Consider the following 144179-nt stretch of genomic DNA (forward strand, 5'->3'; position numbering starts at 1 on the left):
ACATGGTTAGTTAACTGCAATCCCATGCGATATATTTGTATAGACAATACATGGTCAATTAACTGTATGCAATGCCAATGCGATATATTTGTATACATATTATATTGTGAGTTAACTAGACTCCATATTATCTATTTGTATAGATGGTACTTTGACTGTTGACTAGACAATCGTGCGATATATCTGTATACATAATACATGGTCAATTAACTGGACACCAATGCGATATATTTGTATACATAATACATGGTCATTGAACTGGACACCCATGCGATATATTTGTATACATAATACATTGTAATTTAACTGGACACCCATGCGATATATTTGTTTATCATATATTTAGCATTGACATGATAGCTTTTGCATATGTGTAATGAGCGGAAGTACACATGCCATAATTTCCCACCCGGGCTGATAACCCATATCAGGTGCATCTCGTGGACAAAACCCATAATAGTGCATCTCGTACAAGTTACTTCCGGTGTTTCCGGTATCGGTTGTTTACTTTTCCATTGTGACGTCAGATGTATTTTATGACGACGTCAAAATTTACGGGAACTTTTGTGGGGATAGTTTAGTACTTGCTGACAAATGCCATTGACAATTATGAATAATTCTATAGTACAACAAACATGGAGAAATAATGATCATAAAACTCCTCCAAATTTTCAATGTTTCAAAATGCCTCTATAGGAAATGTTACCATACATATATATGGAAGTAGTGATGCTGTTGTTGGACAATTATAGTATATTTGATTCATAATTTAAATAGGCATAGATTGCCTTAGCCGTATTTGACACAACTTTTTGGAATTTTGGATCCTCATTGCTGTTCAGATTTGTACTTGTTTGGCTTTACAAATATTTTGATATGAGTTTCACTGATGAGTCTTATGTAGACGAAACGCGCGTGTGGCGTACTAAATTATAATCCTGGTACCTTTGATAACTATTACCTTCTGTATACAGTTTTTGACTGTTTTAGTTATTGCATTTGTTTATTTGCCTTACATAAAGCGATTGTCGAAAGTATATGATAAAGCGATTAATACATGGCCTTTTCCTTATCAGCCTGGGTATCATCCCTCGACCCATATCAGCACCTCGACTAGGGCTGATATGGGGGTCTCAGGATGATACCCAGCCTGATATGGAAAATGCCATGTATTAATCTCTATATACATAAGACATGGTCTGTTACCTGGACACCCATGCGATATATTTGTATACATAATACATGGTCATTTAACCTGACACCCATGCGATATATTTGTATACATTATACATGGTCTGTTAACTTGACACCCATGCGATATATTTGTATACATAATACATGGTAATTTAACTGGACACCAATGCGATATATTTGTATACATAATACATGGTCATCTAAGTGGACACCTATGCAATATATTTGTATACATAATACATGGTCCTTTAACTGGACACATATGCGATATATTTGTAAACATAACACATGGTTAGTTAACTGCAATCCCATGCGATATATTTGTATAGACAATCCATGGTCAATTAACTGTATGCGATGCCCATGCGATATATTTGTATACATATTATATCGTGAGTTAACTAGACTCCATATTATCTATTTGTATAGATGGTATTTTGACTGTTGACTAGACAATCACGCGATATATCTGTATCAATAAATGATTGTCAGTCAGCTAGACAGTCATGAGATACATCTGTAGAAATAGAGATTGTTCAATTAACAAGACACCTAAGTGATATATAAATAAGTCAGTGTCTGTTGACTACACAACCATGTTATCTCTCTATATAGCTTATCAATTGTCAGTTTGCTAGTTAACCATGTGATTTGTTTTTAGAAATAAGACAATATGAATTCAGTTGAAAACTATGTTAATATCCGTTTCAATAGGACATCGTCAGCCTTAGGACCAACTATTTGAGTAGGCTATTTATATCATACGTAAATAACCTGTATTAATAAGCAAATATTCAGTAAACCAGACAACAAGATGATTCAAATCTATAAATAATACAGTGTCAGTTTACTAAAAAAAACTGTGTGATATATATGCAAAGATCATACAAAACAAATTGTCATCGTAAATAGTATCGTTGACCGACCATGAGTAAGGTTAGGGAAAATCGTAGAAAAATCGTAAACTTGAATAAGAAATCAAGCAGGGGAAAATTAACATATCACCAACTTAACTCTGTATCATAACTCATTTGTCATGTTCAATGTTTTATTGTCAATGGTCGATGCCACTGATGGTGAATATGTATTTCCCCGAGGGTATCACCAGCCCAGTAGTGAGCACTTCTGCGTTGAATTGAGTTATTATTGATGTTCATAACTATGAATTAACTGTTAACAAAACTTTGAATTTTTGAAAAACTAAGACGTTTCTACCTCAGGAATAGATAACCTAGGCTGTATTTGGCAAAACATTTAGGAATTTTTGGTCTTCAATGCTCTTCAACGCCGTACTGTATTTGGCCTTTTATAATATGTTTGATTCGAGCGTCTCTGATAGTTCTTTTGTAGACAAAACGCGCGTCTGACGTAAATATTAAATTGTATCCATTGTATCTATGATGAGTTTATTTGCAACCACTGGTTCGTTGTCACTGCTGGTGGAGATTTATTCCCCCGAGGGTATCACCAGTCCAGTAGTCAGCACTTCTGTGTTGACTTGTGTTATCATTGATCTGTTCATAACTATAAATTTATTGTTAGCAAAAACATAGCAAAAGGAATTTTTGAAAAACTAATAAAATTGAGAATGGAAATGGGGAATGTGTCAAAGAGACAACAACCCGACCAAACAAAAAACAACAGCAGAGGGTCACCAACAGGTCTTCAATGTAGCGAGAAATTCCCGCACCCGGAGGCGTCCTTCAGCTGGCCCCTAAACAAATATATACTAGTCCAGTGATAATGAACGCCATACTAATTTCCAAATTGTACACAAGAAACTAAAATTAAAATAATACAAGACTAACAAAGGCCAGAGGCTCCTGACTTGGGACAGGCGCAAAAATGCGGCGGGGTTAAACATGTTTGTGAGATCTCAACCCTTCCTCTATACCTCTAACCAATGTAGAGAAGTAAACGCATAACAATACGCACATTAAAATTCAGTTCAAGAGAAGTCCGAGTCTTATGTCAGAAGATGTAACCAAAGAAAATAAACAAAATGACAATAATACATAAATAACAACAGACTACTAGCAGTTACCTGACATGCCAGACTTCAATTAAACTGACTGAAAGATTATGATTTCATCATATGAACATCAGGCACAATTCTTCCCGTTAGGGGTTTAGTATCATACCATCATAACATACATGAGAAGAACATAACCCGTGTCATGCCAACAACTGTTTTTAGAATAAATGTGTTCCGATGCAAAGACCTTATCAGTGACTCAATATTAACGCCAAAATATGCAATCTTTAATCTTTAATAAAATTTTTCTACCTCAGGAATAGATAACATAGGCTTGGTCTTCAATGTTCTTCAACGCCGTATTTTATTTGGCCTTTAATAATATTTTTGATTCGAGCGTCACTGATGAGTCTTTTGTAGATGAAACATGCGTCTGACGTTAATATCAAATTGTATTCCTGGTATCCATGATGAGTTTATTATCAAAATATATGCACGTAAACCGTTGTTATATTAGTGTCTGAAATTTAGTCCATATCGTACTCCTTATACATCGTCTTAACTTGACTAGTTTCAAATTGAAGTTTAGAATCATTTGAATGATACACAATTGAAAATGATTCATGAAATGAAACCTGGTCAATTAAGGGTAGATGTTTTAAGACAACTGCTTGTGTTAATGATACATTGTAAGAATTTCAGAAACAAAACAAATGGATTGAACCAAGTTCAAACTGTTTGTTGATTTCTTTTGGAATTTCAATATATATAAATATACATAAAAGTCCATGTAAGACGACTTTTTATTTCAACCACTTCAGTGTACATGGTGCAAGAATAAATTGCATGAATACAGTTCCTGATCTCATGAAACCATGTGGAATTGGGAAGTTTTTTTGTATATTTTCTGTGCCTTTTGATACTTTAAATATATTTTCACTTAGTTTGATGTGTTAAAAGTATTTGTGCCTTTAATTTTGTCATTTTATTAGAAACTATTAAAAGGAATATGTAGGACTCAAATGTATGGAGTGTATGAAGATCTATGGTAAATATGACGTCCAAAAGGTAAACAACTGGTCCGCCATTTGCAGAAAATCTGTAATATATTTGACAACTAGAAAGCGCCATATATTAGGATTCCCAAAAATCTGCAATAGATCGGGTATGGTATTGCGTCATGTTTACCATAGATTAGGAATCTTCCATAGATCTAGAACCAAGCATAGATTCGAGTCCTGTGTATATGTTAGTGGTAATAAGTAAACTTAGGCATTAAGCGTTAATCTTATGAATTAGGTAATTGCCTTAACTCTGGAATTTATGAATATTTTTGCTATAAAGTCGTTTCTTAATTATACTTGTATTCATAATATTATTCATAATATTGCATGTATTAGTATTTCCTGTTGCAAATTCTTTTGACAGATTTTCAAATTTTAGTAAGTTTATTTAATAATCATAGCAAACTCATACTTTTTTGTGGTATTACAAAACAAAAATATTCTTTTTTAAGAGTGATTGTATCTAATAAAAATGGGAAAGATTCTATATAATAAATATAATAATCATTTAAAAAACTTCATACTTCACTAGTCGAGCTAGTTTAAACGGGTCAGAGGTAGACAAAATTTAAGATACGATTTTTGCTACACCAGTTTTCATTTGTTTTTCTTGATATTAGAAAGCGGGTATGGTTCATTATTGTCAAAATAGGCTAAGAAACATCGATCATATCAACTTGCAAGTAAGTAATTCGACTTATTGAATCCGTATTCACATGAACTTCAGAGTTAGGGTTGGGGTTAGGATTTGGGTTAAGCTCAACTTAAGCAGTTAACAAGACAACCATGTAGTATGTCTAAATAAAACAAATTTTGTCTGGTAAATAGACAATCAGGTGCTATATCTGTTAAAAATAAGGTACTATTAGGTTTTAGCTACACAACTGTGTCATGAATTCGTATACGTAATGCATCGTCAATTAGCCAGACAACCATGTGTCATATTTGTATAAATAATTTATTGTCATCGTTCTAGACAACAATGTGATAAATCTGTAAAAATATTACATATTCTTTTAGCTAGCCAACCACGTGATACGTGTATGTATAGATTATTACATGGCATTTTTCATATCAGACCCTTTTTGTTCCCTATGTCAGAATAACATCCCAAGAGCCGCAGGCTCGAGGGTTGATATCATGAACGAGGGCTGATAAAGGGTCTGATATGAAAAATGACCTGTGATGATCTTTTTATCATTTACTTCAACAGAAGAAATACAGACAAAAAATATTAAAATTTTATCTTCTTTGAACGTTTAGAAAACAATTTACTAACAACCAAATACAAATGTCTTAACTTTTTTAATTGTTTTTATTGATATTACAAGCATTTTATCTATCTTTGCTATATCACAACAATTTTCATGTTTTTAGTTTGAAACAAATATTGGCAACCTTCCTTTGTGCATAGTCTTTCTCTTATATTGTCGCATCTCATTTATGGCTGATTTAAGTTTTTGGTGCTGAAATCTATCTAGAGTTGGACTCATAATTTGATATGTTTTTTAAAATATTTTAAATCTTAATTCCTTGTTTCTCCTCAACCATTTTGTTTAAGTCTGAAATCGCTTGCGTTTTTTCGCACTCTGTTGTCGTTTTTCGACAAGTCCAGCCATGTCGTCTTCCATATTTACAAAACATTTCCGGAAATGCAGGAAGTTGCATGTGATAAACGTCACGGAAAATAACGGACAGACCTGTGCTAGCATTCCGGAAGTAGTCAATAAAGGTTGCATTATCAGCCCGCGTAGAAAATTCTTAGGAATATGGTTACTACACATAGTAATCCCCATTGCCTTTTAATATTTTTAATGTTATGGAATTGTCAAATTTAAGTAATATTTTTACAAATATATAATACAGTCGTATACATAATACATGGTCAGTTAACTGGAATGCAATTCGATATATTTATATAAATGATATATCGTGAGTTACCTAGACTCCTATGTTATCTATTTGTGTAGATGGTACATTGACTGTTGACAAGACAATCCTGCAATATATCTGTATAAATGAATTATTGTCAGTCAGCTAGAGAGCCATGATTTAATTAGAGATTTTGTCAATTAATTTAACAACTATGGGCTGTGATGCAGCAGTATAAATAAGTCACTGAATGTTGACTACACCGTCTATGAGAATAATCGGTTTCAATAAGACATTGTCCGTTTAAAGAACAACTATTTGAGTAGGCTATTTATATCGTACATAAATAACATGTAGTAATATTCAAATATTCAGTAAACCAGACAACTAGATGATTCTAATCTATCCATAATACAGTGTCAGTTTACTAATCAAACAGTGATATATATATATATATATGCAAAGATCAGACAAACCAAATTTTAATCGTTAGTAGTATTGTTGACAGATTATGAGTAAAGTCAAGGAAAATCTTAAAATAAAATCGTAAATTTGAATGAAAAATCAACCAGGGATAAAACTCACTTATCATCACCTTTACTCTGTATTATAAATAATTTTTCATGTTCAATGTTTTTTATCAAAATATCTTTATTTAACCGTTGTTATATTAGTGTCTGAAATTTTCTACATTTGAAAATGCCTGTTCCAAGTCAGGAATTTGACAGTTCTTGTCTATTCGCTCTTTATGTGTTTTGTAATTTTGCCATGTGATTATGGACTTTCCGGTTGGATTTTCCTCTGAGTTGAGTATTTTTGTGATCTTACTTTTTCCTACTTTGTAAAGGATCACTCCGATTCGAAATTCTCTGAAACTGACAGTATCACGATACTTGATTTCGTGATTGACGACATGTTTGTTACGTTCGGAGGACGTGTTTTTCAACAAACTATCGGCATTCCAATTTGAAAGAATTGTGCACCTCTTCTTGCCGACTTGTTTCTTTATTATTATCAGGCTGACTTCATACAAAACTTCTTTGGACGAAAGATAAGAAGTTAGCAATATCATTTAGCTCTTCTTTCCGCTATACAGATGATGTTTTTCACTACATAATTCAAAATTTGGTGACTATGTTGAACGTATCTATCCCATTGAACTAGAGATCAAGGATACAACAAATACAGTTAAGTCGGCCTCATATCTTGACTTCTAAAAATTGACAATGAGAGCTGATTGAAAACAAAACTCTACGACAAAAGAGATGATTTCAGCTCTCCAATTGTGAACTTTCTACGTAGCAACATTCCAGCGGCACCTGTATACGGGATTTATATCTCCCAATTGATACGATATTCCCGTGCTTGGATTTCTTATCATGATAGAGGGTTGTTATTAAATCAAGAGTTTTAAATGATCAAGTTGAAATCATCACTTCGTAAATTTTACAGACGCCATTACGAGTTGGTTGACTGTTATGGAATAACCGTTTCACAAATGATATCGGATATGTTCCTTACGTCGTAACTACAATCCTCTTCCCTTTCATGAATGTGACCTACCAAACTAGACTATTTACCTCATTTGTTATCTCAAAAGCAACACGACGTGTGCCACACGTGGAGCAGAAACTGCATACTCTTCCGGAGCACACGAGATCACCTCTACTTTTTGGTGGGGTTCGTGTTGTTTATTCTCTAGTTTTCTATGTTGTGGCATGTGTGCTTGTTGTTTATAGATAGAGGAAGATGTGGTGTGAGTGCCAATGAGACAACTTTCCATCTAAAAAACAATTTTACTATTGTTTGTCTGTTTGTCTTTTTCATTGTTTGCAAAGGCGTTGTCAGTTTTTATTAGTTATAAGTTTGACTGTACCTCTGGTATCTCTCGTCCGCATTTTAATAATATAGCGTCTAGATTTTAATACATATGAAAATAAGCTGCACATTTTTTTAGCAAATGCCCTGTAAATTTTTTATTTTAGATGTAGTAGTCTTACATTAAAACCAAATTTCTGTACCAGCATAATCATTGTAATGGTAAAAAAAAATTAAATTAAAAATGTTTCATTTTGTAGTTTAAACGTATTTATTCATGAAATTTACAAATATTTCAAAATGTAGGATCTGGAAACACGTTTCTCACAGTTTACATCATCAATCATATCATATTTTTTTATTAGTACCTGTATCCCTGTGATGAAATTTGTAAGTGGGAACTTAATCATTGGAAATTTAAAACTGAATAGATTTTTCGATCCTAACTTTCTTGAGAAAAAAATAAAAAATCTTAGAATACTGTCACAAAAAAATGGAAAAATCGCCTTAGCCTGCAGTTCAGTGGTACACAATTAAGTTTTCAAAAACTTGTAGTTGTTGTTAAATGACAGAATTCAGCTGAATTTTAGATAATTAACTATCAACTAAATTGAATGTTTAGATTTAGAAGATGCAGATCTCATCCATTGGACAGGTCCAAATTGAATCCTAAACTAAGGAAAGGAAATTACATTAAACAGCAATTGATTTCAATAGTGTCAACCTGTTCTTTTTTTCATTCTTACCCTCCTCCCCCAAAAATAATACGGAAACAAGGGCCGTCTTTCCCCTCAGAGCTATTCAGCTCTTTGATTTCAAGATGGCCACCGTTCATTTTGCAAATGGTGTCATATCAAATAGGCCACTTTTCGTAAATCCTTTGAAAGCTGTGTGTTAGGTACATTCGAAATTAAATTTTGATAAAACGTAAATTACAGTTCCTAAAGTACGATAATACAATACATAAATGACGAAAAAGTGAATTCCGGTTCCAAAATGGCGGCAAAACCGTTGAAAATGACTATATTTCGTAAATCATTTGAAAGCTGTGTTTTAGGTATAATCCAATGCAAGTTTTGATAAAACGTGAATTACAGTTCATAAAGTACGATGAAACAATACATTATTAGCTAAAAGGTGACTTCCGGTTCCAATATGGTGGCAAAAACGTTGAAAATGGCTACATTTCGGAAATCCTCTGAAAGCTGTGTTGTAGGTAAAATCCAATGTAACTTTTGATAAAACATAGATAACTGTTCCTAATGTACGATAAATCAATACATACATGACGAAAAATTTACTTCCGGTTCCACAATGGCGGCCAAAATGTTGAAAACTTCACATTTTTTTTCATTTTCTTCTTATTTACATAAGATAACACTTACTTTTTTAAGTTCAAATACCTAGTTTGGTTAGAAAAGACAGGTTGAATATCTTATGATTATCTGACAGTTGTTAATACACAAAACCGTACATAGAAAGCCAGGACGGTAGCGCGTACAGTTATCAACACCGCTGGATTTTTTGCATCTGCATTTTAAAAGTTCCAGAAACGAGGATGTAACGGCAGCCAGAGAATTCCATTTTTGTTTCCAACTGTCATTGTTTTTTTACTTTCATTTAAATCCACCGTTCATGACTTGGTACGTGGATCTGTTGAATGGATAAATTCGGTTGAGTCCACCTTGAACTCTTTTGATGTGCGCCGGAAGAGAACCTGTGGTAGGCCGAATGGCACATATGACCCATAAGGACGCTGTTTTCTGACAAATAATTCAAATCGTGCCTTTATAACAACAAATGTTAATGTTGCCGTACATGATGCAAGCAAATGCTTCGATGATGTCGATGTCTGTGTCTTCATTCAAAATTAAAGCGAACAAAAACATTTGTTACATCTGGAAATACTTCCTTTGTCTGCCAAGCTAACCTCTTCACTTACCCACCAAATGCTGACAAAGTGTCACATTCACAGAATTTATGGAAGTAAAGAATAGCAGCTGCACGAGGACCAAACAAATGTGATATGTCATAAACATGGAGCCATTGAAAGTCTTTATTCCTTCAATAACCTATCCACAATTTGTCCATACCTAATTCTGCGAGAGCTGCAATCTCTAATATTACTAAATATTCCATTGTCAGTACTAATTACATTTACTTTTTTATCAAAAATTTTCAGCAGCAAGCTTATCATGGACAAACATAGGTGTATCTGCTTGTTCGTTGTTATAATGGGATAGCTGGGAAGTATCCGTATTGAAATTGCAAAGAATATCTCTCCTTCAGTAAGATAAGCATTTTTGTTAGTCTCTAAAGAAGCAATCATGTCGGCTAGAAACTTGAACCATTCCGTTTTGCTGTCATCTTTATAGAGACTACTTCAAACCCTTGGTGTCTTACTAGAACCAACAACTTTCCGTCTAGCACCAGTACCGTGTCTTTTCTCGGTCCAGCCTTTAAATTATTTATTTAGTGAACATCACATACAATGTTTACTCTTGCATACTTATATATGCAAGATTGTATATAAGGCAGTATGACATCATTTGCATAATCATCAAATATTTTTGCACGTGGTGGCCTGAATTTAACCATAGCTGTCCATCCAACGATATATGCGCCAAACTTTTGATCAGTTGATGGCAAATCGCACAAGCATACCTATTTACACGACCTAACACCACTGTTTAAAGTGACATCTTTAGAAAAGACAGAGAAATAATTATGTCTCATGGATAAAGAAATCTTACAAGTCAAACTGTCTACTTTGAAAAGAAATTAAAAGACTAGAAAAGAGATCGCAATCACTTGTCATGTTCTTCAGCTTTGTTTTTTGACAAAGACATTTCCAGGTTCATTTGACGGCTTTAACAGGAAATATTTATTTTTATCTGGTTATAAAAAGAAGATTCTCCGTCGTTTTGCTATTTCTTCAAAAGATCTTCGTCATTACCGGACCCAAATATTTGGATGTCCGTAAAAGAGTCAATTTTATACAAATCTGACGACTGTTCTTTAAAAAGAAAAAATGGATTTCAAAACTCGTTCATCACTTTAGAAAGCCTTTGATACTTTTCAAAAAAATCCTTTTGTGTTTCGGAGAGTCTTCATGGTGTCGATCATCTGTTTTAGAATGACTTAACCCCGTATATCTTTCAAATTCAGCTGCTAGTCTTCTGACTTCCATCCATCCATCGTCTCAAAGGGATCTTCGATGGTACCAACATTCGCCCTTCACAATTGCATTATTCTGTTTGTTGGTGCCTGATCAATTGTGATAGCTGGTTTTACGTACCATGAAATTACCATTTGCAAATCCCATTGCCACCTTGTGAGTGATGTTCCTTAATGGATTAGTAACCATCGAGAATAATTAATACGATATGGACCAAAAAAATAAGTTATCATGCTTGAAATGCACTGATTGTGAGATACGATATCTGACTAATAAAATGAACGGACGACCGAAAGCTGAAGAAGTTCTTATAGATACATAAATGAACGCCAAAAAATCCACTATGGTCGAGATGACTCTCTTTCCTTACACCAGTCTATTGAATAATCGAACGACACAGGGTCATGAGCTATATCTTAAGACAGTGAGGGCACAAGTCCATCAACTTTCATGCAATATATTACTATTTTTTTTTAGAACAAGCCATTTAGGTTGTTGTCTCTTTGACACATGCCCCATTTCCATCCTCCATTTCATTACAATGTACTATTCACCAAACATAACGATAAACTTATCTTCTCCGTACCAATCTGGCCATTTCTTCTAAATTTGCTAGGCCAATACCAATCGTATTAAGTGAATGCTTTGCAACTATAATTGTATTTTGCCGAGAATTTGAAAGTTAACCACTGTTTTCACCTTATCCATCGAAGGCTTAATTAATTCAACTGAATGAGGGTATTTTCAAACAGTGGCATCATAAAATGTACACTTACTTGAATAGAATAGCATATATTTTTAGAGGAATTAAATGACGACCAAGATATCTTTACGAAATTCAAATCCTCGTCTGTTAGATGAACTACGATTTACATCATTGTGTATGTCTATGAAAAATTTGCGCATGCACAAAATTGATAAACGCATTTGTTTCATTACCTTAAAAATATTATCAACCAATTCATAAAATCATTAAAAATCTAAAAGCACCAAGTAAATAGTTCAAATGTTTATTTGTGAATTTTGTTGTATTTTTGCGCATGCGCCAACCCTGAAAGGTCAAATATTTATTTCTATTAAATACGTCACATGTAAGGAATGTAGCCTCCTCACCTGATAATATTTTTTCACTTAAAGAAGGTCAAAGAAAAGGCTTTCAACATGTCCAAAAAAAAATTTTTAAAAAGTATTTTCGAACTGGAAAAAAACAGCCATTTTTGTCTTTTTAGTACTTCAGGAAGGATTTTCTTAGTGCAATAAATAACGGCAACAGTAGTATACCGCTGTTCAAAAATCGTCAATCTATGGACAAAAAAACAAAATCGGGGAAACAAACTAAAACTTAGGGAAACGCAATAAATATAAGAGGAGAACAACGACACAACATCGCAATGTAATACGATATTAACATAAGGTTTGCAATGTTACGTATTATCAATATTTCTTATTTTTATCAAAAATAAGGCACAGTTGTTTGTCAACTGAACATTTTGTTGTCCATGCAGTTCGGTAAAGATAAGATAAATTACACATTAAGCTAATGACTAAAAGAAACTCCAAACCGCATTTAACCAAATCAACATTTTTCTTGATTTAAAATATTTCATAGTGACATTTTCTTGATTATACTATTTAAATGATCACTGGTCAAATGAACGTATGTGTATTTGTTCTGCTGTTAAACTTCTAGATGTATTATTTTCTATTTGTAGGACAAAATGGCAAGTTTGAATGAGGTAAGATTTCACTTTAGATATTTATTTATCATCTCACTTATTGTTGTAAATTGCCACACAGAACATACTGTTTAAGTATTCAGTCAAGGATACTAAAACAAAACGTCTGTATATATGAAATAACAACGAGGAGGAACTCAATAATTAAAATTCAGGGAAACTTTAAATCTGATATATAATAATGGTGTCAATTTGTTTTATCATTAGTTAAATGACGTGTATTTGTTATTAATTTTCATCCTTCTGAAAGAACAGTTTACTCCTTAAAATTAGTGGTTGTAAGACAACATTATCATTATTATGTACAGGTAATGAAGTGTTCAAAATCATAAATCTTAATGGATTAATCAATGCATTCTTTTATAATGTCCCTGTTAAATACCCAAAGTCCGTGATAATTGCAAAACAGTGTTATAATAGCCAAACTAAACACCAAGGGCCATCACAACAATCTTTGGCAATTATTACAGACCAATAAATAAACTGGCAAACAGTTTCAATTAGTCTGCATTTACCATTGTTAAATTAACTGTTGTCTTTGGTATGTAGTCCATCTTATTCTTTCTTAACCATTAATACCAATACAATATCTTACCATTAACAACTTTTAAACGATTCACATTTTTTAATCGGTATGTGACCCTATATAAACGTGCGATTGATTGTTCTTGTCGTCCACGGAATGCAAAGAGCAAACTTTTATTGAACCAGACAGTATTTAGCCTAGAATTAGAATAATATTACAAATATGTAAATTTAAGAGTTGTTAATCAATATGATTTGACTATCGTGAAACAACTTTGTTAAATATGTAAAATTGTAAGCTTATGCACTTGCTCCGATATAAGAACAAGTATTACCAAAAATTATTCATACTGACCAAAAATGTTATATACAAAATAGATGCATAGGCTTCAGTATTAGATAAATACAAGATACTATTGATTACTCAGAAAACTTTAACGAAGATGGTGCTTAATTGTTGTTGATTTTTCCAATGCATTTGACTCCCTTGAATGGAGCTTAATGTCAAAAACCTTAGAAAAATGTTGCTCTTAAAGTTAAAAAAAATAGTTTTATAAGATGAATTAAAACAATGTAGCCAGTCATATCCTCAACAATTGATGGGTGTACAGGAGTTTAAAATTTTTCGAGGAGGAATTCTACAAGGGTGACCAATTTCTTCGTATCAATAGTTGAAATCATGACAATGAAACTAAGACAAAACTAAAAGATGTAAAGATGAAATTAGATGGTTGAAACTGCTCACTGAAAATATGTCAATTTGCAGGTGATATAACACTACTTGAATCACCGAAAGATGTTAGTTTAACAATGAATATATTTGAAACTTTTGAAAGTTTATAAGGATTGAAATTAACCAGAAATAAAACAGAGGGATTTTGGTTTGGAAAACTTACACATAGTAGAGACAAATTTGATCACATGAATCGGAAATCAGAAAACATTAAAAGTTTGGGCTTTAACTTTGGTTATGATAAAAAAAATGGTAGTGAAATCAATTATTCTTCCAAATTTAACTTATATCCCATCAAACATGAACGTACCAGAAGAAATAATACAAAAGTTAAAAAAGTTCATATAGAACAGGAAAAAAAATGAAGGTAAACGTGCAACCCTTTGTGAAGATCATTTAGAAGGTGGGTTAACATGATCGACATATAATTGTATCTCAAAGTTTTTGAATTACACTGCATCTTAATACTTAAACAAAACACTAGTGGCAATTGGTCAATCATACCAAGTTTACCTAAAAATATTTGGTGAAAACCTTCTGATATTTCTAATGAACATTAAAAATGATAACATGTTAGACATAATATTATTTAAATCCCTTCCGGAGTTCTATCAGAAATTTATTAAAACATGGATTAATGTTACGCGTGGACAGACAAAGATCCCACAAACATTTCTAGATATAAGACAACACAGTGTATGGAGCAATCCTAGCATGCAAACAAACGGAAAATACTTCTTGTTTACTAAATGAATTGAATATTATAGTCCTTATGTAAATGACATACTTGATGAAAGAGATTATATATCATAAAATAAAATATTACTTTAACTAAACATAAACGAGATTAGATTAGAGAATTATCCTTATTAAAGAAGTATGCACTTATATATATATATATATATATACAACTCGTCTAAACATCAACCAACAATGTTTTTTATAAGCATTTGACTTTTCTTACAGAAACTTATTAAAGCTGCTCGTGACGGAAGTATAACAGATTTGAAACGTTTCATTGAAAAGGGCGCTGATTTAGAATACAAAGGAAAAGTAAGTGACATTAACGACAAAATATAAATAAAAATATTATTATACATATGAAATGGGAACTGTTCTGGGGACACATTTATCGTTTCTTGATTTAAGCTGTTTACAAAAAAGCTCATAGTAAGGACAGTGTGTAACTTGCAATGTTTTTCATACACTTTCCAACAAAAAAGGGGGATAAATTACATGACACAAATGGGATGACTTTTTAGGTAAAATAGTTTTTGGTCCATTTTGAAAAGGTATAAGCCCCAGTCACACTGTCACGTTATGCTACGTTTGAAAATGCTAAGTATCAAATACGTTTTGTGTCACGTTCTTATCAGGTTTTCCTACGCATTAGTACGTTTCGCTACGTAGTAAGCACGTTTTGTTACGTTCCGCTAATCTCTGATACGTATTTACTAGGTTCGTTTAAATTTTCGCTACTTTTGTTGTGGAATTCCAGTTTTGAAAAAAGGATCAATACGTTTTTTTACGTTTCTATTGCGTTTCGATACGCTTCGTTACGTATACTCCCGTTCCGCTATGCTTTCAAAACGTAGTAAAATATAGCTCTTGTGTGACTGGAGCTTAACAGTTATATTTCCCAAGCTGTCAAACAGACCCCTTTAGCATGAAAGTATCCATATTTTGAGTAACAGACGATATATTTTCTTTAATTGTTATATAGTTGGTAGGTGGAACAGATACACTAAATCAAAATTGGTTATAACACCTTGTAAATCCCAGAATTGCTGAAGATAAATCCTAATAAAATCTCTCCTCATATATTTAAACACTTCTTAGATTGAATTAGAACATCAATTATTTTAGACACTATTGATGGTTAACGCAACAGGGTGAACCAGTTTTAGTTACTACACACTACTTATTTCCTATAAACAAAAATACACTTCATTTATGGTAAATCCTCATAGCTGTACAATTCACTGATAATGCATCCTTCGAATCGCACACTTTAGTGATGATGGATCCTTATGATTTATATAAATGATGATGAGCATTCCCCTTGAATTTAACAGATCAATGATTTTCAACAGTGATCAAATTTAAAGAAAAGGATAAATCCATCATTCATTGATGAATATGGATAAACCCACGCATGACTTTAAACCATTATTAAATATAAATAACAACTGACGTTGACAATATGAGAAATCAAAAAAGGGCAAAGTACGGCCATCAACACACAGACATGTCTACATATGTTTAAATCACACACCTCTGATAAGAATTGTAGTAAACTCATAATTCGATAATGGGGGACCCGTTATAATGTGCGCACTATTGATTATAAATTATCATAAAATTGAACAACATTGGTTACGAAACCTTATACACCATAATCCCCTGATAACAACTCCTGGAGAATTCTAACATCAAAGATTAATAATACGTATTAGTTTATTCTTGTTGATGATTTATCCTCCTCGATTAGCATACTACTAATAGACTTTTTCATCAACTCTCGATACCGACTATTGACACCTTCAGTTTACAGGAGAAATAAAGGGGTCGTGTCAAAGATATAAATCATCCATGTATAGCATGCATGTAACACTAACATAGTACTAAATATTCGTTTATAACGATGTTATAAAAAAAATACGAATATTTTGCACATATCTTTTGTAGATTTTCTCTGTTGTATCCGTTCTTGCAGTTAATACTTTAATATCATATAAAGTTTTGAAAAAGTATAAAGCATTTCACTTTAGAATCTTAAAAAAATCCATCTGTTTATATTCGAAATTGTTGCATTTTCGGTAATATGATTATTGATATCGATAGTTGTCCGATTTTTCCGTGGAAGTCTGCTTCGCTTGTCAACAGTCATTAACTCGTTTTTGGAATGTTATTTTATGACTCTACATTGTAGCATCCCCATAGTAACAAAATTTCAGATATCAGTGGCGGATCCAGAATATTCAAAAGAGGGGTCCGGGCTCACTGACTGCCTAAGAGGAGGTCTGCTCCAGTCATGCTTCATTGATTCCCTTTAGAATCAATCAAACTTTTCACACAAACAAGACGGCGGGCCTCCCGTCCCTCTAAATATTATCGAGGATATGACATTGTAACGGGACTAGCAGCCTGTCCGTGACGTGTCCAATGCATGTGTTCAAATGATATTTTAGTTCATCCCACGCATATGTCATGCCCCTTTACTGAACCTGGAATATGTTGACCAACGGTATATTCTTTTGTCGGTAGATGTGCCGCCCTTGTCAAACGACATAAAATAATTATCTGTTTCCACATTTTTTTCTTCTTCTAAAAATAAGAATAGAATAATAAAGATTTATCTTCTATTCCTTCGTGATAGTCTATGATAGTGATGGGGGTTTCTTAAAATTCCGTATTCTCTTATTTTCTTATTCTCAATTCTATGATCTTTATCGTAATTTAGCACCCGAGTATCATCTATTTTCTTAGGGGAAGGGGTGGTCTTTTTTGGGGCCATGATTCTGTAGTGTTGGTCCATTTATGCATATTATGTTAACCCTATCCAGCCTCTTATTCATACGCATTCCAAAAATATAACTAAAGATATAATTCAGTAAATGGTTTATTATCAAAACAAGAAAAAAAATCGTTGTTTCAATAGACATAAGCAAGTTTTTTTTCACCTTTCAATTCAATAACTTATCAATACCTATCATAAAGAACCATTACTATTTTTATGACGATCACTTACATTTTACCAGTAGTCGTTGATAAATACATATAGAATAATAGGTTGTATCAAAAACGAAAATACCTGTTATTCTGTTTATCAGTCATTATGACGTCACACAATGTATTGCCTAATATTTTCAGTGATACAGCCAGTACGTTGATACTAGAAAATATTAGGCAGTAAGATATAAGGGAAAATATACGAATTACCGATAAACCGTTATACATGATCATAATCAAAGCAACCACATGATAGAATAATGTCTAATAGAATATTCTTATTTTTGTCTCATCGTATTGATGTTGTAGAGTACGACGACTAGGGTACATGTATTTTATTGTGACGTGTGCTAGACATGTAAGTCTAGTACATAGACATGTAAGATATTTTTGATGTATGTTTTAAATTGGTATTGATAAAGCATACTGTTTAACATTTTGTATTTTTTATGAAAGTTATTATGTAGGAAACAGTAACTGTGTGAAATAACTTGTATTATACTACTTGTAATGCTTATAGTCTGGAACATATGATAATTGAAGCAAATACGTTTTAATTAACATTTAATAAGCATAGTAAGATTAATTACAATGTTATGAATTTTCTAGAAATATTGAATTACTGTCATTTGTATATTTAATAAACCAATTGAAGTTCATGTTATAATTTACCAGTTCATAGTAATAATCCACTGAATAATCCAACTGTATGTCGATGATCCAATTGTAGCAACTGTAGTAGATTGTAGTAAATCGTAGTAAATTCCACGCACCTTGCTTGAATTTATGAATGAAATGTATTGACATGCGCAGTAAAACCCATGTGTCACTTCAATAAAAACACTATTTTTACGTGTTGGCAACTGTTTTCACATACTTCTTGTAATTCCTTTTAGTATTTATAGTCAACGTCTTCAATGTTTTGTAGTTGTTAATGCTCATTATCTTTGATATTTATCATTTTGGTCCGCCGGTGACACACATAACTTTTTGCAATGTTGTTTACGTATTGTGACTTCCGGTGGCGCTGTATATATTGTTGTATTTTTAGTTACCATAGAAACTTGTTTAGTACCATGCAAACTTTGTTTATTATATACAGGTTACTAAAATTATATATTATTGTGATTTTTGTAATTTATTTAAGAATTCAAATATTTAGTTGGACGGCAAGCGCACGATCCAACAATCCAACTATCCAACAATCCAACAATCCAACATTGACGTAATTTCGACGCTTGATCGTCAGTTCTGCTTGAACTTTTGGTTCTTACAGTTGGTATTTTTATTTGCTCGTTATTTATCTTAGTCAAAATGGTTTATTTTTCTTAGAAACTTCATTTTTTTAAAGGTTAAATTGTAAAGGAAAATAGTAAAGTTAGCGTTTTCAAAGTTTAAAAGGAATATTTCATTTAAGCGGACTCTTTAAAGCTTTATTTCTAGTGTTTATCTTTTAAAGTTAGGATTATTGAAATTGTTCATTGAAGTTCATGTTTACTGTTAACGTTTGTCTTTTTGTAATAAATAGGATTAAATAGGAAAACATTTGACAAGTAAGGGATAATTTCCCTAAAGGTCTGGAAATTATACTAAACGATACAGTTTATGTATGGTATAAACTGTAGTTCATTGTTAGTTATTCAGGAAAGGTTCTGAATATGACTAATAATTATAAACATTTTTTTATGTAACTGGTGAGGTATCAGTTACAACTATATACAAAAATGTCAGAAAGAGGTATTCTGATTAAATTCACTTGAAGTTAGGATTTTCTCTTAGGTAATTTATTTTCTTAGTAAGATAGCAGAACTCAGCCTTTTTATGTATTTTTCTGACACACCAACATATTATCTCTTGAGTGTAGAGATAAGTTAATAAATATCTCTTGAGTTTAGAGATAAGTCAGTAAATATCTCTTGAGTTTAGAGATAAAAGAGGGACGACAGATACCAAAGGGACAGTCAAACTCATTTAAAAAAAACTTATTTTTACTTCACCATGATAAAGCTTTTAAATATACCAAATGTCCAAGATATTTAGTTGAAAGAAGTTATATGTTGAAAAACAGGATAAACAGTGATCCCTTTATATGGTTCTTTAATATTGGTTGCTGGTTACTAAAGAAAATAAAATACAAAAAGGTATTATAATCTTTACAACTTAATTTTATTAACTTTATTAAAAACCCTAACTATGCTTAATACAGACAAACTGAGCATTGATACAGGACCATTACAGAAAAACAGGACCATTACAGAAAAACAGGGCCATTACAGACAAATACAGGGCCATTACAGAAAAACAGGGCTATTACAGAAAATATGTATTTTTTTATAAACAGTCATTTGGTTATAATGTACTTAGTTGGTTAATAAATGTTTATATTACAGGATTCATATACACCATTATTGATATCAGTCTTCTATGGACATCTGGATACAGTCCAATACCTTGTTTCTGTAGACTGTAACGTAGAAGTCAGAACAAAGGTATGATATAGTCTTAACAAACACACTTATTTATGATTTAGTTTTAGTTTGTTACCCCGATTTTGTTTTTTGTCCATGGATTTATGAGTTTGAACAGCGGTATACTACTGTTGCCTTTATTTAACACATTATCAGAAATGCACAAACTTGATGGTGTATTGAATATATGAGGTCTCATTTAATCTTGTCATGGAAAAAGAAGAAAAAAAGACAGTACAAGTCTTGTCTCTTTTTGAAAATACATATTTTTGGCAGTCATACGTTACTTGGATTATAATCCTCTTAATGCTGGACTAGCACATAATCTTTGTATTGGACAGACCTGTTTAATTGACAATAATTTCATTTTGTATGTGACGCTTTTTCAGATTGGCTGATACACAATTTTGTCATGTGACCATGACGTCAACAACGTTTTTTGTTTCATGATTTACGCCGGTTTAGAATGGAATTTAGAATTAAATTACAAGAAACTCCTATAAATGAGGCAATTTCATAGATCAGTAGGCAGTAGTGTTAAAGGGAAAAAAATAACTTAATCAGAAATATCTTTCTACCAAATGACTATGATATACTGAGTACGTATATGTATGAAATATTTTGCAATTATTATGATTGCCATTTTCTTTAGCGAAATTTAATGTAACAGATTAAACGGCAAATGTTTATTGCAATATATAGGAAAAGACTATTGTGTATCACTTTAAATATGTATCACCAAAAGAAAATTACCCATATGATTATACTAACTAAAGAAAGTCTAGTACCATATAAGTTTATAAAGATTAAAGATTAAATGGTGGTATCTCTCTAAACTATTTTAAGTAACAGAAGGTAGTCAAATGCTGAAAAATCTTTAACATTATAAATGTCATAAGATATGAAAAAAACTATTATTCGACAAACTGAAATAATATTACATAGATTTGAATGCAAAATTTTCTTGTTAGAATACAGCCTTGTAACCTTTCGACCTTCGATATTTAATAAATGGATGCAGCTCCTCAAGATAATGTGTTGAATCCTATAAAAGATACCCGTTGAATATTTACTATTCAAGTTTATCTTAAAATTAAGATATTATTGAGTTCATCTATTTTTGTGATCGTGAAAATCTACAAATATTCTGGTTTAATTATTGCCCTTTTAGGAAATGTTCTCTAATATTAAAATAATGCAAACCTTTCTGAATTAACAGCATGATCTGGATTCTAATGCAACTAAAAATATATAACTTCAGATCACGCCCTGATCTCTAATCAAGTAAATCTGTAAATATCTCCAAAATAATGTCCTTCATTTCATTATATATCATGTTTGTGTGCAGAGGTTCGTGTGTTGAGGCTATATGTATATGTATCAACCGACTGGTATGCGTTCTTTATTGTCTGCTATAAACAAAATGTAGAGTGTAGATCAGACAAGTGGCTTAGATTTCCGGCATAAAGCAAACTTTAATAATAGGAGCTCCTGTGGTCCATTGTGGGAGGAAGATGGTAATTAAAGACCCTTTTATCAAGGACATCTTTAATATAGAGCACTTACACAAATGCATTCATTTTCAAACCGTTTTCCCTAACCTGATATTCATTGATACACATTAGAACTTTTTTTTATCTTCTTACCTGCTTTACCTATAATTTGTATCAGCACTTAATTTATGAAGAGGACTGAATAATGTAATTATCCATTGGCATCATTCATTTTCATAGCATTTTAAGATTTATATTTGAAATGATTCTAACTTTTGAATATTCGCATTTTTTTTAAAAGTAGGATTAAAATTGATAAAAAGAAAAGGTATGATAAAAACTTCCATCAGAGTGTATATAGCATTACGAAATTGCGGGGGGAAATCAAATTGAAAAATACTAAGTATTCATAGTTCTTTCTTACATGCTTAACTTACTGTACATATCTATGTTATTCACTGTAAAAATGTTATACTGTCACAAAACTATTCTCTTGTAAATCTAGACAGTGCTAGAATTTATTTCATTTTCGTTATCGTTATAATGGTGCCATATATATGTATTGCTGATTAATGACCAGAAACAGCAAATGCTTTTCAATTCATTTTTTTTATTTTAAATTTAATGGATAAGTTAAATCAAAAAGACAGGTTTGTTGCCATTTCAACACGTTTTTGTCTTTTGTCTGGTATGGATATAAATATACAGGCTGTCAAACAGAAACAACTCACAACAATCATACATCGAACAATCTTGATGTTCATCACACACATTTAAAGGCGGCAACGTTTATTATTATTTGCTGTTTCAACATAATTCCATTGCACACTAATTTGTATTACCATATTTTAAACTTAATCTGGTCAGGGAGGCCAAAATGCAAATGTATATTTCCTATCTAAATTAATTAAATACTATTGTGTAAACATCTAAATTCGAAAATATTAATTAAGCATACATTCTATCAAAACTTTTGATTTTTCAACCCTGTATACCACCATTCCCCATGTGAAATTGAAAAAATCCAAAATGCCTTTCAGCATAAAAATGGTAGCATACGCTATATATTTATTACTTTGGGATTTCATAAGGCATATTTCGTTAATAGTGACAAACAAAAAGGTAAAACATGCTACACAGAAGAACAAGTGGTCAGTATGCTGGAGTTTCTTATCGACAACATATTTGTTGAGTTTGGAGGTAGACTTTTCCAACAAATTGTCGGCATTCCTATGGGAACAAACTGTGCGCCTCATCTTGCCGACCTATTCTTATTTTTATATGAATCGGAGTTCCTCCAGACACTTGTCAAAATCAAGAGGATCAAAGAAGCCAGATCATTTAATTTCACTTTCAGATATATTGATGATGTTCTTTCCATAAAAAATCCGAACTTTTCTGATTGGGTTCCATTATATATATCCCCTATAACTAGAGATTAAAGAAACAACAGACACGGCTTCCTCGGCTTCATTTTTAGACTTATATCTCGAATTTGACTTACACAGTCATCTCAGTACCAGAATCTATGACAAACGAGACGATTTTAAATTTTAAATTATAAATGTCCCCCACCTTAGTAGCAATATACCAACTTCACCTGCATATGGGATATATATTTCCCAACTTGTTCGATATTCAAGAGCTTGCAGCTCCTACTCAGACTTTGTAAAACGTCATCAGTGTCTGAGTAGAAAGTTGATGAACAAGGGGTATGTCAAAGAACGTCTCGTCGTTTTTCTAAAAAAAGTTCATCGGAAGATACCAAGACCTTGTTGATAAATATTCCGTATCAACTTCACAAATATTACAAGATGGTCTTGATGTATAGATTTTGCGTACTGATGTTGTTTATCATCTTTACAACGTGTTTTATAGTTCTTTCATTTGTTTTTGTTCTATTATTAATATAACTTTTACTGTTGAATGGTTTATGTGATATTCGTTCGACGTTGCTCGGTACTTATACATTTTGTCAATGTGTTTGTATTGTCTTTCATTTTTTGGTGATGTGTTTTGTATATGTGACTTTGTATTTCTTTGGTTCTTATAACGTGACTCTGTACTTTAAAAGATTCCGTCAGTATGAGATTGTTCTTTTTATGTCATAATGATATGTTTCTATTATGAATTACAATATACGTTGAATCACAAACGTCAAAATCATTCAATCGCGTAGTGGAATTAACTATTAGTGGATTCTTATAAATTCTATATAACTTTTGGACCAGTTTAAAACTCGGTCTATTTCTGAAATTTATTCTTACATACTTTTGATTTTTCAACCCTGTATGCTAACATTGCATAGGTAAATTTTAAAATTGTTTGTATGCACATTGAACGACAAATCTATGTGACGTATAAAATATTCTGACATCAAACACACAAATCAATGAATGTGTTTGTAGATGTTTTTGTGTTCTGTTAAATTGTTCCTTTTAAAATTGTAATACGATGATGACTGATTTACCATATTCTGACTATTTTATTTATTGTGTCTGTTTAGTTAACGCATCAATGTAAATATAACGTAAATTGATGAGACTGTCATCAAAGTGAGAGGGTTAAACCAGGTTTAATCCACCATTTTCTACATTTGAAAATGCCTGTACCAAGTCAGGAATATGACAGTTCTTGTCCATTCGTTTTTGATGCGTTTTGTTATTTGATTTTACCATGTGATTATGGACTTTCCGAATTGATTTTCCTCTAAGTTCAGTATTTTTGTGATTTTAATTTTTTTATATCACTAATATGAAAATAAGATCTCAGACTTATAGAACTAGATAAAGCTGGATTATATTTTTCATGTGATTCTTTTTTTTATTAATTTTCTTTTTCCATTTGTTTTTAAACTGACCGTTTTGATGGAAGTTTACACTTACACTGACTTCGAGTAAATGCTCAGTTCACTGAAAAAATATACAGGAATCTGATGTACAGTAGTTGTTGTCTGTTTATATAGTTCAGACGTAATTTCGTTTCTCGTTTTTATATAGATTAGACCGTTGGTTTTCCCTAATGAATGGTTGTACACGATAAGTTGTTTGGGCTCTTTATAACTTACTGTTCGGTGTGAGCTAAGACTCCGTGTTAAAAACCGTACCTTGACCTATATTGATTTACTTTCAAAGATTGTTATTTCGATGGAGAGTTGTCTAATTGGCACGCATACCAAATCGTCCTATATCTATACGCAACTGACAATTTTTATGTTTGTTTAGGAACTTTCCGATTTGATTTTCCTCTGAGTTCTGTATTTTTTGATTTTATTGTTTTGATAAAATCATATAATATTTACATCACTGATAACCAATCTTCTTAAATGCACATATAAATACTGATAATTCCTCTTTAATGCACGCTTATAATGCATCCTCGTCTGTCACACTTCACTGATAATAAATCGACATACACTATCATGTGTGATGATATTTTCGCATTTAGATGTTATGAATCGTCACCAATTAAAAGACTACTAACGAGGATTCAGATAAATTCACACTATTTTAATAATGAATCGCCACCAATTAAAAGACTTCTAACGAGGATTCTGATAAATTTACAGACTGTTGATAAGGATCCGAATTATTTCTCACTTTTCTGATGATGATACCCACCAACTCAAAGAAAATTGACAAGAATCTGGTTTAATTCCGACTTCTTTGAAGATCCTGTTCAATAAAACAAAACATTTCAAACACATTGAACCTTTGTTTCGTCCCTCTTTAGTTTACACACAACAGATTTTAATATAGTGTTATCATATCAATTAGCCGTTGATTTTAATGTAGTGTCAGCATATCAATTAGTTGTTGATTTTAATATAGTGTCAGCATATCAATTAGCCGTTGATTTTAATGTAGTGTCAGCATATCAATTAGTCGTTGATTTTTCTAGAAGAGAAGCTGGTCATCTTACTTAGTTTTGACCATTGATTTCAGCGATTTGTATTGTATTGATATATTTTACACAACATTGTCCAGTTGAAGATACAGTATGTGATGTTTTTTATATGTTAATATCATCAATTGGAAAGAATACTAGTTTCAATTACTGCACGTGAAAGATAAATGCATTTCTTCCGTTTCTTGCTGTTGTTAAGAAGCTTCTTTGGTCCGATCCATCTTCTTTTTATTCTAAATCAACACAAACTAATGTTGTTATTAGATAGGTTTAATAAACAATAAATATGTGTTGGATTATAAACATGTGGGTCTTATTGTACAAATCTTTTTGCACTGAATCATTCTTTGTTTTGTTTTGTTTTCTGACAACGAAAATATTTTTTAAACATTTCATTGACTTTTTTTTTAAGAAGTTGACCAGTTGTGTTAAAGTTTTAAGTAAGATAGTTTAACAAACATACCTAATTCCGAGGAAATTTCAAACGAAAAGTCCCTAATCAAATGGCAAAATTAAAACATGATTAGATAACAAATAATAACAAAAATAGTCTGTCAATAACATACTTACTTTGAACTTTCAGGTTACTTTGATCTTTCAGTGTTGCTATACTTTGGGTTATTTCTTTGATAGCTCGATAGTTAGTAAGGTACTTAAGGTAGTAAGTGAGTTGATACTAGTAGCCATTGACTAAGAGACTTCACGTATTTATACTGAGTTGAGATATTATTGCTTTTAGTTACTTGTCTAATTGATAGAAATCTAAAAATTTAACAAGTCATACATTCTAAAATTTATTTAAAAAAACAACTGTCCTATATTCTTTTGTGGATTTCTATATTGTGATTTTATGCTATTGTTTCAGAAAAAGGTTTGGTACCAATAAAACGTTAAATTCCGCTGCAAATGTTTGCACCTGTCATTAGTCAGGAATCTGATTGACAATAGTTGTCGTCTGTTTATGTTATTTATACATGTTTCTCATTTCTCCTTTTTTATATTGATTAGATCGTTGGTTTTCCCGTTTGAAGGGTTTTACACTAGTAATTTTGGGACCCTTTCTAGCTTTTTGTTACGTGTGAGCCAAGGCGCCGTGTTGAAGGCCGTGAATTTACCTGTAATGGTTTACTTTTATAAATTGTTATTTAGATAGAGAGTTGTTTCAATGGCACTCACACCACATTTTCCTATATCTTTTTATTCGATCTATATATTTCTGTAGCAAAATTGTATTTAATAGAATAGTGCTGAGGATGGGTGTATATTGTTTATATAGAATATACAGACATGGAACGAATTTATACATATTGTACTTGCTTGTTTCGTTAACATCTGTTTAAATATGCTGATAAGAACACGTTTCGTTGACCTCCTTAGTCAAATACTTTAATGGAAAAAATATTTGATTATGAATTATAAAATTACAATATATTTATTCATATTCACAAAGGATTTTGAACAGGCTTCAAGTGTCTACATCAATCTGTTTCCTAAATTACTATTGTTAAAACAGATTTAAGGCAAAAATATTTTTTCGACCAACAGCTTTTTGCTTTATTGTTAGATTTATGTTTGCATTTGAGTATATCTCATCTTAAAAAAAAAAGCAGTCTTTCACCAGTATTTCGAAATGTATTGAATAAATATAATTCTTATATCTAAAAAAAAGTAAGTTAAATAAGTATTCCTTCTGTTTTTATGTTGTCAACGGATTTGTATGTTATATATGTTGTTCATATGTATGCCATCCCGTCTACGACTGAAGTTATAATGTCTGTTTTATGTGTTAATATTACAGCTTGGAAATACACCATTAATTATCGCTGCCCAGAAAGGAAACTTACAGATAGTCCAATACCTGATCTCCGTGGGCTGTGAAAGAGATGCACAAAACAATGTAATTATGATTTTTATTTTATCCTTCTCATCTTTACTGTGCATAAATACAAAAGCATGTTGAAAATCAGACAACTTTAATATATTCCTAATATAGTTATACACATTGTTCCCTTTTCTAGAATGTGACCATCCAAATTATACTTGTGACAGGGTTTGTACTAACATAAGTAACATGAACAATGTAACACGTGTCATTTTATTTGGCTTATCAACTTTTATCCGATAAACATAAAATAACCAAGTTTGTTTTCTTACAAAATTATGTAATAAAAATTAAAGTGTTCTGGATGAGAAGATGTTGTATTAACTCAACTTTGAATTATAAAAAATACATGATACAATTTTGTAAAATAGTGTCTTAGTTTACTCGTTGTAGCGAAATGAATTGATTTATTGCGTTGTTTTATACCATTTTTTTTTACAATAAATGAATCTCAGTCATATTACATGTATTAGGCGTTTTGAATTTAGTTTTGTCATATTTTTTTCAGATTTTTTATAATATCTCACCGCCATTGTTCAGAAGAAGTTGATAAGAACAAGTTGTCGTACATTCTTAATTACACACTATTATTAAACCATTATTTATTATATTGAAGTAGTTTCTGGTAAATTTCACTAACATCTATTTTTACGTGCATTTGAATTCATGTAAATCTTACGTGAAATTCTCAAAAATCTCATCTCAAACAAGTTTATACATGGAATCAGTTAATGCTAGTTTCATGTGAATCTCTTGTAAACAAAACTCATGTAAATTTCACGTGTAAATCACATTCTATTTTTTCATGTAAAATTCAGATAAAGTTTTAAAACATCTTAATTTAAAAATATATGTTGAATGTTAATGAAAAGTACAATTGTTTTTTTGTAAAATGCATATGAACATTTTCCCATTGAGATTCATGAGAATCTCTTTTAACGAGAAATTCACATGAGCATGTTCGTGAGTTTTATCCATAATGTTTATTGAGCTGAATCTCTTATGAATTTTTTCACGTAAATTTCCTGTGAGATTCAGGGGAAATAATGTGAACAAATTGTGCCTGTTAACATGTATATTAGTGGGCGTTCGTGTCTGTCATAACTTTGTTGGTTATTACTATCAACGCTTTTTTTCACTTTCAACGTAATGTATTTTACTACAAATGCATTGGTTTTCACTTTCAACGTGTTGGTTATCATTTGCAATCTGTTGGTTGAAAGAACTAAGCGTTGATTCGTAAATCATACTGTATGAAAAACAAACGCGTTCTTTTTTTAAATTCTAAAGCGTAATTTTCGTTCATCGTTATTTATGCACTTTTGTCAAACAATCAAAATATCTCTAACAAAGTTTGATCTAAATATAGGGTACGCTAAAGACTGGACCAGTGGCAAGACTAAATGAAAAAATGCCAATAAATGTTATCCAAAGGAAAAAGAATACGCTTCAATCATTTTATACAAAAAAATACCGGAAGCAAACACGTATTTACATTTTAAAAGCTTACGAAAATGTTAACTGACTAACATTTTACGTTTTGTCATGTTTACTTGTCTCGTCAAATTTTATCAGAAACAAACAATAATGACCGAGTTTGTGTTCTGACAGAAACATTATGTTATTGAAATCTAAAGTAACTTATTAACACAAAAGAGCTGAGAACATGTATGTATTAATTTCTTAGCCAGATAGAAGTAATCAAATGTAAATCATCTTTAAACCAATATACAATTATATAACATTTTCTAAAAACATGTTGTTTATGTGTAGTATAAAGAGTAAACGGTTAATAAGTCAGTTTTTACCACTAATTTAAATGATATTTATTGCATTTATTTTTGCTTCACAATATTGTCAAGTTGATGACACAGTATGTGATGTTTGTTACACATTGGAAGAACTATTTTCTGATTTTTTTCGTATCTGTGGTTCAGGAAAAGTTACGGTTGTTACACACTATTATTTAAACCTTTATTTGTGATAAGTAGGTACGACACTTGCAAAGTTCACCAACATCAATTTCTCGAAAATCTCATCTCAAACTTACGTAAATTTTATGTGTTAATCACATTCTATTTGATTAAGTAAAATACACATGGAGTTTAAAATATCTTAAGTTAACAAAAATTGATATGGTCAAATTTAATGAAAAATACATTTGTGAAATTTGTACAAAAAATTTCCCGCGAGATTGATAAGAATCTCAATTAACAAGAAATGCACATGAACATTTTAACGTGAGTTTCATGTATAAAGTCGTTTGAGGTGAATCTCACATGAAATGTTCACGTGAATTCTATGTCAGATTCAGGTTTAATTATGTGAACAAATTTTGCCTGATAACAAGTATATCAGTAGGCAGGTTTGTCATTGACAGTATAAGCCATACCATTTGACAGTTCAAAAGCGTGGGTTATTTCTATCCACGCGTTGGTTTTCACTTTCAATGTCTTGCATTTTACTACAATTACCTTGGTTTTCACTTTCAACGTATTGTTTATCATTTTCAATTCGTTGGTTGTAAGAACTAACCCTTCGACTCGTTTTTCATATGGTATGAAATAATAATGTTTATTGAGGTGTATCTCTTATGAATTTTTTCATGTTTTTTAAATTCGAAAGTGTATTTTTTTCGTTTCACATCGTAAGTTTTGCACTTTTGTCAAATAATTAAAATCTCTCTAACAAAGTATTATCTAAATAAGTAACGCTAAACACTGGACAAGTGACAGGAATATATTTTTGTTTGTTTTTGTTATTCAAATGAATTATACTGTATCTCAATTTTGAAATATAATAGGATTCAATCAGTTAATACAAAAACGAACCGGAAGTGAAAACTTCAATACATATTAGAAGCTTACGATAATGACAACTGACCAACATCTTTTGTTTAGTTTTTTGAATATTTTCTTGAACAGTAAATAATTATTTGTGCAGATTATACTTGAGGTATGCCCGAGTTTTTGTGTAGGATATCGTGGAAGTTTTGAACAGATATATAATTTTAATGAGTGGTATTTGCGAAAAATGCCAGTAACGAGGATGTTAAATTTCGCGAGCCGTAAGGCGAGGGAAATTCATTTTCAAGCCTGGTAGACCTGAACAGGAATTTTTATTTTTTCTCCAAAATTCAATAAATGTATCGCTTGTTAAAATGTTTGATAATCGTTTACATGTGTTACCTTTAAGCTATTCCTATAGATACAATAATTTCTATGAGAAAATTTGTTTTTATATTCTTTTTAACATCCATGCAGTTTTCTGTTGTGATCTTTAAATCTAAAATTTGAATTATGCCAGAGAACTAGTATTAGTAGTTATCAAAGGTACCAGGATTATAAGTGATACACAAATTTGTGATTTGTATTGAAACGTTACTTTGACATATTTAACTTTCTTATGTAAATTCAAGATCTCAATAACTGATTATGTACCCTTGTTATTCTATTATCACCCTGTTACAACACTTACTTGCGATTTCCTCTGTGAATACAAGATCTCAATGACTGGTTGGGTACCAATATTAATTTATCATCACCCCTATTTCACACTAACTGTTAATTTCTTCTGTTAATACAGGATTTTAATAACTGATTGTGAACCATTGTTATTTTATGATCACCCCTATAGCAACCCTAACTTTTTGATGTTCTCTGTGAATACAAGATATTAATGACTGATTGTATACACTTGTTATTTTATAATCACCCATATTACAACAATAACTATTAATTCCCTCTGTTTATACCAGATCTCAATGACTGATTGTGTACCAATGTTACTTTATTATCACCCCTAATTCACACTAACTGTTGATTTCGTCTGTAAATACAGGATCCCAATAACTGGTTGTTTACCATTGTTATGTTATGCCTACCCCTATAGCAACACTAACTTTCGATGTTCTCTGTGAATACAAGATATTAATGACTGAATGTGTACCCTTGTAACTTTATTATTACTCCTATTACAACACTAAAGTTCGATTTTCTCTGTGAATACAATATTCCAATGACTGATTGCGTACCTTTGTTATTCTATAATCACCCCTATTATATTAAAAACTTTTGATTATCTCTGTGAATACAAGATCTCAATGACTGATTGTGTACCATTTTAATTTTATTATCATCCCGGTTACAACACTTACTTTCGATTTCCTCTGTGAATACAAGATCTCAATTACTGATTGTGTACTATTGTTATTTTATTTTATCCCCTATTACAACACTAACTTTCGATTTCCTCTGTAAATGCAAGATCTCAATGACTGGTTGTATACCATTGTTATTTTATTATCACCCCTATTACAACACTAACTTTCGATTTCCTCTGTAAATACAAGATATCAATCACTGATTGTGTACCATTATTATTTTATGTTCACCCCTATTACAACACTCACTTTCGATTTCCTCTGAAAACACAAGATCTCAATGACTGATTGTGTACCATTGTCATTTTATAATCACCCCTATTACAACACTACCATTCGATTTCCTCTGTAAATACAAGATATCAATCACTGGCTGTGTACCATTATTATTTTATAATCACCCCTATTACAACACTAACTTTCGATTTCCTCTGTAAATACAAGATATAGATGACTGGTTGTGTACCATTATTATTTTATAATCACCCCTATTACAACACTAACTTTCGATTTCCTCTGTAAATACAAGATCTCAATGACTGATTGTGTACCATTGTTATTTTATAATCACCCCTATTACAACACTAACTTTCGATTTCCTCTGTAAATACAAGATATCGATGACTGGTTGTGTACCATTATTATTTTATAATCACCCCTATTTCAACATTAACCTTCGATTTCCTCTGTAAATATAAGATCTCAATGACTGATTGTGTACCATTATTATTTTATAATCACCCCTATTACAACACTTACTTTCGATGTCCATTGTAAATACAAGATCTCAATGACTGATTGTGTACCATTGTCATTGTATAATCACCTCTATTACAACACTAACTTTCGATTTCCTCTGTAAATACAAGATATAGATGACTGGTTGTGTACCATTATTATTTTATAATCACCCCTATTACAACACTAACTTTTGATTTCCTCTGTAAATACAAGATATAGATGACTGGTTGTGTACCATTATTATTTTACAATCACCCCTATTACAACACTAACTTTCGATTTCCTCTGTAAATACAAGATATAGATGACTGGTTGTGTACCATTATTATTTTATAATCACCCCTATTACAACACTAACTTTCGATTTCCTCTGCAAATACAAGATATAGATGACTGGTTGTGTACCATTATTATTTTATAATCACCCCTATTACAACACTAACATTCGATTTCCTCTGTAAATACAAGATCTCAATGACTGGTTGGGTACCATTGTTATTTTACAATCACCCCTATCGCAACACTAACATTCGATTTCCTCTGTAAATAAAAGATCTCAATGACTGATTGTGTACTATTGCTATTTTATTATATCCCTTATTACAACACCAACTTTCGATTTCCTCTGTAAATACAAGATATCAATGACTGGTTGTATACCATTGTTATTTCACTATCTCATTGACTATATGACAGTTGTTATTCTTTTGATGATTTTCTGCTTTTTATTTTGCCATATGATTATGGACATTTTCTTCTGAGTTCAGTTTTTTGTGAATTTACTTTTTTTTGTTTTCCTTTCTTGATGTTCATTTTTTATAATTGTAGTATTATACATGTACATCAGACCAGAAAAATGTCTATACTTTTTTGTTACAACTGACGTGTGTGCTATTATATACACTGTTTGTATTTTTCACATGTTCTTAATAGGGTAACTACAATCCTGTTCCGTTTCTTGAATGTGACTTACCAAATTATACTTGTTATCGTTTTTTACTAACATAAGCAACCTGTCCGGTGTCATGTTATTTGGCTTAACAAATTTTATCCGATAGACATGATAAATAACCAAGTTTGTTTTCTTACAAAATTATTTTATCAAAAATCGGATGTGTTCTGGATGAGAATATGTTGTGTTTATTCCTTAGTCAGATACAATTATTTGTTTATAACTAATGAAATCATCTTTGAATTATAGCAAATACATGTAGTCATTTTGTAAAATGTTGTAGCGAAAGTAATTTATTGATTGCGTAATTTCATACAATTTGTTTAAGTATAAATGGATCTCAGTCATATGTGGCATATTGCATTTAATTTTGTGATTTTTGTTTCTGATTTTTGAAAATATCTGACTGCCATTGTTCAGGAGAAGTTGATTAGTACGAATGGGGTACATTATAAGTTATCCACTAGTATATAAACTTTTATTTGGTATATTAGTAGGTACTTAACTGTCATATTTCACTAACATCAATTTCATGTGAATTTAAATTCATGTGGATCTCACGTGAAATTCTCGTAAATCTCATTTCAAGTTTATACGTACAATCAGTTAATGCGAGTTGCATATGAATCTCACGTAAAACTCACGTAAATTCAGGAGAAAATCCCATAATGATTTTTTCATGTGAAATTCACATGATTTTGTAAAATATCGTTATACAAATCACATTTCTATTTTTAAACTTCAAAATCATTATAAATATTTACATTTTGTATCTATTTAGTATGTGTTATTTGTATTGCTATTACTGTCAAGATTTATTTTCATAGCATGTTAATATTTTTAAATTTTCTATTTGAAATGATTCTTACTTTAGAATATTCGCTTTTTTTTATAAAGTAGGATTAAAATTGATAAAAAGACAAGGTATGATAAGAACTTCCATCAGAGTGTATGTAGCATTACAAAATTGCGGGGAAAAATCAAATTGAAAATTACTAAGTATTCATAGTTCTTTCTTACATGCCAAACTTACTGTACATGTCTTTGTTATTCACTGTAAACATGTTATACTATCACAAAACTATTCTCTTGTAAATTACTTGAATACTATTGTTTAAACACCTAAATTCGATAATATTAATTAAGCATAAATTATATCACTAATATGTAAATAATATCTCAGACTATATAAAGCTGGATTATATTTTTGCGGTGATTCTTCTGAGTCCATTGATTACTTTTCTTTTTCCATATTTTTCAACTGACCGTTTTGAAGGAAGTTTACACTGACACTGACTTCGAATAAATGTCCAGTTCACTGAAAAATATACAGGAATCTGATGTACAGTAGTTGTCGTCTGTTTATATAGTTCATACGTATTTTCGTTTCTCGTTTTTATATAGATTAGACCGTTGGTTTTCCCGATTGAATGATTCTACAGGAGTAGTTTTTTTGGGCTCTTGATAACTTACTGTTCGGTGTGAGCCAAGACTCCGTGTTGAAAGCCGTACCTTGACCTATAATGATTTACTTTCATAGATTGTTATGTGGATGGAAAGTTGTCTAATTGGCACGCATACCACATCATCCTATATCTATACACAACTGACAATTTTCATGTTTGTTTAGGGACTTTCCGATTTGATTTTCCTCTGAGTTCTGTATTTTTGTGATTTTATTGTTTTGATAAAATCATGTAATATTCCCATCCCTGATAACCAATCTTCTTAAATGCACATATAAATACTGATAATTCCTCTTAAATGCACGCTTATAATGCATCTTCGTCTGGCACACTTCACTGATAATGAATTGACATATACTTTCATCCATGATGATATTTTCGCATTTAGATGTAATGAATCGTCACCAATTAAAAGACTACTCACGAGGATTCTGATAAATTCACACAATTTAAATAATGAATCATCGACAACTTTTGACGAGGTCCTGATAAATTCACATATTGTTGATAAGGATCCGAATTAATTCTCACTTTTCTGATGATGATATCCACCAATTCAAAGAAAATTGACAAGAATCTGGCTGAATTCCGACTTCTTTGAAGATCCTGTTCAATTCAATAAAACAAAACATTTCAAACAAATTGAACCTTTGTTTCGTCCCTCTTTAGTTTACACACAACCGATTTTAATACAGTGTCAGCATATCAATTAGCTGTTAATTTTTCTAGAAGAGAGAAGCTGTTCATCTTACTTTGTTTTGACCATTGATTTCAGCGATTTGTATTGTATTGATATATTTTACACAACATTGTCCAGTTGAAGACACAGTATGTGATGTTTTTTTATATGTTAATATCATCAATTGGAAAAAATACTAGTTTCAATTACTGCACGTGAAAGATAACTGCATTTCTTCCATTTATTGCTGTGGTTAAGAAGCTACTTGGTCCGATCCATCTTCTTTTTATTCTGAATCACCACAAACTAATGTTGTTAGTCAGATAGGTTTAATAAACAATAAATATGTGTTGGATTATAAACATGTGGGTCGTATTGTACAGGTCTTTTTGCACTGAATCATTCTTTGTTTTGTTTTGTTTTCTTACAACGAAAATATTTTTTAAACATTTTATTGTCCTTTTTTTTTAAGAATTTGACCAGTTGTGTTAAAGTTTTAGGTAAGATAGTATTACAAACATACCAAATTCCGAGAAAATTTTAAAACGGAAAGTCCCTAATCTAATGGCAAAATTAAAACATGATTAGATAAAAAATAATAACAAAAATAGTCGTTTCAATAACATAAAGAGATGTTTTTACTTACTTGTCTAATTGATAGAAATCTAAAATTTTAACAAGTTATACATTCTAAAATTTATTTAAAAAAAAAAACTGTCGTATACTCTTTTATGGTTTTCTATATTGTGATGTTATGCTATTGTTTCAGAAAAAGGGAGAAGGTTTGGTACCAAAAAAAAAGTTTAATCCCGCTGCAAATGTTTGCACCTGTCATTAGTCAGGAATCTAATGTACAGTAGTTGACGTTTGTTTATGTTGTTTATACGTTTATCTGGTTTCTCCTTTTTTATATAGATTAGACCGTTGGTTTTCCCGTTTGGAGGGTTTTACACTAGGAATTTTGGGACCCTTTATAGCTTTTTGTTCAGTGTCAGCCAAGGCTCCGTGTTGAAGGCCGTGCATTGACCTATAATGGTTTACTTTTATAAATTGTTATTTGGATGGAGAGTTGTCTCAATGGCACTCACACCACATCTTCCTATATCTCTTTATTCTATCTATACATTTCTGTAGCAAAATTGTATTTACTAGAATAGTGCTGATGATGGGGATATGTTGTTTATATAGAATATACAGACATGGAACGAATTAACAGATATTGTACATTCTTGTTTCGTTAACATCTGTTTGAATATGCTGATAAGAACACGTTTCGTTGACATAATTAGTCAGATACTTTTAATGGAAACAATATTTGATTATGAATTATAAAATTACAATATATTTATTCATATTCACAAAGGATTATGAACAGGCTACAAGTGTCTACATCAATCTGTTTCCTAAATTACTATTGTTAAAACAGATTTAATGCAACAATATTTTTTGACCAACAGCTTTTTGCTTTATTGTTAGATTTTATTTGTATTTGAGTATATCTCATCTTAAAACAAATCAGTCTTTCATCAGTATTTTGAAATGTATTGAATAAATTTAATTCTGATATCTCAAAATAAAGTAAGTCAAATAAGTACTCCTTCTGTTTTTATGTTGTCAACGGATTTGTATGTTTTATATGTTGTTCATATTTATGCCATCCCGTCTACGACTGAAGTTATAATATCTGTTATATGTGTTGATATTACAGCTTGGAAGTACACCATTAATTATCGCTGCCCAGCAAGGGAACTTACAGATAGTCCAGTACCTAATCACTGTGGGCTGTCAAAGAGATGCACGGAGCAATGTAATTATGATTTTATTTTTATCCTTCTCATATTTACTGTGAATGAATACAAAATCATTTTACGTAAATCAGACCACTTTGATATATTTCTAATATAGTTAACACAATCTTGTTCCCTTTTCTAGAATGTGACCATCCAAATTATACTTGGTAACAGAGTTTGTACTAACATAATCAACCAGACCGTTGCCACATGTGTCATTTTATATGTTTTGTCAAATGTTATCCCATAAAACATGATTAATCACCAAGTTTGTTTCTTACAAAAATAATGTTATCAAAAATTGATATGTTTTGCATGAGAATATGTTGTGGTAACTCCTTATTCAGATAATATTAATTCATGTAATTCGTAAGAAATAATTTAAATCATTTTGAATTAAAGCAAATACCTTTAATAATTTTGTAAAATGTTGTAGCGAAAGGAATTTATTGATTTGGTTAGTTCATACAATTTGTTTTCAATCAATGAATCTCAGTCATATGAGGCATATTTGATTTAGTTTTGTGATATTTTTGTCTGATTTTTTTAAAATATCTGACTGTCATTGTTGAGAAGTTGATAAGAACAAGTTGTGGTACATTCTTAATAACTCACTATTATCTTAACCTTTACTTGTTATATTGAAGTAGGTTTTGTTCTGGCAAATTTTACTTACATCAGTTTCACTTGAATTTAAATTCATGTGAATCTCTCGTGAATTTCTCGTAAATCTCATCTCAATCGAATTTATACGCTAAATCATTTAATGCGAGTTTCATGTGAATCTCATGTAAAACTCACGTGAATTTCACGTGAACATTGTACTTCCAATAAATATTCAAATTTAATAAAAATCATGAAAAATACAAATTCAAATTTTCAATTGTGAAATTCGTGTGAAAGTTTTCAGGTGAGATTCAACTCAAACGATCTTATACATGAAACGAACGCTTAAATGTTCTTGTGAATTTCTCGTGAATGCAGCAAAAACCAACCCGTTGAAATTGAAAACCAAATTGTGTAGGATATTGTTGTTGTTTTAATATTTATGAATCAATCAAATTAGGGTAATCACTCAAGAAATTTTACGGTCGCCATCATGAGCTGATTGGCCATTATGACAAAAGTGTGTCAGAAATCATATCTGATATTCTTCATCAGTCATAATAACCTTCCATCATTACCGAACTGAACAAAGAAATAACACACGACGGGTGCCGTATACGGTGAAGGAAATGCTTACACTTCTGGAGTACCTGATTTCACTCCCGGGTTTTAGTGGAGTTCGTGTTGTTTCTTAATGATTATTTATAACTGTTGATGTAAATGTCCTTTGGTTTTGTGAGTCTTTGTTTACTCCTTGGTTTTGATTGTTATTGTCTTACATCAAAGTATTTTGCAGACTATACCTGAGGTATGCCCGAGCCATGTGTAGGATACCGTGGAAGTTTTAAATATTTACATAAAAGTACATAACTATGTTTGCGGACTATACATGAGGTGTGCCCGAGCCATGTGTAGGATACCGTGGAAGTTTTGAATATTTACATCAAAGTACATAACTATGTTTGCAGAATATACATGAGGTATGCCCGAGCCATGTGTAGGATACCGTGGAAGTTTTAAATATTTACATAAAAGTTAAATTTGAAAATTATAAAAATATTACTTTGAAATGATTGACTCTCCTTTGTGAGTACAAAACCTCAATGATTGATTGTGTACCCTTGTTATTTTGTTATCAACCTTATTACAACACTAACTGTCGATTTCCTCTGTGAATACAAAACCTTAATGATTGATTGTGAACCCTTTTTTATTTTGTAATCACCACTATTACAACTCTTTCAATATTGTAACTCTTCTGTTAGTACAAGATCACCTATGAATTTACTTTTACTTTGTATTCCCTTCATGATGTCCATTGTTGATGACTGTTTGATGAAGCTAGTTATCTAATTGCAATAATAAGATATAACAAGAATAGTCTGTAAAAGAGGAACATTTGGAACAGTGTTTCATTCTGAATGTGTCTATGAAATTGAAGCAAATTCTATATTATATAGATAGGTAAATGTTCATGTTCCTGGTCATAATAACAGTCAGGTCACAGTCAACGTCGGTTAGATCAAATCTTTTTTTTTAAATTCTCCTTTAAATTAATGGCCAAAATTTATCAAGTTACCTTTTAAAAATAAAATAACAAGGACATCACAACTTTGAATCGGTCAGGTCATTGTCAACGTTGGTTAGGTCACGTTTTCACAAATTTTAAATACTTCATTCGTTTATTTTTATTCTTATTTATGTATTAAATCATGAAATCTTATTATATTTCAAATTTGAGATGAATCCTTTTAGAAACAAAAAAGTAAGACTCATTTTGTTTTGTCAGTTCGATGTTGGTCAGGTCATTGTCAGATAACGTTTCAGAATTGTTTTAAAAAAACATTGTTTTGTTTTCTTATATCTGTATATTATAGGCAGAATTTTATCATATATCAAATTTGAGATAAATCATTTGAGATATAAAAGAAAATATGCGCATTTTTCATTCGGTTCTGTATTTGTCCTGTCATCGGTCAAGTCATAAGGGTAACCAATATTTATACAATATTTGTGAGAAAGTTATTGATCGGCTGACCAAAGTGCAAACCCTACGGTATGGGATACAACTAATGGTGTAGAATTTAAAACCAACGGGTTGGTTATTCATACTGATGAATGACGAATCAACGCATTTGTTTTTAGAACCAACTCGTTGAAAGTGAAAACAAACGCGTTAAAAATATAAAACTACGCGATGAAAATTGCATACGATATGTTTATACTGCAAATGACACAATTTGATTTGATTTGATTTTTGGTGTTTTAACGCCACTTTTTTAGCACCGCTATTGGGATATTTCGTGTCGGCAACTTTTTATCGGTTGAGGAATCCGAAGTGCCCGGAGAAAACCACCGACCTTTGATAGGAAAACTAACATTACTTGACAATTTAGATTGGAGTCAAGTGCATCCACTCGACAATGATACGAACGGCCACTCATACACGTATTACTTTGTGTACTGCTAATATTCTTTTGTAAACATCTGATATAATTTATTGATAAGTTGTTGCTGAAAACACACTTTTTGTTGTATTTGTCAAACAATTAAAAAATCAATACTTGTCAGATTATATAAAAAAAGAAGATGTGGTATGAATGTCAATGCGACAACTCTCCACAAGATACCAAAAGGACACAAAAATAAACAACTATTGGTCACCGTACTTGTCAGATTATATTTGTATTAGGATTTGTCTCCTCGACGGGAATCAAGATACAATTATATTATATACATTATACTAAACAATTGTCTTGAAATATATATATGTATCAAATACTTTTTTTTTAAAAACAAAACCAAGACCAAGATGTCACTTAATCCATTGCATATATGTTCTTTAAATTGTCAGGGGTTAAGAAAATATGAAAAAAGAATTAGACTAAAAGAATGGATAAAACAACAAAAATGCAACATAATATTTTTACAAGAAACACATTTTTCGAGCAATTCAATAGATAAAGAATTTACGGGCGATTTATATCATAGTTTTGGAAGCACACAATCAAGAGGTGTTTCGATTTATATCAAACAAAAAATTAAGCATGAAATCATAGATAAATATGAAGATCAAGACGGAAGAATTGTTTTAATCAACACAGAAATCGATAAAAAATATATTTACCTTTGTAAACCTTTATGCCCCAAACACATGTGAAGATAGAAATATATTCTTTAAAAAAGCTTTAAGTGTCATTGAAAAATATAGTCTTGATATAATTATCATAGGCGGTGATATGAATGAAACGCTTCATATAAAAGATAGAAAAAGTAAAAGAAAAGATCAACACACAAATTAAAAATAAGACAAATGGGCTTAAAACTCTGATAAAAAAAACTAAAAGTTATAGATATATGGAGAGCAATAAATCCAAATAAAACGCAATATACATGGAAAAGGAAAAAAAGAATGAAGTACCTAGTAGAATTGATTATTTTCTATTAAGTAAAGATGTGAGACCAAGAGTACTCAGCACTGATATACGACCTGCAACAATTCAATATTCAGATCACTTAGCGATTTCACTTAAAATTAATCATTGGCAAGGGAACAAAGGAAAGGGATACTTCAAATTAAACAACAATATTCTTAATGACGAATCATACAAAATAAAAATAAATACTTTGATAGATAAATATGAAAAATTAAAAAATTAAAAAAAGTCTAGCAATCGTGTGGGTCTCTTTAAAATAGAAGTAAGAGAAAAAACTATAGAACATTGTAAATTAAAAGCTAAACAAAAAAGAGATGACTTACAAAATTAGAAAAAAAGAACTTAAACTTTTGAATTAAATTCATGACAACAACCTGGGTGGAAAAAATAATAATTTGCCAAATATAATAGATTCAATAAATAAAACAGAAGAAACGCTACAAACTCTATATTCAGATAAAATAAAAGAGGCACAAATAAGATCACGAGTTAAATGAATAGAAGAGGGCGAAAAAAGTACAAAATATTTCTTGGGATTAAAAATATCAAGACAAACAAGGAAAAACATTACTGCTATAAGGGACAGTAAAGGAGAAATAACAGAAGATCAAGGCAAAATATTAGAAACGGGGAGAAATTATTATGTCAATTTATATAAGTCAACTAACCCTGATTTAAGAGAAATTGAAAATTATATTGAAAAAACTAAAATAAATTACAAATTAAGTACACAGAAAGGTAATGAAATTGACGGCAACCTGACACTAGAGGAATGTACAAAATCTGTTTTTAAAATGAAACTTAATAAAACACCAGGTACAGCCCTTTGATGGTGTAAACTTCCCACAACAACGTGTATGGTGTAATGGTGTATGGCATATGGTGCAATGGTGTAAGGTGTATGGTGCTATGGTGTATGGTGTAAGGGGAATAGTGTAATGGTGTATGAGGAATTGTGTGATTGTGTAACGTGCGATAGGGAATGGTGTGAACGATAGTGTACGACCTTTCATTGGTTGCAAACGAAGTTTTTTTTTGTTTTATTTTTTTGGATTGTAAGCATAAATATAATAAATATCTTAATATTTAAAATTTAATTGCATTATGGGTAATTTCGGATCATGTAGATAGAATGAAGAATGGTGTATAGTGTTAAGTGTAAGGTGTATGGTGCAAAGGTGTAACGTGTATGGTGTAATGGTACAAGGTGTATGGTGTAATGGGGTATGGTGTATGGTGTATGGTGTAATGGTGTATGGTGTTAGTGGGAAGTTTACACCATCCAAGGACTGTACCGATGGTCTCTCAATTGAATTTTATAGAGCTTTCTGGTCCAACTTACTAAACTTTGCTGTAGATGTTTTTAATAATTGCTATGAAAAAAAAAGAATTGACAAATTCTCAGAAACTAGGATTAATTACCCTTATATACAAGAAAAACGACCCTTTAAATTAAGATAATTATAGACCAATTACCTTACTAAATGTAGATACCAAATTTATAGCATACCCTCTTGCACAAAGACTGAAACCACTATTGCATAAAATCATTCATAGTGATCAAAACGGTTATGTAAAAAACAGATATATTGGATTTAATTTTAGACAAGTCCAAGATATTATAGATTATTCGGAAAAATTCAATGTAGATGGAGCAATTTTGTTTTTAGACTTCACAAAGGCATTTGACTCGCTAGAATGGGAATTTATGTATTGTTCTTTAAAGACATTTGGTTTCCAGGAATCTCTTTTGGGGTGGATAAATACTTTATACACAGATATTAAGGATTGCATATTAAATAATGGCTGGATTTCAAGACCCTTCAATATTGAGCGCGGAATCCGTCAGGGGTGTCCCGCGAGTTCTATAATTTTCGTCATTGCTGTCGAAATTTTAGCCAGTAGATTAAGACAAAATAAAATTTTTAAAGGTTTTCAAATTAAACTAGATAATAAAACTCACACCTTAAAACTAAGCCAGCTTCCAGACGACGACACCACTTTATTTTTAAATTCAAAACAAGAAGTGTCATTAACTCTGAATATTATAGAAATTTTTGGATCACTTTCATGCCTAAAGCTTAACCGAAATAAAACAGAATGAATATTGCTCGGCAATTTATAGTCCTGCAAAGATAAAGTTGAAAACATTAATTTTACACAAAAACCTAAAAAGGTTCTGGGAATATACTTTGAACTTAATAAAAATGAGTGTAAAAGATTAAACTTGCAACGACAATACGAAAAATCTGAAAAAAATAATTAAAGATTGGAATAAAAGAAATTTAACTATGTTAGGTAAGATAACTCTTGTTAAATTATTAATCTTACCGAATATTACTTATGTTGCATCTGTTACCGAAATTGATAACGAATACCTAGTAAAATTTAAAAAAAATAATATACAGTTTTATATGGACATGATGGAATAATAAATCAGAAAAAGTTATAAGGGATATAATAAGTAAAAATTACCATGCTGGCGGGCTTAAAATGATAAACATGGATAAATATCTAGAAGCGATAAATATTAGTTGGGTAAAAAAAACTTATCGATAACGAAGATCTATCACCAAATTGTAAAGTATTACCAAATTTTTATGTTGATAAATTTTGACAAGAATTCCTTATATTTAAAATGAATTTCAACAATATTAATTTTGTCTATAAACTGACAGAACTAATTCCACAATTTTACTTAAGAATAATCATATCAAGGATCAATTCAAAATCTGAAAAAGAATCAGATCATCTATCATATAAACAAATTAGACAGCAGCTTATATGGGCAATAAAAATATCAAATTAAACGGTAAATGTCTCATTTTCAAAAACTGGATAAACAGTAAAATTCTTTTTTTAAATGACATTATTGATAATAAAGGAAAATTTAATCAAAACCTGATCTAAGATAAACTTTCCTGTCATGCTAACTGGTTTTCGGAATATTCTAAATTAATGAAAGCAATACCAAAACAGTGGTTACAAGAGCTAACTAAAGAAGAATCAATAAAAACAAAAGTTGCTATTGACTCCGAATATAAATTTAAAGATAAAAAAGGAAAAATGGTATCACTTAAAAACATTTCCTCCAAAGACATTTACATCTCCCTCTTACATTGTCTTAAAAAGATATTATGAAAAACCAATAGGATTTCAAAAATGGGACAACATATTTATCTTGGAAAACAACACAAACAAAAGACAACAACTGCTAAATTATAATTTTTATTATATACTAGATAATAAATTCAAAATGTTAAGATGGACATTTCTGCTCAACATTTTACCAACCAAACAATTACTTTTTTCTTGGAAAAAAAACTAAAACTAAGTACCGGTACTTCATGTATCTCTAACAAATGTTAAATTCAAATAAATATTATAGCACTTAAAAAAAAAAATTGTCTTTACTTTTTTATTACAACTGACGTGTGTGCTATCAAATACATTGTTTATATAATTATAAACAACGTCAGTATGGAGAATATATACATCAAGACCATCATGTATTATTTGTAAAGTTGATACGGAATATTTATCAACAAGGTCTTGATACCTTCCGATGAACTTTTTTAGAAAGCTGACGAGCCGTTCTTTGACATACCCCTTCTTCGTCAATTTCTGCTCAGACACTAATGTCGTTTTACAAATTCTGAAAAGGAGCTGCAAGCTCTTGAATATCGATTAAGTTGGGAAATGTATATACTATACCATATGCAGGTGAAGTTGGTATATTGCTACCAAGGTGGTGGAAATTTATAATTTCAAAATTAAAATAGTCTCTTTTGTCATAGATTCTGGTACTGAGATGTCCGTTTTCTGTTCTAGAATTTGACCTTCCAAATAAGACTATTTACCAGGTTTGTACTAACATAAGCAACCCGACCGGTGTGTCATGTGTTATTTTATATGTCTTGCCAAATTTTACCCGATAATTTTTAATCATTTTCTGGGTTAACTTTGAATAAAAATTAAACAGAGGGTATATGGATAGGAAAACTGAAAAATAGTGAAGATAAGGTAGCTGGGATTTATTGGACAAACTCACCAGTCAAAGCATTGGGAATATATTTTAGTCATAACAGAGAAGAATGCGAAAAATTAAACTGGAAGAATAAAATTGAGAAAATGAATAAATTATTTCATTTATGGGGGACACGTAATTTTACTTTAATCTGGAAAATTCTTATTATAAAAACATTAGTTTTGCCATTTTTTTATATTTTTGGCAAGTGCCTGTACATTTCCGGAGAAATTCAGAAATGAAATAGAAAGTAAATGTTATAAATACATCTGGGATGGTAAACCAGATAAGGTTAAAAGAAATACCATGATAAAGTGAAACGAAGAAGGGGGGTTACAAATGATCGACATACAAAGTAATTTATGTCTCTAAAAGCATCTTGGGTAAGTAAACTCATAAGAAATGATATGTCAAACTGGAAGTTGATTCCATTAAAATATCTCAGCGTGGTTGGTATTAATTGGTTGATTTTTAAGATGAATTTTGAAAGTTTTGAGAAGAAATTCTAGAATATATCAAAATATCCCTGAATTTTATAGAGAAGCATTTAAATTTTGGGTAATATCAGGCGGTGGACAAACAAAAAAAACCTACCAACTTCACAGAAGAAAGGAAACAGGTAATTTGGGGGAACAAACAGATTAATTTTGAAAATAAAACTGTGATTTTTGAAAATTGGATTAAGAGTTACTTGATATTTGTCAATGATATTATAGACGACACTGGTAATATATCTCAACATTTTATTCTGGAAAAAAATAGAATGCAAGCATAATTGGATTGCAGAAATAAACATCTTTAAAAAAAAAAAATCCAAAAAACTGGCTTAAGATGTTACAGTCTGAAAGTTCTATAAAAAGTATTGTAAATGTTCCTAGACAGAACATAATCTGGAAAGTTAATTACATTGAAGCTGCAAGCTTTTCAACAAATATATTATATAAGTCAATTTGTAAAGATAAATCTGAACCATCAATTGGTGTTAGCAAATGGATGCGTATTTTACAAATTAATTAGAACCTTAGTATTAACCAACTACATGCATGTTTTCATGTTTCATTATTTAAAAGAAACTAAGTTAAAAATATATAGATGGAAACTTTTACAATTCATATTATCAACAAAACAATTATTGTTTAAATGGAAACAGAAGAATGACAGTCTATTAAGTGTATGTAACGAAAAAGAAGATTATAACCACTTTTTAATTTCTTGTCGACTTTTAGAAAAATTTTGGAAAAGTATTTATGAGTTAATTATAAAATCAAATTTAAATTTTAGAGTATTATTAAAGCAATTAGTCTTTGGATACAAAATGTTTGCCAAAAATTAGTTTGGTCTGAATTATTTCCTAACAATCTTAGGTTTTTCCATTTACAAATCATATTATGTATCTAATCAGAAGTGAAAAAAGGTAACACGCATATTTCATGAATAAATATATAGTGTTGTTTAAAAAAAGTCCGATATACATAATAAATAACAAAGTTTGTTTTCTTTCAAAACTAAATGTTAACAAAAATGAATGTGTTCTTGATGTTAACATGTTGTTTTAACTCCTTAGTTAAATTATAGTAATTATTTAGAACTAAAGTAAATCATCTTTGAATTATAACAAATACATGCAACCATTTTGTATAATAGTATCCTAGTTTACTCGTTGTAGCGAAAGGAATTTATTGATTCCATACATTTTCTTTTACAATATAGATCTGTCATATGAGGCATATTGAATTTAGTTTTGTTATATTTTAAAAAATCTGACTGCCATTGTTCATAAGAAGTTGACAACAGCAAGTTGTGGTACATTCTTAGTTACACACTAGTATTTAAACCTTTTTTGTTCTATTAAAGTAGGTGCTACATTGTGTATACTGGCAAATTTCACTAACATCAATTTGATTTGAATTTAAATTCATTTGGATCTCTTGTGAAATTCTCGTAAATCTCATCTCAAGTTTATACGTGAAATCAGTTATGCGCGTTTCATATGAATTTCAAATAAAACTCACGTGAATTTCACGTGAAAATCCTATAATGAATTTTTCATTTGAGATTCAAATAAATTTTTAGAATATCGTTATTCAAATAACATTTATATTTTATATTTTCAAACTTAAAAAAAATCATGAAAAATACCATTTTTTTTCTGTGAAATTCGTGTTTTCACGTGATTTTATGTTAATATCAAATCATGAGAAGTTCACATGAACATTTTAACGTGAATTTTATGTATAAGACTGTTTTGAGGGGAATCTCACATGAATTTTTCACGTATATTTCATGTGAGATTCAGGTGAAATTAACGTCCATAAATTTTGACTGTGTACAAATGTACAAGTATATCAGTAGCCGTTCGTGTTAATGGCGGTATAAGCCATACCGTATACAAATTTCAACGCTTTGGTATTACTATCTGCGCGTTTGTTTTCACTTAAAACGTGTTGTTTTTAACTTCCAATACTTTGGATTTTACTTTCAACTTGTTGGTTATCATTTTCAACTTGTTGGTTATCATTTTCAACACGTTGGTTGTAAGAACTAACACGCTGATTCGTTATGCATATGGTATGAAAAACCTGAAGATTTTTCGTTCCATATCGTAAGTTTTGCACTTTTGTCAAACTATCAAAATATTTCGTACAAAGTATTATCTAAATATAGGTTACGCTAAAGACTGTACCAGTGACAGGACTAAATAAAAAAAAAGCCCCCAAAAGATTATTCAAATGAAAAATACTGTATCTCAATTTTAAAAAATAATAAGTTTCAATAAGGTAATACATAACAGAACCGGAAGCCATAATTTAAATACACATTGAAAGCTTGCAAACATGTCAACTGACCAATATTTTCTTTTTTAATATTTTCAGAAACAAAAAATAATTATTTTTGCAGCCTATACCTGAAGTATGTCCAAGCCTTGTGTAGGATATCATGATAGTTTAAAATATTTGCATTAAAATAAATAACTAGATTCCGGAGGAAGTTTTAAATATTTACATACAATTAAATAACTATGTTTGCAGACTATACCTCAGGTATACCCGAGCCTTGTGTACGATATTGTGAAAGTTTTAAATATTTACATACAAGTATCACTATGTTTGCAGACTATGTTTGAGACATGCTTGAGTCTTGTGTAGGATATCGTGGTCGTTTAAAATATTTACATAAAAGTAAATAACTATGTTTGCAGACTATACCTGAGGTATGCCCGAGCCTTGTGTAGGACATAGTGGTAGTTTAAAATATTTAATTAAAAGTAAATAGCTATGTTTGAGGACTATACCTGAGGTATGCCCGAGCCTTATGTAGGATATCGTGGTAGTTTAAAATATTAACATAACAGTAAATAACTATGTTTGCGGACTATACCTGGTGTATGCCCGAGTCTGTGTAGGATATCGTGGTAGTTTTAAATATTAACAATTAAGTACAAACAAAACTATATTTGCTGACAAACATTTTTTTCAAACATTGACGTAGTTTTCTCTTGCTATCTTTAAATCTAAAGTTTGAATTATGCCTCAGAGTAAGTATTAGGTGATATACACATTTGAGATTTGTATTTAAACGTTTTTTTGACATGTTTGACTTTTTTTGTGAGTACAAAATGTCAATGCTTGACTGTGTACACTTGTTATTTCATGATCATCCCTTTTACAACACTAACTTTCGATTTCCTCTGTAAATTCAATATATTAATGACTGATTGTGAACCTTTGTTATTGTATTACCATCCCTATTACAGCACTAATTTTCGATTTTCTCTGTGAATACAATATCTCAATGACTGATAGTGTACCCTTTTTTTTTGTTATCAACCCTATTACAACACTAACTCGCAGTTCCCTCTGTGAATACAAAATCTCATTGTTTGATTGTGTACCCTTGTTATTTGTTTTATTAGTGATCTAGTTGCAATACAAAGATATAACAATAATAGTCTTTAAAAGTTGAACAATTGGAACACTGTTTCATTCTAAATGTTTCTATGTCTTTGAAGTAAATCCTATAGATAGATAAATATGCATGTTCCCGGTCGGTCATGTCACAGTCAACGTCGGTTAGGAAAAAAAAGTATCTTTTGAGTTAATAGCAAAAATTCAACATTTTACTTTTTAAAAATAAAATAACAAGGACATCACAACTTTAGATCGGTCAGGTCATTGTCAACGTTGGTTAGGTCACGTTTTCACAAACTTCAAATACTTGATTCATTTATTTTTATTCTTTTTTAGGTATTAAATCATGAAATCTAATTATCTTTCAAATTTGAGATTAATCCTTTTAGAAACAGAGAAGAAAGAAACATTTTCTATTGAGTCCGGTCATTGATGATGTTGGCCAAGTGATGGTCAGATGACGTTTTCGAATTGTTTTAAACAACATTAGTGTGCTTTCTCTTGTTTGTGTATTATAGGCGGAATTTTATCAAATATCAAATTTGAGATAAATCATTTGAGATATAAAAAAAAACATGAGCATTTTCCATTCGGTTCTGTATTTGTCCTGTCATCGGTCCAGTCAATAGTATAACTCATTTTTAAACAATGTTTTGTAAGACACCTTTAGATCGGCTGACCAAAGCGCAAACCCTATGGTATGGAATAAAACTAACGGTGTAGAATTTAAAAGCAACGGGTTTGTTTTTCATGCTGATGAATGACAAACACTAAAAGAGGGACGAAAGATACCAAAGGGTCAGTCAAACTCATAAATCTAAAATAAAACGACAACGCCGAGGCTAAAAATGAAAAAGACAAACAGACAAACAATAGTACACATGACACAACATAGAAAACAAAGAATAAACAACACACACCCCACCAAAAACTAGGGGTGATCACTTACTTTCGATTTCCTCTGTAAATAAAAGATCTCAATCACTGATTGTGTACCATTGTTATTTTAGTATCACCCCTATTACAACACTTACTTTTAATTTCCTCTGTGGATACAAGATATCAATGATTTATTGTGTACCACTGTTATTTTATTATCAGCCCTATTACACCAATAACTTTCGATTTCCTCTGTGAATAAAAAATCTCAATGACTGACTGTGTACCTTTGTTATTTTATTATTACCCCTATTACTACACTAACTTTCGATTTCCTCTGTAGATAAAAGATCTCAATGACTGATTGTGTAACCTTGTTATTTCAAAATTACAACAATAACTTTCAATTTCCTTTGTGAATGCAAGATCTCAATGGCTGGTCGTGTACCATCGTTATTTTATTATCATTCATATTACAACAATCACTTTCGATTTCCTCTGTGAATACAAGATCTCACTGACTGATTGTGTACCCTTATTATTTCATTATCATCCCTATTACAACATTAACTTTCGATTTCCTCTGTAAATTCAAGATCTCAATGACTGATTTTGTACCGTTGTTATTTTATTATCACCCCGACTATAGCACTTACTTTCGATTTCTTCTGGTAAAACAAGATCTCAATGACTGATTATGTACCCTGTTATTTTAGTATCACTCTGACTATAACACTTCCTTCGATTTCCTCTGTGAATAAAAAATATCAATGACTGATTATGTAACATTGTTACTTTATTATCACCCCTATTACAACACTAACTTTCAATTTCCTCTGTGGATACAAGATATCAATGACTCATTGTGAACACTTGTTATTTTATTATAACCACTATTACAACACTAACTTTCGATTTCCTCTGTGAATACAAGATCTCAATGACTGATAGTGTACCCTTATTATTTCATTATCATCCCTATTACAACATTAACTTTCGATTTTCTCTGTGAATACAAGATCTCAATGACTGATAGTGTACCCTTGTTATTTCATTATCATCCCTATTATAATATTAACTTTCGATTTTCTCTGTGAATACAAGATCTCAATGACTGATAGTGTACCCTTATTATTTCATTATCATCCCTATTACAACATTAACTTTCGATTTTCTCTGTGAATACAAAATCTCAATGACTGATAGTGTACCCTTGTTATTTTATTATCATCCCAACTGAAATATAGGATCAAAGTGGAGTTGTCTCTCTTAGATGCTTCTTGTCAAAACGGGCATGGGAGATAAGAACTCTTGTCTTAAACGTAATTGAAAGATAGACAACTCATTATTATAATAATTTAAAATCTGAAAGATAAATGTGTATAACAAGCTCCTATTTTCCTATGCTGTTTACGTTTCTTCATTTTTTATTAAGCACATATATTTTGAAATATATAAAATGAAAAACCTTCACAGTGTATTTGAATTAGGCCTTTTCTACATCCTGTCAGAATTATATAATGATAAAATTTGATACAAAGTTATAGCATGTTTCTATTTACTAGTCTATAACTATTCTTGAGCATTACATCCTCAACCTTAATATTTGCAACTAGATATGTATTAAAAAAATAAATATCCACAAATCACTAAAATAATTTGTCTCTACATATCTTATAAGTGACTTTAGAAAGAATAAATAGAAGCTCAATGACTAAGTTGAACTTTGGAATTGTAAATTAAATAGAAACTATTTGTGTAAGCGTTGTTCAATGATTAACAGTTATTTAATGTCGAGAAACAGTTGCATGTAGTACTTCATTAATTTGGGTTCGAACTGCGAGTACACAAGGAGTAGATACATGTAAATCAAATCGGGTAAATACTATTTAAAGTCGAGTGTAATGCATCATTTTATATGTTACTACGTTATAGTAAATTATACATGTGCATAGGTCCATTGAGAATTTATGAAAAGTTTATATGTTCTGTAAACAAATTATAGACTGCAAATTATGCAAAATTACAGAAACGTGTTTCTAAAAACACTGTAAAATCTGTTTAAAATCTAACAACAGGAGATTGACAATCGATTCCCTTATGAAAACTGATGACTATGACAATTATTATTTCGTTCTGTCAATACTATGGAATAATGGGTGGCAGTCAATTGATTGCACCAAAAAAACCTTTGATATATTCCATTCCTTTTAAATACACACGCTCATGGAAAAAGAAACGCATTTTTTAAATAACGTATATAATTGTTATTTGGGAAAATCTGTAGTCAGCATATATTAATTGGAGGCAATTTGTTCACTAAGGTCTAGTTAAATTGGAAACTATTTGTACATTGAAATGCGTATTATGTGCATATTTCTACATACATATGTTCTATATTTCTATTAGAAGAAAAAAAATCAAAAAATCATTATTTTGCCTAAGTAGTGGAAGATATTAGCAAGCAAAATCGAGGGAATTGTGCAAATGATGATGCAAGCATGAAAATTAGCACGAAGCATCATTATTAGATACTATTAAGAAAAAACTGCTGGCCATGAAAAAAAAACATTTTTTTTCAAGATGGCCGCGGCCTTTTTCAAAAATGGCTGTTTTTTCGAGTTCAAAATACTAATTTTTCTGCGAGACTTGTTCCTTGACCTTCTTTTAGTGAAAAATATTAAATGGTTTGGTGGCGACATTCCTTGGATTTGTCGTATTTAATAGAAATAAATATTTGACTCTTCATGGTTTGCGCATGGGCAAAAATGTGACAAAACTCCCACTTAACCATTTGAACTATTTACTATTTACTTGGTGCTTTTGGATTTTTAATGATATTATGAATTGGTTTGATACATTTATTTAGGGTTATGAAACAAATACGTTTATCAATTTTGCGCATGCGCAAACTATTTAAAGACATACAAAGCGATTTGCACCCACCACCAGGGCACACTGATGTAAATCATGGTTCATGTAACAGGGGAGGATTTGAATTTCGTTAACATTTCTTGGTCGTCATTTCACTCCTCTAAAAATATACTCTTCTATTCAAGTTACTGTAACTTCTATGATGCCACTGTTTGAAAACATCCCCATTCAGTTGAATTGATCAATCATACGATGGATACGTGAAAAAAGTGGTTAAACTTTCAAAATTCCTGCCAAACATCAATTATAGCTGCAGATCAACCACTTTTTATAGTGGGTAAGTAAGTTCAGTATGAATGGCCAGATTTGTACGGAGAAGATAAGTGTATCGTTATGTTTGGTGGAAAGTACATTAAAATGGCTTGTTTTAAAATTCAGGGGGATATATTGCCTGAAAGTGGATGCACTTGTTCCCCTCACTGAAGCCGACATTGCCACACATAGAACGTCATATTATTTTCATATATATTCAAATGAATCTAGGTCTAGACATGCGAATCAGATAAATGCGTGTGTTTTGCTTGAACCAATAATGTCTAAACGCAGAAAATATATCTCATGACTCTGTGTAGACTCGACCACAGTTTAATATCTGTTGTTCAATTATGAATTAAGAATTTTTGTTCTTTCGGCTTACGCCCATTTTATGAGTCAGATATCGTACATCACAAACAGTCCATATCAAGCATGATACCGTAATTTTTTTGGCCAGATCATTAAAATTATGTTCGACGGTTACGGGTCCATCTCCGAGATATGACTTCCCTTCGCGAGCATCACCAACAATGTTCCAATGGTAATTTCACTGTAAGTAAGCCCGCAAGTTTTTTTTCTAATATCACAATTGATCAGGCACAAACACAGAATAATGCAATTGTGAAGAGCGATGGTGGTGCTTCCGAAAATCCCCTTGAGACGATGGATGAATGGATGTCAGTAGACTGGTAGATGAATTTGAACGAAATAGTGTTTTTATTAATTCTAAAACAGATGGACGACATCATGAAGACTCTACGAAAACACAAAAAGATTTTTATGAAAAAGGAAAATCTGCCTTTTATAACCAGATAAAAAAGAACAATTTCCTATTGTAGCCGTAAAATGAAACTGGAAATGTCTATGTCAAAAACCAAAGCTGAAGAACATAAACAGTGATTGGGATCTCTTTTCTAGACTTTTCATTTCCTGTCAAAGTAGACAGTTTGACTTGGAAGTTTTTTTTAGCCATGAAAACAAAATTACTTCTCTGTTTTTGTCTAAGGATGTCACTTTAAACAGTGTTATTAAATTGCGGCAAATGAGTATACTTGAAACATTTTGCGAGTTGCCATCAACTGATGCAAATTCTGACGAATTTACCGTTTTGAGTACCAGCAATGGTCAATTCTAAGCCACCACGTGCACAACTATTTGATGATTATGCAATCGATGTCATACTGCCTCACATAAAATGTTGCACCGATAAGTATTGAAGAGTAGACAGTGTATTTGATGTTTACTAAATAAATAATGTAAAGGCTCGACCGAGAAAAATGCAAGTTCCTGGTGCTAGACGGAAAGTTGTTGATTTTGATAGAACGCCAAGGATTTGGAGTAGTTTTCTTTGTGAAGATGACAACAAAACGGAATGATTCAAGTTTGTTGCCGATGAAATTGCTTCTTTAGAGACCTATAACAATGTTTATGTTACTCAAGGTGAAACATTCTTTGCAATTTCAATACGGATACTTCCCAGCTATCCCTTTATAACCAAGAACAAGACATTACCGGTATGTTTGTCCATGATAAGCTTTCTGCTGAAAATGGTTGATAAAAGCAATTTTAAGAAGTACTGATACAGATGTAGTAGTATAAGGATTGCAGCTCTTGTAGTATTAGGTATGGACAAAGTGTGGATAGGTTTTTGAGGGAATAAAGACTTCCAATGGCTTCATGTATATGACATATCAAATGTGCTTGGTCCTCGTGCAGATGCTATTATTTCCTTCCATGCATTCTGTGATTGTGACACTGTGTCAGCATTTGGTGGGAAAGTAAATAGGTCACCTTGGCAGACATTTGAATTATTTCCAGATGTAATGGATGTTGTTGCTCGCTTTCGACATGGACATCATAGAAGCATTTGCTTGCATCTTGTACGGCAACATCAACATTTGATGTTAACAAGGCACGATTTAAATCATTTATCAGGAAGCAGCGCCCTTATGATGCTACCCCCCCTACAAGAGGTTCTCTTCCGGAGCACATCGAAAGAGAAGCATATCAAGTCTTTAACACTGGGTTTAGATGAAAGAAAAACAAACACTGGCAGTTGGAAACCAAAATGGACTTCTTTGGCTGCATTTGTACCCTCGTATCAGAAACTTTTGAAAAGCGGATGCAAAAAATGCAGCGTTGTTGATAACTGTAAACGATTCCGTTCTGGCCTACCTCGAACGCGTTTGTGTGTTGGCAACTGTCAGATAATTATACGGAATGCAAACTGCCTTTTCTAACCGAACTAGGTATTTGAACTTAACAAATCAACAAATTAAGTGATAGCTCTTTTAAATTAGAAGACAATGAAAAAAATAATGAAATTTTAAACGTTTTTTGTCGCCATTAAGAACTGGAAGTTAGTTTTTCGTCGTGTATGTATTGTGTTATCGTACTTTAGGATCGGTAATTTACGTTTTTATTAAAACTTGCATTGGATTACACCTACAACACAGCTTTCAAGGGACTTACGAAATGTAGCCATTTTAAACGTTTTTGCCACTATTTTGGAACCGGAAGTAACTTTTTCATCATTTATGTATTGTTTTATCGTACTTTAGGAACTGTTATTTACGTTTTATAAAATGTCTGTAGACTATATCTAAAATACAGCTCTCAAAGGATTTAAGAAATGTAGCGAATTGGATATGACGCCATTTTTAAAATGAGCGGTGGCCATTTCGAATTTTAAATATTGTTTCATCGTACTTTAGGAACAGTTATTTTCGTTTTATCAAACCTTACTTTGGGTTATACATGTACCAAAAACACAGCTTTTAAAGGGTTTACGAAATTTAGCCATTTTTAACGTAATTGCCACCATTTTTGAACCGGAAGTGACTTTTTCATCATTTATGTATTGTTTTATCGTACTTTAGGAACTGTTATTTACGTTTTATAAAATGTCTTTGGATTATACCTAAAATACAGCTCTCAAAGGATTTAAGAAATGTAGCGAATTGGATATGACGCCATTTTTAAAATGAGCGGTGGCCATTTCGAAAAATAGAAATTTTTTATGGCCAGCAGCTGATTTTTTTTAATTATCGTTTAGTCAACCTCTATACCAAATTTCATGCTTGTATCACGATTTGCACAATTATCCCGACAATATCTCCCACTAAAGTTAAAGCAGGCTAAAACATATCAGTATTGTCTAAATTGAGTTACACCAGTTAAAAACATAGAATAAGGAATGATAGCCTCTTCAAAGCAATCTTGCCTCAGGATATCACGTATCACGTATTGACGACTTCTGACCAGACGGAATATTTTATCTGTATCAAATTGATATTTTAAGCTACATTTGTACTTTCATTAACATAACTGTACTGGTGATTTATCATAAAAAATCAGAAAAAAAGATCTAAGAAAGAATCAGTACTATATAAGGGGGAAAGGGTGACGGGAAATATAAAAAAATAAGATTTGGTATGATTGCCAATGAGACAACTATCCACAAGAGACCACAATGACATTAACAGCTATATGTCACCGTACGGCCTTCAACAATGAGCAAATCCCATACCGCATAGTCAGCTATTAAAGACCCCGACAAGACAACGCAAAACAATTCAAACGAGAAAACAAACGGCCTTATTTATAAATAAAAAATGAACGAAACACAAATATGTAACACATAAACAAACGACAACCATTGAATTACAGGCTCCTGACTTGGGACAGGCACATACATAAATAATGTGGCGGGGTTAAACATGTTAGCGGGATCCAAACCCTCCCCCTAACCTGGGGCAGCGGTATGACAGTACAACATAAGAACGAACTTTAAAAATTAGTTGAAAAAGGCTTAACTCATCAAATGGACAAAAAAACAAGTGAACGTGGCCGGGTACTTATACATCCCGACACAAAAAGACACAATGAACAGATCTGAGAGTACTCGCAGTTATCTGACAGCTAGTTTAAAACCTCTAACAACTAATAAAAAAATCATGCATCTTAGACTAAACTATCAATCCGTACGCATCCAAGATCAAATGGATTTAGTGTAAATACGTCATAAACAGCCAGGGAAAACATGACATTGTGCAATGCCAAGTTACAGGTATCGACAGATTGTAGATCCATGAATAAGTATATGTATATAAAATACTAGTAATACAGTTGGGTGCAGACCAAGCATTACATGTAAACGGGCCTAAAAAGTGAACGCGGCGTTTACTCGCGTGCACTTCTTGTAAACGCCACGTTAACTCTGCGTTAACTCCGAAATTTTAGTAGACATAAATAGTAAACGGGCGTTTACTTTCGCGTTAACCTCCGCGTTAACGCGAAAACCGCGCGTCTTCTAATCTTGTAAAGAGTAAACGGGCGTTTACTTTCGCGTTTACTTCGCGTTAACGCGAAAAAGGCGTGTCTTCTATCTTTAAAAAAAAAGTAAACGCCCGTTTACTGTTTGTAGTAAACGCGCGTTAACGCAGATTGTCCTCGTATCCTGGATACACTGACCTAATATATCACATGATAAGGTACATTAAAATATTCATCTGTCCATTTTCGATCAACATATTGGCAATTGCATTTAATGAAATGAGACCTCTTTACTTAGTTTATTGAAAATTAATCATTGCATATAAGAACAAAATGGAAATTCGTCCTGGAACTGTAAAACTTACAAGACTTTCAGTTTACATTCGTGAGAGGATATTAAGTTTTGGAATATTTAATTTTGGCATATTAATTTTTAAATATGCCGGTTTAACTGTGAGTCGATATTTGTACATGTAAATGTTGAACAGAAAAAATAGAAAATCCGCTGTTGAAAGTTTTTGGAACTGACTATTTTTGCAATTAATAAATGTTTATATTTCTAATAAAAAGTGTTTTTTAATGTTAGGGTTCAAAACACATATACGTAAAATATTAAGTCATTTTAACAATATAAATAAATGTACAAATGCACACGGCGATTATTTTATAATACTAGTATACACAATTAGTTAACGCGAAAAGTAAACGCCTGTTTACTTTCAAGTACCCATAAAAATACAATTGAGAAATCTGTAGTAAACGCCCGTTTACTTTTACGTGCACGTAAAATTAAACTTGTGAAATCTGAAGTAAACGGACGTTTACTACTGACTAAACGGACACAGAGTAAACGTGCGTTTACTCGAGTAGACATTAGAAATTTCCGTTTTGACCGCGTTAACGTAAATGAAGTAAACGGGCGTTTACTAGTAAACGCGAAATTTATAGTTAACTAACGAAAAATGTGCACGCCGCGTTAACTTGCGTTTACTTTATGTAATGCTTGGTCTGCACCCAACTGTATTTAGTTAGCTTTTAATTTACTGATAACACAATCAATATTTATACCAATAAAAACAATATTCAATGATCTTATTACAGTGTTGAATACATGGAATAGGTAACCTTTTAGAATAAGTTTATTTAAAGGAGCAACAAGTTTCCATGGATCATTTCTAAATTTCCGGGCACGGTTAACAACATTTCCGTAAAAATGAGGATGTGCTATCCCGTTTGAAATAAGTTTTATACGGTAACAACCAAACTTCAAAACCAAATCTTTATATCTATGGACAAATTTATGAAGGTTTTAAGTAATTTATGGTAATGATATCCATGGTTTAATAATTTCCCAGTAATACATAGATTGTTTTCGTTAAAATCAAAAACGTCACAACAGACACGGGCATAGCGAACGAGCTGTGAAATATAAATACCGTAAGATGGTGCCAAAGGAACATCACCATCTAAAAATGGAAAATTAACAATAGGAAACGAAAAATCGTCTCTTTTGTCGTAAATTTTTAGTGTGGAGTTTCCCGTTTAAAACCGAAATATCTAAATCCAAGAAAGGACAGTTAAAAGTAACTTCCTTGAGGTAAATTTCAGCAGTATATTGAAAAATTCTTGATTATTTAACGAAAAAATATCATCAAGATAACGGTAAGTGTTGTTGAATTTATCAATTGAATGCAATTTCGACGGGTCTTTATTGAGTTTTGTCATAAACTGTGATTCGTAACAGTACAACAACAAGTCTGCTATTAAAGGGGCACACTTAGTGGCCATGGGGATATACATTTGTACACATTTGTGTAGAAAATAGTCACATCATATTAATCATATTGTAATTTAAAATGTAAATATAGATACTTTGGCATACGATTTTCTTTGATTCACATCGTTGTTTGTTTATAACTCTATCTGGAGGCACCTGTTGGGAGAGATGTACTTAATTACTGATAATCTAACAAAATCCATGCATAACCAGTGACCAAGTGTATGTGCTAGCTGCGGTTCAATAGAGTTGTGTAATATACTATATTGGAATAGGAAAATACTTAAGAGAAATAAGTTTAGCAGATATACATGAACTGATTAAAATGATTCATACGTTTTTTTGTATGGAAGGTAAATGTAATATCGTGCATTTTTCTAAATGACAATTTGTTATTTACCATGGTTATAAGAGTTTATTTAAAGTTTGCAGATTCAGATTCAATATTTTATCAAAGTCTCACTGCTTGTATAAGCTATTCAAATACACGTGTTATCATCTCGTGTGGGGTGGAGTAGGGGGCACGTCAATAGTGTTTGGTAGACATCCAGTACCCCACCTTTTTCATATATTTTTGTTTTTCAGAAATATATACCTTCTCACATATCAATTAACAAAAAAACAGACCTATAGATTTATTTTTTCATCTTTTGGTACATAAGTAAAGATATTGTTTTGGTCACGCTCTTCATCAGGTTTATGTTGCATAAACACGCCTTACTTTTCAAAAAAAAATGGCACATCTGCATAAAACCGGTTTCCTCTATTTGCTCCTTTTTTTATCTTTCATTCTGAAGAAACAATAAAATATAGTTGGTCAGATAAATGTAATAACACCACAGTTCACTTAGTTTAATATAGCATCTATAACTAGCATCAGTTGAAATACCACATACGAATTAAAAGAGATTAATTGGTTTGACAAATAGCTGATGCATTTACAATTGTGCTGTAACCGCATCGAAATTAAGTACTGACATCTGATAAGTTTCAGATACTTATGATATAATCAAGCAAGTGATAATATCAACCTATTGATGTATACATTATAGTACAGCCCGAAGAATGCCCTAAGATTTGAAGCAATCTCAAATTTCACAACTGGTTGCATTCACAGTTTAAAGTCCTTTTGGTTTATATATTACTCTTCCCAATAAACTGACCACAGATGTTACACAAAGATTATCTGATAAGAAAGTCAATGTTTTGGCAATTTCTGTTTTAACATAAAAAGTAAATATTTCTACTACATGAAACATAATCTATGTATGAATAATCTTCATAAGAATTTGACAATCAGATCACTGTTTTTTTATCAATTATGTTCAGATACAGTTAAAGGAATGAAAAGTAAACATATCTTTTTTTTATTTTTATGTTTTAAATGTTGAACAGATTGATAAATGTTGTCATTTTTTATACATTTGATTTAATGATATAACAAAATCTCCTTAATATTCAAACAAAATTTTTAATACAATATTCATGAAGCAAAGACAATTTGGGATAAGAATACCCTCCCCCTTTTTATACGCCTATTTACAGGACTTCTTATGGTATATATATGTTTGTCCGTCTTTAACATGTAAGACATTAACTTAAAACTTTGGTGATTTACGGTCCGCTGAACATAGAAAATGATATTGCGAGTGGGACATCCGTGTACTGTGGACCCATTCTTGTTGTTTTTAATTTTCATTTTAAAACATCTCCAAGTGCTGGATTTTGTCGTTGTATTGAAGACCCAAATGGTTGCCTTTATCTGTTTTCTGTTTTTATGTCGGGATGTTGTCTCTTTGACACATTCTCCATATCCATTCGCAATTTTATTTCATATTTTAACTAAATTTTTCTTATTCTAAGCGGTTGATCTTACGTTTTTCAATGAGATTTAAGAATAAAAGAGTTATATATATATATATATTGCCCCTCTCTTCACTCCGCATTTGTACGAGACCAGATTGATGATAATATAATAATATAATAATATTATTGACATGTTTTATCAACATGATCAAAACGTATAAAATTTACTAAATTGAAAATATTTATCATAGCATTTCCAAATTAGCTGCAGAAATCCTAAAGAAAAATTAAATCATGTTTTTAAGGTAGATTCATGGTTTACCGCCATCTTGAATTGTACAATTACAATTCAAAATCGGTCTAGTTATTTGCTCAAATCAGCAAATTTGGAAACAGATTTGCAATTTAATGGTTAGACTATTTATTTATATAAAGAAAACTTGTTAATTTATAATATTATTCGAAATATTTTAACAAATATCAACCTTTTTGGTTGTTAAAAAACTCTCATAGTACAAAATGTATACTGGGCTAATACGGAATTTTGTTATTTTTACTTGTGGCAAGAAAACAAGTTCGATGCCACCATGGTTTCTTTTTATTTTCTTAAAACATATTATGAAACCTATCTTCTCACATTTTATTTCAAAATTCTATCTCAAAGCACTCTTATGTGTTTTTTCATGAACAAAATAAACAAATTAAGGCAATTTCCAACGACTTACAGCTTGAAAAATAGCACGGTGATCCATACTTTTTATCTTATATTTCAGAAAGCATAGTAAAATGTTCGTTTTGGAAAATTATAAGAAATTTCTGTCTCAAAAAACATTTACTTAAGATCTACCTTAAAAAAAATATATCTTTATACCACTATTCCACATACTAATCTTAAAGCTCGACGGAAAGAACTCGTCAGTTTATGTTTCTTTAACAAAAAGGGCACTAGACGTTTTACATATCTAGTTTTGGGCTAGAATTCAGTTTTTTACTTTGTGAAAAATCATACAGAGTCAAGGAAAAAATATAACGACGAGGATTTTACTGCCATGCTGGATTTTTTAATTGACAACATATTTGTTGAATTTGGAGGTTTGGTGTTCCAATAGACTAGTGGAATCCCAATTGGTACCAATTGCGCTCCTTTACTTGCAGATTTGTTTTTATATTCCTATGAAGCAGAATTTATCCAAGGGCTTGTACAGAAAGGAGAAAAGTAATTAGCCCAGTCTTTTAATTACACCTTTCGGTATATTGATGATGCACTGTTTCTCAATAATAATATATTCAGTGATCACTTACATCTAATATATCCAAGTGAACTTGAAATTAAAGATATTATACCGACACAGATAAATCTGCTTCATATTTAGACTTTTTTTTCTAGAAATAACTACTAATGGTAGGTTGAATACCAAAATTTATGACAAACGCGATAATTCAATTTTCCTATAGTCAACTTTGCATTTTTGGGTAACAACATCCTAGCGGCACCAGCATATGGAGTATATGTGTCTCAATTGATAAGCTACTCAAGAGCTAGCTCAAAAAAACGTTAATTTTATTGAACGAGGAATACTGCTTTCTCAATAGTTGCTAAGACAGGGCTATGAATCAATCAAATCAAGGTCATCACTCAAGAAATGTTACGGTTGCCATCAAAACCCGGTTGGCCATTATGACAAAAGTGTGTCAGAAATCATATCTGATATTCTTCCTCAGTCATAATAACCTTCCACCACTACCAAACTGAACACAGAGATAACACGACGGGTGCCGTATACGGTGCAGAAAATGCTTACTATTCTGGAGCACCTGATTTCACTCCCGGTTTTTAGTGGAGTTCGTGTTGTTTCTTTATTATTATTATACCCCCGCTTTAAAAAAAGTGGGTATACTGTTTTACCTCTGTCTGTCTTTCGGTCAGTCCGTCATTCTGTCCGTCCCATGAATATTTTTCGTCGCATTTTTCTCAGGAACTACAATACAAGGATTTGGTTTCAGGGTTTTTCTAAGTCAGCTATACCTTGTGATGCGTTTTCAGATGGACCACTTGACAACTTCCTGTTTACCGAACACTTGTATGATTTTACACATGATAGCCAAGTTGAAAATGTTCGTCACATTTTTCTCAGGAACTACAATACAAAGATTTTTGAAATTTGGTTTCAGGATTTATATAAGTCAGCTATACCGTGTGATGCGTTTTCAGATTCATCACTCGACAACTTCCTGTTTACCGAACACTTGCATATTTTTACACTATGAATATTATCCACTTGCGGCGGGGGTATCATCAGTGAGCAGTAGCTCGCAGTTTCACTTGTTTATAATTGTTGATGTAGGTGTCCTTTGGTTTTGTAAGTCTCTGTTTACTCCTTTGGTTTAATAATTATTGTCGAAACCCACCCGCTAACCTGGGATAGTGATGTATCAGAACAACATAAAAACATGTGGCATTACATATTCTAGAAACGCGAATGCACGGAGAATCGTCCTTGGTACGACAGGGATGCGTCTAAAATAAGTTCAAGGGACTATTGTCCTTCGTAGCGTGACTTTCAACTGCGTTATACAAACGTTAGTAATACGACAACATATGTTACTTGAACGCCAGATAAACGCACGTGTACGCTTCTCGTACTAGTGTAAGTGCACACGATTCAGATATAATTGACAAGTTGGATGCGTTCAAAATTATTGGCAGCGTACGTGGTTTGTAACCACGCCCGGCGTACGTCGGTGCTTAACGCGTATGTGTGACGCCGGTATTTTAACGGAAATAGATAAATCAAATTTAATACGACACTTTATTTCGACGTTACGATTTGAAAATTGTGTACATGTATATAGGTAAATTAAGTGCTTAATTTCACCTTATATTAGAATGATCAACTTTGATTGGTTGGTAGCAAGTATATTTGTCGCATATTCTTACATTTTTTCTCATTTCAAACGAATTTGCATGATTTACCAGGCACTGCCGGTGAATTTGCCTCAAATACCATGGTATATTTACCATTTTAGATATTCTTTATTTGTCCTATCGAGCATCTTCCCGCCAAAATTGTTCGGTTATGACGTAACATAGAACAGCGAGCTAACGCGTATAAGTAGATGACTTTTGTATAATTCCCGTGGTTCTATGATAATATCCTCTTATTCTCAAAATACCCCTCCATAACATGATATATCTGTTCATTGTATGTTATGTGTTTCCTTTACTTTCTTAAATTTATACAGTCAATTGAGATTTAGAAATATTTTCCCCTTTTTAGTTTAATTTGAAGTGAACATTAAGTTGCAGGAGATATATAATGACCACTTTTCCAGAAATAACAGAATCCTTAAATCCACCCACCTCCAAACAAAAATGGAAAGGAGATACGTCCAGTACAAACGGGAGACACACCTGTATTTTCTTCAATATATGAATGATTGTTGATTGCTTAACGTCCAGTGTCAAATATTTTATTCATATTCAGGACTATTGTTTTTAGTAAGAACAAAATTAATAGTACTATTGATTTCATCATCAAGTAAAAAAAGAAGAAGACAGCAATTGCAGTTGCCTAAATCTATTAACTATAAATAAATTATTCATCTGCTTCTTTGTCTTTTTTTGCCATTGAGGAACTGTCTTGTTAATGCATATACGCCATTTTTCTTTTTATTCATATTTAAAGTCTATGATATCTTGATGACGCTTTGTTTTCATAATATTTCCTTAATATAAGTAGACGATTGTTTGATTTTCTGTGGGGGTATAGGAGGATTATGAAAATGAAAAACCTGGCTTGATAGGAGCTAGAAAAAAAGAACTTTGCAAAATGCTTAAAACTTATGTAAAATAAAAGAAAGTAATAAAACACATCCGTGGTAACAGACGATTCTTTTTTTTATTAGTCTTACTTCTCATCCCTCACCCACCAAAACAATATCAAATGGTCGTCCCCTCTCTTTAAATGTCCAAATTAATACGTATCTTAACAATAAGAGGAAAACACTAGAATAATTTTAAAATTAATATCTGTATTAAATCAATGAATGAATATGTACAAAATTTCCACTGTGAATACAATATATCAATGATTGATTGTGAACTATTGTTATTTTATTATCACCCCTATTGCAACACTTACTTTCGATTTCCACTGTGAATACAATATATCAATGATTGATTGTAAACTCTTTTCATTTTATTATCATCCCTATTACAACACTAACTTTCGATTTCCTCTGTGAATACAAGATATCAATGACTGATTGTGTACCATTGTTATTTTATTATCACCCCTATACCAACACTAACTTTCGATTTCCTCTGTGAATACAAGATATCAATGACTGATTGTGTACCATTGTTATTTTATTATCACCCCTATACCAACACTAACTGTCGATTTCCTCTGTGAATACAAGATATCATTGACTGATTGTGTACCCTTTTGATTTTGTTATCACCCCTATTACGACACTAACTGTTAATTTCCTCTGTGAATACAAGTTCGCAATGTCTGGTTTTGTACCATTATTATTTTATTATCAGCCCTATTACAACACTAACTTTCGATTTCCTTTGTGAATACAAGATATCATAGACTGAGTATGTACCCTTGTTATCTTATTTTCAGCCCTATAACAACACGAACTTTCGATTTCCTCTGTGAATACAAGTTCTCAAGGACTGATTGTGTACAATTATTATTTTATTATCACCCCTATTGCAAAACTAATTTTCGAATTCCTCTGTGAATGCATGATATCAATGATTTTTTGTGTACCATTGTTATTTTATTATAACCAATATAACAGCACTAACTTTCGATTTCTTTTGTGAATTCAAGATATCAATGACTGATTGTGCACCATTATTATTTTATTATCACCCCTATTACAACACCAACTTTCGATTGCCTCTGTGGATACAAGATATCAATGATTTATTGTTGACCATTGTTATTTTATTATCACCCCAATTACAACAATAACTTTCTATTTCCTCTGTGAATACAAGAGATCAATGACTGATGGTGAACCTTCAATATTTAATTATAACCCCTATTGCAACACTAATTTTCTAATTCCTCTGTGAATACAAAATATCATTGACTGATTATGCATTTGTTATTTTATTATCAGCCCTATTACAACACTAACTTTCGATTTCCTCTGTGAATACAAAATCGCAATGACTGACTGTGTACTCTTGTTATTTTATTATTACCCCTATTACAACACTAACTTTCGATTGCCTCTGTGGATACAAGATATCAATGATTTATCATGTACCACTGTTATTCTATTATCACCCCGACTATAACAACACTAACTTTCGAAGTTCTTTGTGAATACAAGATCTCAATAATTGATAATGTACCTTTGTTATTTTATTATCACCCCTGTTACAACACTAACTTTCGATGTCCTATGTGAATACAAGATCTCAATAACTGATGATGTACCATTGATATTTTATTATCACACGTTTAGCAACACTAACTTTCGATTTTCTCTGTGAATACAAGATCTCAATGACTGGTTGTGTACTATTGTTATTTTATACTCACCCCTATATCACAAAACTTTCGAAGTTCTATGTGAATACAAGATCTCAATAACTGATGACGTACCATTGATATTTTATTATCACACCTTTAGCAAAACTAACTTTCGATTTCCTCTGTGAATACAAGATCTCAATGACTGGTTGTGTACTATTGTTATTTTATACTCACCCCTATAGCAACACTAACTTTCGATTTCCTCTGTGAATACAAGATCTCAATGACTGGTTGTGTACCAATGTTAATTTATCATCACCCCTATTTCACACTATCTGTTTATTTTCTCTGTAAATACAAGATCTCAATAACTGATTGTGTTCTATTGTTATTTTATACTCACCCCTATAGCAACACTAAGGTTTGATGTTCTCTGTGAATACAAGATCTCAATGACTGATTATGTACCATTGTTATTTTATTATCACCCCTGTTACAACACTTACTTTCGATGTCCTCTGTGAATACAAGATCTCAATAACTGATGATGTACCATTGTTAGTTTATTATCACCCCTGTTACAACACTAACTTTCGATTTCCTCTGTGAATACAAGATCTCAATGACTGGTTGTGTACCAATGTTAATTTATCATCACCCCTATTTCACATTATCTGTTTATGTCTTCTGTAAATACAGGATCTCAATAACTGATTGTTTTCTATTGTTATTTTATACTCACCCCTATAGCAACACTTACGTTCGATGTTCTCTGTGAATACAAGATCTCAATGACTGATTATGTACCATTGTTATTTTATTATCACCCCTGTTACAACGCTTACTTTCGATGTCCTCTGTGAATACAAGATCTCAATAACTGATTATGTACCCTTGTGATTTTATTATCACCCCTGTTACAACACTTAATTTCGATGTCCTCTGTGAATACAGGATCTCAATAACTGATTATGTACCATTGGTATTTTATTGTCATCCCTATTATAATAATTACTGTCGAATTCCTCTGTGAAAACAAGATCTCAATGATTGATTGTATACCCTTGTTATATCATTATCAACCCTATTACAACACTAACTTTCGACTTCCTCAGTAAATAACAGATCTCAATGACTGATTGTGTACTATTGTTATTTTATTATATCCCCTATTACAACACTAATCTTCGATTTCCTCTGTAAATACATGATCTAAATGACTGGTTGTGTACCATTGTTTTTTTACTATCTCATTGACTATATGACAGTTGTTATTTGTTTGATGATTTTCTGCTTTTTATTTTGCCATATGATTATGGACATTTTCTTCTGAGTTCAGTATTTTTGTAAATTTACTTTTTTTGTATTCCTTTCTTGATGTTCATTTTTTTTAATTGTGGTATCATATACATTATACCAAAAAATTGTCCATACGTTTTTATTACAACTGACGTGTGTGCCCATTATATACACTGTTTGTATTTGTTACATGTTCTTGATAGGGTTACTACAATCCTGTTCCGATTCTTGAATGTGACTTACCAAATTATACTTGTTACCGTTTTTTACTAAAATAAGCAACATGTCCGGTGTCATTTTATTTGACTTATCAAATTTTATCCGATAAACATAATAAATAACCAAGTTTGTTTTCTTACAAAATTATTTTATCAAAAATCGGATGTGTTCTGGATGAGAATATGTTGTGTTTACTCCTTATTCAGATAAAATTAGTTCTTCAGAACTAATGTAAATCATCTTTAAATTATAACATAAACATGTAGTCATTTTGTAAAATGTTGTAGCGAAAGTAATTTATTGATTGCGTAATTTCATACAATTTGTTTAACTATAAATGGATCTCAGTCATATGTGGCATATTGCATTTAATTTTGTGATTTTTGTTTCTGATTTTTTTAAATATCTGACTGCCATTGTTCAGCAGAAGTTGATTAGAACAAGTGGGGTACATTATAAGTTACCCTCTATTATATAAACCTTTATTTGGTATATTGAAGTAGGTACTAAACTGACAAATTTCTAAATTTCACTAACATCAATTTCATGTAAATTTAATGCATGTGGATCTCACGTGAAATTCTCGTAAATCTCATTTAAAGTTAATACGTAAAATCAGTTAATGCGAGTTGCATATAAATCTCACATAAAACTCACGTAAATTTCAGGTGAATAATTTTGTAAAATATCGTTATAGAATTTTTCAAACTTCAAAATCATGATAAATACCATTTATTTCTGGGAAATTCATGTTAAAATCGTCATGTGAGATTCATGTGAATCTCAATTCACGAGAAAATCGCATGAAGATTTTAACGTGAGTTTCATGTATAAGATTGTTTCAGGTGAATCTCATGTGAATATTTCACGTAAATTTCAAGTGAGATTCAGAAGAAATTAAGGTAAATAAATTTTGCCTGTGTACACATGAACATGAATATCAAGGGCCGTTCATGTCAATTGCGGTTTAAGCCATACCGTATCCAATTTTCAACGCGTTGGTTTTCACTTTTAACGTGTTGTTTGTTTACCTCCAATACGTTGGCTTTCACTTTCGATGTGCTGGTTATCATTTGATCAAGATCTCAATGATTGATTGTGTACCCTTGTTATTTTATTATCAACCCTATTACAGCACTAACTTTCGATTTCCTCTGTAAATAAAAGATCTCAATGACTGATTGTGTACTATTGTTATTTTATTATATCCCCTATTACAACACTTACCTTCGATTTTCTCTGTGAATACAAGATCTCAGTGACTGATTGGGTATTCTATTATGTCCCCTTTTACATTTCTTTTTTTTCTTCTTACTCTTCTAAGATCACCTATGAATTTACCTTTTTGTATTCCTCTCAATTTCGGATAGTGACAACTGTCGTGTGTGCTATTGTATACATTATTTGTATTTATAAAATAAAATTGTCAGTATATGAATACATTTTTAATGAATTATATGTATGTTGGTCTTACAGGATTGTGCTACACCGTTATTGATGGCTGTACAGGAAGGACATATAGAGATTGTTAAATTCTTGGTGAAAGCTGGATGTTACATAGAAGCCAAAACCAAGGTAACCACATATTTCATCTTATCCTACTTCTCTTTATATTGAATCAAAACAATTGTGTTGTAAATAATACAGGTAAAGTGGACAACACGTACGTCTTAGTCAATATAAAATTTCAGGTTTACTTGTCTCGTCAAATTTTATCAGACACAAACATAAATCACCGAGTTTGTGTTCTGACAGATACAATTACTTATTAAAATCTAAATAAACTTATTAACACGAAAGGGCTGAGAACATGTATGTATTAATTTATTAGCCAGATAGCAGTAATCAAATGTAAAAATCATCTTTAAACCAATATACAATTATATAAAATTTTCTAAAAACATGTTGTATATATGTAGTGTAAAGAGTAAACGGTTATCTAAATCAGTTTTTACCACTAATTTTAATGATATACATTGCATTTTTTTTAATACACAACATTGTCAAGTTGATGACACAGTATGTGATGTTTGTGACACATTGGAAGAACACTATTTGTCTGATTTGTTTAATATCTGTTGTTCAAGAAAAGTTCTGGTTGCTACACACTTTTATTTAAACCTTTATTTGTGTAGTAGGTACGACACTTGCAAAGTTCACCAACATCAATTTCTCGTAAATCTCATCTCAAACAAGTGTATACGTGTAATCAGTTAATGCATGTTTCATGTGAATCTCATTTAAATACTCACGTTAATTTAACGTGTTAATCACATTCTATTTTTTCATGTAAAATCCACATGGAGTTTAAAATATCTTAAACAAAAACAAAAATGATATGGTCAAATTTTATGACAAATACATTTGTGAAATTCGTATAAAAGATTATGCAAGAAACAATGTAATTATGATTTTATTTTTATCCTACTCCTCTTAATTGGTTATAAATGCAAAATCATATTGCAAATTAGACAACTGTAATATATTCCTAATATAGTTTACACAATCTTGTTCCCTTTCCTAGAATGTGACCATCCATATTATACTTGTAACAGAGTTTGTACTAACATAATCAACCAGACCATTGCCACATGTGTCATTTTATGTGTTTTGTCAAATTTTATTCAACAAAAACATGATTAATCACCAAGTTTGTTTCTTACAATAATAATGCTATCAAACATTGATATGTTTTGCAGGAGAAAATGTTGTGGTAACTCCTTATTCAGATAATATTAATCCATGTAATTCTTTAGCAATAATTTAAATCATTTTGAATTAAAGCAAATACATTTAATCATTTTGTAAAATGTTGCAGCGAAAGGAATTTATTGATTGGGTTAGTTCATACAATTTGTTTTCAATCAATGAATCTCAGTCATATGATGCATATTTGATTTAGTTTAGTGATATTTTTGTCTGATTTTTTAAAATGTCTGACTGTCATTGTTTAGAAGTTGATAAAAACAGTTGGTGTACATTCTTAATAACTCACTATTATCTAAACCTTTACTTGTTATATTGAAGTAGGTTTTGTTCCGGCAAATTTTACTTACATCAGTTTCACTTGAATTTAAATTCATGTGAATCTCTCGTGAATTTTTCGTAAATCTCATTTCAATCGACTTTATTCGTGAAATCAGTTAATGCGAGTTTCATGTGAATCTCATGTAAAACTCACGTGAATTCCACGTGAACATCGTACTTCAAATATATATTCAAATTTTTTAAAAATCAGGAAAAATACAAAATACAAATTTTCAATTGTGAAATTCGTGTGAAAGTTTTCAGGTGAGATTCAACTCAAACGACCTTATACATGAAACGAACGCTTAAATGTTCATGTGAATTTCTCGTGAATGCAGCAAAACAACCAACCCGTCGAAATTGAAAACTAAAATTGTGTAGGATATTGTTGTTGTTTTAATATTTATGAATCAATCAAATTAAGGTTATCACTCAATAATACGGTCGTTATCATGAGCTGATTGGCCATTATGACAGAAGTGTGTCAGAAATCATATCTGATATTCTTTCTCAGTCATAATAACCTTCCATCATTACCGAACTGAACAAAGAAATAACACGACGGGTGCGTATACGGTGCAGGAAATGTTTACACTTCTGGAGCATCTGATTTCACTCCCGGGTTTTAGTGGAGTTCGTGTTGTTTCTTAATGATTATTCATAACTGTTGATGTAAATGTCCTTTGGTTTTGTGAGTCTTTGTTTACTCCTTGGTTTTGATTGTTATTGTCTTACATCAAAGTAAATAACTATGTTTGCGGACTATACATGAAGTATGTCTGAGCGATGTGTAGGATACCGTGGAAGTTTTAAATATTTACATCAAAGTACATAACTATGTTTGCGGACTATGCATAAGGTATGCTTGAGCCATGTGTAGAATACAGTGGAAGTTTTAAATATTTACATCAAAGTACATAACTATGTTTGCAGACTATACATGAGGTATGCCCGAGCCATGTGTAGGATACCGTGGAAGTTTTAAATATTTACATCAAAGTACATAACTATGTTTGCAGACTATACATGAGGTATGCCCGAGCCATGTGTAGGATACCGTGGAAGTTTTAAATATTTACATATAAGTGCATAACTATGTTTGCGGACTATGCATAAGGTATACTCGAGTCTAAGCAGAATTTCTTTTAAAATTAGAAAATTTTGAATACTTTCATAAACATAAAAATTATATATGAGCGGACTACTTGAAGTATGCCCGAGACCTGTGCAGGATGTTTTTACTAGTTTTAAATTTTTCGCTAAAGATTGAAAATTATAAAAATATTACTTTGACATGTTTAACTCTCCTTTGTGAGTACAAAATCTCAATGATTGACTGTGTACCCTTGTTCTTTTGTTACCAACCTTATTACAACACTAACTTTCGATTTCCTCTGTGAATACAAAACCTCCATGATTGATTGTGAACCCTTTTTATTTTGTTATCACCACTATTACAACTCTTTCTATATTGTTACTCTTCTGTTAGTACAAGATCACCTATGAATTTACTTTTACTTTGTATCCCCTTCATGATGTCCATTGTTGATGACTGTTTGATTAACTGAAGCTAGTTATCTAATTACAATAACAAGATATAACTAGAATAGTCTGTAAAAATTGAACAATGGGAACACTGTTTCATTTTGAATGTTTCTATGAAATTGAAGCAAATCCTATATTATATAGATAGGTAAATATGCATGTTTCTGGTCATGATAACAGTCAGGTCACAGTCAACGTCGGTTAGATCACATCTTTTTAAAATTCTCTTTTGAACTAATGGCCAAAAGGAGTATGGCCACGAAGGGTTAAAAACGGCCCTGTCTCAGAAATTTACGAAATTACTGCAGAGTGATCACTTACTAGTGTAGTTTATAAAATGATAACCATTAGACTTGTAGCTGTGGTTGGATAATTGTCCAGGGCATCAGAAAAGACCAAGGTACAATGGTATTTTAGCCATTTTGTGCGTAACGTTAAAATTGATTTCCATCTTTTTTTTAACGTTTTCACCACTAGAACTTTTTTACAAAATATTCCTTGAATCTTGTCCGTATTTATTGGTGTTTTTTTTACAATATTAACAGAAACTTACTAGTATTTAAAAGGTTTAAGCTGCACATGAGCCCTTCGCTTAAATGTTGCATAAGTGACCCGTATACTCGTTTTCTGCATTGAAATTCACAAAACATAAATCGCAGAGACCACGTTAACAAACATATTTCTATAGCATAGATTAAATTAAAGTCATAAATGATTTTTTGTCAGAACGAAATTAGATTGAAAGCTGTAAAATATCTTGGCAAGCGATGTACAGTCGGGAAAATGTATTTAGATAGTTGATCACACCACATCATCTTATTTGTATATATGGAAAAACCGTGATTTACTTACACATAGAAATGTGTATTTTCAAGTACAGAAGTAAAGGATAAAAAACAGTTAAGAAAGCCCGGTTAGAAATTGTTTAAAGACAGTACATGAAATTTTATGTGCATGTACTTCATAATCATATAACACATAATATTTGTATATAAGTCATCAGACATTAGAACCACACGTGCACTCATAAACATCATTCTCATTCAAGAAGAATACAAGTTATGTTTGCTGTGTTATTTCGTTCATTGTTTTATAAATACTCAGTAAATTAGACCGTTAGTTTTCTGTTTTGCAATTGTCATTTAGTAGTTTTTTTATAGCCGACTATGCGGTATTGGCTTTGCTTAATGCTGAAGGCTATACGGTGACCTATATCTGTTAATTTCTGTGTTATTTGGTCTTATGAGGAGTTGTCTCATTGGCGATCATACTGATTTTTTTAAAATTTTTACTCTCAAATAAATATTTATAATTAGACATTTGAATGAACGCTTGTTTCTTTATATACTGTCATTTATACATTACTGACATTATATAGTACTGCTCTCTCCATTTGTACCTAAACTGAAGTGCATAACATATGTAGTCACCTGTGAAAATGAAATATAACTGCTTCAAATAGTTCAATAAATCATTTTCATATTTTCCAAAAACTTTTTTGCTAGACAAAGTAATAGTTCAAAGGCAGTGGCTATTTTTCCAGATCTTTATGGTCTATGATTTTTATCTTTCAATTGTTTTTACAGCATAGTTTAAAAATCATTTTTTTTAATATGATTTCATTGCTTCAAATTGATCTACAATAGTTTTGATCTTTTTTTTTTATTTTTCCAAATTTTTACTCATAAATGTTTTTAAACGTTTATATGTATCTCAAATATTGTTACACTTATCTTCTTCAACTAAATGACGAATACTAGTAATGATTTAATTCTTTTATGACAATGCTTATTTTGGTAGTATTTTTCTAAAGTTAACATTCATTCTGTACAAAGAACAGGTGCCATTGCTATCGAAATATGCTATTTTGCTCGTTTTAATAAAGATATTTTTTAAATCAAAATTAGCCACTGCCTAGTTTAAAAAACTAAAAAAAAAATATATAGAATGCGCATTTTGAGTTGTCTATTGTTGACGATTTCATTAAGCAATTCAGCTGTTTTCAATTAAATCTGTTCGACTTTTGCATGTTATTATCAATTATTTTTTAAAAGAACTATTTTTTTTTTTATTATTTTATGATAAGTGTTATAGTTAAAGGGCATGAGCAACGAGATATAGAAAAACAAATCAGATTTTGTTCGGTCATTAATGAAAGTGAAATAGTGAAATAATAGTTCGCGTTTAGCAGCCAGTTTGCATCAGTTCTGTCAACATAAGCAAAGAAACGTAACTAGTGAATTATTCACTTGCAAGTGGATAATTTGGCATTAAATTCGTATGCATGAGAATGTCAGTTGAATAACTTAGCTGGAGATGGGTTACGCAAAAACTAGACGTGTTCAGAAATTAAAAAAAAAAAAAATAGTTATATTGGAAGTGAAACAAGGGGAAACAATTTGGTTCACTGAATCGATCTACAAAAACTCATTCTTATACCGTTAAACCTACAATATGGAATCAAACAGACCTAGAAAAAATCCAATTTCTTGAGTTCGATATCTACTTATATCTATTTTTTATCTTGATATCGAGTTATATGACCGTCGGCAGTCTTCGGAAGTTCGACTCAATGATTAATTACATTGCGTCTAGACTAAAATACACACGAAATGCTGATTCATACTATAGATTAGACCGTTGGTTTTCCCGTTTAATGCCTTGTTCACACGTACATTTAATTCGAATTGAATTCGAATCGAATGCGAATCGAATTCGCCAATAGCGTTCAAACACTCTTCTTTTTTTTTTTTAATTCAAATTACTTCGAATTGGCTACTAGTAATTCGAATTATCAAATTCGCATTAGAAAAACGCTTTTGACAAAAAGGAAGAAAAAGTTAACGTCGTTTGGACATTTAGCGAATTTGACGCGCATAGCAATTCGAATTAGAATTGATGTGAGAAAGTGAAACGTTTCGAATGCGAATTAAACTAATTCGAATTAGTTTATGCGAATCGAATTCGAATTACGTGTGAACTCAGCATACATGGCTTAACACTAGTAATTTTGGGGCCCTTTATAGCTTGTTGTTCGGTGTGAGCCAAGGAAGGATCCGTGTTGAAGGCCGTACATTGACCTATAATGATTTACTTTTATAAATTGTTATTTGGATGGAGAGTTGTCTTATTGGCACTCACACCGCGTCGTAAATTGTTTATATTTTATGTTTTTGTTTTTTTAATTTGGATGTACGTTTTAGTATGTTATTAGTCGAATAGGAGAAATTGTGAGAAATCGGGGAATACGATCGACAGCTGATGCCCCTTTAAGTTTCAGACTGAAATACTGTTACTACATAGTCAATTTATTCTTAATTAGATTTTATCTTGTAATCTTAACTCGTTTTACTCGTGTTGAAAGTGGTCCAGTATTCCACATACAACTATAATTCTTATCTGAAAAAAGTTTGAGTAATTTTGTTATTATTCTTATTATCATGTGGTCAAATTCAACAGATTCATGCCTCAATCCGTTTGAAAGTGAGAAGATATGATATTATTACAAAAAAAAAACTACTTTCTGCCAGATACCAAATGACGTGCAGGGATTCATTTCAAAAGTAATACAAATCCATGAATATCAGGGTTTTTTAATTTGGCGTTGATTGTTACAACATAATTGTATGTAACTAAGATGCGTTTATTCAAGTAATGTATTATCTATACCTATAATTAACAAAATGTGAACTTTTTCTCAGGTAAACGCCAATATGACAGTAACCTAACAATGATCAAATTAATATTCTAGTCTTAATCTACACTCTGCTCATTGTCACTTTCGTCTACGGCGTGCTGCATCTTCAAGAGAAGCTCCTAAATTCTGGACTCCATGTGTGATGTCCATATTATGAGTATACATATAGTAGCCAATGTGTGCAAATTAACATGATCTCATCCGAAATATGCATTTAACTTGCGCTGGGCATTAAATAGTCATTCATAATAATGAGACAAACAACATATTTAAATAAAATGGTGGTTTTCTTTGATATTCTTTTATTTTCGTTTTACCAAAAAAGTGAATTATCTATAAAATTATGTTTAAATTCATTATAGTACTTATAGCTTTAGCTGAGCTATGATTGATAGTTGTTTTGCGAACGTTTAGTGGCAAATATTTCATGCATATTTATGACGGAGACCAATTTACAGAATTTATTTCAGACAGGAAACAAGAAATTGCATGTGTTGTCATGGAACAAAATTAAGAGAAAAGAAGGGGGCGTAATAAAGAATCATAAGACCAATAAAATCATACAACACCATGAATATATAGAAGCGACAAAAGGAAAAACGACAATAACAAAACATAAATAAAAACAGGTACCTACAGATTCAACACGAAGCTCGGGCCTCCACAAAAACAGGAAATATAAAAATATCTCATAGATACTTTATTTATAGTTAGCATGGTCGCTTGAAGTAGTCTCACCGAAACTTAAAAGAGACCACCAAAAAGGGACCAGATAAACGTTTCTCTTTGTTTGCATTCTGATGACCAATTATACGTGCTTTCCCGCATGACTATCATATATTTATTTGAAGTTACACAAGCTATATCATAGTTTTGTTTCATCTTTATTTCAGTTTTCAATATAAAACAAATATTTGTTCTGGTTGAATGTCACGGATAGTATACACCACGCCCTCCTCTCAAGGCTTCGTTATTTTTATCTTTATAACAAAAAAACATTGAAGAGCTTATTCAACCACTATGCAATATGATATAACAACTCTCACGTGATTTCTAACGTGTTTTGTCCAACGATTTTCAATGTATATTGTTGTTAATTTTGCTGTTATTTGGTTTCACCGTAGTATTTATGTAAGACAAATGTTAACTTGGCATGCCATACTCGATAAAAATGTGGACGTGAAAGAAAGCACTTCATCAAAACGTCAACATGAGATTACATTCCATGAAAGTTATATTTCGATGATTTCGTCTTTATAAAACAAAATTATTAAATATGTGTAGGATCTATCTATAAAAAGGATATTTGTATTTAATTCTAATGTTGGCACCCATATCGATCTGCTGAATGTAGAATGTTAACGTAATACGGAGAAAAGCCTAATTTTCACTCAACTATGCATAGTAGTTCGACCGGGCTAGATATTATACGGCACATACCGTGGAATTGATCGTAAAAATAATTTATAAATTCACAATATTTTTTTAATCCAATTAGAATTTATTGGTATGTATCACATTTATAGCAATATTTTAAAGTTCTTGGTACAGTTATTCGTCAGAAAATGTCATGAATGTATCGTACCTCAGAAATGGCGGCATTGAATCGGGATTTGCTTGTTAGCAAAAGTTAAGATTTTCGATGTGGCCACAGGCCTCGACCACGCTAAATATTGTTGTAAACTGCGTCAAAATGTCAAACAATTAAAATGAGAGTAACATTATTTTGGTCGAGGCCTGTGGCCAATGCGAATTTCAACCAGGAAGTGTGAAATCCATTAACAATTTGGACATTTTGAGCGTTTTGGTTCGATTCCGTGTATTACGTCACATTGATGACGTCACAAAAATATGTTTTTATACTATAATAGAAAATAACAATATACATAGATATGTTTTAGTTATAAAGGATCAACCTTATTTCACTTTTATTTTTTGTCACCTCACAGGGCCAATATCGGCACTTCGTGGCCATACTCCTTTATCAATTTACCTTTTAAAAATAAAATAACAAGGACATTACAACTTTGAATCGGTCAGTTCATTGTCAACGTTGGTTAGGTCACGTTTTCACAAATGTTAAATACTTCGTTCATTTATTTTCATTCTTATGTATGTATTAAATCATGAATTCTTATTATCTTTCAAATTTGAGATGAATCCTTTTAGAAACAAAAAAGTAAGAATCATTGTTTTTTTCGGTCAGTTCGCTGTTGTTCAGGTCATTGTGAGATGACCTTTTCGAATTGTGTTATAAAACATTGCTTTGCTTTCTTTGATTTGTGTAATACAGGCGGAATTTTATCATATATCAAATTTGATATAACTCATTTTAAATATAAAAACAATAATGAACATTTTTCATTCGGTTCTGTATTTGTCCTGTCATCGGTCCAGCCATAAGTGTAACTCATCTTTAAACAATATTTTGTAAGAAAATTTTTGATCGGCTGGCCACAGTAGAATAAAACTAGCGGTAAAGAATTGAAAAGCAACGGGTTTGTTTTTCATACTGATGAATGACAAATCAACGCGTTAGTTTTTACAAACAACTCGTTGAAAGTGAAAACCAACGAGTTGAAAGTGAAAACTAACGCGTTGAAAATTTCATACGGTATGTACATACTGCAATTTAAACGGTTTGATATGATTTGCTTGTTGGTGTTGCTACGCAACTTTTAAGCATCGCTTTTGGGATATTTCTGTCGGAAGGTTTTCATTGATTGAGTAATCTGGTTACCCGGAGACAAACAATGACCTTCGATTAGGAAACTGACAATACTTGTCAATTAAGATTGGAGTCAAGTGCATCCGCATTGCAATGACACGAAGGGCCAATCATACACATGTTACTTTGTGTATAGACATTATCCTTTTATAAACATCTGATATGCGTTGTAGATGAGAATACATTTTTGGTTGCATTACGGAGATACAATTAAAAATTACTTGTCAGTTTATATTTGTATTAGGATTTGTCTCCTCGACAAAAATCAAGAAGCAATAATATTACATACATTATACTTGATAATAGTCTATACTTTTTTGTTACAACTGGCATGTGTGTTTTTATATGCATTGTTTATATTTGTAACATAAAATTGTTCAGTATATGACTACAGTTTTGATAAAACATATGTTTGTCTTACAGAATGATTTTACACCGTTATTAAAAGCTGTACAGGAAGGATATCTGGAGCTTGTTAAATACCTTATCAATGCCAACTGTGATAGAGAAGCCAGAACAAAGGTAACGACATACATACTCTGATCCTACTGTTCTTTATTCTGAATCAACAACAAATGTTGTTGTTACTTATGCAGGTTGAGTGGACAACACATACTTCTTAGTATAAATAAAGTTTCATTTTACGTATTTCATCAACTGTTAACAGTTATCGACATAATAAAAGGCCAATTTTTTTTTTGACAAAACGTTGTGAAGTTTATTAAAATCTGAATGAACTCATTAACACGAAAGGGCTGAGAACATGTATGCGTGGATTTTTTAGCAGATAGTAGTATTCCAATACAAATATTTTCTTAATTTTAAAAATTACATTTAACAATGGAGAAAGTAAGATCTTATTTTACTCGTTTTATCGCATGGAATTTCTTGATTTTAACATTTCATTATTTTACAACTAATGAATCTGAATCAAACGAGGCATGTAGAATATTGTTTTTGGATATTTTTTTTTCTCATTTTTCGTGTACATCTGATTACATTAGTTGATAGGACGTTGTGTTTGCATTCCTAGTTTGATACTTTTATATAAGCAGAAATATTGTTTTTGAAACAACCAAAATTTGGTATATTGAATCATATGCTACGACTTTCTCTGATAATCTTTTTTACATACAATCTGAATGTATATTTATTGGAGGTCGATCAGATCTTATAATCCAAATTGATCTGATCACAAAAAACATAATGAAATCAACAAAAATATTGCATTTGTATTTGGAGTTTTTCTCATTTTTAAGTTTTGATTAATGCACATGATACATAATGTTTAAACATTATTTTCAAAATATTGCAAAAATTCAGGTCTGATATTTCACAATAATAACAGGTTTTTTATGTGTTCCTAATGTAGAATATATATCAGATTAACCAATACCTGATACAAGATGGCTGTGATAGAGAATCAAGAAATTAGTTAGATATCATTTATTTTAAGTGAAATTATATTTTGGTAACATCTGATCGAATTTGAAATTAAAATCTTGTAACGAATCAAACAACATGGGATCCTATTTTATTCATTTCATCGGAAGGGTTTATAGGTACTAATATTTTGTTTATGTTTCAAAAAAGGTTTCGAAAGAAAGTTCCGGTGTTAGTTCAGGTATCTAAAATTCATATGTTACATGTTGTCTTTTGTATTTGGTAAAACATCGAATTTTATTTACCGTAAAAAAGAACAAGAACCAATGCAATCATACTGTTATATAATTTATCTGAAGATTAATCCTACTTCTCTTTTTACTAAACCATCACACATAACTCTGTTATAATCAAACAGAAAATTATTCTGAGTCTAACGATATAATTGTTATTATGTTTTCTCTCACAATAGTTGTTATACAAACACATGTTTTAAAGTAAAACATTCTTTACGAAATGCAAGATCTTAGCGTATCGTGATAAAGATTTCGACATTGCTCGTAGCCACGAATCAAATAAGATGATATAAAATTGAGAAGGGAAATGAGGAATGGGTTAAAGAGACAATAACCCGATCAAAGGGCAGATATCAGCCTTATGCTACCAATGGAACTTCAATGCAGCTAGAGACTCTTGCACCCAGAGGTGTGCCTCAGCTGGCCTATATACAGCTAATTTTGCATAGGTACTATTTCAGTACAAAAAATCAGTAGTACTGAAAACCGACTTTTAATAATCAGTAGTATTTTGTATAATATAATTGTATAAATATTAAGGTACCTTTATTTTACATTTCTTGATTTGTACTTGAAATTGTAGTACTACAGATTTTTGGTTACATCATTACATTTTAAGCAGTTTGAAAGTTTGTCAATTTCAAATATCTTATACTCATGATGTTCAAACATAAAATACTGTGATTATTGTTAGTACAATTTCTGTACCAATATTTTAAGTACAAATCAAGTACTGTAAAATACAGATACCTAAATATTACTATAATGTTTAAGTAATGAAAAAGTAATAAATATTAAAGTTAAGTTTCCAGTACTTATGTTTATGAGTACAGAAATACTATGCATGCAAAAGTAGCAGTGTAAACAAAAACGTATACTAGTTCAGTGGCAATGGACGTCATACAAAACCACGAACAAGACACAAGAAAAATATTGCATTATAGATCATGCAAGACTAACAAAGGCCAGAAACTTCCGACTTGGTACAGGATCAAAAATGCAGAAAAAAATCATCCCTCCCTCTATACCACTAGCCAGTGTATATAAAATAAACATACATCAATAAGCATAGTCAAAGAAACTCATTTCAAAAATATGCTGAGTCCAATGTCAGAATAGCCCACAAGAGAAACTAAACAAAATGACAATGATACAAATGGAATACTAGTAGTTAACTGACATGCCAGGTCCAGACCTCAATTAAACTGATCGAAGGATTATGTCTTCATCAAATGAATTCCAAGTACAATCCCATCCGTAAGGGTGTATATAATTTTTACATTATTTTTAAACAAACGTTTTTTTAAGATGACTATTTTTCAAGAGAACACGTTTTTTATTTGTGTTTAATAACAAATATCAATGAAAGTGTAATAAGTATTCTTTTGTCATGGACCACTGATTGTTGTGGTATATCTGGACGACACATACTTCTCGTTAAATATAAAGTCTCAATTAACTTATGTCATCAAATGATACAGATATCAACATTTACAAGAGAGATAACCATGTCCACCAGTTTTTAAGTATTTTTCACAGCTTCCCTCAGTAAAAGTTGTAAATAAGGAATTTTTGACACATAATAGTAATTAATTGATTTAGTTCTGCTAAAGCATCCCGGTAATCTACCAGCTATTGTCCCTAAGCGAGATATAAACTTTCCTTCTCCCAATACAACACTTTACATATTTCTCGGATCGGTCGGTGCCCGGTCATACTGTGGTATTTGGATGTTGCCATTGTCTCAAACAGATAACTCTCTCAGGTTCAGTATTTGTAGTTGTACTAATTGATCTATTTTCAATATCAGTTACAGAATCGTTTGGTTCTTTTTCTGACATTACCGATTCAGTTTCAGTGTTTTCATCCGTGCCATCAATTTCAATGTTACTGTTTTCCTCTGAAACCTCTTTAAACTCTTTCTCCACATTTTCCCCAGTTTCAAGATTTTGTAAAAGTTCCTTGAGCAAAGAAGATGAATATAAAACAATTTTTCGTTTAGCATCAAATGGAGCCTGATAAGGACATCGATTGATTTTTTTTAACTTGTACATAGCGCAAACATTTAGACCACTGATAAGTGTCATTTTCATTCATATATGATATATATATGAGCATTTCTTTAATGTCTGTGTTTGTTATGTATACAGACTCTTGACTTTGTCGCCCATGAACTATTATTATTCTGACCATAACGTTTAGTAATTAAATGTACAATGAACTCTCTCCTATTATATCGCTTTCGGGGATATATGTAGCACCAAAGAGAATAAACGTGCTAAGTAAATGATAAGCAACTTCAGCAGCTCTCGTAGATTGCAAAGCTCTAAGAACACTGAATGTTAAACAGTGCATTGAAAGGTTGATATATGAAGTAGCAATGCTTTTTTTTAACACAAAAACCATACAATAAAAAGTAAAATCACAAAAATACTGAAATCCGAGGAAACTTCCCTCAATCAAATGGAAAAATAAAAGGATAAAACATATCAAATCGATGGAGAACAACCGTCATATTCCTGATATGGTTATTATACAAGTTATAAGTGAATTTGAGCCAAGCATGTACAAATTGGATTTTTTTACATACACTTTTTGTACATTTTACGTTAACATCAGATTACAAAAAGTCAAAAGTTTAATCAAGGTGTACTCACATGCAATGGTGTTGTCTTTGCAAGTCTTACATATTTGTTTTTCGTTCATTTATTTACATAAATAAGGCCGTTAGTTTTCTCGTTTGAATTGTTTTACATTGTCTTATCGGAGCCTTTTATAGCTGTCTATGCTGCTTGAGCTTTGCTCATTGTTGAAGGCCGTACGGTGACCTATAGTTGTTAATGTTTGTGTCATTTTGGTCTTTTATGGATAGTTGTCTCATTGGCAATCATACCACATCTTCTTTTTTATATTTACTTCACTTGTGTTATCTAATTTTATCAAATATTAAACATTATACAGAGCCAAGTTTGTTTGATGCTTTTGTCCGTGAGAGTTTCATTTTACTTGTCTGATCAAACTTGACCACATTATAAGCATAATGAGTATACTAAACACACAATGGTGTTTAAAAAAAAACGATAATATTATAAAAATATGTATGACCTTGTCTGAATAAGAATTTAGAAGAGCACATTGTGTTATCTCCTTAGTCAGACAATACTAAATTAACAGATCTTAAGTTAAACTTTGAAATAATTTCATTGTTTAAATTTTTCATAAATTTGTTAAAAAAATGTTTCAAATAACATCCAATGCAAGTTAATAGTCAAAGTAAAGACCGTTCTCAACACCGGTCTGAATCATATGATACATGTTGTATTTTGTTTTTTGTTATTCTTATAAATAAGGGTCTGATAAAACTTGTTTAAAATAAGTCGATGAGATTGTGTTTACATTCTAAGTTATCGCTACTTTACGAATGAAATTTTTGATCTTGCTGACCGATAACTTCCTTTCTCAGCGGAGTCAAGTGATAAGATCAGATTATTACATGGCATTTTCATATCGCATGTATTATCAGCCCTAGGTTCAATATCAGCACAGGAGCAGCATGGCTGGAGGGCTGATATTGACCGAGGGCTGATAATACATGTGATACGAAAAATGAAATGTTATTATCTTTTTATTGCATGCTTCAACAATGTAGAAACATAACAGCTAGATTCAGAATTGATCCTTTAACGTGGTTCCCAAATAGACGTTCAAAGAGTGAAAAGTGCACGGACGTTGGACTCCAAATTTAGTTTAATCGATATGAAATCTTTCTATCATATGCCTCAACAGAGAAAAAATATTTTGATATGGACGAATCGATAATTTTTGTATTAACAATATGCATATGAACACTGTTTGGTAAAGTCAACTTTTTTTTAAGTAATTTCCTAAATTATGTTTGAAACTTCAAAAAAATGCAGATATTTCATAATTTTTTTTTCTTCTAATTTTTAAAGCAATATCATTTCGAGTTTCTACATAATTTTTTTGTACACTATTTTGTAAATTAATGTTTTTCACTGAAAACGTAGCATTGAGATGTATCTTCCGAAATTTGCCGAGTATCACCGGAATGCCATGCGCTTACAATCGAAGCATGTGATAAACATGTCATATCAGCCTGCTAAGCACCAATTTGAAAAATATGAAATTGACGTTAATTTAATTATTTTATCATATAGTAAAATTCGTAAGTTATTAAGTCTAAGTATTTGATAAGAAAAATTATCATTACAAACTGAGGGGGCACCTGGTGTTGTCAATGAAATCCAGCCAAAATTGACAATGTCGTCATATGTAAAATAGCGATACCCAGATTATCATTGGTCAACTCGATTCAATTGCTTTTCTCACTTTCAATGGTACGTTCTAGCGAGATAATTAATATCATTCATATAATCAGCGATAATCTATAACTATATACTATTTGTTAAACAGATCTCATATATAACAACAATTACTGAGAAAAGCACATTTTTTTCATAATAAAATTGAGATTGGAAATGGGGAATGTGTCAAAGATACAACAACCCGACTATAGAGCAGACAACGACAGAAGGTCACCAACAGGTCTTCAATGCAGCGAGAAATTCCCACACCCGGAGGCGTCCTTCAGCTGGCCCCTAAACACATATTTATACTAGTTCAGTGATGATGAACGACATACTAAACTCCAAATTGTACACATGAAACTAAAATTAAAAATAATGCAAGACTAACAAAGGCCAGAGGCTCTTCACATGGATTCATAATTGAATTTTATTTATTCACTAGTTTGGATTAATAGACACCATACAGGCTGATTGACGTTCTGACATCGTACATCAATACAGCATGATTATGTGTTGTTACCAGTGTGACTTGTCATTGTATTTTTTTTTTTATCATTGATACCTTTCTATGTTGACGGGAATAACTAATAGACACAAAACCGGCTGATTGAAGTTCTGACATCTTACATCAGTACAGCCTGATTACGTTTTGCTACCAGTTTGAATGGTCATTTTAATTTCTTTTGGTCATTGATATCATATACATATATATATATATTATGTTTATATCTATTACATAACATTGTCTGGTTTGTAATAATAGTGTTGATGTATGTTATTTCCTGAAGTTACAGTTAGGATTTACAGGAAGATTGTTGTACAGGAAGGACACCTGGATATTGTCAAAATACCTTATCATAGCTTGAATCTTAATCAGTTCATATTAATAATTGTTTTTCATAAATTTTTGGATAAAAATCAATTTTTACTTGTTATAAGAAAACATGTTACATCAATTTGCGTTCATATTCTAAATAACATATAAGTGTTTAATGAAAACTGTTGTCAACACATTATTTAAAAAAACTATGTTTTCTTTTTGGATGTATGTCAAATACAACATGTGTTTCATGCATCAGTATGAAACAAACTTCTGATATCTCACAAAAAACATGGTACCGGAGGTTCCCAAATATAACATAAAAAAAAAAAAAAAAAAAAAAAAAAAAAAAAAAAAAAAAAAACAGACTTTTACTAAACATGATAAAGTAGAAAATAAATACAATAATGAAAGGTCATTATATTCACGTTTGATCATCAATTTATTTGTTTTTATATTACAACACACATTGTCTTTTCTGTGACACATGTTTTGATGTAGGTTATATGTTGATATTACAGATAGGATCTACGCCATTATTGCTTGCTGTAGAGAAAGGGCATCTGGGTATTTTTCAATACCTACTCACAGTTGGCTGTGAAAATAAAGCACAAGACGATGTAATGTTATCTCATTCTACTACTAATTAACACATAAGTTTTCAAAGCTACCTGGCTTATAATTTAATACGTCAGACGCAAGTTTCGTCTGATCGTTTGGTGAATCAGGCAGGTTTAATTGACAACAAATACCGTAAAATATATATTAAGTCTCATTGTACTTGTCTCACTTAACCTTATTAGGTGAAACACATTATCAACCAACAATTAATTCACACAAGTTTAGTTTTAATATAATCCGTATCCTTTTTTTATTCACATCACATTTTTATACCAAGACATGTTTATAATATTTAAAAAACAACAAATACACTTACATAACGGGGGCCCTCATTAAAAGTGTCGTCGTTATGGATCCAATATTATACTCATTTGAAGTATTTCTTTAAGGAATGACTGTAATATTTTTTTCTGTCTATAAATAAATAACATAAAAGTGGAGCACACTGAATAAACCGTGTATATTACAGTCATTTCTTGTATTTTAATTCTTAATTCCAATTTAAACTGGAGTAAAACATGAAAAAAACGTTGATGACATCACGGTCACATGAAAATAATATGTCTATGGTCTAATAAACAAAACGACGTCCGCAAATCAGAATACGCGTTACATACAAAATTAAATTATTAAACAATATTGTTTTAACATGACAGTTCTGGTTGAAGTGTTTACATCTAACCACAACAAATCGGGTTTAATGTATACTATTGTTAATCAAGAATATAAATACTTTTTTCGACTAGATAGTTAATTTAGTTATGACCAATTTCTTATGTCTTATGTGATATCTATTTTTTTTTTTATAGATTAGTAATAATTAGATATAGGAAGATGTGGTGTGAGTGCCAATGCGACAACTCTCCATTACAATGCCTATAACAGTCTATAACGAAAGTTGTACAATGTAACACAGTTATATTTGATTTTATTGAGTTTAATTACACGTCATTGCCTTGATTTTTACACAGTTCCCAATGACATTTGTACAATGTAACACCATGATGTTGTATTTGTTTGATACAAATTACACAGCATTGCCTTGATTGTCACACTGTTATGGTATGTTTATAGGATGGAAGAACTGCGTTACATGTTGCTGCTAATTTTGGACATTTACCAATCACAAAAGTGCTGATAGAAGACGTTGGAATGAGTCCGTTGGATATGACTTATCAGGTATTATTTGATGTTACATTGAGAAATGCAGAGATTTTTATTTAATTTTCGTTGTTCCGTGTTAACTTTAAATTGTTCTTTGAACAAAGAAATAACACGACAGGTGTCGTATACGGTGCAAGATATGTTTACCCTTCAAAGGCACCTGATATCACTCCCGGTTTTAGTGAAGTTCGTGTTGTTTCTTATTTATCATTTATAACTGTCGATGTAAATGTCCTTTGGTTTTGTGAGTCTTTGTTTACTCCTTGGTTTTGATTGTTATTGTCTTTAATCAAAGGTGTTGATTATTTTCTTTGTAGCTTTCAATCGTTTCCGTGATATATTAATAGAGACATATAATTCCACTTGAAGGGGGATCGGGACTATTCAACTGCGTATAATTTCACGCATGAATTACCATGCTGACGAAAAATTACAAGTTGTGTCGTAAATTCAAAATCCTTTTTTTTAAATATTTTGTTGATTAGAAAAGTTAAATTTTTGTCACTAAAAAATTATCACCGTTTTTTTTAAATTTCTGTTAAAGGTGCTCAAGATGACATTTCACCAAATTTCACAATTTTCCCGCCAAAATATGGGTTTTAAGGCTAAATATTTTTGTTTTCCCTATCGGTGACCTATATTTTTTATTTGCCTAATCTTTCAAGCTATATTACAGCTTTTTATACTACAGTTTTGAACCAAGTGTCACAGACAGTCTATTTTTTATATCCCGATAAAATATATGTCAACACTTCTATTGTTCCTACCATTTCATTGAAAAATGATCCCTTTTGCATACCCGTTTAAAAGTAAACTTTTGAGCTTAAATTGTCCGGGACCCCCTATCATTTCCGACCAATTTGATTCACTCTCTGTAGAGATTAAAATAACAAAAAAAATACTTCTGACAGTAACTTCAAATAGGCTCGAACCATCTTAAAAGGAAATTTGTTATAACATGGGCAACACGACGGATGTCACATGTGGAGCAGGATCTGCTTACCCTTCCTGAGCACGTGAGATCACCCCCAAGTTTTGATAGGGTTCGTGTTGCTTATTTTTTAGTTTTACATGTTGTGTCATTTGTACTATTGCTTGTCTGTGTGTCCCTTTTATTTGAAGCCATGGCGTTGTCAGTTTATTTTCAATTTATGAGTTTGACTGTCCCTCTGGTATCTTCCCCCTCTTTTTAAACACAATAAATATTATTGATTGACCTCATGTTAGTTTTTGGCTATTCTAGAAATTATTACAAGACTTCAGGAAAATCGGTTCTCAGTTTCAAAATAACAAGCCTTTGATAACACTAGTATATATTGATAGAGGATTAATAAAGAAACCAATAGAGCACACATAAAATATAGGTCAATGTGCTTGTTTTAAAATATTAGCCATTGAAATTATGTCGGTTAAATGTTCTCTCTTGATTTTTCATAGCTTCATCATGAACAAGTTAAAGGTCTCAAAATTAGTTTTGAAAAAAACATATTTTCAAATTTGAAACTTTTACAGAATGCATATAATTATACATGTAAAGGATTTATAAAAGAGAAAAATGAGGATCAATGGGCAAAATGTTCTAAGACAATCAAATGGATAAAACACATCAAAGATCCAACGTTATGTTGAATTTTGTCATTATGTAGTTTCAAACAGAAGATATATACATAGTCGAGCAGCGACCAAAACAACAACTTCTCTGCGATATGGCAAAGCGAGTAATGAGATTCTATACTTTTAATAAAATATTTAATGTGTTTAAACTTGTTGTTGCGAGTCCAATTCTTCGTTTTGTCTTGCTTATTCATTGACGAAAAGACAAAATACTACCAGCAACCAACAACAGCATTCAAAGTAAAAATAAAACAGTCAATAATAAATAACGAATGCAACCAATAGAAACTTCAGACACAATGTCAAAACTCAAAGACATCCTAAATATCAGGTACTAACAGCAACCGACGTAAACAAAAAGCAATCAATGTTTTATTTGTACTTGTCATGTGGTAAAACAAAGCGATACTCAATTAAATGTTGAGAAACATATGTATACTATTATATTGTGTTTTAGGGTAAAACTCCTTACCAGCTTGCTGCAAAGAAAAACCGAAAAGATTCTACAGAAAAAAGGCAAGAAAAGAAAGAAATAATAGACTATCTCAAGGTACATATTCTGTCTTACTAAATGGTAGATAACAATCACAAAAGTATACAGAACATATCAATCATTAAACAAAACAATCTGATGTACAGTAGTTGTCGTTTGTTTATGTAATATATACGTGTTTCTCGTTTCTCGTTTTGTTTATATAGATAAGACCGTTGGTTTTCCCGTTTGAATGGTTTTACACTAGTAATTTTGGGGCCCTTTATAGCTTGTTGTTCGGTGTGAGCCAAGGCTCCGTGTTGAAGGCCGTACTTTAACCTATAATGGTTTACTTTTTAAATTGTTACTTGGATTGAGAGTTGTCTCATTGGCACTCACACCACATCTTCCTATATCTATGGAACAGAGAGGAGTGATATTTGTGTTATGTGACTATTGTCTTATAAAACGGCGGATAACGACCGAACACGTGTCGAAAAGTATATAGAACATGTCAGTAGACATGTCATAAATTTACGAACTTCAAACATATCAAAGGAATATTGTTTGTCATGTGACTTTTTAGTATTGTAATCAATTAATTTAATATCAACATCTCTAGCAAGACGATGTGTATAAATTGATAAAATCATCAATCTTATCTATAAAATATTGTAAGACAAAACAACAAAGCAGCCTTATAACACAACACAATGAAAATGAAAATTTAAAGGGCAACATACAGTCATCAACAATAATCAAATATCTGTACATTTGTCGTATGTACAATGTATAAGTGTTAAATGCATATAGCTTGTTAAGATTACATTATATGTCAAATTCACCAAAATTTCAAACACAGGAAAATGTTAACACTGAAACTTCAATGACGGTTCATCTTTCAAAAAAGTTGACTTGGTTCTTTCTATGATTTTGTTAGGCCCACCAAATATTATGTTTGCATTATTAAGTTTGAATAGTATATTTTTATTGTTTGATATCTAATTGAACTCAAACAGGTCATCAACATAAGTTTCTCCATGTTCCATGTGGAAAATAAAATTAGAACACAAAAAAGTAGAACACAAATAAAACACGATTTTAAAATACTGGGTGATAATATATTTTAAGCATCAATATGAAATTAGATATTTAAAACTATGTGTTTGTTTAGCTCATCTGGCCCAAAGTTATTGCCCTTTGTTGTTCATTTTTTACCATTTTTCTAAAATTTTAGTAATCTTTTTAAAAATCTTCTCCTCTGAAAGAACTTGACCAAATTTAGCCAAACTTGGCCACAGTCATTCTTACGGTATCTAGTTTAATAAATGTGTACGATGACCTGGCCAACCAACCAAGATGGTCGCCATGGCTAGAAATAGAACATAGGGGTAAAATGTAGATTGTGGCTTATACCTGTGAAAACAAAGCATTTACAACAATTCTGACAGTGTAAAATTGTTAATCAGGTCAAGATCTCTCTGTCCTGAAATTTTCAGACAAATTGGACAACCTGAAATTGGGTTGCTGCCCCCGAATTTGTAATTTTAAGGAAAGTTTGCAGTTTTTGGTATTATTTCAGTTGACCCATTAAGGAGTTATTGACCTTTGTAGTCTTTTTTTAACCATTATTCTAAAATTTTAGTAATATTTTACAAAAATATTCTCCTCTGAAACTATTTAGACAGATTTAACCAATCTTGGCAAACATCATCTCAAGGGTATGTTGTTTCAATAATGTGTCCAAGGACCTTGTCCATAAACCAAAATGGCCTACATAGCTAAAAATAGTACATAGGGGTAAAATGCAATTTTTGGCTATTATCTATGAATTCAACGCGTTTAGAGCAAATCATATTCATTTAAATATGTTCATTAAGTCAAGATCTAACTGCTCTGCAATTTTCAGACAAATCAGGCAACCCGTTGTTGGGTTTCTGCCTTTTAATTGGTAAAACATATATAGCTATTCATAACTTGATTTAGGTACAATGCCATCTAAAAGTGTAATCATTTATCTTCCATCTAATTACTTTGTACCCAAAAATAGAGTGAACCATGAAACATTGTGAAGGGAAATTAAAATTGATCTATTTCGTAATGAATTGATTGATTATTGATTGCTCAATGTCCAGTGACAGATATTTCATACATGTAAACTATCCACTAGACTTCCAATGGGTACATACCAGGGGCAAGTCCATCCATTTTTAAAATGTGTTCCAACCCAAAATAAAAGGGGAGGGGGTCCAACTGTATGTTCTTATTGAAAGTATTGATTATCCCAAACAATAAGCGTTTTCCACCACCCTCTTTTTGGATCTGCCACTGCAAACTATCTATATGTTTTAAAATTTATCATGTATAGTAAAACCCAGCTTTATACGAATAAACATACTTACACGAGCAACTACAATATTTTCATTCTGGAATCAATATTTTACAATGATAATAGTGAGTAAATTTACAAAACTACGTAAATGAGCTAAACATAGTCAGCCAAAACATATCAATTGACTAATTACATGATAACTCAAGTTGTAAATATGTGCTAAATTGAAAAGTGTATAGAAAGGTATATACTATATAAGCCCCGAGCTCTAATTGTCATAGTGTATACCTTTCTATACACTAACCGACACATATGTTAAGAATTGACTTCAATCAATGGAACATTTATTTAGTCAACAATATGCATTAATTTAAGGTCAGAAATAAAAAAGCATTTAATAAAATATATAATTTGATATCTATTACAAGTACATTTCATGTTGTAGATCGTCATGTCAACAGAAAAGCAAAACGTCAGCTCGAAAAACCCTCAGCAGAAGGGTCTATTAAAAGTCTCGAAAGGTTTGATTTTTTATATTATATATGTGATAAACATCTATGATACTGTCACTCACTGTTTATGTTTGATGATTTAGTAAATAATTTGTTACACTTTAATGTGATGTTGAAAATATAAAGGATGTTCGTTTATGTCTGGTAGTCAATTCGTGTTTGGTAAAACTGTTATTTGTGTTATTATATACAGAGTATGTAATATAGGTTGCTACTCACTTTTCCACTATATGATTAGGTTTGTTTTGTGAACTTTTAACTTATAATATTACTTTATATTAAGAACTTCTGGAATCACTTCTTGTTTAAATTTGATTAAATTTGATCTGGAGATTTATGATATTGATGTCTACTGTGTACATGTGACGATATATAAAACTTCTTGCTGTCCGTGAATTATTTAAAATCTTATCATACTTACTGAAATTTCTTTCAACGTCTAACATTTAAAAAAGGGTTTGGTTTAAACAAAATCGCATGCAGTTTCTTGTTTATACTGGCTTTTCTTATTATGGCAGAATAATATTTCTGAAAATTGAAGTCCATATTTTGTAATTCATATTACTTTCGGCTATAATATTGCAGGCCCTAAAGAAGAAATACTGATCTTCTCTGATAAGGAATTCAAAGGTCTGTTAATGAGCGGGGCGTACAGGTGCTTCTGGAACAGAATTTTTTTAACTGGTCCATTTGGTGTGGGGAAAACGAGTTTAGCCAAAATTTTAGTTGGAGACGAGGCTCCAGAAGAACGGCAATCTACGGATGGTATATGGATTTACCTGGGAAGGGCTGGAATGGACATACAAGAACGTTGTTGGATTTTCATAAAGCATGGTATTTATTATCTAACAAATAAGCAATAGGAGTTAACTGATCGAAATGAAACTTACAGTAATGTTTCGAGTTCGAGTTGGAGATTGATGAAAGTTCCTGTAAGAATAGGTTTTAAACTTCAGTTCAAAGTGTGATTGATAGATAAATTGAGAACAATACGTTTAGTTGTAGCTAATGCTCAAAGTTTAAGTTAGAATATGATTTAAATCAGAACGGAGTTTGACCAATAATAATATTTAAACTAGGTCAAAGAACGAATCATTGCCAAGGTAAATGGGCAAATTGAGTTACCATTTGAATTAAACATCGACCTAGATTCAAATTTTATGTAACTGTTACAATAGCTGGTATTCGGATTTCAATTTTCCACTTTGACTGAAACTCATAATACAAAGATTAATTAATGAATCTAATTTAATTAAAATCTTCTTCTTTACTAACAACATAATACATTACATTTAAGTCTGCTTATTCTGTCACCATCAGGGACTTTAAGATGGAACATCATTTTGTATAAAGACGTCTTATAAATTCACTAATAAACATAAACAATTGACAACATAACAGACCCCACAGACAACCATCACTCAACTCCTTCACTTGTTTATGCGATTACATATTTTTTACAATATTTTAAATATAATTTCGAAATTTTTCATAAATCAGATTATTCATTTTTAGGAACCATATTGAATGCCACAGTTCAAAGTTTACTCAGGAGTAAAGAAGTCACAGCTACAGTAGGTGCTGTTAAATCAGTTAATGATAAAGAAGATCTCGATACAGTAAAACAGGAAAATATTCCACAGAAAGCATTTAAAGGTACAGTTGTGTTATTATTTGTGCCTGATCAGATTCATTTTGAAACATTCATGTATCAAAATCTATGGAAACAATGGTCGTCAATTGTGTTTGGTAAATAATAAGAATGGAACAGCTGATGTAAACAAGAGGATAATATAACAAAAATGAGTAGATACATTCTTTCGTAGATAAAAACAAAACAAAAAAAACGTACAACAGGAAGGTGTATCGCTCTGTTTGCATTAATATTATGTACTTTAATTTCTTGCTAATACCGACATATGCAAGCACACATATCATTGTATAGTTTTGTTGCATATCTAATAATGAATTATATTATGAGTGCATTTAGTGATTTAGGAATCGTACTAATTGCATACGATATAATTATATATTATATATAGCATGAATTTGTATATAGATCAATTGAATATGGTTAATGTCTATTACCTCAAACAAGGTTTTTAAACTTAAATACCGAAAGGTGACAAATCGAACAACATATGACAAAATGTCGTCCAATCAGTCCTTTAATTACAATTCACAAATAATCATCAGGTTGCATTGTAGAAAGGAATAAAAATGGTTTTATTAATCTTAATAAATAGAAAGTCTGACAGTACTTATACCTGATAGATTTATTGGTGAAAATACCAAATTGATAATTATATAATTTACTGCACTACACTGCACAACATGATATCCCAGGCATTCTCCTACTCATTGATTTATTTTAAAATAATATTCGATTCAATCTCCGGGATTTTCACAGAACAAGTTCTTGATCTTTCCAACTGCTCAATCATTTTGTTTTACAAATACCAAATCTGTAGTTATACAGCAAAATTTTATTTCAGGCTCTGTTACAAGTGAACGAGGTTGCAGAAAAGGGGGTCCTTTACCCTTGCAACTTTTTGTTACGAGTCGAAATTTAAGGAATACTATTTATACTATACCAAACTATGTAAGGTATTACTATTGACGACTGAGAATTGATGGTAAAGCGCCCTTCTCGGAAATGTTTTATTACAATAACGGCGGAATTGTTTTGCAAATATGCATAATGCTTTTAAGAACAAAACAATGTAGCGTGCCTCCGTTTCTGGAAATTATAGATTCACCAATGGTCAAATCATACACTTAGAACACTCAGAAAATTATATTTACTTCTCCTCTACTAAGCACAAAGCATGTTCGGTCCTGAGTCTTAATAATGTGTCAGAGTTAGTTGGCATGTTTTGCTGTGGACAGTTACCTTTTGAAATAGAATGCAAAAATCAGTGTGTCGGTCTTGTCTGTGCAAGGTCAAATATTCACATCTGTATACTTTTGTTTTATGTTAGTACGACCTTTTACCTGTTAAGGACAGTGTAAACAGTCTGTTCTGAGACTTTCCGTAAATGTCCATTAACACATGCCTTTTCAAAGACGTGCAATGGCATACGTTCGATACGTGTGATAACGTGGCACACACGAGTATTTAAACGAAAATACATGCCATGTTCAGTGAGCTTTACATGATTTTTTAAAATTGTAACTTCGTTCAAAAAGTAAAATGTTTCTTTATAGATAGAACACCCTCATATATCGTTACTCAAAATGATAGAGATGGAAAGATGGAAGAAACTAAGATCGAAGAAAACTTGACTGGCATAGATATGTCAGAAGAGGAAATAATCAAGCTTGTTCGTTCTCAATGTACTCTAGGGCAATACGAAATGGTAGTTGTACCTATAGACTTGTGGGATTTTGGTGGTCAGAAAATCTACCACTTGACTCACCAACTTTTCGTCACAAGTCGGGGGACATTTCTGTTGATCTTCAATGGCAGCAGAGATATACACGAAGACATACCAGAGTATACAGAACTCCCTGGATGTCAGGGGCAAAGAAATACAGCTGGTAATAAATATTTATAAATGAAAGATATTGTCCTTTGTATGTACAAACAAATTATTGTCCCTTCACATACAAAAATTATATTGCCCATTTACATACAAAGTATATATGTTCCATTAATATATGGATTACATATTTTAAGATGCAAATCTATTTCTATATATCTGCTATAACCGTAGTATTGCCAAATTAACCCATTAAGTGTGTTTGACTCAAACAGTTTGGTGTTTTTCAAAATCACTTAACAAAAGAAGGGTTTCATTAATTTCGACCCCATTCTGTAAAAACAAAAAGCTGAGTGGGATCAAAATTGGAACGTATGACCTTACGAAGCTGTTAAAAAAAGCATTGCCTCAAGTTAATTTTTCAAACATATGGCATTAGTTATTAATGCCTTGTCATGCTAGTGACCATTCAACAAATGCATTATGATTTTGTCTGGAAAATCAGTTCATTTATTTTCCCTGTACCGTGCATATTTTTTGTACACCAAGCAATACATAAAAAAAACACTTAATCTACGTGTGAACAATACACAAATTATTTAAAATAAATCTCGCACATTTATACTGTGAATTTGATTATGGATTTCAGTGGTGTGTCCTGTAATTTGAGAGAGACCCATATTTAAAAAAAAACATACAAATTTTGATTTCAATTTTACATGTTTAAACAAGGCAGATTATAATTTACAAGGTATCTTCAAAGGAAATGATTATATTTCAAAAGTTATAGTATGTTTATACCTATATAATTTTGTTATGTCTCAATGTAGATTAGTACTCTCAATAATATACATGTATGTATGTTTGTTTGTTGTAGTATATCTTATCCATTGGGTCAATTCGGTCCTCACTTATTGCAAGACTGTTGTGGAAAATAAAGAGTACCCGAAAATTCTATGTGTGGCAACCCACAAAGATCTAGTCAAAGTATGTACTATAATGATTTCTAATTGTAATCTTTTAAATCTGTATTCATTGTCATCAGCTGTTTAAAAATGCAAACTCTCTCTCGTTTTTCTATTAATCTTCTAATATTGTATACATTATATCAAAATAGTTGTGGGGTGAGTTGCGTGTCCATGAACCAATCTTTTAAATCAATGATAGAATAAACCTGTAATTATTGAAGTAACTTTCGTTTATGCATAATCAATAAACACAACTAGAATTTAAAGTCGTTATAAAAAGCTGATCTATACAAGATGTAAAATCCCCTATATGCAACGATATTAGAAAGTGTGGCTGGTCTTTGTTTATTGCTATTTATTAAAGTATATATTAGGGTAATATATAAGACCATAGACTCTGTAAAAACTGGGCTGTTTATATAATACTATGATTTATTTTTATTTTAGGGTGATGTTGAAGAACAGAGAACCTCATTAGAAAACTCAATCGAAGAACTCTTTCAAAACCACGGAGGAAAACAACATCTCCAATACAAACCACTTATCTTTGTTAATGCAAGAAACAAGGAGGACGAAGAAATAGCCACATTAAAGAAACAGTTGGTAGACGTTGCATTAAACCATCCTCGCTGTGGGGAACTGATGCCAACCAAGTTCGTACCCCTGGAACTTCAACTAGCAAGAAATGTAGAGGAAAACAAGAAAATACTAACAATGGATGAACTGAATGACATAAACAAGCAAAACGACAAAATAGCCTTAACCTCTGCTCAGCTTAAATCGTTTCTAAAAGTTAACCATGCTCTGGGAAAACTGATCTACTTTGATGAAGCTGGCCTGAGAGACAACGTTATAATTGATCCTGTGTTTTTGGTGGATGTACTACGTTCTATTGTCACTGATGACCAGTTTTGGCCAGAGCATCTCAAAGAAATCTTAAAATCTCTAAAAGAAAGCGGAAAACTGTTGAAAAAGGACTTATATAAAATATGGAAGCAAGACTGTTTTCGTGAGATCTGGGCACATAAAGATTACATAGTAGACATGTTAGTTCATTTGGACATAATGTGTAGACCAAAAGACGATGAAGATGGATCAGACTTTTTCTTGGTGCCATGTATGATATGTACCAAACGAGAAGACAACCAACAGATAAACCATGACAGAAGCATCCATCTGGCTTACAGGTTCAAAGAGGAAGTTGTACCACCTGCTATTTTGTACAGATTCATTGCCACTTTCATATCTATATGGAAGTTACGGGTCAGTGCCAAATCCAATCGGCTGATGATCTTTACAGACAGTGCTGATGTACAAATTGACGGGGACCATGATATGAGATTTGACATTCAGGGAAACAGATTCATAGTTTCGCTTTCGCATCAAGAAAAGAAAATCTCCATTGTACCATCCATTGCATCTACATCCCAGGAATGCCTTACACATGCTATCACAAACATTTCCAATTTCTATTTCTCAGTTTCAGAGGATTCTGCTTGTGATAGAGATTTACCGTTTACCATTCAGATTGGTATTCCTTGTGGGAGAGATCTTTGCTTTTTTGACCACATATTGTCATCAAAGGGGGAATGGAAATGCCCGGATCACAATACAAAACACAAAACCAAACTTGTGTCTAAATGGTTTGCAGATAAGGTATTTACATTCTTTATAATTTATGAAAGTTTTGCTGTTTGGGTATATACATATAGTTATGCAGTAAAATGCAATTGCCTATACAGTAAACTTAATAAAGAATTGAATGCCTCTTTTTATAAATTTGTTGGGGTGTTAAAGTGTTGAAAAAAGTAAAATCACAAAAATACTGAACTTAGAGGAAGATCAATTGGGAAAGTCCATAATCACATGGCAAAATCAAATAACAAAACGCATCAAAAACGAATGGACAAGAACTGTCATATTCCTGACTTGGTACAGGCATTTTCAAATGTAGAAAATGGTGGATTAAACCTGGTTCTATAGCGCTAACCCTCTCACTTTAATGAAGCGCTTGCTAAATATATGTGTTCGGTCAACGCCTAATCAACCCAATACAACTAATAGATAAAGCGTCCAATACGTATAATTATAAGCTTTAATAGAGCTTTCTTACAAATTGACGAAAGGTACGAACGAACGTAAAGGGAGCACGTATTTCATTTCCACAATAACAGTTAAAAGAGTCTTTGTTTTATCCAGTAAAACAGCATTCTTTTCTAAATCAAGTTTATTTTTCAAAAATAATGATTTCGTAAATAATACACGATTTTTATATAATCAAACAGAGAAAAATAGTGTCAAATACACTTACGTCCGATACGTTACTGACGTAAACCACGAGTACACACATTTCCGCGGGATTTTTTTAAGCACGAGTTCCACGATTAAAATTTCAATGGCATTATTGAAGTACGTTAGTCTAAATTTAACGACATGATTCACATTTATTTTTATTTTTTATAGTAAACTTTCAGCAAATTGTCAAAGTGGAATATCAAGATTTGCTAAAAAAAATATGCTACAATGTTTTTAAAAAGAAATGTTAAATAAATCTAGAAAAACAGATTTTGTATATCAAGAAAATAAATCTACAATTTTGTGGATTTTATGATGACGATTTAACAGTACACATGTTTCGAAGATAGACGCAAAGTTGTCACTTATCGTCCAGTGGCTAATATTTCATGAAGGTTCAGGACAATAGGCAAAACGTAATTATACACTAAAACAACCCTTCAATTGCTCCGGTGTGTCAGATATATACATTAAGGGGGAGCAATGAATATTACCAGGGGAGAGGCGATGATTCAAAAGTTATTAAACGAACACCAGCATATGGCATAGTTTGAAGATCATCTTGTTTTCTTCATTTTCATTTTATTATTTTGAGCGTTGTAAATTTTGAATCAAGGAAGTATTTGCGCTTTGATTTTTCTCATTTTTCTGTAAGGAAAGAAGACAATGTATTTGCTTTGACTTTTTTTTTAGGTTAAACAGTGCAACATTGTATTATTGAAGAGGGCCGGTTTTTAGTCTATTAGGGGAAATGTTTTCGTCTGACTACTCTATATTTAGGATATTTTGAAGTGTTATCTCCTACGACCTGGTGGTATCATATTTTAACCTATAGTACGTCCCGAAATCCTAAATATATCCCAAGAAAAATCCAATTTAATAAGTGTCGTTGCATGTAGGATAATTGTCCGAAGTTCCACGACTATAATTATTTAAATATGTCAAAAGAAAGGATCCCTTAAACGAGTCTTACGTATGATTCGTCAAGCATACGTACCTTTCGTCAATTTGTAAGAAAGCTCTAATAGGAGCATGCAAACACTAAGTCAATCATGTTTTCTTGTATTTACCTATACATTTTGTCTTTGTTTTTTTTTGTTTTCTTTTTAAGTAAATCATGTTTTATTGATAGTTTTTCATTTTTTGTTAGTGGATACATCAAATACCGGTACCTTATCCCGGCCTCGTTAACCGTTAGTAGTATAAAATAAATTTTGTTAGTACTTGTTAGTTTAATTTGTCTGTAATACATACATTTATAAATTATAATATATCCAACTAATTGTTAGTCAATTACAAATAGAAATATATTACAATATAAGCATATATAATTGCAAATCATTCATATTTATAATTACGCAATTGTGTTCCGTATTTGACCTTTAATTTTACATCCTCATCTTTGTTTTCTATGTTATTGTTAGTGTACTATTGTTTGTCTGTTTGCCTGTTCATCCTTTAGATATGGTCGTGTCTGTTTATTTTCGACTTATAAATTTGAATGTCCCTTTGATAGTGTTCGCCTCTCTTCTTTTTTTTTTTATGGAAGCTCGTGATTATAAGGAAACATAATTGAAAGGCAAAAAATTATCTTTTAAAAAATATTTTGTTAAACTGTTTGCATGGTGCAGTCTGTTTATTGTATACGTAAAACAGATTTATAAAGAAGGGATATAGTTACGACACTGTTGTCAGGTCATTAAACATTGCATATTTTGGCTTTAATAATGACTCACTTATAGGGTCTTTGCATCGGAACTAAACACATTTATTTAAAAAAACAGTTGTTGGCATAACACGGGTTATGTTCTTCTTATATATTTTATGATTGTGTGATGCTTAACCCCTAACGGGAGGGATTGTGCCTGATATTCGTATGATTAAGACATTATCTTTCAATCAGTTTAATTGAGGTCTGGAGCTGGCATGTCAGTTAACTGCTAGAAGTCTGTTGTTATTTATGTATTATTGTCATTTTATTTATTTTCTTTTGTTACATCTTCTGAAATCAGACTCGGACTACTCTTGAAGTGAATTATAATGTGCGTATTGTTAGGCGGGTTCTTTTCTACATTGGCTAGAGGTAAAGGGGGGGGTTGAGATTTCATAAACATGTTTAACCCCGCCGCAATTTTGCGCCTGTCCCAAGTCAGGAGCCTCCCGCCTTTGTTAGTCTTGTATATTTTTAATTTTAGTTTCTTGTGTATAATTCGGAGTTTAGTATGACGTCCATTATCACTGTACTTGTATACATTCTTTTTAAGGGGCCAGCTGAAGGACGCTTACGGGTAGATCCATTGGTGACATTGGGTTGTTGTCTGCTCTATGGTCGGGTTGTTGTCGCTTTGGTACATTCCCAATTTCCTTCCTCATTTTTATAAGCAGGAGGTAAATCAGATTTATTTTGTGAAGTGATTGGCACGTGTTCAATTATTTCAGGCATAGTTTATCAGACATTGACCTCAATTTCTTGGTTAATATAATACTTTAAGTAAACTCTATGTTCGAACGCAAGAATTTAAACGTGTTGTTTTTAATTATTTACATCATTGGGTTGATACCTCTGCATTTGGACTATCAGTCCCCGAGGGTATCATCAGCTCAGTAGTCAGTACTACGGTACTGTGATGATTTAACAAACTTTGTCCGTTTATAAATTTTGAAATTAAGGTTTCATCTGCCTCAGTCAAAGTTGGCTTTAGTTGAATTGGCAATTTATTTTAGGTATATGTTGATATTTAGCTCGTCAACGGTTTGGGTACTTATACATCTTCGGATTTCAAATGTTTGGCTTTGAGCGTTCCTGATGAAGGTAAATCCAGAAAAGCTCTTCGAACGCAAAAAATTATTAAACGTGTTGTTTTCAATCTTTTATGAACATTAAAACAATGGTAGTGTTGCATGCCATGGTATACACATATATGGAATCTGATAACCTTTCTCGAGCACTAAAGGCAATCAACTATTGTATTGGGGGGGTCCGAACTGCTTTGTGTCCGGTTTTCTATGTTTTGTCTCGTACACCGTTATTTGACTGTCAGATGTGTTAATAGTTTTTTTTTTTGCATGGGCCCTTTGAAAACTTCTGTCTATTTGATTTTATTAACATTCAATGTTCCATCAAAATAAGATGTGTGTACCTCCATCATATAATGTATGAAGACGTCATTGGTTATTCGTTATTATTCAAATCTTATTTTACAGTTACATACAGAGGATGACAGATGCCCTCAGGATTGTTCTGGTAAGAATTATAAAGTTATATAACTCCCCAACTCCTGTTAATACATAAAAAATTGCATCGATGAGACTAGACACAATGTGCAATGAAGTAAGAAGATTGTTGATATTTAAAGAAGAAATTTGCAAGTTTTTACATAACATAAAAAAGGACTTTACTTCGTAAAAAACCATCAGGTAAACAAGTCAACAACTCCCTTTTTAATATGCACTTGGTTCTTTAATTTAATTTTTAATTTAACGAAGGTTTTATGTAATTTATGGTAACGAAATCCCTGGCTTTATAATTTACCAGTAATACATAGATTACGTTCGGTAAAATGAAAAACGTCACAACAGAGACGGACGACCTATAATATATAAACACCGCAAGACGGTGGCAAAGGAACATCACCATCTAAAAATGGAAAATTAACAATAGGGAACGAATTCCCTACTGTCGTTAACTTTAGTGTGACGTTTCCTCTTAAACTGAAATATTTAAATCAAGGAAAGGACAGTAAGTACCGTTTAATTTTGATTTATTTAAAGTAAGTTCCTTGGGGTAAAGTTCCTGTCGATCAATAGAGAAAATAGAGAACGTAATTCTTGTTATATTTATATTGTTTACTTGAGTTGCAATATTTCACAGGCTTAGACAAGGTATGGTTAGACCGCCAGCCTGAGGACAAACACCTTGGACGACTAGCATCTAAACTAACACACGAAGACACAAGGACAATATATATGATGTTAAAGAAAAAAGAACCAGCCCTGCAATGGGACATTATCAACGAATCAAACAAGCGAGAAAAGTTTTATATAAAACTTAATGCGCTATATGATTGGAAGAAGAGTTCTAAATATGTTTCATTTAAGCAGCTACAAAATAGTCTGGAAGAGGGACACATTGACATTCACAAACTATGCCAGGTATGCATTTATTTTTTTCATAACGAAGTATGCCGTGCATGATTTACTATCTTATTCTTGATTGTTTCAAGATAGTCATGATAGTTTAACACCAAACTGTGTGGTTATTAAATTTTCAAGTGTTATGTAATGCTATAATCTTCGTGTATCATTTGATACTTCATTGTGTGTTGTGTCAAATTATGTTTAATATGTAACCGGAGAGCATGATTCGTCTTGCAAAATCACACGTCTCCAACAAGACTCAAATCCGAGACCTCTGGATTACAAGGCATCGCGTTAACGGACTGAGCTAAACAAAATACGTCCTTAGCTCAACCGCTTACGGCTAACGATGTATCTACTACATTTTGTCTAAGGGAAGCAATACCGTTGTTCCAGACCATACGAGTATTTGGACCGTACGCGTACGGTCCGGACCGTATACGTATACTCGTACGGTCCGACCATACGCGTACGGTCGGACCGTATGAGTATACTTGTACGGTCCAGCTGACCATACATGTCTTGGTATCATATGGGTTAAATCAAAAAAAATAAACAATAACCAAAAATTTGTAGCTTTAGTTCTCCAAGATGCTATTTTTACATCAGATGGGTAAGTGAATAAGCGTACAATTGAAATTAAATGTTTGTTTAATTCTATATCTGAATCCTTTTTTGTACTCTCGCTCCCGTTGACACTAACTACCACAAGGAATGTTATGTTTTTTATTAATTTACATTTACATGTTTGCGGTCCATTCATGTTCTTTGCATATGCATTTTTTTTAAGTTCACAAATATTATAAAACAATTGTCCTTGTACGTTTTGTTTACATCCGTTAACCTCAATTTCAATGAGCATACTGGCCTTTAAATAATTACTGACATGTCAATTACAGGAGATTAACAGATTAAACGAGCGTGACCTTTTTAAAAAGTTAGAATATTAAGTTTTCATTTCAATATCAATTGAACTTTTTATATTAATTTGAGATATAATTTTTTTTATCTGTTATTAACATTTGTATCTGATAAACTTGACCATCTTCTTATTACTAGTTGGACCATACGCGTACGGTGATGATGTCTTCATCTTTTATATAGATATATGTAGTTCTTCTAACCGTTGGCTTGTAATGTAAGGCGCCAATGTAACTGGAGAGCATGAATCTTCTTACAAAATAGCATGTCTCCAGGTGGATAGGAATTCGGGACCTCTTTCTTATAAGGCAACACGTTAACCGACTGAGCTAAAGAGCCTTCGGTTGTTGTCTGCTCTATGGTCGGATTGTTGTCGTTTTGACACATTCCCCATTTCCTTTCTCAATTGTATTTACTTCCTTAGCTTAACCGTTTACGGTGGACTAAGTATTTACTACATTTTTTCTAAGGGAAGTTATCCTGTCACAAATCATTCTGTTTGATTGATGCAGTCTTTACTTTATATTGAGTATAACCGCTTACGGAGGACTAAGCATTTACTACATTTTTTCTAAGGGAAGTTATCCTGTCCCAAATCATTCTGTTTAATTGATGCAGTCTTTACTTTTTATTGAGTATAACCGCTTACGGTGGAGTAAGTATATACTTCATTTTTTTCTAAGGGAAGTTATCCTGTCCCAAATCATTCTGTTTGATTGATGCAGTCTTTACTTTATATTGAGTATAACCGCTTACGGTGGAGTAAGTATATACTTCATTTTTTCTAAGGGAAGTTATCCTGTCCCAAATCATTCTGTTTGATTGATGCAGTCTTTATTTTATATTGAGTTTGATTTACTTTAATTGAATCTTTATCCATCCATGTGATGTGTATGAGCTTTTGCTTTTACCATTCAATTACGTACTGTTTTGAATTAAATGAGTTCAGTATTTTTGTTATGATTTTACTATTTCCGAAAACATATTGCATGTTGTCCCCAAACATAGTACATATTGTTCCTCTTTTGAGGTGACATGAATTGAAAAATATACTGTCTTGCAGCTTTCTATGTAATGTGTGTGGTGTAAGATATTAGTGAGGGACGTCTACCGAACAATAAGATAATAAGTAAAGTCCTATACACTACATAAGTTATGACGACTTCTCATTACGTCTGTGTTTATGCTAACAAACTCAGATGCAACTCCGTTAATCATATGTTTAAAAATTGGCCAGGACAACAATAAAAACAGTAAAAACATCAATGAGCTTATGCATTTTAATATTTCTGTGATAAGCTTGATATTTTCAAAGTGGTGTCAACAGGTCATTTTAAAAAGCTATTTTACAATTGTCATTTCAGATTTCCAGAGAAGTTCAAACAGAAATGGGTAAGTAATAACTTCAAGTAAAAAAATCAAGTTTAAATATATAAAAACATTCAAAACTGCGTTTGTTTTGAGTATCTACTGTTCATTCTTTCTTTGATAGATTTTTAAGTCTCAAAATTAAATGATGACGAATTGTTCACTGAGCATATAATGCCAATACGGTCTGTACCAAACATTATTTTACTATCAAGGTCAATCAAATTGTGTTGATGACATAACAAAACAAAAACAAATGACCGGATAACATTATTTTTATTACATGAAATATAAAGTCACAAGAAAGTTCAACAAATCATTATTACAACATGAAATATAAAATCACAAGAAAGTTCAACAAATCATTATTACAACATGAAATATAAAATCACAAGAAAGTTCAACAAATCATTATTACAACATGAAAATCATACACTAACATATTGAGGACACTAATATCAACAAAACATTATTGCAACATGACAACCATACACTAACATATTGAGGACACTAATATCAACAATTCATTATTACAACATGAAAACCATACACTAACATATTGAGGACACTAGTATCAACAAAACATAATAATGACATGAACAAATCGCTAAACCATTATAAGTAGGTAAACGCCTGTCAACTATATAATTACACGACGGTCACAAAAATACAAACCAAGGCATAAAGATCATTCAAAATGATTATGACGAACTGAAGGTCGACTTAACCAAGATTAGATGACGTTCTCATAAATTTTTATCATATTATGAAACTCCGAAGTCATCAAAACATATTATGATTACATGAAGTTTTGACAAATATATAATGATGACACAGGACGTCTCAAAATGACATTCTTATTAAACTTGTAGTATGTATTTCAGACCAACCAAGAGACAAGTTGCTTCTTCGACCATCCGATTCGAATATACAGCAACTGCCTGACCATATCGGTAGTCAAACTTTCCAGCTTGGAATAGAACTGGGACTTTCTGTTGTTGAGATGCAAAAGATTGAAAGCAATCATGTGACCAATCTTCATGGTCAAACAGAAGAGGTTCTCAAACGATGGATTAAGATTCCAGAAGCTACATTTGAAGCTTTAGGGAAGGCTCTTTGTCGCCTTGAATTGTCTAGTGTTTTGTCATACTTAACTTACGATGAAGAATTAGGGGGACAAATGGAAATAAAAATAGATGAACATGTTAGAGGTGGGTGCAATTAGATATACTATCTCATTTCTAGATATCATCGTACATGTATTGTACTTACTCTAAAGTATTTGAACAAATGAATTGATGTGTAATAAAATAACATTCTTTTTTTTGTAATTCATGCATCAGCTAACTGTATGTGGTATAAATGTTAAGATTAGTTTCAACTATGTTTGGCATATACACTCAAGCCTTATCAAAACGTGTAGTCTATAAATAACCGAGTCGAGAGAAAAATAGCCAACTTCATACACAAAAGAAAATTCATAACAAAAGTAAAACAAAAATCATATCACAACAAATACATGTACATTTTCTATTGTGAAATATTACACGAACAAAAATGTACATGTTTACATCTGACAATCAAGATATAATCTGTTCCTGGTAAAACTATTGACTGCTTCCTTGTTGAGCATGACGAACACACATTTAGTGGTACGTTATGTCTCAAGGTGATATCTTATATTAGCAACATAAACTTGTGCATGCGCTAAAACAAACTATAATCACAATGAAAATAGTAATGATATTGTAATTGAATTCATTTAATTTCAGAGAGACTCATACAGGGTATTCAAATCAGTCAGATTTTAGATTATATGATGACACATTTGGTGATATCATCAGATGACAGACGTCGCATTGAGCATCATGCTGGACAAGATGATCAGAATAAAGCCTTGCTTCGTGAAGTTATTAAAAGGGGAGAACCTACGTATACTGTGTTTATTGATGCACTACGAACAAGTGGATACCCAGATCTAGCTAATGAACTAGAAAGTGATGGACAGGAAGAAGGCTCAAGTGCAGCTATAGTACAAACTGGAAACATAGAAAATAAAGGTGAGACCGGATTGTTTTGTTGATGAAAATAAAAACACAAAATTTGAAATATAGTCTGGTTTGGTTAATGCACTGAATTATATCCATCTGTCTATTTTGGCAGTTATTTAAAAAACATTATAACAAATGTGCACTGAAATGATATTGTTGTGTAAGGACTATTCAATAACGATAAGTTGAAAGCTGACCTTCATTCATTTCAGTTTGCATCATGAACTATTGTTTATATGAGCTATTTCAATTACTTGGTCTGTGTTGTTGTTACACTGTTACGTAATTGTATTAAAAGGAAACCAAATGTTGATCTGATGAATAAAAATCAAATTGGTCAAGTTACCAGATCAGATGTTTACTAGTATTGTTAAGGTCAAGTCACAAAACAAAACGAATACAAACTTGATTAAATATGTTTCTTTAATATCAAGAATACCAAATCGTCTTATTAGTTCGCCACCACCAAATGTTGGATATACGACTTTGCTCTTATTCAGATGGCTAAGTCATTTTACAGTGAATTATATCCTTTCAAATAAATTGTAATCAGATAGGCAATCACGACTCCACAATACCACATGCACAATGTATTGTTGAATTAAAGTAGATTCATTATTGCTGTTATCTGTTTATTTGTCTCTTTGATACACTCCCCGTTTCCATTCTCAATTCTATTGTTCGGTATACATTTCCATTGAAAGCGTCACTTTCCATCTGTCAGAATGCATGCAGTTTTTGACCCATTAGTTTACCAAATGCAGTATAACGCTGGATTTCTCGTATGTATGTATTGCAAGTTTAATCAAGATATAAAAGTAGACGTGGCAATAATTGGAAATTGGAAAACTTTTGTAGGGTTGTCAAATTGGACTGTTCCGATGTATAAAGTTCGTCTACAAAAGAACTACTCAAACATAATTGACAGCATACAGCATGAACAAATAGTCGATCATCTGATATCACGTGATGTGTTGACCATAGCTGAAAGCCAAATGATAAATGCTTCTCCCGCACAGATACAAAAGAACAGGAAATTAATGGACATACTTTTACATGGAAGTGAACATGCATTTATTGAATTTCTCAAAGCTCTAAGAAAAGACTCTGTGTATGCAGAACTGGCAGATAAAATAGAAAACACAACAGTCGTTAGCAGAGATATATCAACTATTAATGGTTGCTTTAAATGAACTAAAAGATAGTAAGTTAGAAGTAAATATATCAGTTGGTGGTAGGACTACACCCTTTTTCTTCAACACATTTTTATGTATTTTCGAAATTCAAATAATTACAAATATCAAATGACTAAGTGATTTATATGTATTGAGGGATAAAGTAAAGATGAGATTGTGACTTGGATGGAGAATTGTCTTATGGGAACTCATACCACATCTTATAAAATCTACATAGATGTATTTAGCGTAATTGTAAAAATTGTGTATATCCTTATTTTAACAAACACAATCGTGTTGTTAAGATACAAATTATATTATATGAGACATGATTGTCAATGACAACGTCCCATCAAGACACTACATGTTGTACAAAGTATTAATTATACGAACATTCTTGAACCTTGGTCAACGTTGATACCAAAAAGCAATTAAATACCCCGATATGACAAATTAAAAAGCTTTCAAGCGAGAGAAAAATAACTGCCTGATAAAAAATATGTACTATTAAGGTATTCTAAAAGATTCGTCATCGATATTGATTACATTATAGCATGCCATTCAGTATCTAGTGGTATACTAATTTGTTCCGAAAGGGTCAGCATATTTGTCATTATATCATACCATGCATTATTCAGTGGAGTACTAAGGTATTCCAAAAGGGGCAGCATTATTTACATTACATCAACCAACTCATTTCCCAGTGTCGTACTAAGGTGTTCCGAAAGGATCAGCAGTGATTGCATTTTATAAGTCCACGTATAGCTCAGTGGTGTCCTATGTGTTCCGAAATGGTCAGCATTGGATATTTTATATCATTCGATTCGATTCGACATCCAATTGTGTACTCAGGTGTACTCATGTGCTCTGAATGGTTTAGTATTGATTTCATTACATCATCTAACTTATTGCTCAGTGGTGTTCCCTGTTGTTATCAAAGGGTCAGTATTGATTTCATTATATCATCTCACTTATGGCTCAATGGTGTTCCCTGTTGTTATTAAAGGGTCAGTATTGATTTCATTATATCATCTCACTTATTCATCAGTGGTGTTCCCTGTAGTTATCAAAGGGTCAGTATTGATTACATTTTATTATCCCATTCGTAATGCATCAATATTCATACATAATATTATCCCATTCCTTTTCAATTAAAAACAAGTCGCATTGTCACATTATATGATGTTCTCAAACTTTAAATCTGTAATAAAAACTGTGTATACTTCATTTTATACAGGGACAAGATAAAATACTTGAGATGGAAACAACAACGACTCGTCAAAGCTTCACAACGACTCGTCAAAATTTCACAACATATCGTCAAAGTTTCACAAGGACTCGTCAAGGTTTCACAACGTCTCGTCAAAGTCTTAACTGAGTTCTTGTTTAAAAACTAAACATTAACAGAAGAGACAATCTTTGACAGAACACTTAGTAAATGACTCAATCTTGCTAGATTCAATGTTGATCTTTAAACTAATCAAATGTCATTTTATTGTAAAATACTGTAATATTATGTATAGTTTGTTTACAATTAAAACCAAAGGGATTGAAAGTCATTCATGTTAGCTGTATTGTAATGATACTAAAGTAAAAAAAGTGTTTTGTGACTTAATTCGAGTATTTATCTTTACATGTTCATTACCTGTATATTTTCATTATTTGTATATTTTTATTATCTGTATACTGTCATAATTCTATATGATTTGCATATCGGTAAATACTTGAATTGGATTGGTCAATTAGAATTTTTCTCTGAGTTTACACTTCGATAAACCATGTTTCTGAAACTACTTTCGTATCTATTCATGCCCGATTGCAGGAAACCCGGGATTTTCGGCAAATAGAGATTAAAAAACAAATGCATACCAGTTGTGTCTATTTTAGTGCATATATGACAAAAAAGAAATAAAATAAATACACTGAAGCTACAAAAATGTATAAATTTAAAATTCAAATAAAAATTAGCGAACTTTCATAAATGATTTGGCGAATGAACGTCATGGCAAAACACGACATCATACGAATGAAAACTTACTTTGGAAAGATTATTTCGTTACTTGTACGATTCAAATTTGAATATTATATCCCATTAATTTCAGTTTTGGAGGTAGGTGCTATTTTATTTAAGATTCCGTTGCATTTTTCGAACATTTATGGATTTTAGAAAGTCAAAATGGCGGCAAACTCCTTAGTTACGACATGTCAATTGTGCATTTGATGGTTATTATAGTAGCATTTACAAAACAAATGATCTTAAAAATCGCTATTATTTGGCTTAAGAATTATTAGGATTAAACACATTTTTTTCTAGAGGTTATTGATGTGTTAATCGGGGCTCTTACTCACAAACTTAACATAAAAGTCCAAATTCAGTTTGTGAGTTAATCTTTCGGACTTTTATTCAGTTTGGGAGTTAATCGCCCCGATTTACACATCAATAACCTCTAGAAAAAATGTGTTTAATCCTATAATAATCTGTATTTTGTTTATTGTCTCTATAGTTTCACTATCTGTATATGTTCATTGTCTGCATATTTTCATAATCTGTATAGTTTAATCGGCTCTATATTTTTATGAACTAGATATAGGAAGATGTGGTATGAGTGCCAATGAGACAACTCTCCATCCAAATTATTTTTATTAAAGTAAACCATTATAGGTCAAGGTGCAGCCTGCAACAAGGAGCCTTGGCTCACTCCGAACAACAAGCTATAAAGGGCCAAAAAAATTACTTGTGTAACTAAATTCAAACGGAAAAACCAACAGTCTAATCTATATACAAAACAAACGAGAAACGAGAGACACGTATACATTACATAAACAAAGGACAACTACTGTACATCAGATTCATGACTAAGGACAAATGCAAACATTTGCACCGGGATTAAACATTGTAATGGTACCGAACCTTCTCCCTTTTCTGAAACAATAGTATAACAGCAAAACATAGATAAACACACTGTAAAATATCAATTGGGAGGCTTAACTCAATAAAATAAAAAACACACAATATGAACGAATAAATTTGATCTGCGATACCTGAATGCAAATACATAGTTAATGAAAATTATAAGGGATGAATAATTAAGGTCAAAAGAAAATAAGCGGATTCGAATTGTCTATTTTCATAATCTGTACTTTTTAAGTCTCTGTATATTTTGATTATCTGTATATTTTGATTATCTGTATATTTCCATTATCTGTATATATTCATTATTTGTATATTTCCATTATCTGTATGTTTTCTTTATCTGAATATTTTCATTATCTGTATATTTTTATATATATATTTTCAATATCTGTGTATTTTTTTTAATCTATATATTTTCATAATCTGTTTTTTTCTTCTTCATAATATGTATATTTTTTATCTCAATATTTTCATTATCTGTATATTTTCTTTATCTATATATTTTCATTATCTGTGTTTTTTCATAATCTGTATATTTTCATAATGTTGTTTTTTTCATAATCTGTATATTTTCATAATATGTATATTTGTTAATCTGTATATTTTGATTATCTGTATATTTTGATTATCTTTATATTTTGATTATCTCTATTTTTTTATAATCTGTATATTTTCATTATCTATATATTTTAATTATCTGTATATATTTCATTATCTATATATTTTGATTATCTGTATATTCTCATCATCTGTAATTTATCATTTTAATCTATATTTCGGTAACAGTTAATTATACCCCCGCTTTGAAAAAAAGGGGAGTATACTGTTTTACCTCTTTCTGTCCTTCCGTCAGTCTGTCAGTCCATCAGTCCATCAGTTCGTCAGTCCGTCAGTCCATCAGTTCGTCAGTCCGTCAGTCTGTCAGTCAGTCCGTCCCATGAATATTTTTCGTCACATTTTTCTCAGGAACTACACTACCAGGATTTCTGAAATTTGGTTTCAGGCTTGATATAAGTCAGCTACAGTACTTGCAACCTTAGGCGTTACTATTTCAGCGATCAGTCAGCGGTCATCGATCAGTCACCGATCAGTCAAGTTCGCGTTAAACTCACGTCAGCAATCCGTCAGACTTATAGTAAAAGTAATTGACTGATCGGACTGATCGGACGGATAGTACCGATCGACCTTGATGACGGATTGAACTTTAATACGTCACATGATAAACTAATACAAATTACGGAATCTTAGTTTCGTTTAATCTAATTAAAATGGCGACTCTTGAAAATCGAACGTTCAATGATACATTATTTTTATTAATTATTTAGCAAAGTATATGAATTGAAATGAAAAGAAATGTACAGATAAAACCTAAATTAAAATATCATCATTAAAGAATGGTCTTTTTCGTTTTATTTAGGTTATATATTTTCAAAACCGGCGAGTTCTAAAACGGTGTCTACATCGCGATTTTTATTTCATTATTTTCGAAACATTCTCGGGAAAAACAAAATGAAAGAATCAGTTATTGAAAAAATGTATTCTATTTCTTTTTCAATATTTAAATTTTTGTATCCTTATCATCATAAAATTCTTTAAAAAAAACTTATCATAATCACGGACTTTCTATATTCTCGTCACAATCGAAGCATTTAAAATAATAAATTACAAAAATAAGTGCTGTATTTTTTAACAAGAAATAGAAATAATTTTAAACAATGCAAACAACATTACATTATATTTTTCTGATAGTCTTTTTTTAATAAAAAAGATAACTACTTCTAAACAATAAAAAGTACAAAAATCCAATGTTGGTAAACACAAATATATTCCTTAAAAAGAAAGAAATAAGCAGATTTATTCTTGAATGATTCACATTTTTTACAAAAAACATATGAAAATCATTTATAACAAGTGATTGAAATTGAAATTACAATATTTTCCAATATGAGAAGAAATATTTGCATTTTTGCCAACACGTACAAAAAAATAATATCTCTTTCCTTAAAGTAAACATAATTTATGAAGAACAACCAATCCTGATGGACAAAAAGTAATGCAATCATTTATTTTAAATATTTTAAGTCTCATTACATCTCAATTCTAATTAGCAGACTTGTCTCAAGATGGTAAAATAACTGATTTCAAATAAAATAGTATCATCTTTAATAAAAAGAAGAATAATTTTGGTTATTTTATACAATGCGAATAAAATTTTAGTATGATTTCTCTGACATTCCTTTAATTTTATGAACAAAAAAACTATTTTAAACTATAAAAAGTACAAAATCCAATGGCGGTCAATAATTTTCAGTAAAATGAAGAAATATTTGCATTTTAGGTAACGCATACAAAAATTTAATATCTTTTTCCTTAAAGTAAGCATGTTTTATGAAGAACAGCCAATCCTGATGTACAAAAAGTACTAAAATCATATGACGGTTAATAATTTGTATCAAAATAAATCAATAACTGCATTCTTATTCCACAAAAATAAAAGTTTAAGTATTTTAATTCTCATTATATCTCAATTCTAATTAGAAGACTTGACTCAAGATGGTAAAAATAACTGATTTCAAATAAAATAGTATCATTTTTGATAAAAAGAAGAAGAATTTTTATTATTTTAAATAATGCAAACAAAATTTTAGTATGATTTTTCTGATATTATTTTAATTTTATGCAAAAAAACTATTCTCAACTATAAAAAGTACAAAAATACAATGACGGTCAATAATTTTCAGTAAAATGAAACAATATTTGTATTTTAGGCAACGCGTACAAAAATTTAATATCTTTTTCCTTAAAGTAAGATTATTTTATGAAGAGCAGCCAATCCTGATGTACAAAAAGTACTGAAATCATGTGACGGTTAATAATTTGTATCAAAATAAATCAATAACTGCATTCTTATTCCACAAAAATAAAAGTTTAAGTATTTTAATTCTCACTATATCTCAATTCTAATTAGAAGACTTGTCTCTAGATGGTAAAAATAACTGATTTCAAATAAAATAGTATCATTTTTAATAAAAAGAAGAAGAATTTTTATTATTTTAAACAATGCAAACAAAATTTTAGTATGATTTTTCTGATATTATTTTAATTTTATGAAAAAAAAACTATTCTCAACTATAAAAAGTATAAAAATCCAATGGCGGTCAATAATTTTCAGTAAAATGAAACAATATTTGCATTTTAGGAAACGTGTACAAAAATTTTATATCTTTTTCCTAAAAGTAAGCATATTTTACGAAGAACAGCCAATCCTGATGTACAAAAAGTACTGAAATCATATGACGGTTAATAATTTGCATCAAAATAAATCAATAACTACATTCTTATTGCACAAAAATAAAAGTTTAAGTATTTTAATTCTCATCATATCTGAATTCTGATTAAAAGACTTGTCTCAAGATGGTAGAAATAACTGATTTCAAATAAAATAGTATCATCTTTAATAAAAAGAAGAATAATTTTGATTATTTTATACAATGCGAATAGAATTTCAGTATGATTTCTCTGACATTCCTTTAATTTTATGAACAAAAAAACTATTTTAAACTATAAAAAGTATAAAAATCCAATGGCGGTCAATAATTTTCAGTAAAATGAAGAAATATTTGCATTTTAGGTAACGCGTACAAAAATTTAATATCTTTTTCCTTACAGTAGGCATGTTTTATGAAGAACAGCCAATCCTGATGTACAAAAAGTACTAAAATCATATGACGGTTAATAATTTGCATCAAAATAAATCAATAACTGCATTCTTATTCCACAAAAATAAAAGTTTAAGTATTTTAATTCTCATTATATCTCAATTCTAATTAGAAGACTTGTCTCAAGATGGTAAAAATAACTGATTGCAAATAAAATAGTACAATATTTGATAATAAGAATATTAATTTTGGTAATTCTAAACAATTGGAACAAACTTTCAATATCATTTCTTTGACATTCTTTTAATTTCATAAAAAAATAACCTATTCGAAACTATTAAAAGTTCAAAAATCCAATGGCGGTCAACAATATGTATGTATGTACTGGTAAATGCCTCCGATATCCGAAGAACCCCTCGAAAGCTGCGAGGGTCTAGTGGCATCCATGTACACTCCCTAACGGGATTAATGGAGATGTGTCACTAACGTATATTTATACGACAATTATTTTTACAAGGACAACCAATCCCCACCCAATTCAACACAAAGGGAGTGCTAGGACACCGGGAAGTCTGTTATTGTGGTGGAGGAAGCCGAAGTACTCGGAGAGAACCACCGGGCCACTCGGTGGAAACAGACAAACCAGAGAGATATCAGAAGATTGATCTCCAGGTCAAAGTAGGGACACTTTGACCAACCGAGGCCCCAACGTACCCATTCTAGTTTAAACTCCGGTCTGGTACAATTTCAGAAAGATCTATACACTTACACACAAGTTAGTGTCTGGAAACTCAAAAAATGCTTATTTGGACCGCTTTTTAGGCCCTTTTAAAATTCTTAAACTGTTGTGGCAATAACCCCCAAAATCAATCCCAACCTTCTTTTTGTGGTTTCATAGAGATCCATTTACTTAAACTAAAATTATTGTCTGGAAACTAAGTGTCTTCGGACGACGCAGACGACGACGACGTGATACCACAATACGACTGCAAAATGTTTTTGCGGTCGTATACAAATTGTTGTTACATTAGAGACTAGTTTAATAAATCTAGCGAACATTGAAGTGCATTAATGTAACAATAACGCAATGTAACATGGTAGCCGTAGACCTAAATAATATGTTACATTTGTAATTATTCAGATCCCTACCCAACCATTTATTCCGGCAACTACTAGTAGTCTCCAATGTAACAATAATGTTTTTGTAATTTAGATGTAGCCAGTGCAATAAAAATATCTACAATATGTGTTGCCCAGTGCGGGTAGCTGACTATGCAGTATGGGCTTTGCTCATTGCTGAAGGCCATACGGTGACCTATAGTTTTTACTTTCTGTGTCATTTGGTCTCTTGTGGAGAGTTGTCTCATTGGCAATTATACCACATCTTCTTTTTTACAATTATGGAGAGTTGTCTCATTGGTAATCATACAACATTTTCTTTATTAACATAAGCCCTTAATTAAGCAGCATAACTTATATAGTATTTTCACATCTATTTCTTTCTGATTGTGAATAATTAATATACGTCAATTGAAAGTACATGTATATTGACGATCTTGCCCCTGGCTACACAAACACATACTAATGATATACACACAGTCAATGCCTCGGGCAGAAGTTCTGTTCATACTTTGGAACAAAATTCAAGAAATTCATATTTCCTTATATCCTGTACAGTAAACTCCCTACCTGCTAAGGAATTTCAATGCATGTTTATGGTCATTACACGTAGATCTTTGATTACTCGAAGTTACTGAAAGCTTGATTGATTGATGGATTGTGTAGCGTCCAGTGGCAAATAGCTCATGCATGTTCAGGACTAAATCAAAATAATGCTAATTATAACAGGAAGCTAGGTTCTGTAATAGGGGTCGTCGAGGACGAAAGTCTGGAAATTTGGAAATCCCATGCATTGGCAAATGAGGGTTTATTGGATAGGAACATAAATTTAGAATTTCAGTAGACCACCTACGAACCCCTCCAAGAGTTGTTGCAAGTTTCTTAACGTGCAGAGAGCGTGGCATTCTCTCTCCATCATGCATCGGATTTAACGTCCCCATTCTGACCTGAATTGACTGCGTCTGTATACATCCTGCACAGCCAAACGTAGAATGAAGACTAAGTCGGAAGCTAGTTGAAAACCAGCAACTAATTAACAAAAAATCATGTCTGTAAGTTGAGGTGGCAATAAGTCCTTACGTAAAACAAAAATTTACGCCGCGTTCCAGAGAGGGACATGAAAGGCTTCTCTTTTGGTGAATAATTTGTCGTTACAGCTCATTTACTTATAGCTAAGTTGAGGTTTATTCTAGCATTTGTTGATAGAAGCGAAATGATCTGAACAAAAGTTCTAGTTATATTTTCTATATAAAGGGGGATATGATGACATTTAAGTATATCCAATACTCCATTCACTAATAGTTACTAGTGTATACATGATATTTGATAATTAAAGAGTTTTGACGACTTCTCTGGCGTGCATCTGCAGATAGCGCTGTTTATTATTTTTTTTTATACAAAAATTATGTGTAGACACGTGCCTAACGTGCCTAAGGCAGCTACGCCCCTGGAAGAAACAAGGTAACTCAACTGTATGCATTGGACTAATAGTTTGTATGTTTACTTAGTCCAGACTCCAAGTTAGGGAAATCGTATTACAATTATTTGAATGTAAAAAATGGAAGGGTCGAAATTCCGTCTTATTTGATAGTAAAAAGATAAAAAGATGCATACAAATCGCTTATGTCGACCCAAGTAAATAAATCGATCGAGAATTTAGTCAGTGGTTCACTTGAATGTGACATCATGTTTTGATTTGTTCCTGAACTTAAATATTGATATGAATAGATCTTTTCAAAGCTCTGATAGGGGCAATGCAGAATATTTACGGTACTGTGGTATGTTTGCCAAATATCGGTCATTCTCAATTTGTTTTGTCCCTAAAACGCTTTTATTTTGGCAAGATCAGAAACTATTACTTGAAAGAAAATCTAATTAAACATTTAATATTTAATGGTTTATAATCATTAAAACTTTCCTAAAATACTTGTCAAGGTCGATATAAGATGGTCCGAGCATAGTATAAACATATTGGCAATTGGAAGAAAATAGTGTCCATGCATATATATAATACTAGACGTTCTGTCAATAATATAAAAATATTGGCATTTGGAAGAAAATAGTGTCCACTATTTTCTTCCAATTGCCAATATTTTTATACTATATATATGGACACTATTTTCTTCCAAATGCCAATATTTTTATACTACTGACAGAACGTCTAGTGCCTGTGGTCCGAGTTAACTTAACATAGACTAGTCTCCAAAATTTCTACGGACCGACTTGTCCAATAATCATCATTAAAGCGTTTGACAGATAATGATTGATTTGCCTTATATTAAACGCTAAGGTTACATTGATGTTGATTTTTTAATATTAATAAATGATTTTTTAATATTAAAAAATCAGCGTATTATTTAATATTAAAAATTCATTTATTAATATTAAGAAATCAGACTGAATATTTAATATTAAAAAATGATTTTTTAATATTAATAAATGAATTTTTAATATTAAATATTCATTTATTAATATTAAAAAATCAGCGTATTATTTAATATTAAAAATGCGATTTATTAATATTAAAAAATGATTTATTAATATTAAAAAATCATTTATTAATATTAATAAATGATTTTTTAATATTAATAAATAGGGAATAAATTCCACAACGGCTTGCCATACTGGGTACCAGAGATGTGTGTGAGAGGGTGAAAATTACCCTTCTAATGTACTGAGATTTTTAGCACCCCGAGTGAGAATCGAACTCGGGACCTTCACCACTGTAGCCATCGGTCTTAACCACTAGACCACGAACTCACACTAAATACAATAGCCATTTTCGTAGAAATAAGTTCATGTCAACAGAGTCATATAAAATATATGTCTCTGATGTTTATAATATTTAATACGAAAATATTAATCAACACAAACAATTTAACGCTCTAAGCATCTTATTCTGTTAAACTATTTTTACTTTTGTATTGCAACTAATTTTATTACAAATTATAACGTGTAAATTAAGGTGTCTTCGTAGAGGTCCGCGTTCATCGATTGTAAACACTGTGGAGTTCGGTTTACATAAGAATTTTAAATATATACGTATCCGTCCGATCCGTGCATAAATTTAATTTACTGATCGATCGGTGCCAGTTGTCGGGTTAACTCTCACATAGGTTATTTGACTTATCTGACGGATCCTATGGGTCACCGATCACCGATCACTCATCGATCAGTCAAACATCCCGGCGTCACCGATCATTCACCGATCAGTCAAGTTCACGTCAAACAGTAACGCCTAAGGTTGCAAGTACTGTATACTGTGTGATGCGTTTTCAGATTTATCACTCAACAACTTCCTGTTTACCGAACACTTGCATATTTTTACACTATTAACAGTATCCACTTGCGGCGGGGGTATCATCAGTGAGCAGTAGCTCGATCGCAGTTTCACTTGTTTTTATCAGATTTAAATTTTATTTCATGTTTTCTTTGAGTTTTTGGTATGTATGATATGGGATTTATTCCATATGTCGTAACTACAATCCCGTTCCCTTATCTCAGGAATGTGACCTACCGAATTAAACTTTTTACCTTTATTTGTGACATTTTTACCGATTGTGTCTGTTAGTTTTGTTCACGCATCATTATCAATGTTATTGAGTTTGACGCGACTGTCGTGCAAGTGAGAAGTTTGGCGCTGTAAAATCAGGTTCAATTCACCATTTTCTACATTTGAAAATGCCTGTACCAAGTCAGGAATATGACAGTTGTTGTCCATTCGTTTGATGAGTTTTATCATCTGATTTTGTCTCATTAGGTACTTTCGGTTTTGAATTTTCCTGAAAACTATCAGATTGGAGCGACTTAAAACGAACATAAATGGACGTGACACTTAACATATAAACATAAACAAATACTACGGTTGTTTTAAAGCATGTTACTGTGAGGATTGAACACGGTTCTGTCAATATTAAACACGGTTCTGTGAGGATTAAACACGGTTATGTCAATATTAACACGGTTCTGTCAATACTAAACACGGTTCTGTCAATATTAAACACGGTTCTGTCAATATTAAACACGGTTCTGTGAGGATTAAACACGGTTCTGTCAATATTAAACACGGTTCTGTCAATATTAAACACGGTTCTGTCAATATTAAACACGGTTCTGTCAATATTAAACACGGTTCTGTCAATATTAAACACGGTTCTGTCAATATTAAACACGGTTCTGTGAGGATTAAACACGGTTCTGTCAATATTAAACACGGTTCTGTCAATATTAAACCCGGTTCTGTGAGGATTGAACACGGTTCTGTGAGGATTAAACACGGTTCTGTCAATATTAAACACGGTTCTGTCAATATTAAACACGGTTCTGTCAATATTAAACACGGTACTGTCAATATAAAACACGGTTCTGTCAATATTAAACACGGTTCTGTCAATATTAAACACGGCTCTGTGAATATTTAACACGGTTCTGTCAATATTAAACACGGTTCTGTCAATATTAAACACGGTTCTGTCAATATAAAACACAGTTCTGTCAATATTAAACACTGTTCTGTCAATATTAAACACGGTTCTGTCAATATTGAACACGGTTCTGTCAATATTAAACACATAGACATTACGGTGCGGGTTTTGTAACAGAAGTACAATTAAAAAAAGAAGTGAAATGAATAGATGACATCACTGGAAAGAGCAACAGAAGGACGTATCAAGGTTGTTAAAGCCAATTACTATTAAACACGATATTGTTATGATTAAATAAATAGCCACTGAGGTGAAGACTTTGTGGCAGAACAAAAATATAACAACGACGTGTAATTCCACGCTGACATTAATTGGGAGAAAATAGTGTTTACTGTTATTGCAGTTTTCCATTTTTATATAATAGGGTTAAAACTTTCATTAAAATGAATATCTTCATATAATTGGCAATTTAAAATAACATAAATTTTATCGGAGTAGAAGGCAAACTACCAGCAATCACAGTAAAAATAAAACACAGCCATTATTGCCATGCATTTGCAATTTTTCCATATATTTTTCAATTTTATTCAATGCCGATCATTACATGTATGACGACCAGTAGACGTCAATAATGACTTAATTAGATTGAATTAAAACGTATACAAATATGACATTGTGTCTGTTAAATCAATATAGAATAAGATTATCAATGAGACTTTATATATCACAAGAGACAAAGGGAAGAGGGTATCAAAAGTAAAATCACAAAAATACTGAACTCGGAGGAAAATTCAAAACGGAAAGTTTCTAATCAAATGGCAAAATATAAAAAGCTAAAAAAAACTGGCACATTCTTGACTAGTACAAGCATTTCCTTATGTAGCCTGGTTTTATAGCTCGCTTAACCTCTCACTTGTATGTCAGTTGCATATATAAACAACTATATGGCAATGTTTGGCCCACAAAAATGAGAAAACACATACCATAGAGCAAAGTATAAAACGACCATGTATGACGAAACCTTCAATTAAATTGAGACAACAATCCAAAGGAAGAGCAGATAATAGCCGAAGGCCGTCAATGGGTCAGTTTGGTACGGTAGTACAATGACGTCAATTTTTCATGTTAAATCATGTATTTCACATTAAAACCTACAATATTTAGAACGAAATGTACTTCAGTGTTTGTTTTTCTTGTATCATGAATATCGTTCAACGAAACCAGAACTTAAATTGAAATAGAGAGATATTTATCAGTCTGACTACTTGACATAATTTGATGCTAAATGGTTGAGATCCAGGAGCTTGTGAGTATCCCAAATGAACCCTCTACCAGGCAAACTGTCATTACGCACCCGTTCATAATAGTATAGCCTACAAGGACTATTGAAATGTTAAGTAACGCCTTTTATCCTAGAATGTGGAATTTCTTGTTATTGACCTACTGCTGCTTAGATCCATCCAATCATTTCAACATACCATAGACAATAAATGGAGAGAATTCGGCATAACAAAATGTCAAACCCGGACACTTTAACCATAATATATCCATGCTCCAAGTCGAAAACCGTTACATTAATGTATTTTCAATATTTAATATCTTGTAACCCAAAAAAGGCCAAATTGTTTTCGCATCGCTCCTCTAGTCGACAGATTCCATTCTACGCCCCTCTTTCAAACATCCTAGAAACACACTTTTAAGAATTGAAATAGTTAGCTTAAAAACATTTCCCGCCATTATCATATAATGAAGGTTGTTATTGACAGTCGATCTAAACATGGGATTATGGGTAACATGGGATTATGGGTACAGTAGTGCAGCTGGGAAAGCAACAAAATTTCATAAATTGAAACCTTGAAAAAAACATCACGACACTTAATATGAAAATCATGACATATTCATAGTTTTCTCAGTATACAATATAGATTAGAAGATAAGGTATTTGTGCCAATTATTAAGACAACTCTCCATCTAAGTACAAATTTTGATATTATTTCAGTTTTAATTTAAATCAATACGATAATATAGTTGCCCATATCAAGTACATTGTTCTTTTTGTGCAATGGTACAACTTGTGCCTCTTTTAATTTGTCTGGAAAAGTGGCTGATTGTATAGTCTTGTTTATCAATTCAGTTATTGGTTTTGTGATAACTGGTTGTGCTAGTTTAGGACTTTAACTGACATGCCATCTATTCCTGTTGGCTTTTTTATGTTTAATTTTTTAAGTTATTTATCTACAAATTCTTGTGAGATGGTGTGTGGCAGTTTTGGTTTCGTGTATTTTTGTAACACTTGGATGGTTATTATTAGCAGGTGTGTTGATGCCAATATCTTTAGCCACATTAATAAAAAAAAAACATTGAAGTGTTCTGCTACTTTCTTTTGGTCACTTATTATGGTTTCTTCATCACATTGATAGATATTTTTTGTGAAGTTGCTACCTTTGTTTGTAATGAAAGGTATAATAGTAGGACAGAAATCGGATGTTTTGGTCCACGTATGCATCGTTCGTAAAAGTATGTTTTAATGGATTTTTTCTTTATTTTATTGACTAGATTTCTCTGTTGTCTATAGAGTTCCCAGTTATTACCTGATTTTGTTTGTTGTACCTATTGTACAGTTGTCTTTTTTGAACACTGCTTTTCGTCGCTCCTAGTTCATACATGGTGCTGGTTGTTTACATTGTTTTCTTTTTTCAAGGGAGCATGTTGGTCTAAAACATTTACCACAGCCTTTTCAAAATCTGAATATGTCTGATTTATATCATCTTGGTCTATTTTTCAAGAAAATTCAATTCATAAAAAATCAATTTAAAGCTTTAAAATATGCAGGAGCCACATCAGCACGAGTTTCAAGTTGGTATTCTTTTCAACATCACATTTGAATTTAGCGATACACATAAAATTGTCATCACAGGAGACTTTAATGTCACATTATTAGCCTCTAGATCCTACAAAAAGCATGATGCACAATCTAAGAAATTTATTCTAGATCTCCGACTGAAATCTACTATAGGAAAATCGTCTACTTTTTCCCATCTCAAAGGTAACTCTTTGTCTCAAATAGACTACATACATCTTATTAACCTCATGTGAAATCTTAGATCAATATAAAAACATAAAATGGATCCAGCCACACTTGTGTCAGTGCAAATTTAAAAATCAATTTTCAAAGGGAACATACCATCTCCCAAAAGACTTAACTAGAGGCTCTTAAGAGCCTGTGTCGCTCACCTTGGTCTATGTGCATATTAAACAAAGGACACAGATGGATTCATGAGTGATGACAAACTTGTGCTTTGGTGATGGTGATGTGTTTGTAGATCTTACTTTACTGAACAGTCTTGCTACTTACAATGTTCTCTATCTGTAATGAACTTTGCCCTTTAGTTACAGAGGAAAATATTTTGTAAAACCTTACCAAGATTTACCAAATTAGTGTTTAAAATTTGGGCCAGGTGAGCTAACAAAAAAGCAGATGCCACTGCTGTTCCAGCAAAAATGATAAAATTACAAGGGCCTCAGTGGAAGGCTTCTCAAAGCAACTAAAATAGCATAAGAAATGGATCGATAAAGGAAAACCAAATGATATTTCCAAAACATCACTCATAAAACAGATGAGAAAAGAAAACTATGAAAACCGACAAAAAAAAATATATTCAAATATTATAGACAACCTGTCAATGATTTTTTTTTTTACCAACTGATCAATAGAAATAAATGCCAATCCAAAACCTCAACAACCTCGATAATAAAAGGACCCAATTGTGATGTGATGATCTGAAAAACAAGCTTTATACATTTTTCGCAATATATGGAAGACCTATTTGTACCAAAATATAACAGTTACGAGAATACATATTGAGAAAATGTCTGAAAAGTCTATTTTGTTTTGGCAAGAAAAAAAACAAATTTAACTTATTTGTAGATCTTACTTTGCTGATCATTTTTGCTGTTTACAGTTTATCTTTATCTATAATGATATTCAAGATAATGACCAAAAACTGCAAAATTTCCTTGAAATTACCAATTAAGTGGCAGCAACCCAACAATGGTTTGTTTGATTCGTCTGAAAATTTCAGGGCTGATAGATCTTGACCTAATGAACATTTTTACCCCATGTCAGATTTGCTCTAAATGCTTTCGTTTTTGAGTTATAAGCCAAAAACTGCATTTGACCCCTATGTTCTATTTAAAGTAAGGGCGGCCATGTTTTTTGACGGATCAAAAATCGAAGCACACACTTTGTGCAGGATATTCTAAGGAACTATCATTCTAAGTTTCATCCAAATCCATTCAGTAGTTTCAGAGGAGAAGATTTTTTAAAGTTAGCAAATATGATGAACAAATTGTGAAAAATTGTCATTAAAGGACATTTACCCCTTAAGGGGTCAATTGACAATTTTGGTCATATTAACCTATTTGTAGATCTTACTTTGTTGATCATTTTTGCTGTTTACAGTTTATCTTTATCTATAATGATATTCAAGATAATGACCAAAAACTGCAAAATTTCCTTAAAATTACCAATTAAGTGGCAGCAACCCAACAATGGTTTGTTTGATTCGTCTGAAAATTTTAGGGCTGATAGATCTTGACCTAATGAACATTTTTACCCCATGTCAGATTTGCTCTAAATGCTTTCGTTTTTGAGTTATAAGCCAAAAACTGCATTTGACCCCTATGTTCTATTTAAAGTAAGGGCGGCCATGTTTTTTGACGGATCAAAAATCGAAGCACACACTTTATGCAGGCTATTCTAAGGAACTATCATTCTAAGTTTCATCCAAATCCATTCAGTAGTTTCAGAGGAGAAGATTTTTTAAAGTTAGCAAATATGATGAACAAATTGTGAAAAATTGTCATTAAAGGACATTTACCCCTTAAGGGGTCAATTGACAATTTTGGTCATATTAACCTATTTGTAGATCTTACTTTGTTGATCATTTTTGCTGTTTACAGTTTATCTTTATCTATAATGATATTCAAGATAATGACCAAAAACTGCAAAATTTCCTTAAAATTACCAATTAAGTGGCAGCAACCCAACAATGGTTTGTTTGATTCATCTGAAAATTTCTGGGCTGATAGATCCTGACCTAACGAACATTTATACCCATGTCAGATTTGCTCTAAATGCTTCCGTTTTTGAGATATAAGCCAAAAACTGCATTTGACCCCTATGTTCTATTTTAAGTAACGGCGGCCAGGTGAGCTAAAAACAAAAAAATCTTTAGACCCGGTTTTTAAATAGGACAAATTAAAGAGCACACATTGAGGATATAGGAACTGTTGTCTGTAATTCAAACAATTGTTAAATGTGGTAACAATAGCAATTTTAAAAATTGTTAAAATAATCCAGTTCTTTCCTGTTACCAAAGTGTATCAATTTTAAAAAGTTTCTAGTAGCAATACGGAATACGTTTTAGATACTATTTGTGGTTTACTAGTATATCCTGCAATCTTTTGTCAAATGCCAATTATTTATTTTAGCATTGGAAATACAAAAGGTTAAGAAATATACTAAAATATAGTCGGATATGTCGGTAACATGAAATAATCTTGAGTAACAGGACAACGGTAACACTGAGGACAGAATTGGTAACAGGAAGGATTATTTTTCTCCAAAAATTGCTTTATTTCATAGTTTAAGAACAATGAATCATTTCAGATTGGTCACAATTGGAGGATAACAGCATACAATGTCATTTATCCTTTCTGTATTTGCAAGTTGAAAAATCTGCCTAGGTAATAAAAAATTATAAACTTAAATTATTTTAGGGCCTCAAGGTAGACTAGCGAAATCTAATTGAAATAAAGTCATTAATAACTTACTTACTTATTTCTGTTACAATCTACTATACTACAATTGATCAATGTTCTCTGCTGTTACCAAAAGTGAACAAACTATGTTTTCATTCAATACTCTTTATTTTATGTTGAGATTTATTTAATATGATAATGATAACGTCTAATAATTTCATTTTCGATGTAACGCGTCTTCTGATTGGCTGACGTTATATCAGCCCATAGACATAGTTAAGTCATGTGACCGTGACGTCATCAACGTTTTTTCATGGTTTTCTACGGTTTAAAATGGAATTTAGAATTAAATTAGAAGAAATGACTGAAATATTTTTTCTGTCTATTCGACATAACATAAAAAATGTGGTGCACACTGTTAAATAACCCGCTACGCGCGTCATTCAGTGTGCACCAAATTGTGTAGGTTATTTCTTCATAGACAGAAACAATATTACAGTCATTCCTTAATTAAATGATATGGTTGGCATACAGTAGATTAACTTTTTGATCCATCAGTGAAATTGTCCTTAACATCCTTCCTATTACTGATTATGGTTATGTTGTTACTGATTATGGTTATGCTGTTACTGATTATGGTTATGCTGTTACTGATTATGGTTATGCTGTTACTGATTATGGTTATGCTGTTACTTTTTATCAAGTGACATGACAGAACATGCAGAACGTAACAGAAAGGATTTACGCAGTAATTTTTGTTCTTTTATTTGTATTTTGTAGAAGTTTACCTCCATCTACATATTAATTTAATAAGATACTAAATATTCTTAGAAGGTACACAAAAAGGCTGTAACAGGAGAGAAGAACAAAATTATTTTTCTCTAAATTCTGATCTTTGCCGGGGAGTTCAGATTTTTCAATTGGCTGTCATTCTCCTATATATATGGAGTCATACATTCAGGAAATGATGCTTTTATAATTGCATTTCATGAAAAAGTCTTGGACTTTCAAACGGGTCCACATGCAGGTGACAAAACACGAGTGGTAACAGGAAGGAAATTACCCCTTGGGACAAAATTTAAAGGACCCATAAAAATGCAAAATTTTATCACATGCTATAATTACTTATAACAAAATCAGACCAGTAAGGAACACGTTTTTTTATATAATATATCATATTTGTGAAAATTGGAAGCTTGTTTACTTAATTTCGATATCCTTTGAATGCCGGATTTAGTTTTTAGAAAACAACAGCGGACAGCATGAATTTTTCAGGGTTGAACATTTAAATTGTAAAATTTTATCAGAAGAAATATAAGAAAGATTGTTTATTTGGTAATAGTTGGTGCATTATATATTCTAGTTAATACTGATCAATACTTAAAATTTTCCAAAAAAATGCCCGAATAAAAAAAATTGCTTGTGAAAGATGAAAGTTCATCATGGAAATTTGATCTTTTCAGATATTGTCTCATTTATAGAAACAAGTACTGGCAGAACTAACGCCATTGATCAATATCCAATCGGCTGCTAGCAGTCGTTTGGATATTCAAATTTATTTGAAAATCATAAAAAAATTTAATATGTCATCACATTAAAGCGTGATCTTTATAGTTGAAGGCGAAAAGATACATAGGAAATCGTAGGATGACCCCATCGAGTTTCAAACTTTCGTTGTCCTCGAATATAAACCCTTATCAAATAATTAAATTGCATATTTGTCTTTGTGATATATATGTTTTATCAACAAAACGACGAAAAAATGTTGTTTTATATCTAATATTTCTTAAACCAAAAACAAAAACAGATCACTCTAGAAACATATAGAACTATAAATAGAAATAAATATGGAAAGCCCAAAAAACAGAAATGTATAGTGTAAACCTACCTGAGACCGCTTAAATGACAGTCAGATCTCCCTGTTCTTTCAATATACATAAAATTGGACGAATATACATGTATAGACTCTGTATATATAAAGATTGTATAAAAAGGATTTCTCAGAATAAGGTCATCTTCGATATCTACGGAGGTCTTAGATTGTCACTTTACAGCTAAAAATTGTAAAAACTTCAGGACAAAGGGCACAGGGCAATGTTGAGAGCCCCTGATCTCTCAATCTTTCTAATATTATGCAGACATTTACATTATGGGTATATACAAACATGACTAAAAGGAATTTTGGTAAACTTCCTGTCTTCTATGTTTACGGAGCGCCTAAAGTGCCAGTTGGATATTCAAATTAAATAGTGGAAACGTGCTTGAGACCGTTTAAATGAGAGTGACACCCTCTTGGTCTTTTAAAGTCCATAAAATTCAAGTAAATCATAGACTCTGTATATATAAAGGTTGAATCAAAAAGATTTCCCAGAATAATGTCATATTCGATATCTACGGAGGAATTAGATTGTCACTTTTTAGCTAAAAAATTGTCACAATTTCAGGACAAAGGACAAAGGGCAATGGTGAGAGCCCCCTCATCTCTCAATCTTTCTATTATTAGGAAGACAGTTAGATAATGGGTAGATACAAACGTGACTAACAGGAATTTGGGTACACTTCCTGTCTTCAGTGTATACGTAGCGCGCAAAGTGCCAGTTATATATTCAAAATTTATAGCGAAAATCTACCCAAAACCACTTAAATGAGGATGAGACCCCCCCTTCTTTTTCAATGTCCACCAAATTCAAAAGACTCTGTATATATATAAAAGTTGTGTCAGACGGATTTTCCAGAAAAAATGTCATCTTCGATATCTACGGAGAGCTCAGATTGTCACTTTTAAGCTAAAAATTGTCAAACTTTTAGGACAAAGGGCACAGGGCAATAGTGAGAGCCCCTGATCTCCCAATCTTTCTAATATTATGCAGACATTTAGTTAAATTGTAGATACAAACGTGACTAAAATGAATTTGGGTACACCTCCTGTCTTCAGTGTATACGGAGCGCGCAAAGTGCCAGTTGGATATTCAAATTTTATAGTGAAAATCTACCAGAGTCCCTTGTCCTAAATTTTTGACAATTTTTAGCTAAAAAGTGACAATCTATGCTCTCCGTAGATATCGAAGATGACATTGAAAATCAGTCTGATACAACCTTTATATATACAGAGTCTATGATTTGGTTGAATTTTGTGGACATTGAAAGACCAGGGGGTCTCACCCTCGTTTAAGCGGTCTCAGGTAGATTTTCACTATAAATTTTGAATATTCAACTGGCACTTTGGGCGCTCCGTATACACTGAAGACAGGAAGTATACCCAAATTCCTTTTAGTCACGTTTGTATCTACAGTTTAACTAAATGTCTGCAAAATATTAGAAAGATTGAGAGATCAGGGGGCTCTAACCATGGCCCTGTACCCTTTGTCCTAAAATTTTGACAATTTTTAGCTTAAAAATGCCAATCGATGCTCTCCGTAGATATCGAAGATGACATTTTTCTGAAAAATCCGTCTGATACAACCTTTATATATACAGAGTCTATGATTTAGGTGAATTTTGTGAAACATTGAAAGACCAGGGGGGTCTCACCCTCGTTTAACGGTCTCAGGTAGATTTTCACTATAAATTTTGAATATCCAACTGGCACTTTGTATGCTCCGTATACACTGAAGACAGGAAGTGTACCCAAATTCCTTTCAGTCACGTTTGTATTTACCTTTTAACTAAATGTCTGCATAATATTAGAAAGATTGAGAGATCAGGGGGCTCTCACTATTGCCCTGTGCCCTTTGTCCTAAAATTTGGACATTTTTTAGCTAAAAAGTGACAATCTATGCTCTCCGTAGATATCGAAGATGACATTTTTCTGGAAAATCCGTCTGCTACAACCTTTATATATACAGAGTCTATGATTTAGTTGAATTTTGTGGACATTGAAAGACCAGGGGGTCTCACCCTTGTTTAAGTGGTTTCAGGTAGATTTTCACTATAAATTTTTAATATCCAACTGGCACTTTGGGCGCTCCGTATACACTGACGAGAGGAAGTGTTCCCAAATTCCTTATAGTCACGTTTATATCTACCTTTTAACTAAATGTCTGCATAATATTAGAAAGATTGACAGATAAGGAGGCTCTCACCATTGCCCTGCGGCCTTTGTCTTAAAATTTTGACAATTTTTAGCTAAAAAGTGACAATCGATGCTCTCTATAGATATCGAAGATGACATTTTTCTGAAAAATCCGTCTGATACAACCTTTATATATACAGAGTCTATGATTTAGTTGAATTTTGTGGACATTGAAAGACCAGGGGGTCTCACCTTCGTTTAAGCAATCTCAGGTAGATTTTCACTATAAATTTTGAATATCCAACTGGCACTTTGGATGCTCCGTATACACTGAAGACAGGAAATGTACCCAAATTCCTTTTAGTCACGTTTGTATCTACATTTTAACTAAATGTCTGCATAATATTAGAAAGATTGAGAGATCAGGGGGCTCTCACTATTGCCCTGTGGCCTTTGTCCTAAAATTTTGACAATTTTTAGCTAAAAAATGACAATCTATGCTCTCCGTAGATATCGAAGATGACATTTTTCTGGAAAATCCGTATGATACAACCTTTATATATACAGAGTCTATGATTTAGGTGAATTCTGTGGACATTGAAGGACCAGGGGGTCTCACCTTCGTTTAAGCAATCTCAGGTAGATTTTCACTATAAATTTTGAATATCCAACTGGCACTTTGGATGCTCCGTATACACTGAAGACAGGAAATGTACCCAAATTCCTTTTAGTCACGTTTGTATCTACATTTTAACTAAATGTCTGCATAATATTAGAAAGATTGAGAGATCAGGGGGCTCTCACTATTGCCCTGTGGCCTTTGTCCTAAAATTTTGACAATTTTTAGCTAAAAAATGACAATCTATGCTCTCCGTAGATATCGAAGATGACATTTTTCTGGAAAATCCGTATGATACAACCTTTATATATACAGAGTCTATGATTTAGGTGAATTCTGTGGACATTGAAGGACCAGGGGAGTCTCACCCTCGTTTAAGCGGTCTCAGGTAGATTTTCACTATGAATTTAGAATATCTAACTGGCACTTTGGGCGCTCCGTATACACTGAAGACAGGAAGTGTACCCAAATTCCTTTTAGTCACGTTTGTATCTACATTTTAACTTAATGTCTGCATAATATTAGAAAGATTGAGAGATCAGGGGGCTCTCACTATTGCCCTGTGCCCTTTGTCCTAAAATTTTGACAATTTTTAGCTAAAAAGTGACAATCTATGCTCTCCGTAGATATCGAAGATGACATTTTTCTGGAAAATCCGTCTGATACAACCTTTATATATACAAAGTCGTTGATTTAGTTGAATTGTGTTGACATTGAAAGACCAGGGGGTCTCACCCTCGTTTAAGCGGTCTCAGATAGATTTTCACTATAAAAAAATTGAATATACAACTCGCACTTTGGGCGCTCCGTATACACTGAAGACAGGAAGTGTAACCAAATTCCTTTCAGTCACGTTTGTATTTACCTTTTAACTTAATGTCTGCATAATATTAGAAAGATTGAGAGATCAGGGGGCTCTCACTGTTGCCCTGTGCCCTTTGTCCTAAAATTTGGACATTTTTTAGCTAAAAAGTGACAATCTATGCTCTCCGTAGATATCGAAGATGACATTTTTCTGGAAAATCCGTCTGCTACAACCTTTATATATACAGAGTCTATGATTTAGTTGAATTTTGTGGACATTGAAAGACCAGGGGGTCTCATCCTTGTTTAAGTGGTTTCAGGTAGATTTTCACTATAAATTTTGAATATCAAACTGGCACTTTGGGCGCTCCGTATACACTGACGAGAGGAAGTGTTCCCAAATTCCTTATAGTCACGTTTATATCTACCTTTTAACTAAATGTCTGCATAATATTAGAAAGATTGAGAGATCAGGAGGCTCTCACCATTGCCCTGCGGCCTTTGTCTTAAAATTTTGACAATTTTTAGCTAAAAAGTGGCAATCGATGCTCTTCATAGATATCGAAGATGACATTTTTCTGAAAAATCCGTCTGATACAACCTTTATATATACAGAGTCTATGATTTAGTTGAATTTTGTGGACATTGAAAGACCAGAGGGTCTCACCTTCGTTTAAGCGATCTCAGGTAGATTTTCACTATAAATTTCGAATATCCAACTGGCACTTTGGATGCTTCGTATACACTGAAGACAGGAAGTGTACCCAAATTCCTTTTAGTCACGTTTGCATTTACATTTTAACTAAATGTCTGCATAATATTAGAAAGATTGAGAGATCAGGGGGCTCTCACTATTGCCCTAGCTGTGCCCTTTATCCTAAAATTTTGACAATTTTTAGCTAAAAAGTGACAATCTATGCTCTCCGTAGATACCGAAGATGACATTTTTCTGGAAAATTCGTCTGATACAACCTTTATATATACAGAGTCTATGATTTAGTTGAATTGTGTGGACATTGAAAGACCAGGGGGTCTCAACCTCGTATAAGCGGTCTCAGATAGATTTTCACTATAAAAAAATTGAATATACAACTGGCACTTTCGGCGCTCCGTATACACTGAAGACAGGAAGTGTATCCAAATTCCTTTTAGTCACGTTTGCATTTACCTTAAATTAACTAAATGTCTGCATAATATTAGAAAGATTGAGAGATCAGGGGGCGCTCACCATTGCCCTGTGGCCTTTGTCCTAAAATTTTGACCATTTTTAGCTAAAAAGTGACAATCGATGCTCTCCATAGATATCGAAGATGACATTTTTATGGAAAATCCGTCTGATACAACCTTTATATATACAGAGTCTATGATTTAGTTGAATTTTGTGGACATTGAAAGACCAGGGGGTCTCACCCTCGTTTAAGCGGTCTCAGATAGATTTTCACTATAAATTTTGAATATCCAACTGGCACTTTGGATGCTCCGTATACACTGAAGACAGGAAGTATACCCAGATTCCTTTCAGTCACGTTTGTGTCTACCTTTTAACAAAATGTCTGCATAATATTAGAAAGATTGAGAGATCAGGGGGCTCTCACCATTGCCCTGTGCCCTTTGTCCTAAAATTTTGACAATTTTTAGCTAAAAAGTGACAATCTATGCTCTCCGTAGGTATCGAAGATGACATTTTTCTGGAAAATCCGTCTGATACAACCTCTATATATAGAGAGTCTATGATTTAGTTGAATTTTGTGGACATTGAAAGACCAGGGGGTCTCACTCTCGTTTAAGCGGTCTCAGGTAGATTTTCACTATAAATTTTGAATATCCAACTGGCACTTTGGGTGCTCCGTATACACTGAAGACAGGAAGTGTACCCACATTCGTTTTAGTCACGTTTGTATCTACCTTTTAACCAAATGTCTGCATAATATTAGAAAGATTGAGAGATCAGGGGGCTGTCACTATTGCCCTGTGCCCTTTGTCCTAAAATTTTGACAATTTTTAGCTAAAAAATGACAATCTATGCTCTCCGTAGATATCGAAGATGACATTTTTCTGGATATTCCGTCTGATACAACCTTTATATATACAGGGTCTATGATTTAGTTGAATTGTGTGGACATTGAAAGACCAGGGGGTCTCACTCTCGTTTAAGCGGTCTCAGGTAGATTTTCACTATAAAAAAATTGAATATCCAACTGCCACTTTGGGCGCTCCGTATACACAGAAGACAGGAAGTGTATCCGAATTCCTTTTAATCACTTTTGTATTTACCTTTTAACTAAATGTCTGCATAATATTAGAAAGATTGAGAGATCAGGGGGCTCTCACCATTGCCCTGTGCCCTTTGTCCTAAAATTTTGACATTTTTTAGCTAAAAAGTGACAATCTATGCTCTCCGTAGATATCGAAGATGACATTTTTCTGGAAAATCCGTCTGCTACAACCTTTATATATACAGAGTCTATGATTTAGTTGAACTTTGTGGACATTGAAAGACCAGGGAGTCTCACCATCGTTTAAGTGGTCTCAGGTAGATTGTCACTATAAATTTTGATTATCCAACTGGCACTTTGGGCGCTCCGTATACACTGACGAGAGGAAGTGTTCCCAAATTCCTTTTAGTCACGTTTATATCTACCTTTTAACTAAATGTCTGCATAATATTAGAAAGATTGAGAGATCAGGAGGCTCTCACCATTGCCCTGTGGCCTTTGACTTACAATTTTGACAATTTTTAGCTAAAAAGTGACAATCGATGCACTCCAAAGATATCGAAGATGACATTTTTCTGGAAAATCCGTCTGATACAACCTTTATATATACAGAGTCTATGATTTAGTTGAATTTTGTGGACATTGAAAGACCAGGGGGTCTCACCTTCGTTTAAGCGTCTCAGGTAGATTTTCACTATAAATTTTGAATATCCAACTGGCACTTTGGATGCTCCGTATACACTGAAGACAGGAAATGTACCCAAATTCCTTTTAGTAACGTTTGTATCTACCTTTTAACTAAATGTCTGCATAATATTAGAAAGATTGTGAGATCAGGGGGCTGTCACTATTGCCCTGTGCACTTTGTCCTTAAATTTTGACAATTTTTAGCTAAAAAGTGACAATCTATGCTCTCCGTAGATATCGAAGATGACATTTTTCTGGAAAATCCGTCTGATACAACCTTTATATATACAGAGTCTATGATTTGGTTGAATTTTGTGGAAATTGAAAGACCAGGGGGTCTCACTCTCGTTTAAGCGGTCTCAGGTAGATTTTCACTATACATTTCTTTTTTGGGCTTTCCATAAATATTTCTATTTATATTCGAAAATGTTTCTAATGTGGCAGTTAGGATTATTATGTTATTATTATTTCCCTTGTTTAAAACTATAAATTTCATATTTCTTTATTTAAGGATTTACTTGAAACTTATTAAGTATATATTTGTTAAATGACAAAGCTTTTGCTATTTGAATTCATTGGTTAAAGATATTTATTTATATTGTAAAGTTAAATATATGCATCGTCGCAAAACCTTTGATTACCTTCTGCGAAAGACTTATGTATTTTAGATAATTGATTTGAAACCATTTAGTTGATTCCTCTGAGGACTGACATTCAGTCCAACCAAGGAAAGCCAAGCTTTCCAACCAGAGTTTAGGTTAGTGCATTTGTTACATGCCTCCATAGTACGTAAGTGCAGTTGCTACATGCCTTATAAGTACGAATAAATTGAAGATATTGAATGCTCCATTTCTAATTACTTTTGGCATATGATAATAAAAGTTGTACTTTGTTAATTACATTATATATTGTTTTATGTTTTTGGTTTTCAATTTCTTAGATATATTATAGCGCATCACTTTTGGCATCAGTCGTTTTCCGCACACATCAGTTTACAAACTAGAATTAGCTGTGGTCCGCATCCCCGAATCTTAGGCAGAATTGTTCCTGCTACACTAACGTGATCGGTTTTAGTTTTTGTTTTAAGAAATATAATATATAAAAGTACATCTTTGAAGTTCCTTAATTGACAAAAATCTATATTACATAAAGACAAATATGCCAGTTAGAAAAGGGTTTACATTCGAGAATTTACGGCAGTTAGAAGAAGTCATGAAACGATTTCCTACGTATCTTATCAGTCCTCTTTACTATTAAAATCATACTTTAATGCTATTTAGTATTTCTGCTTTTATGATTTTCAACTTAATTTTGAATATCCAACCGACTGCTAGCAGCCGGTTGGATATTGAATATTGAATATCGAATATCGAATAACGAACCGGCTGCTAACTTCACATACATTATCATGAGAAACTGAAATTTTTAAAGCAATAGGAAAACTAAACACAGGCAAAGCTATGGATACATTTGGTATCTCCATGCACAGACTGTAACATCTCAAAACTGCTAGAAGTATTCTTTCACCAATGTTCACCTCCATCAAATTATAGCTTCTACGCTGCTAAACCTGTAGTGATTAAACCTATCACACAGCTTGTAAATTTATCATTATCCACTTCCATTTTTCCAGACTCATTAAAAATTGCCCAAGTGGCACCTGTTCACAAAAAAACAGTGTTCTTGAAAAGGGTAATTATAGACCAGTTAGTGTTTTACCTGCTATATCTAAACATTTTGAAACAGCCATAGAAAATCAACTTACTAAATACTTTGTTGATATTTTCGACCATTTTCTTGCGGCATTTCGAGCTGGTTATGGCTGCCAGTCAACATTACTCAAAATTTTGGAAGATTGGAAAAAGGCACTGGATAACAATAAATATTTAGCGGCTATATTAATAGACCTAAGTAAAGCCTTTGACTGTCTCCCACATGATTTACTTCTTTTAAAATTGGAAAAATATGGCCTTAGTCCATCTGCTCTGGAATTACTCAAAAGCTATCTGACTGCAAGAAAACAGTGTGTAAAAATAAGCCAGAGTATCAGTCAAATGCAAGATATATATAAAGGTGTTTCTCAGGGATCTATACTAGGCCCTGTATTATTTAATGTTTTCATAAATGATATTTTTCTTTTTGTCAAACACTGTGATTTATACAACTATTCTGATGATAACACCCTCTCAAAAACAGGTACTACTTTGGAATCAGTTATTAAACCCTTAGAGGAAGATAGTAATTCCCTAATCTCATGGTTCTCTTTCAACAAAATGCAGGCAAACCCAGAAAAATTCCAGGCAATTTCCAAAGGTAAAATACACACACTCAAAATATTACTTTCAACCTAAATGGATTCAACATAAAATGTGACGACGAAGTGAAACTTCTCGGTGTAACAATAGATTTTAAACTGGATTTCAACACTCACATCTCAAATATTTGCAAAAAAGCTGCACGACAACTTAACGTTCTTAAAAGAATTGGCACTCATCTCACCAGACTTTCAAAACTTACAATATACCACTCATTTATCATGTCAAACCTCAGCTACTGTCCTCTTACATGGCACTTCTGCAGTGAACAAAACACAAAGAAAATAGAAAAATTACAAGAAAGAGCACTCAGATTTATTTATGACGACTACACAAATTCTTACAATACACTTCTTGAACAATCTAACTACCAGCACTAAAAATCAGAAGATTGAGAACCATGGCATTAGAGACATATAAAATAATAAATAAATCAAGTCCAGAATTCCTACATAATTTAGTAGATATTAAAGAAAATTCATATAACTTCAGGTACAAAGGCATAGCAGATATACCACGGCCAAAAACAACAAGGTATGGTAAGAAAAGCTTTAGTTATGAGGCAGCAAAACTCTGGAACTCCTTGCCAAATGAGGCAAGGAGCTTATCAACTTTTGGCCAGTTCAAAAATTTTATCTCCACCTGGTGTTTTTCAGAAAAATGTACATGCAGTTCTTGTAAATAATGTACTTACTTGCTGCCCCATAACTTGATCTCGAAGCCTGCTGTTTGTTTGGTTTTTTTTTATGTTTTATCTTTTTGCAGTTATTTTTATTTTTCATTTAGCCATTTATTTCTTTTGCTTATGCATTACCTTTGCTATAGCTGCATGCAGTCTTTTGTTTGTGCTTAAAGTGTTTAAGTTTGCATGTGCTACTCTTATATAAATACTATGTGCTACTATGTATGACTAACTAACTAACTAACTAACTAATTTTATTCAGTATAAAATCCAGTACAAAAGGATCATCGCTGAAACACAAAAACACATATAAAAAAAACATATACAAAACAAAAATAAACATAACAGACAACAATTTTGACACTTATAACAAGCAAGAGACAAAACTCACATGTCAATATTATGCAATTATTCCCACTGATGAATGTCTAATCAAAATACATTTGTCTATATATATAAGAAATCTGGTGAGAACATCAGTCTCCGAACAGTTCATTAAATATTTAAATTTATCAAAATTATCTAAATTGCAAAAACATGGTATAATATTAACAATGTCATCATAAAACTTTTCCCTCTCCTCGTGATAGAGGTTGCATTCACATATGAAATGAAACTCATCTTCAATTTTGTTATCAATACAATGTGTACATATTCTTTGATCCAATATCTGCCTTTTTCAATGTGTAAATTGTGGTTAGAAATTCTTAATTTACATAATTGTCCAACATATTGTTTTGGGATATTTAACTTTGTATAAGTCTCATGTTTATATTCCTCTTTTAACTTGTAATATGTGCGTAGTTTGTTTTGCTTTTCACCTGACAAACATGAGAAAAAATAATTTCCATATCTTTCTTGTAATATCTTTTTCACTGCAGATATGAGTTTTCCTTCTGACATAGTTCCTTTATTATTCCAAACATGGTCAAAATTAATTAATTTTAGAAACTTAAAAATGTGTTTATTGAAAGTACATGGAAAGGTACAATCAACTTCTTCGATTTTCTTATTTGCTAATTTTGAAAAATTCAAAAGAGGGTCTTTATACAAATATAGCCAGTATTTAAGAGATTGCAAAATAACAAATATAACTAGAATTGCCATTGCAAGCAATAGCGGATGTCACCCTTCCCCCCATTGCCACTAAGCGGCAGCCATTTCAAAAACTTTTAACAGTGAATGCACATATTTGGATGGCAATACAACTTTCTGTAAATTTTCAGTACATTCAGAGCATTTTAGAAAATTTCACATTTTTGCTGTTTCCATGGCAACGGCAGCCATTTTGAAAGTTTCAAAGTCAAAAGTCTCATCTCTACTTGCCAGTAAACAATAATATCAAGTTTCATAAAGTTCAAAGCATTTTATAAATGTTTGACTTTTTTGCAGTTTCCATGGCAACGGTGGCCATTTTGGAAATTCCATCTTCAAAAGTCCCATCCAGACTTGCCAGTCTACAAACATATTACGTTTCATCAATTTTGGAGCATTTTGAAATTTTTGAAAATTTTGACATTTGTGATGGTTCCTATGGCAACAGAGACCATTCCCAAAATTTAATGGCATATACCACATTGGTACATTGGAGGGACCATACCATCAAAGTTTCGTTAAATTTGACCTACCATTTTAAGAAAGTAAATGCCACTTTAAGGTTTTTGGACCATTTTGACTTGTTTTGGATTGTTTCCATGGTAACGGCAGACATTTTCAAAATTCCAACGCCAAATTCCAGATATACCAATGTTGCTCATCGTTACTGTAAAGTTTTATAAAATTTGGAGCATTTCCATATTTTGGAAATTTTTGGTGTAGTATCCATGGCAACATAGCAGTTCCAATGATTGCCAAAATCATCCCAAAGCAGTATATAGTGGGCACCTACATTGTATTAAAATCTAAAGATTTTAAGGTTAAGCATTCTCAAACAATTCACCTAACTCCAAAATTATATTTTTTCACCATTTTTCCGTTTCCATGGTGATGGCAGCCATGTTTTTAGTTCCAATACCGGAAAGCAACAGGAAAGTCAGGGTTCCTTGTTATAGTGCACCATCATTCAGATTGGTTCCTTTGGCTCTGAGAAAACTGCCGGACAAAATTAGGTGGAAGAAAAATAATAATAACTAGAATTGCCATTGCAAGCAATAGCGGATGTCACCCTTCCCCAAATTGCCTCTAAGCGGCAGCCATTTTAAAATTGTTGAACAGTGAATGCACATATATGCATGGCAATACATCTTTCTGAAAATTTTCAGTACAATCAGAGCATTTAAAAAAAATTCACATTTCTTCTGTTTCCATGGCAACGGCAGCCATTTTTGAAAATTTTGAAGTCAAAAGTTTCATCTTTACTTGCCAGTTAACAATAATACCAAGTTTCATTAAGTTCAAAGCATTTAGAGAATTTTTGACTTTTTTGCAGTTTCCATGGCAACGGTGGCCATTTTGGAAATTCCAAAGTCAAAAGTATCATCCAGACTTGCCAGTCAACAATCATATTAAGTTTGATCAATTTAGGAGCATTTTGAAATTTTTGAAATATTTGGTCCTGTATCCATGGTAACAGAAGAGTTCCAATGATTGTCAAAATCATTCAAAAGCTGTATATAGTGGACAACTATATTGTGTAAAAATTTGATGATTTCAAGTTCTAGCATACCAAAATTATTTAACAAACCCTGAGGTTTTTAGAGCATTTTGACACTTATGCACTGTTTCCATGGTAACGGCAGACATTTTGGAAATTCCAACGCCAAATTACGCATCTACCAAAGTTGCTCATCGTTACTACAAAGTTTCAAAAAATTTGGAGCATTTTGAAATTTTTGAAATTTTTGGGGTAGTTTCCATGGCAACATAGTGGTTCCAATGATTGCCAATATCATCCAAAACCAATATATGGCTGGCACCTACATTGTGATAAAATATGATGATTCTGAGTTTAAGCATCTCTAAATTATTCACAGAACCAAAAACTGGAATTTTTCACAATTGTTCCGTTTCCATGGAAACGGCATCCATTTTTTATGGTCTTAGACCCTACTGCAACCGAAATTTTGTGTTCCTCCTTATAGTGAATTATCATTAAGATTGGTTCCATTTTACTCCAAAAAACCTGTCGGACAAAAAAAGGTGGAAGAATAATAATAATAACTAGAATTGCCATTGCAAGCAATAGCGGATGTCACCCTTCCCCTATTGCCACTAACCGGCAGCCATTTCAAAATTGTTTAACAGTGAATGCACATATATTTATGGCAATACATCTTTCTGTAAATTTTCAGTACATTCAGAGCATTTTAAAGAAAATCACATTTCTGCTGTTTCCATGGCAACGGCAGCCATTTTGAAAATTTCAAAGTCAAAAGTGTCATCTGTACTTGGCAGTTAACAATAATATCAAGTTTCATTAAGTTCAAAGCATTTTGAGAAATTTTGAGTTTTTTGCAGTTTCCATGGCAACGGTGGCCATTTTGGAAATTCCAAAGTCAAAAGTCTCATCCAGACTTGCCAGTCAACTATCATATTAAGTTTCATCAATTTTGGAGCATTTTGAAATTTTTGAGATATTTGATCCTGTATCCATGGTAACAGAGTAGTTCCAATGATTGTCAAAATCAATCAAAACCTGTATATAGTGGATAACTATATTGTGTAAAAATTTGATGATTTTAAGTTCAAGCATACCAAAGTTATTCACCAAACCCGGAAGTTTTTGGAGCATTTTGACCTTTTTGCATTGTTTCCATGGAAACGGCAGACATTTTGGAAATTCCAACGCCAAATTCCACATCTACCAAAGTTGCTCATCGTTATGATAAAGTTTCAAAAAATTTGGAGCATTTTCATATTTTTGAAATTTTTGGTGTAGTTTCCATGGCAACATAGTAGTTCCAATGATTGCCAAAATCATCCAAAACCAGTATATGGGTGGCACCTTTATTGTATTAAAATATGATGATTCTGAGTTTAAGCATCTCCAAATTATTCCAAAAAAACAAAAAGTGGAATTTTTCACAATTGTTCCGTTTCCATGGAAACGGCAGCCATTTTTTATGGTCTTAGACCCTACTGCAACCCGCAATTTTGTGTTCCCTATTATACTTAACTATCATTAAGATTGGTTCCATTGGCTCCGAGAAAAGTGGCGGACAAAATAGTTGGAAGAATAATAATAATAACAAAGAAACAGAGGAAAAGCAATATGTCACCCGACATTGTCGATCGGGTGACATAACTAGAATTGCCATTGCAAGCAATAGCGGATGTCACCCTTCCCCCCATTGCCACTAAGCGGCAGCCATTTCAAAAACTTTTAACAGTGAATGCACATACTTGCATGGCTATACATTTTTCTGTAAATTTTCAGTTCATTTAGATCATTTTTAAAAATATGACATTTTTGTTGTTTCCATGGCAACGGCAGCCATTTTGAAAGTTTCAAAGTCAAAAGTCTCATCTATACATGCCAGTTGACAATATTATTAAGTTTCATTAAGTTTGGAGCATTTTGAAAATATTTGACATTTTTCCAGTTTCCATGGCAACGGTAGCCATTTTGGAAATTCCAACTCCAAAAGTTTCATGTAGACTTGACAGTCAACAATCATAGTAAGTTTCATTACTTTTTGAGCATTTTGAAATTTTTGAAATTTTGGCTGGTTTCTATGGTTACACAGACCATTCCAAATTTCTAATGGCAGATACCACATTGGTACATGGGAGGGAACATACCATCAGAGTTTCAATGGATTTGACCTACCCTTTTAAGAAAGTAAATGCCACTTTTAGGTGTTTTTGGACCATTTTGACCATTTTTGCTCTGTTTCCATGGTAACGGCAGACATTTTGGAAATTCCAACGCCAAATTCCACATCTACCAATGTTGCTCATCGTTACCATGAAGTTTCAAAAAATTTGGAGCATTTTCATATTTTTGAAATTTTTGGTGCAGTTTCCATGGCAACATAGTAGTTCCAATGATTGCCAAAATCATCTAAAACCAGTATATGGCTGGCACCTACATTGTATCAAAATATGATGATTCTGAGTTTAAGAATCTCCAAATTATTCCCCAAAACCAAAAACTGGAATTTTTCACAATTATTCTGTTTCCATGGAAACGGCAGCCTTTTTTATGGTCTTAGACCCACCTGCACCCCGACATTTTGTGTTCCACCTTATAGTGAACTATCATTAAGATTGGTTCCATTTCACTCCAAAAAACATGCCGGACAAAATAGGTGGAAGTATAATAATAATAATAATAATAATACAGAAAAAGAAACAGAGGAAAAGCAATATGTCACCCGACATTGTCGATCGGGTGACATAACTAGATTTGTAATTGCTAGCAATAACGGATGGCACCCTTCTCCCATTGCCAGGTGAGCGGCAGCCATTTTGAAAATTTCAAAGTCAAAGAGCACTTTTACAAATGTTTATTAACATTGTTGTAAAATTTCATGTCGTTTGGAGCATTTTGAAATTTTTGAAAATTTTGCTGTTTCCATGGTAACAGTTACCATTTCCAAAATTCCAAAGACAGGTGCCACATTGGTACATGCCATGTTACATATCTATTAAGTTTCATTGGGATTGATGCTATATTCTTCAAGAAAATGTAGGTTTTATGTGTTTTCCCATAGGGTCAATGTTAAACTTTCGCCCTGTTTCCATGACAATGGCGGCCATTTTGGAACCTCTTGATATTGCATGCACATCTAGGCAC

General features: G+C 31.8%; 1 protein-coding gene across 1 annotated transcript; it reads left to right on the forward strand.

Moving 5' to 3' along the window:
* The first annotated feature begins 12819 nt into the window (after positions 1–12819).
* LOC139494657 (uncharacterized) lies at positions 12820–111146 on the forward strand. The gene is made up of 23 exons (XM_071282818.1): positions 12820–12837; positions 15062–15148; positions 20218–20316; positions 27493–27591; positions 37285–37383; positions 69769–69867; positions 79713–79811; positions 86638–86736; positions 87812–87916; positions 89973–90065; positions 92765–92840; positions 93417–93665; positions 94347–94487; positions 96039–96371; positions 97191–97300; positions 97729–98937; positions 102781–102820; positions 103448–103728; positions 105999–106026; positions 106887–107213; positions 107775–108062; positions 108912–109257; positions 110466–111146. Exons 1-22 carry the CDS (start codon positions 12820–12822, stop codon positions 109244–109246), a joined length of 4314 nt encoding a protein of 1437 aa, XP_071138919.1. The 3' UTR covers positions 109247–109257; positions 110466–111146.
* The last annotated feature ends 33033 nt before the right edge of the window (positions 111147–144179 follow it).

This window comes from Mytilus edulis, chromosome 11 (genome assembly GCF_963676685.1).
Source record: "Mytilus edulis chromosome 11, xbMytEdul2.2, whole genome shotgun sequence".
Lineage (NCBI taxonomy): Eukaryota > Metazoa > Mollusca > Bivalvia > Mytilida > Mytilidae > Mytilus > Mytilus edulis.

Excerpts from the sequence above, each read along its gene's own strand:
- LOC139494657 (XM_071282818.1), top strand. Across the intron at positions 20,317-27,492 it reads ACGTAGAAGTCAGAACAAAG|CTTGGAAATACACCATTAAT; the intron begins GTATGATATAGT and ends TTAATATTACAG. Across the intron at positions 98,938-102,780 it reads CTAAATGGTTTGCAGATAAG|TTACATACAGAGGATGACAG; the intron begins GTATTTACATTC and ends CTTATTTTACAG.